This window comes from Uloborus diversus, chromosome 1 (genome assembly GCF_026930045.1).
Source record: "Uloborus diversus isolate 005 chromosome 1, Udiv.v.3.1, whole genome shotgun sequence".
Taxonomy (NCBI): domain Eukaryota; kingdom Metazoa; phylum Arthropoda; class Arachnida; order Araneae; family Uloboridae; genus Uloborus; species Uloborus diversus.
The window spans coordinates 161,194,302-161,323,659 of NC_072731.1; the positions used below are offsets into that span (position 1 = coordinate 161,194,302).

At 36.5% G+C, this 129,358-nt stretch overlaps 1 protein-coding gene across 1 annotated transcript; it reads right to left on the reverse strand.

The window, feature by feature from the left end:
* Positions 1-47,039: 47,039 nt before the first annotated feature.
* Positions 47,040-113,022, reverse strand: LOC129222565 (acetylcholinesterase-like). The gene is made up of 8 exons (XM_054857084.1): positions 112,924-113,022; positions 90,492-90,682; positions 81,180-81,348; positions 68,455-68,690; positions 64,264-64,399; positions 59,026-59,032; positions 57,137-57,289; positions 47,040-47,573 (listed from the first exon to the last, which is right to left on the reverse strand). The coding sequence occupies exons 1-8, from the start codon at positions 112,931-112,933 to the stop codon at positions 47,210-47,212; spliced, it is 1,266 nt and encodes a 421-aa protein (XP_054713059.1). The 5' UTR covers positions 112,934-113,022; the 3' UTR covers positions 47,040-47,209.
* Between the last annotated feature and the right edge of the window lie 16,336 nt (positions 113,023-129,358).

The following is a 129,358-nucleotide window of genomic DNA, read 5'->3' on the forward strand; positions in this document are numbered from 1 at the left end:
ATTCCGACGAAGAATAATGTTTGTTCTATTAATTGCCGGAATTCAACGTTGAGAGAAAACTTTCAATTGTTGCAGTCAATACTTCGAAATTTTTACATCTTCATCGAAACAAGTAAGTTGTGATTTCATTATAACAGTGACTTTTCGACTCGTTGTCCTCGCTGTGCTATGACTTTTAAATTCTTCACCAATTTTCTCATGAGCTGGATACAGATACGTGACAGCCTGTTTGATCTTTTTACAGTGAACTGTTTCACAGGAACTAGGACAAGCAGATTCGTTTTTTTTTTTTTTTTTAATCTTTTAGTCCCAATTAGTGATGTAAAATACCCAGGGATTTATTTTTAGGGGTAAATACCCAGGGCATATACCCGGGTATTTATTTCAAAAATTTATATTCAACTAAAATACTTTTCGGATTATTTAATCAGATTATTTGTGAATCATCAATACTTCTTTATCTTTATCTTTACTAATAATAAAGCAGAAAGTCTCTCTGTCCGGAGGATGTCTGGATGTCTGTGACGCGCATAGCGCCTAAACCGTTCGGCCGATTTTCATGAAATTTGGCACAAAGTTAGTATGTAGCATGGGGGTGTGCACCTCGAAGCGATGTTTCGAAAATTCGATGTGGTTCTTTTTCTATTCCAATTTTAAGAACAAAAACTAACATAAATTACGAAATTATCATAACGTGGAACCGTAACATGGGCACAAGCCAATTGGCGAGATACGAAATTATCATAACGTGGAACCGTAACGTCGGTACAAGCCAATTGGCGAGAAAATTCACCATACATTATTTCTAAATATACAAGCGAACCAAAAGACCTTTAATTTTTCTATTACGGGCGAAGCCGTGCGGGTGCCACTAGTAATCTATAAAATGAACACAATATGTAACAATAACTTCTGAAGTTTTTGCTAAATTTACAAAAACTGAAATTGATAATTATGTTTAATTTTTTGGATGCTGCTAGGTTTTAGAATTTAACTAAAATTATTTTTTTAAAGAATTCTTACGTTTATAAAAAATACTATTTTGATGAAAGCAGTGCCATCAGTGATCACGATTTCCTCCACATTAGAAAGTGTTTTCCATAATTAGTTACTGCAAAGAAGTAGACATATTGAAAAGTTGACAGCTCTTTTTACCAACACTAGAATATTGAGCGAAACTTAAGTTTTCCTTAAATATATTACGTGAGCTTGCATTAAAGTCCCCCCTGTTTCCAATAATTAGATGATTTAAATACAAATTATTAACTTTACTTTAAATATGTACCATATACTGCGCACGTAGTATATATTTCAAATCATTTTAATTCTTGCATTATATTTGAATATACTTTGCCTTTTAAATATGGGTACTCATCCTCATAATGCTGTTTGAAGTCTACTTTAACAGCTGCATTCCCCCCCCCCTTTTTCTACTTTTCTCCTTCTTCTTCTTCTTCTTTTTTTTTTTTTTTTTTTTTTTTTTGAGCAATCACGATTGCTTATTGCTTTCATTTGACAGTTTTTGGCGTCCTATCATTTTATTTTCCCGCCAGCACCGTCCGCAGCATCACCGTCGACCGGCTCCTCACGATGCTGCTCCTATAGCGAAAGCCGACTCCAGGTTGCATCCATGTCCTACACACACGCGCATACATACACAACTACATACGCACACATACACACACACACAAACATACACACGCACACAAACACACATACACCTACACACACATACATACACGCATACATACAGACACCTACGTATACACACACGCAAAAACATACACATACACATAACTACCCACACTTTCATTACTGCACACAGACACAAACACATATGCCTACACACACATACACATACCTCCCCACACACACAGTCGTACACACAACTACTCACACACTTATGCCAGCACACAGACACAAACACAAATGCCTACACACACATACACATACCCCCGTACACACAAACACACAAACCCCCGACACACAAACACACACGCCTACATACAGACACTCGTGATTGCGAAAAACATAATTTGAATTCAAGATGTCAAAATTCAGATTAATTTTCCCTTCTTTTTTTTTTTTTTTTTTTTTTTTTGTAGTTTGAAAAACATGTTTTACTTTATATAGGTTGCTTTGTATTTTAAATGAAAGCAGTTATGTCTTCCTTTATATTTGTACTTGATTTGAAATGCTAATAATTGATTTATAATTATTAGGTATTATCATCGATCGTTAGTTAACTTTTCTTTGACAGCTCAAAATTATTTGTTATAAATTGTAGCTGAGAATTGCGATGTACCAGAAAAATATTTGTTGGAGTTAGTCCACTATGTATTGAATATATATTTTTAAAAATCAACATTTCTTAACATTGGTTATTTTTTACCCCCGACACACAAAGGAAGGGGGTTATAAGTTTGACGCGTCTGTGTGTCTCTCTGGGGCACTCTAGCGCCTAAACGGATGGACCGATTTTGAGAAAAACATAATTAGTTCGAAAGGAGAGTTGATCGAAAGCAAGGGCGCCCATATGCAAAATTGTAAGGGGGGGCTCACGACCAAACGGCACGACCTTGAGGGTCACGGATTTTGACAAAATTCTAGCTATAGGTTCATTCCCACTAGATATGAGCGCAGGTAAAGCGGTTTGACTGCATAGGTCCTAGTTTCTCTGCAACGAGGATCGAAAGTTGCTAGTTTGGAAATGCAGTGGCGTTTTCATTGGAATTTCTTAACTTGACACTATGTTCGATATCGCAACATCTTTTTAATCTTTTGTTAATAAATAGAGTGTAAAGGAGGACGCGTATTTATATTTATATAAGTATGATCTAAGTTGGTTGAAAAGTCAAAACAATCTTGTATTTTTGTTCTTTTGTGTGCCATGTGCGATAAATCAGAGTGTTTTCTCTTCTTCCATTTTTTGCTTATCAATGTGGGATATCTTTGATAGCAGACAATAAATATCCAGTTAAAGTAAATGTTTTTATTAGCAAACGATAAGTACCTGTTAATAGCAGATGATTAATAAAAAATGAAAATAATTAGTTTTTCATTTGCAAACGATAAATATCCTGTCACTATATTATTTCGGCATTCAAGTTATTGAAATTAAAAGTAGGAGCCAATTTGAATTTGAGAACCGCCTATTAAAAACTAGTATTCAACTTAATTAATTCAAAGATAAGCATGCAAACGGCTCATTCTGCAGTACAATATCAGAAAAAGCGATAAAAATGGTAATTTTAAAGGAAATTCCATTGCATTTCCGGGTCCAAATGATCAACTTTGGACCCTCGTTGCAGCCGAACTAGGGCCTATGCAGCCAAACCGCTAAACCTGTTCTCATATCTAGTTGGAATAGACCTATATCTAGAATTTTGTCCAAATCCGTGACCCTCAAGGTCGTGCCGTTTGGTAGTGAGTCGGGAAAGGTGCATGGCCGCCCATATGCAAAATTGTCAGGGGGGGGGGGAAGGATTAAGGAGGTTCAAAAATACTTGTAAAAAAATAAAGAAATTAATTTGAATTTTGACATCTTGAATTCAAATTATGTTTTTCGCAATCACGAGTGTGTGTATGTAGGCGTGTGTGTTTGTGTGTATGTGGGGGGGGGGGGGGTATGTGTGTTGTGTGTAGGGGTATGTGTATGTGTGTATAGGCATATGTGTTTGTGTCTGTGTGCATGCATGAATGTGTGGGTAGTTGTGTGTATGTGTTTGTGTATGTGTGTATGTGTAGGTGTCTGTATGTATGTGTAGGTGTCTGTATGAATGTGTAGGTGTCTGTATGTATGCGTGTATGTATGTGTTTGAGTGTGTGCATGTGTTTGTGTGTGTGTATGTGTTTGTGTAGGTGTTTTTAATAATTCATTAAAAATAGGTTACAGGGGTGATTGTGAGTTCATCAAAAAATACCTGAAAGTTTCAAAGCGAGAACCGGGGGGGGGGGGGATAATCTTTGGCCCCTATTACTTAGGTGCACCTTTGCCATAGTATTAAGTAGTTCCGAGTCAAAATATTGTGTGTACACTGAATTAAATTTTTAATGGATTACAAAGTTACTTTTGAGCTGGTGTTATACAAATTGTCTTGACATTTGTCCATCTTAAGGGATAGGTGTCCATCTTAAGGCTCTTGCAGGTATATTTGATGAGTATTATATCATTTCAAAAAAATGTGGAGGTAGGGAGATTTAAAAAAAAAAAAAAAAAACATAATTCCGGTATTTTCGGACATAAAAATACCGGAAATACATCCAAAAATACCGGAAATTCGGTAAAATACCGGAACACAATCACCCCTGTAGGTTACATCTTTTGATGACATTCATTAACGAAGATATTAATAAAAAACCTTTAAAAGGTTTTCGAGATTTTTGCAGTGAAAACAGAGTTAAAAATTTTTTAATTTAACACCAAAATAAAGAGAATTTTTTTTCCGCTTCTGATAGAATGTGTTTGGAACTTACATGTTTTATAGAATTCGAATTTTCATGGTTTTTTTTTAAAAAACAGTTTTAAATAATGGCTAAGCTTTTGTTCACGCGATTGATAATCGAATTCATTGTTGGCCGACAAGGAAATAAAACTCAATGATTTAAAATTTTATCTGTTGCTAGTTTCTATTTAATAGCAAATAAAATACTTGACATTGATTTTTAATAATATAAGGATTTTCAATTCTCCCTCTTGATTTCTACAGTTGCGACTCAGTCGGGGTTTTTTTTTTTTTTAATTTTTAATTTTATCGTTAAATTTTTCTAAAGCAAAAATAATATATTTATGTCAAACACATTCTCTCACAAGTGACTGTATTTCTACATTCTATATATTTCTTAACACTTAATAAATCAACACCTTTTGAACCCCTTATAATCGCATACACATTCTGTGCAAAATGGATTACTGGGAGTACCTCAGAACCCCTCAGAAAAATTGATAGGAACATCACTGCTCATAAATGCTAATACTTATGGTTTCATGTAAATCTTAAGAGTTATAAATCTATTGACAAAACGTTTCTGAAACGGAAAGCTTAATATAACGGGTTCTAAAACTAAATTACGTTATTAAAATTGCTGGTATTGAAAATCTAATTAAGTTAAATTTTTAATGAAGTTAAATTGTGTTGGGTATTAACTATAAATTAAAAATCTTTAGTTTTGGAAATGGATGAAATTAACTTTTAACAATATATAGAAAGCAAGGGTAGTTAGTAATTTCGGTTAGGGTCCAGGCACTTTTGAAAATTTTTATCGAGATCCAGAAAGAACTCTCAGGTTTTACACTAACCATTAAAATCCTAAGTCAGTCTAGCAATACTTCTAAAATACTAGAAAAAGTAATAAAAGTTGCGACTAAAAACATTATTACCTACATAAAATTACTTTTAATAATTTGTTTGTGTAATTTACTTTAGAAACTTTTTGGCTGTCCCGTTTTTGACCTTCTTCGGTTCGGACCTTGACCTGGACAGCGAACTGCCTGTTGCCGATTGCCCACATAGAGGATTGCTTAAGCAATTCTTATTAATTTATAAATTAATTCTGTTAAGTTTACAATTAAATATGCTTTCCTAATGTGGTACTAAGAAGCAAAACGTGACGTGAGTGTAAAATCAGTCTTGTTTATTGTTCACAAAGTATCTTTTAATTGCTTATAATAGATTGATAGATTTTCATACCCTTGCTTCGCTGCTGGATCATATAAGAAATAATAACTTGAGTAATAAAAAAATTTACATTTAATTTAAGAGAGGAAAAAATTGTGTAAATTTGAAGAGCATTAAATCTGCAATAAAGACAGTGGAACAAATCGAAACAGGATCAAAGCGTATGCGAATGGGAAACTGGGCGCTGCATCTTGCCAAGCACAATTGGTATCATTTTTTATTTACAAAGGAAAAAAAAAATAAGGAAGTATGTTTAGTTACTGTAAAAGTTAGGAACACTGTTCACGATTTGTTGAAAAATGATCAATCGTTGTGGAAAGGTAAAGGTTACCTTGCCACTGCTGTATTTGCCAACCTCTTCGCATATATGAAGCTGTCTTTCAGAAGAGGTCATGCATCGCGATTCCATATTATTCAACGTGCAAATATACTTCTTTCTTCTTTTATTTAACCAAGTCATTTATTATGACGCTTATCTATAAAAAGAACAAGAAAGAAAAAGTGGGAAATTACAATTTGTTATCTTATTTTCAGCCGAAACCAGGATGCAGTTCTCAACAGTGCCCTAATCCTAATTGGTAGTTCAACTGAAGTTTTTGTACTTGAACATGAATTTGACGTTACAGAGACACAGTCGAATATCAAGTATCCAGAAATATGTGAAGACAACTTTGACGATGTTCATCCCTGGGATGTGGCCTTGTTCCTTAACAGTGCTCCAAAAACAAGTATTTCTGATGCATATAAATCCATCTGGACTCCCCCACAAAATTTTAGTTTTCCTCCTTCTGGAAAACGAAACCTTCGCTTCCAGTCAAGATGGCTAAACTCTTTCTCATGGCTAGCTTATTCCGAAAAGGAAGATGCGGCTTTTTGTAAAGCATGTGTTTTACTGTCCAAAAAAACTGCAGGTATTGGTTCTCAACCCCTAAAAAGTTTGGTGAGTGAGCCCTACAAAAATTGGGAAAATTCCCTTGAGAATTTCAAGAACCATCAAGCAACAATATACCATAAAAACAGCATGATTGAGCTTGAAAATGATAGAAAAATTTCTGAAGGGAAATTAATACCAATTAACTCAATCTTAAACGCTGAGGAGAAAAAGGCCATTGAACTGAACAAATCGAAATTGTTAGCTATTGCGGAAACAATAAAACTTTGTGGACTGCAGGGCTTAGCCTTGAGAGGCTCAAATGAAGGGGGGCACATATTTCCTGATATACCCTCTATAAATGACGGAAATTTTCGAGCCCTTCTTCGGTATCGGGCTATTACAGATGACGTCCTTAGAAAGCATTTAGAGACCTCATCGATAAATGCTATATGCACAAGTAACACAATTCAAAACGAAATAATATCAGTCTTCCATAAAAAAAATTCTGGAAAAGTTGGTAGAAAATATTAACGTGTCAAAAGCATTTTCATTGATGATAGATGAAACTTCAGATATTTCCAACATTGAACAATTATCTATATGTGCACGTTACGCTGTAAAAGAAGGGGGGTAAACATGTTGTTAGAGAAGACTTTTTAGGATTTGTGCCCATAACAGACAGCACATTGAAAAATTTAGCTGCAACATCCATAAGATATTTGCAAGAGAATAAAATCGACACTTCTTATCTATATGGGCAAGGCTATGATGGCGCGGCTGCATTAAGTGGGAAATTTCAAGGGGCTCACGTTTATGTCCAGAAAAGCAATCCACTGGCATTATACGTGCATTGTGCTTCTCACAGTTTGAATCTTGCAGTCAGTTCTGCCAGTAAAATTCTATCCATTAGAAATTGCTTAGGAACAATAGGATCCGTCTACAAATTTTTCAATTACCCTAAACGACAGGCTGTTTTGCATAAATCTATCACCATAGTTGCGCCAGAAGCTAAACATGCAAAACTTAGAAAATATTGCCCTACCAGATGGATTGAACGTCATCAATCCGTTTCCATTTATTGTGAACTTCAAGAAGCAGTCATGGACGCTTTAGAAGAAATTACAGAATTTACCGACGCGAAAGTTGCTTCCGAAGCTAATCAGTTACTGCATTCGATAAAAAATTGCCAGTTTCAGATTTGCTGCCAGATTTTACTCTCGTATCATGCTGTCCTCATCCCATTGAGCAAGGTTCTTCAGAAAGTGGATTTTCATCTAACAGAGGCGGTGTTGTTAGCACAAAAATCTATGGAGGAATTGAACAGCTATGAGGGAATCATCAGACACGGTTTTTGATGAAAATATTCTTCGGGAAGCAAAATCCATATTGGAAGTTCATGAAATTCCACGAATTGATAAAAGACAACAACATCGGGGCAACATCGTTAATAAGACACCGACGAATACTATGGGATTACAATATTTAACCCATTTTTAGACGAACTAATTCCTCAATCGTGGGAACATTCTCAGTAGTTTCGATAGCTTGCCTCCTCAAACAGAAGAAAATTTTATAGAAAAAGATTGCCGAACTCTTTTTAAAACGTACGAAGCAATTTTGGATAGTGTTAGTGAAAACGACTTTGTTGCTGAAGTGAAAATTTGGAGAAAGGGGGTAAAAGATTGCAGCAGAGAGGACATTTTATTCAATGCTTTGGACATCTGCGGAGAAAGTGAAGCTTTCCTCAGTGTTCAAAAACTGTTGAAAGTAGTGATGTGCCGGATCGTTAAAAAAGTAGATCCGCGGATACGGATCATTGGTGTCAAGATCCGCGGATACGGATACGGATCTCAAAATGGTTTTGCCCAATTCAACTATCCAAGTGTAAAATTTATTACGGAAGGTATTCCCGTCACTATAATAACACTGTTTCTTCAAAAAATGTCATCTGCGGTGAAAATATAATAAAGACTATGATTTACTCTTTGAAAAAATCTCCGTTAAAATTGATGGAGAGTTGGAAGGAACGGGTCAGCGCAGCATTAATGCTGAGATAGAATGTGAAAAATTATTTCTAGCTTGCTCGGTAGATGTAGGATGCAGGAGCAAAAATGTAAAGCTGCTACTGGATAGGCTAGAAATAATTTTCGCATTTTATTTCAGCATAAATGCAGGCCTGACCCATTCCACCCAGATTACTCCGACCGACGGAATAACAGAGCCGGGAACACCTTTACAAACAGTAAATAGAGACTTTTGTCTCACCCTTTTTGAAGGATGCCGGGAAAAACCAAAATGAAGAAAAACAGAAACCCCATATCAATAACAAAAACTAATATTAAACTAAAAATTAAAAAAAAAAAAAAGACATATCTCAGAGGGCCGTTGGCTTTTTAAATGATATCTTATAATTTAAAAAGGGAATAAAACCTTATTTAAACGGAGTCTTTTATTCAAATATTTAAAAAATTTTAGAATAGAAAAGATCCGTTTAAGATCCGTCAAAAAAGTAACGGATACGGATCTTTATTTTTCCTCGGATATCCGCGGACACGGATATCCGGAACATCACTAGTTGAAAGTGAAAGCAATTTTGCCCGTTACAACTGCCACGGTGGAAAGATCCTTTTCAACTCTTCGTCGGCTCAAATCCTACTTAAGAAACTCTATGTCGGAAGACCGATTGAACAGTTTAGCGATGCTAAGGACGAGAAATTAATATTTCCAGTAAGGATGTTATTGACGAATTGGCTACATCTCGAAAGAGAAGAATGTTATTGGAATAAATTATATTAATGATCATTTAATTTTAAAATTTCTTTTTAAGCAGATTTCTTATTGTCACTTCGTAATAAAGCATAATATGAGATTTAATAACAGATTTTTTTTTTTTTTTAATACTAAGCACTTTTCATCGTCAAGGATGTTATTGACGAATTTGCTACATCTCGAAAGAGAAGAATGTTATTGGAATAAATTATATTAATGATCATTTAATTTTAAAATTTCTTTTTAAGCAGATTTCTTATTGTCACTTCGTAATAAAGCCTAATATGAGATTTAATAACAGATTTTTTTTTTTTAAATACTATGTACTTTTCATAATGCACTCAAAAGGACAAGATAACTTTTCTGGCTCAGAAAGGGCAATTTAAGCATTCCTGCAGTTTTCAATCATTCCAAGAAAAAGGCTTCACATACGAAGAAAAGTGCGACTGAAGTCATGTAGAGAGTGTTTTATCAATAGCTTCCAATCATAAATTATTGTGTTGAAACATGCTTATTTTTCTTAATACAAATACAAAAGTGACGACCAGCAACAGGCTGGGCCCAGCTAGACTGGTCCCAGTCAATTTACACTCCCCAGTGAAGATCAATGGCCCTCTTAAAACTGTCTACTCCCTTGCTCATCACCACCTCTTCCGGTAAACTGTTCCAAGGTTCCACTACCCTGCTAAAATAATAATTTTTCCTAATATCCATGTTAGCCTGAGATTTAAATAGCTTAAAACAATGACCCCTTGTCCTGTTTTCAGTGCTAAACTTCAGCCCCGTAACATCTTTCATTTTAATAAACTGAAACAACTGAATCATGTCCCCTCGGTCTCTTCTTTGCTCAAGACTGTACATTCATAGCCTTCTAAGCCTGGAGTCGTAGTCTGAATGAGAAAGTCCATTTATTAGCCTTGTAGCTCGCCTTTGAACCCTTTCCAATACATTAATGTCTTTCTTAAGATAAGGAGACCAGGGAAAGTTCGGTTTGAGATGACTCGCACTTTTCTTCGTTTGAGAAGTCTTTTTCTTGGAATAATTGAAAACTACAGGAATATTTGAATTGTCCTTAAACAAATCATTTAGTGAAATTCCGAAGTCTCTTAGTAATCTAGTTGCTGAGATATAAGCAAAAGAATGGTTCACAACATACAAGTTACTTGTGAAAAAGATCCTAATATGCGTCTTTACTTAGCCCCGTTATTGATTATTGGCATAGATGAGAATAAAAACTCTAAGAAAGCAAACCCTAAGCAGCAAGGTGAATAAATTTCATTCTTGTTCCAGAGAAGCCTTGATACGAAATTTTCATTATGATTACTATTGATATTTATGTTGCAAGGCAACAAAATTTGTAACAATGTCTTTTATATTTAAACATTTAATGGGAAAATTAAATGAAATTTGCTGTTTTCCATCCTAACCGAAATGAAATTTCATTTTAGAATTTTAATTTTTCAGCATTAAGTTGTACCTTAAGATTAAGCAAGTCATTTAGTGAAGTCTCTAAGGGTCTAGTTGCTGAAATATAAGCAAAAGCAAGCGTTAGATTTTTCCATGACAATCAGGCCAAGTATAATAAAAGTGCTTAAAAAAGAGTAACTGTATTATTTTCTACTGTATTAAAAGATCTGTGTTCTCAATAAGCTGTCGGAAAAAAAGATTGAATACTTGAATGATATTCTAACCAATAGTTTCGGACATGCTATTTTCAGTTGCAATTACTTATTTTCTGTTACTTGGTTTTATTACTCATTTGTGAGCTCGGCATTTTTCAGCCTTTTTTGACCCTCGGACCAGTAAAAATTTCTGGGAAAAATTCGCGGACCGATGAGTTTTTAATATTCTTTATTTTTACTACTTTTGTTCATTTTTCAATGCGAGAAAAGGGCTTTATTTGACGTTCAAAAACTGTTGTTTAATTTAAGATTGGATTCTTGTTGCGGTGTACCTGCAAAAATATTTGAAATCAAAATTATGTAAGTATTGTAAATAGACCCCCCTCACACACACAAATAAAATTATAAAAAGTGAACGCAAAATCAAAGTTGAAGGTACTGTTCAAAAAAATTGTTTGTGCGAAAGTGTGACCTATTTTTTTCATGGACAATGTGTTGAATTAGGATGGAAAAAATTTTTGAACCCCCCCCCCTTTTTTAAAATCCTAGACACGGCCCTGCACACTTCAGTGAAAATGGTTTTTTCTACAGTATGTATTCTCAAGTGCACTTTCCGGTTTGCAAGTACAGAAAATTCCTTTGAACAAATTTCACAGTAACATACTTGCCAACTTGTTTTGAACGGGAGACTCCCGTTTTTTGCTTCCATCTCCCGATTTTCCGTTTTTTACGATTTTCTCCCGTTTTTGCACTGTTTTCAGTCAATCATGAAAAAGTTTCACTTTCTTGTCAATAGATGGCACCCTTTTCTTGTCTACCAATGTCAGGGAATAAGAATTTTACCAATTAATAACTCAATTTGTTAAAATTAATTTTTTAGAAGCTTACCACTTTGCGCGTTCAACGAAACACGTGCTTTGCCGAAAATTGCAGCAGATTTCAATCCTTTTACATCTTGGATATATTTCAATTATTTTGGAAGTTTGAAGTTATTTTAACATGAGCTACCCTATACCTACTTAATTTGTATTTTATTTTTATTATATATTGATTTTTTTTTCGCATTTTAGTAATTAAATTTTTGTAGCTACTTTTTTGGTAGAGACTGGCGAATGTACGAAAATTTAAGCAAATTCACTCCTTGTTTTTTGGTTTTTCCTTTGCAGTATATTTTTCTTGCTGCTACTAATTAGCTTACATCTGTGAAAAATCCCCATTACACTTCAAAATTAGTATTCATGTTATTTAAAAGCATAATTTAATTATTATGTTGTGAAGATATGTCGCTGGTGAATCGCCCATATACCTCTAGTGAAATCTCCTGTTTTTCTTTCTTTGAAGGTTGGCAAGTATGCAGTACTTTCTTTCCTAGCCTAATGTGACCAGACGTCCCGCTTTTGGCGGGATAGTCCCGCCTTTTGTCTTACTGTCCCGCTGCGGGAATGTCGCGCCAAAGTGTCCCACTTTGTCGAAAAAATCCCGCTTTTTTTGTTTACATTCCGTCACACAAGAAACATAACATACAATCTAGATTTTTTAAAAGCTTTTTCGATTTTTTGCTGTCAGTAAACGTATGAACGTCATGTAAAATGTTATTCTTTAAAGTTTAATACGCTGAACTACCTCCACCATGATTTGGATTGAAGAGGAGGAGCTGTTAAGCGTCAGGTGTTGGCCGCGAACGGGGGAAAATAATAATTTTGATTAATAAATTTGTTGTGTGATGCAATATTCTTTACATCAATACTATTAAATTATTTTCAACTTGAGTTCTTTATTGGTACATTTGAGTTACTTCTAGGCATTTTTCTGTTACGTAAAATATTAAGCCTGTGGAAAAAAACTACTCCCCCCCCCCCCGTCACGTGTCCTGATTTTTAGCTTGAAAAATCTGGTCACATTATCCTAGCCGAGTGGGTTTTCAGATGTAGTTTTAAGCTCTCAACGTGGCAAAATGCCATTGAAGATTATTCACAGGAATACGGTTTCTCGTCAGTATGGGTTCTCAGATGTTTCTTTAAATCGGAAGCACGGGAAAATGCTTTTGAGCACTGTACACAGGAGTACGGTTTCTCGCCAGTATGGGTTCTCAGATGTTTCTTTAAATCGGAAGCGCGGGAAAATGCTTTTGAGCACTGTACACAGGAATACGGTTTCTCGCCAGTATGGGTTCTCAGATGTTTCTTTAAATCGGAAGCGCGGGAATATGCTTTTGAGCACTGTACACAATAATAGGGTTTCTCACCAGAATGGGTTCTCAGATGTAATTTTAAGCTCACAACGTGGCACAATGCCATTGAAGATTATTCACAGCAATACGGTTTCTCGGCAGTATGGGCTCTCAGATGTTTCTTTAAATCGGATGCACGGGAAAATGCCTTTGAGCAATGTACACAGGAATGCGGTTTCTCGCCAGTATGAGTTCTCAGATGTTTCTTTAAATCGGAAGCACGGGAAAATGCCTTTGAGCAATGTACACAGGAATGCGGTTTCTCACCAGTATGGGTCCGTACATGACTCAATAAGTCTGAAGTATTAGAAAATGCCCTTGAGCAATGTTCACAGGAAAACGGTTTCTCTCCAGTATGGGTTCTCAGATGTTTCTTTAAAGCGGAAGCATCAGAAAATGCCTTTGAGCAATGTTCACAGGAATACGGTTTCTCTCCTGTATGTAATCTCAGATGTTTCTTTAAAGCGGAAGCATTAGTAAATGCTTTTAAGCACTGAACACAGGAGTACGGTTTCTCGCCAGTATGGGTTCTCAGATGTCTCTTCAAATCTTCAGCGCGGGAACATGCCCTTGAGCAGTGCTTGCAGGTGAACGGTTTTTCTCCAGTATGTACTCTCAGATGTTTCTTTAAATTGGAAGCGCTGGGAAATGCTTTCGAGCACTGTAGACAGGAATGTGGTTTCTCTCCAGTATGGGTTCTCAGATGTCTCTTTAAAAGTGAAGCGAGGGAAAATGCCTTTGAGCACTGTACACAGGAATGCGGTTTCTCTCCAGAATGTACTCTCAGATGTTTCTTTAAATCGGAAGCGTAGGAAAATGATTTTGAACAATGTTCACACAAATAATTGTCTTCAGAGCCGTGAAGGATCTCAGACTGATATGCCATTGCGAAAGAATGTAAAAAAGTGTTTTTTTTTTCATAAAACTCCCAAGATGATGGATTTTTTTTACTCAGGAAAAATTTCCTCGTTTCAGTTTCCCTGTGTGGACGACTCCCAAGATGATGGATTTTTTTTTACTCAGGAAAAATTTCCTCGTTTCAGTTTCCCTGTGTGGACGACTCCCAAGATGATGGATTTTTTTTACTCAGGAAAAAATTTCCTCGTTTCAGTTTCCCTGTGTGGACGACTCCCAAGATGATGGATTTTTTTTTACTCAGGAAAAATTTCCTCCTTTCAGTTTCCCTGTGTGGACGACTCCCAAGATGATGGATTTTTTTTACTCAGGAAAAATTTCCTCGTTTCAGTTTCCCTGTGTGGACGACTCCCAAGATGATGGATTTTTTTTTTACTCAGGAAAAATTTCCTCGTTTCAGTTTCCCTGTGTGGACGACTCCCAAGATGATGGATTTTTTTTACGCAGGAAAAATTTCCTCTTTTCAGTTTCCCTGTGTGGACGACTCCCAAGGTGATGGATTGTTTTTACTCAGGAAAAATTTCCTCCTTTCAGTTTCCCTGTGTGGACGACTCCCAAGATGATGGATTTTTTTTACTCAGGAAAAATTTCCTCGTTTCAGTTTCCCTGTGTGGATGACTCCCAAGATGATGGATTTTTTTTACTCAGGAAAAATTTCCTCGTTTCAGTTTCCCTGTGTGGACGACTCCCAAGATGATGGATTTTTTTTATTCAGGAAAAATTTCCTCGTTTCAGTTTCCCTGTGTGGACGACTCCCAAGATGATGGATTTTTTTTACTCAGGAAAAATTTCCTCGTTTCAGTTTCCCTGTGTGGATGACTCCCAAGATGATGGATTTTTTTTACTCAGGAAAAATTTCCTCATTTCAGTTTCCCTGTGTGGACGACTCCCAAGATGATGGATTTTTTTTACTCAGGAAAAATTTCCTCGTTTCAGTTTCCCTGTGTGGATGACTCCCAAGATGATGGATTTTTTTTACTCAGGAAAAATTTCCTCGTTTCAGTTTCCCTGTGTGGATGACTCCCAAGATGATGGATTTTTTTTACTCAGGGAAAATTTCCTCGTTTCAGTTTCCCTGTGTAGACGACTCCCAAGATTATGGATTTTTTTTACTCAGGGAAAATTTCCTCGTTTCAGTTTCCCTGTGTGGACGACTCCCAAGATGATGGATTTTTTTTTACTCAGCGAAAATTTCCTCGTTTCAGTTTCCCTGTGTGGACGAATAGATCTTTACCTAAGCAAAGCAAGAATTACTGCTGCACGAATTTCAATGCATGCAAAGCTTGAGATATTTACCGACGATATCGCGAACATTGAAATTGGACATCCTCAGCCTGCACTTCGTTCAATATGTCTTCCGTTTGCTGCTGTTGCAACAGGAATGTATGTAAACTTAAAAATTTGAAAAAATCACCAGACGAAAGCGGAAACAAGGGTGGAGGGCGTGTCAAATCCCGGCACCATACTTGCTGCATTCCAACAGCATGTAATCTTGATTTAAGCTGAAAAGAAATGAAAAGAATTAAGAGTCAGAGCACATTAAAATATGTATATATATATACAGTCGGACCTCCATACATCAAAGTAGCAAATTGCCGCAAAAAATTTGAAAAATGGAAATTTCGATACATAGAAACAATCTTTTTTTTTTATCCTAAAAATCTCCTGAAACATTAAAATTAAAGCTAATTTTCGTGTACAGTCGCTTAAAAAATTTTTCGAGCGACGGGACCCCAGAGAAAAAAAATCATTGCGATTTCATCTCTTTGTACGTAAAACGATATTTTTTGAATCGATATTTTTAAAAAATATATTTAAAAAATATATTTTTTTTAAATAGATTTTTTTTTAAATTTTGTAAATGTATCACTTTTCTTCCAAATTCATTATGGATATGTATTTCATAAATATTTACAAACTAATAAAACCGCTTTTTAGTTTATAAAATATATCACTTTTCTCCCAAATTTATTATAGATATGTATTTCATAAATTATTACAAATTCAATGATCAAAACAGTTTAAAATCAATGATTGGTTCCATTTTAATTTTTTTCTCTCGAAGTTTAGGAAATGAGATTCCACATATTTGTGACACGTTGGTGTATGCAATAATAAAAAAAGGAAGGATTACGTAACGCGTTTCTCTTTAGCAAATAACTCGATTCGCGATTTCCACTGCTTATTGAGGGGAGTGGAAAAAAAAGATTGAAATTTCAAAAAGAAATAGGGGGGAAGATCACAGTCAATGACAGATTTTTTAAGAAAGGACTCGATTTGTTTTAGTTGCTACTCATTTCGTCGACAGCTCAGCATGTAATAGGTTCTCCAAGAAAAGAAAATCGCTACAACTAAGTGTTTGATTTTTTTTCTTAAAATTTTGGATAAGAGGAACATTTAAAAAAAAAAAAAAACAACCGACAATGTGTGCAACAACTAATATTTGTCGATAATTTTATTATTACCAGAGAAATTAAGGTCGCTTCGTACGACTGTGTATATAAAATGGATTCGGGACTCTATAGACTCGGCTAAGATTGCACGTAACATTTTTTCGGAATATTTTTTTCTTTCAACGGCAAAAAAAAAGTATTCGTAGCTGATAAAATACACCGACTTGCCAACCGGGGGGGATTTTGTATTGTATAATTATAATATAAAATGTTTCAATGCGAGTTGTTGTGTTTTTTTTTCTGAAGTCAAAGAGTCTAATACTATGTGAAATATTCCACATGTGTATTATTAATTTGTAAATACTACAGTAAAATGCCTCTGATGCGGACACTAACGGGACAATTCTTTTTGTCCATAATAGAGAGATGTCCGTGCGATGTAAATGAAATTAGATTTGCTATCTAATTTCGTTTGTAAGAAATGAGTGATTCATTTTCTAAATATTGGGTAAGCATTTCTTCATTTTTTCACAGCATCACTTATTCACGGTTGTTACGAATCACGGCCAATACAAACAAATTCGGTAATTTTTTGACATTTCGTATTAACCGAGTTCAACTGTATTTAATCAAAAAAAAAAAAAAAAAAATGTACCGATCAAAACACATCACCTTCTTAGTATAGGAATACATTTATTTTGACAATAAGGAAAGTGTTCACTGTTTTTACAAAGAAGCACGTCGAGTTTTACGTAATGTATTTTTAAAAAAACGTCGCAATGATATTTATTTTAGCAAGATTCATTTTTTTTATTTCCCCTCGAGATAAACTCGACGATCCAATATTGGTTCGAAATTTTTTTTTAAATAAAAATACATACACACACTTATACATATGTATTTAAAAATACATTTATTTACAAATCATACAGTGATTTACATCTTATTGTCTACAAAAAGTAAAATACTTTTTTTACTCGATAGAAAAATTATTGGTGGTAATAATGCTAAAATCAATATCTTCACCGTTCAACCATTCTTTGGAAAATATAGACAAGTGGTGTTTTAGGTTGAAAATTGATGACCGGTTCGTAGGTCGATGAAGGAACATCCGTGACGGCTGCCGGAGAAACGGGTTCACATATCGGATAATAGGTTGTCGTAGTCGGCATTTCGGCTCGACCACCAGGAGATTCAATTTGAGGTAATTGTTGTTGTTGTTGCTGCTGAACAGGTTCACATATGGGAAAATAGTTGGTTGTCGTCGGCATTTTGGCTCGACCACCAGGAGATTCAATTTGTAATAATTGTTGTTGCTGCTGCTGCTGAACAGGTTCACAGATCGGAAAATATGTCGTCGTCGTCGGTACTTCGGCTCGACTACCAAGAGATTCAATTTGAGGTAATTGTTGTTGTTGTTGCTGCCGCTGCTGAACAGGTTCACAGATCGGAAAATAGGTCGTCGTCGTCGGCACTTCGGCTCGACCACCAGGAGATTCAATTTGAGCAAATTGTTGCTGTTGTTGCTGCTGCTGCTGCTGAACGGGTTCACAGATCGGAAAACATGTCGTCGGCGGCGGCACTTCGGCTTGACTACCAGCAGATTCAATTTGTAGTAACTGTTGTTGTTGCTGCTGCTGCTGAACAAAGACGGGAACGAATATCACTCGTTCTTGTTGTTGCTGCTGCTGCTGCTGTTCTTCGACGACCAAAACAGAATGTTGTCGTCGTGCCTGATACACGGTGCCGCTATGAAGATTCTTGGCAGAACATTTTTTCTCGTCGTTGAACCTCGTCACGTGGAATTTCGTTTTCAAATCTTCGAGCTGTTCTGATTTTATTCTGAATAACGAAAATAAACATTTCTGAGGAGCCACGATCACATACGTCGTTTCGGGTGACAATGCGAAAATTCTGTCCGGACGCAACACGAACCCCCTGAAATGTCCGAAATCCGCGTCCGCAAAATGTCTCTCTCTGAACGTACGAGTCCGTTTCAATTCGTAGCAGGGCTGGCAAGTTTTTGCCTGGGGCGGAAAAAACCATGGAAAAAACCACGGTTTTTACCGCCCGGCAAAAATAGGTTTCTGCCAAAGTGGCAAAAATAGATTTTGTGTTAACAACTTACGGACAGTTTTTTTTTCCTTTAATATAAAAGTAAAAGCCTGAAAAGATTTTGATAAAAGGCTTTGCCATTTTTGTAGAATGAGCTAGTATTACTAAAAAGTAGAGTGAATATAGAATGCACACATATTGATCAGCTTTTTTTTTCTTCTTTTTAAATTCTTCTCTTGGCTATCCATTTTCCCAGTAAGTGAGAAAAAATGCATTATTTCTTTAGTGAGGAAAAGTTAATATTTTTCTATATTCAAGTAAATATTCTGTTATTAATTTAATATATATATATATATAATTAGAATTCAGTCTTTTTATTAATTTACTAAGCTTAAGTAAACATTCTTTGTTTCAGCATTGAAGGAATTGCCTCATTCTGAAAAAATTGTTTTACCAAACATTTAAAATCTTAGTTTTTGCAATCCCAACATTTGTTTTTTATTTATTTTTCACCTTACAAATTAGAAGTATTATGGAGAGACATAACTAAAATATTAAAGTGCATTATTTATATTATATTGTCACTATTTCTTGATTAACACTATAATGCTACTTTATTTGCAATTAGGTTTTTGCCGTTTTTCCATTTTTGCCGTTTTTTTCATTTTTGCCGTTTTTTTCCATTTTTGCCATGGTTTTTTCCACTGTCCCGGCAAAAATACCTTTTTGCCGGCAAAAAACCCAATCCTGATTCGTAGTAAAACAACGGGACGTTTTTCGGCTGGATGACGTGATGCTCATCTGCCGCCACTTTTCTGTATCCAAAAGTGAAACCGTATTTCACTAGATAAATATTTCGGTGCAAGAAACACAAACGTTGATCCGTGTTTTGTTTCTTCTTGGCGGCAGTTACTTTCGGGATGGAAGCGTCGCCGCAGTCGTCGGACAGATTCAATTTTTTCGTCACTTTTAACCATTCCTACGATCGCAGTTCGTCGGGCGACAGTCCTTCTAGCAAACTCCTCTGAAAGTTGTCTTTGATCAACGGGTTCTTTTTACAAATTCAAGCGAATCGAATTCTCCAAGAAGTCAACTCCATGTAGAACACGAAAGGAATGGACAAGGATCGAAAACGTTGAATGAATTCGGGCGGTAAAGTCTTCTTGCCCATCGTCTCGAGATTCAATTCGTTTATATCCAAGACTGTGTCCACCGTCCCCGTCGAATCGTTGGGGAAAAAGGCCAAACACGTCCAGATTTATTTCCATGGCACACGGCACGCATCGAAGAGATGAAACCAGGGAGGCTAAAAGAAGGAGCCTCATCTCCTTTGGCAGCGGGGCGAAAAAGTGACCGGATTATTCCATCGCCAATGGTGGCGCTAGTGGTCCATCTCTCGCAGTTCGCTCGCCTGATTTAACCGACCCCGAGTATTCGACTGGGTGGATGCCGGCAGTTAGCTAGTTTGGGGCCATTGATACGAAAAATTTCTTGGAACTCAATAATATCGCGCGGTCAGCACGATGGACCTAAAATTACTTTCTTTCTTATATTTGTTCTAGAATTTAGACATTAATTCTGTGTGTCCTCGATCTTCTTTCTCCTTAGTTCTTTTACTCCAATTAATTTATGCAGTAACTTCGATCAACCCTCTCCCCCCCCTCCCCCATAAATTTTGCATGATATAAGCTCATTTAAAATTAAATATTTCACAGTAATATGTGCAATAATATTTAGTTTCTTTTTTTGTTTACTTCTGCTGAAAAAGCCGTTTTTCCCCCCTTTTTTTTCTGGTGGATTAATCTTTAAAAACGATAAGAAAAAAAATAATTAATACTTTGAACATTGAAAAAAAACTGCTTTTTCGTTAGTTAATTGTGAACAATTAAAAAAGAATCTTACAAGAAAGTGCTATTTAATTCAAGCGTTAATCTAGTTTATTGCTTATATTTATCAAGCTAAGTTTCGTTTTCACTTACCATAGTTACTTTCTTTCTCCTCCTCCCATACATAAATTTCGTGTGATATAAGCTTACATAAAACTTTATGTATTACGTTTAGTTTGAAATTGTTGCTCTGCTCTGGATTTAAGTGAAATTTGAAGAAAAAAAAAAGCAAAACATAAATATTTTGATGAAAATTATAAGTTAAACAGTTCAATCTTAATTTCAATTGAATTCTCTACATGAGTGCGTTATTGAGTTTTTCTACTACAGTGGAGTTTCTATTATTCAAGTTAAGCATATGTGAAATTTAATAAATAAGAAGAAAAAGGACATGGAAATATAACTAGAAGGAAACAAAATTAGTGATTTAAATTCCAAAACTTTAGTTGTTCATTGCTACTCTCTTTCTATTTTTTTAAATGAATAACTTTAAAATCAAGTCTTCTCGCTTACTCTTAAAATTAAATGCATAGTACTCAGAAAAATTATGAAAACCGGATCGTAATTTACGGGTTTTATTGGGAGAAAATGTTTTCAAAAGCCAGCTAAAATCATTTTTAGTTTCATGGCAAATGAGCAGAACAGCCATATCAAAAACAATATACAAAATAGAACACAAAATTGCACAACACATAACAAGAATGAATGCTCGCTAAAGTCGTAGCAGAAATACAAATTAAACACATCGAATGCAAAATATGCCAAAAACCTAGGGTGGAGTAAAGTATTCTATGCTTCTTTGAACAGCTTTCATGGCGAAAGTAGTTTAATACTTCCAAATATACAGGTGATAGTTTTTAAAACACACTTGTTTACAATGCTTCGCTACGAACGAAAAGATATAAGTAGTGCGAGAAATGATACTCTAGCGGCCTCTGGCGGAAGTGGAATTTTGTTGCCAAACTGCTAACATGGAGATTCGTCTCCTTCCTTTTACTCCCTGGATGAAACACGAGAATGGAGGAGTGAGAGAGAAGGATCTCTTTTTACATAGCAGCCGCGACCTCGTTATCAATAGGGAAGTTGCAACCTATTAAATGTTCATATTTTGGCTATTGGATATTGTTCATTGACCCTCAAAACTAAAAAATTCACCATCGCCGAATTTTAAAACACCGTGGTTGATTTTTAATGATTTTTTAAAAATACACGCGCAAAAGTGCGCTCTTTTGAAACGTCACGAGCCTACGTCACGGGGCGCGAATGGGCAGCCTTCCGCCGAAGATCCCTCGTTTTCGCTAGGGACATTTCGAGCGCGCTGATATTTATATTTTTTAGAAATTCAATAATCCTTTTGAACACGCTGTGGAGGCCAGATTCTTTAAAGCACAAACTAAATAATCTTCCTCATGTAACATCAATGATGGTATTCGAATATTTCCGAGAGGACGAGAGGTTTAATGTTCCAGAAACGCGAGGAGTTAAATGCGAGGAGATAAGCCTTTTACGTTTCGTCTTCGAAGTCGAATGCGTGACCTTCGGCTTCTCCCCTATCGGAAGAGCGCATGACGTCACTTCCTATGCCATTTGACGTCACGAGCGCTTTAACTTTAAAAATTAATTTAAAAAAAAAACTACTTATCGTATTGCAAAAATTTTTTCACCTAAGATGTTCATACATGTTACTCTATCATATAAAAATAAAATTGAAAAATCGAAAACTTCCCTATTATTTTACACTAGCTTTAATAATGTGGAGAGAGAAGGATTGGGAGTAAACTGCCAGAAAATTTTAAATTTAAGCCAAAAAAAAAAAAAAAAATAATTGAAAGTAATCTTATATAACAAGGGAAATGCTCCCCGAAATGTTTTGAAGTCCTTTTAACGAACTTTTAGACGATTTTTACTTATGCGGTAGGGAAAAGTAAGAACTCCCCCGGGTCATTCCATGTCAGTTGAACCACACCCCAACACCCACCATCTCAGATTTTAATGAAATTTTGTATACTTCTACTTTTCATAGTCCTAAGTAACCTCCTAAAGTATTTCTTCTCTATTAAAAATAGTTTTTATTTTCTGGCCCTTCAAAGTTTTGTGATTTTACGTTAGTTGTCATTTACAGTTCTCTGAGAATGAACAGCAGCTGTTTGCAAAAAAAATTATTTCTCAATAACTAAAGATAAAAAAATTTGGAAATTTTTTTAAATTATATATTAGGATTTCAAGTATTTCAGAAAAAAATGCGTCAAAAATCTAAATTTATATTCAGCAATTAAAAAAAATTAACAAACTGAAAAATTTTAAATTTTTTCAATAAAAAAATGATAGTCAAAATTTTAAAATTTTGGCATGAGGGTCTAAATTAAAATAATTTATATATATTTTTTAATGATCATTAACATGTGTGCTAACATACAAAATGAAAATCTTTAGGGGACTTTGAGGGATTCTGCCCCCCTGCCCTGCCCCCTATTTTGATAAATGAAAAAAAGTTAATCACAATATCACAAACTAAGTTAGTAATTGCATTGAAGAAAATTTAAAGCAAATCATTATTTGCATGGAATTTTTTTTTTTTTTTTGCCCGGATCCCCCCCCCCCACCCCGCTTAATGACATAACTCGCAACTTTTCCTCAACTTACCAAAATTTTAATTCCTAAAAATGTTCTGTCTGTATCACTTATACTTATTAATGCTTAACATTCTTATTATGAAAATTAATTCCAGTAAATGAATTTTCTATTCTTTGTGTTTTCTTTCTATGAAAAAACATAATAAAATCAATAATAGATTTGAATATCTTGCGAGGAATAAATACATAACTGTTGAAAACAGATAAAAGCTTCTTGTTAGTCAGGTCTGCTAAAGATAACAAGTCCTGCTCACACTTGTTTAGAAAACAAGTAATGGTGCCTTCTTTCTCTACACCCCTCCCATGGGGTACATTTTATCCTACCCTATCAGAATTGCACTAACAGCACAGAGTGGTTGCTGACTCCCCTGGATAAAAGATAGAACTCTCTGAAAGAACTTTTCTAAAATTTTGAGAAATGGTTAATATGAAAGCATGAATTGAACTAGAATAGCAATTGGATGTTGACTTATGGGGGCTCTAGCAAAATGTGTGTCAAGTTTTAACGGTTTTCGGCCATTAAAGTTAGCATTGGGCAGACCCTAAGAAAAATAAATGTTGAGTTACCTGAATTATCAGTGTGTGTCCAGTTACTGAAGTTTCACTGTATTTAAAATGGAATATATACAATGTTTATAAATCATTTGCAGAAAATAAAAAGTGGCTTAAAAGAACATACTGCCCTTGATAAAACTAATGTAATGCAGCAGTTGAAAGAGGAATCAAGTAAAAGAAAGGGTCTTTTAAGTAAAAAGTAGTTAACAATCTCACAGTCATAATATAAGCAACTAACTATAAATGTAAACCATACAGCTTGCTGATCAGCTGTCATCTAATACCAGCTGTTCCTTTTTGGGAGTTAGTAAAGCAACCATAAAGTTAGGGAGGTGACAGGCAAATATATTAAAAAGGAAAACAAAAGATCTAAAAAAATGACTAGTGAAGTGTAACATAAAAATACTGTCATTTGTACAAATGACAGGTTATTAGGATCCATTTATGATCACAGAAACACTCAAAATAATAAAACACACTTTTAGGGTCAAATGAGATTGTTGCAAAGCCTTAATTATAAATATTTTGGGCAATGGTAACCATTTTAAACTCATACCCAATAAATTGCTATGTTAAACCCATAGACTAATAATAAGAGTAGACCGAGCTATGGCAACCCTTTTGCTGCTCATAAACCAAATCATGTGACTGGTGGATATCCTAGCAACAGCGGACGTTAATCGTAGCAGACGATCAACGCCAGCGCGAAATAAAATAAATAGAATTGATGGAACACGGAAGAATGATCTTTTATGGCGTCCGATTTGTAAATTTGTTATTCTAAGTTGTAAATATTTTGTTAATATAGTGAGTTTTTCGTTTAGATAGTATTTTGCATTTTCTTTAGTCAATTTCAATAACTCTCTAAGCAATAAAAGATGCAAGCGACCAAGAAGAATCAGCAAACGGTAAGATTTTTACCTACAGTTTCAATTTAAGATACCGATTAGTACATTTTTGCGTTAACGCAAAACGTTTACGCCATTTCGTTCACGCCAACGCTGACAGCTCCAAATGAAATAAAAGTTACCGAAAACTGATCAAAAACTATTACTAATGTCAAAATAATGCATAACTAAAAGAAAAACAGTTCAATCTCTGCACCTGGAAGTTTTTTTTAATGAAAACACATTGTCTTAAAATACATGTCGAGTGCCAAACTATAGATAATGCTGCCATCTAACAACCATGCTGCCAAAGTCTTCGCCAAGCCCTTCCACTAGTCACATGATACATCTATGAACCAATTTTCTTTATCAGCAAGAATGAGAAAGCTCGGTCTACTCTTATTATTAGTCTATGGTTAAACCAAATCCAAGTTTCAGTTTGATATTGCATTAGATTAATGAATCAAGTTAAAAGTTCCGAGCTGCTATTTATAGGATTTTTAATACTTTGTATAAATTTGAATCAGATGAAAAGTTTTAGTTTCTATGTTGCCCTAAGTTTAACAATAATTTTTAGTATGCATAAATTGTTGTAGGAAAATTTCGAATTTTGCGATATCTTATTTTTAGTGTTTATTATCAATTTAATTAATTATTTACAATTCAAAAAAATCTTGAGTATTTAAATGTTTATATTTAAGTTCAAACACCAATGTATTTCAATATATCCAATCGTCATTAAAAAATATAAAAATCCATTGAATATGAGAGGTGCATAAATACTAATTTATTTCTTTTTTTGCTATGAGGGGAGGAGGAAAGGTAATTTACTTTATTTAGAACATATTATTACTAAACAATCAGTTCATTAATTTTTAAGGGGTGTTAAATGTAATTTCAAGAAATTAAAAGGATGAATTTGTCGTTGTACAGCAGTAAAACTATAAAGGAAAAACAGTTCCAAGATAGCAATTTTTCTCAAACATAGGGGAAGGGCAGGGGCGCCGACTTGGAAAAATTATTGAGGGGGCTGGGCCAGTCATCACCGGGGGTTTATGTGGTTATGTAACCCCGCGGAGGTTACCCCCCCCCCCAAAGAAAGGTCGTTTTTTGTGCCTTGAAAATGCCAATTTACATACTTTCTGGTGTGTATAATTTAAACAAACAAACAGTATGTGACATGGCATTTTCAAAGTAAAACAATCCAAAAATTGGTATACAAATTTTTCTGGTTCAACTAGATCATGCCACTTGTCTTAGTAAGAGACATTTTTTTGTTCTATTTTATGGGGAGTCATGCAGTGCCGTAGCTAGGCATGGAAAATGTACGGCGCTTGACTTCCATTGAAGGGCACTCCCAGAAACTCCGACTTAAAAAATATTGGGGGGAGAGGGCATGCCGCAGGAAATTTTCTAAATCTGAGATGAAAAATAGTGAGTTTTAAAGTTTTTTTAAAGCATTTTAAAGTCATATAATCAACATTAGAACCCCGAAAAGTCGACAAGACCGACACATATTTTTTGGCTTTGAAAAAAGGAAAAAATAAATACGAACACACACAGTATTTTTGTAAAAAAGTAATTTAATTTAAGCATGCTTTTTAAGACCAGTTGTTTTTTCATTAGTGATATCGGCTAACATATTCAAGCGTAAACGCAGTCTCTCAATGTCTAGGTCACTTTTGAAAAACTCGGTTGATTTTTGAAAATGTTTCACCTTTGTTTAATAAAAGCGAGCACTCTTGTTCAACTGCAATGACCTGTGTGCGTCTAGTTGATGTAAATCGCCCAACAATGCAAAATTGCACCATTTTACAAACCTCAATGTATATTGCCTTGTAGTACACTCGAGTCCCGACCTACGCGAGGGATGCATTCCAAGACCCCTCGCGTAAGTCGAAATTTTGCGTTGTGGAAAAAGGTATGTGTCAAATTTTTTATAAACGTACCTATTTATTTTAGACACTTGTAAACACCCCGTCAAACTGTTAAAAACCATCTCTTAACTCTATTCTAACTTTACATTCCTGTTTCTTACATAAAGAACTGATGAAATGTTACTTGTTTTTTAAAAATACCGTTTTATTTAGAGACGTACCGAGTAGCACTTTGGCCGAGTAGCCGAGTACCGAGTACTCGGCCTTTCATTACTCGGCCGAGTACCAAGTTACCGAGTACTCGGCCTTTCACTACTCGGCCGAGTTACCAAGTACCAATTATGTTTTAAGGAGAACCACCGACACACATGTGATGAATTTTGAACTTACTGGAATAGACCTTGTCCATATAATAGTTTTTAAAACTAAATTCCTGCTGAAATTTAATTACGCATTATTTAAAAAATTTTGTGTCAAAAATTTTACAAAAACATTATTTTTATAGAGAGGTGTCTGCAGGACAGGGGTTTAATAATGTTATTTGCATTAGAACTGTGGAATTAAAAATTGTCTGCATAAGAGGGGTGTCCATTAGGAGGGGTTTCACTGTATACCAATCAATTATAGGTCTAGTCCGCCAAAAATAAATAATTTTTAAAAGCAGATAAAACAAATGTTCAGGAACACTGCAAACACGTATTTCTGCCCCCCTCCCCTCCTCCCCTGTTACAAGGAACGTCTTTTTCAGTGCATAACATGTGAGCTAAAGAATGTAAAGACATTGGACAAAATTTGTCGGATGGCTTTAAATCCACGAGCTTCCATTTTGTGCATTGAAAAAGGAATTCCTTGTAATGCCAAAACATGTGTCTGCAGTGTTCCTGCACTGTGCTTTTAACGTTGTTTTATTTTCTTTTATTTTTTAAACAAAGGTATTTTTATATTTCTCATAACTAATTTTTGTTTGTAGCAAAAATCCATTTTTAATATAAAATTTCCATATTTTCTATACTTACCTTTTTTGCATAATTTTTAATAAATAAGTTTTATTAACTTTGCAGACATTAAAATAAAGATTTATTCATATGAGATTGATATGAAGCATTACAAACTTCATTATTCTCAAAATTTAAATTTGACTTATAAAATTTAATTGTAAATGTTTGCAGAATATAATGCTTGCTCTTTTTTTATACATTTTAGTATCTGTCTAGGACAATATTCAATTTTTTGCAACTACTCGGTATTGGCCGAGTATCTGATCAGAATTTGGCCGAGTACCGAGTACTCGGCAAATTCGCCGAGTATGCCGAGTACCGAGTAATTACTGAGTACTCGGTACGTCTCTAGTTTTATTCAACATAAAATACTGCTACGATGTACAAAATCAATGATCAATGGGAAAGAAAGAAAAAATAAACCGGTGTACGGTAAGCACAGTATATAGTAAGAAAAGCAAATGCATCTTTAGTTGTACTGAACAGTCGATCCATTAATGATATTTGTACACAATACATGAGCAGTTTCCATTTTCATAAATATTTGCATTTTACTAAGACACTACTCGGTGAATTCTTACGGATTTCCTTTTCTTGACTTGTAATTGTATGTATGGAAGATTCACTCAAATCTAATTCTCGTGCTACTTTCAACGCATTTTTTAGTTGAGCTTCAGCTTTTCAAGAAGCTCTAGCTTTTCTTTAATTGTCAGAAACTTTCTCCTTTTATCTTCACAAACTTTAAATGAAACAAAAAAAAAAAAAAAAAATTAGTAGCCAAAGCCGATACGAACACACCACGATTCCCTCCCGAGAATTTTCGTGTTGCGGGTGCGGAATTCGCGTTAGGTCTGAATACTGGAGAAAAAATCGCGTTATAGCCATTTCGCAAAAGTAGCTGGAGTCAACTGTATTCCTTTTGGATTTTGAAAGTGTGCGGTGAGCTGCCTTCGTTGTTTTCACTTCTTTGGTATACGTCGATTCCGAGGAAGGGAAGGATCATCATTTTGTGAAGGTTTTCTTTTAAACACAATTTCTAAAAGTATTCAAAATTATCACGCCTCCCATTTTATATACAAATCATGCTCTCATATATTTTTTTCGGATCAGCAACACTTAAGTGCGCAGCGCTGCCCACCGGCAACAGACTTGACCCGTAATTTGCGCACTATGACAAATTTTTAGAGTACTCGCAGCACTGTTACACTATTATTATTCACACCACTCGTTTTCAGTTAACCTGCTTACACAACCGTAATAATTATTTGTTTTAACTCATTACTGAATGTATTTTACAAGGTAAACTATCTTCAAATAATAAGGAAAATAAAAGATAAATTTATGAGTTTAAAAAGTATAATGTAATTAATAATTTTTTTGATTTATTGGGGGGGGGGGGGGCCTCTGCCCCCTCAAAAATATTTTTGAGGGGGCTCGGGCCCCCTCAGGCCCCATGGAGTCGGCGCCACTGGGGGAGGGGATGGATCCTGAAAGTACTAGTAACTGCATGATTATGAATTGGTGTTACGACTTTACTTTTGTTTCAACTTGTCTGGACTAAAATGCAGTAATCTGTATGCAGATATTGTTGTCTGCAACTTTTGAATTTCATCTTATTTTCAGAATGTCTATATTTTAAGCAATTTTTAACTATTTCAAATAAAAAAATAGCTTTAATATTAAATTTATATGTTTGAGTTCAATATTTAACACACTTTATATTTAAATTTTTTAAATAATTGCTGGAAACTCTTGTTTCAAAGATATGGAAGAACTTTTCTCTATGATGCTTTCGATGTTTCTAGGGGGAGGGGACAGAATTCCTAAAAGACCCATAACCTTTTTCATACGAAAAGTTAGGGCACATACTCATGATCATTTTTCTTTAAATCATGATTTTTAAAACTGACCCTGATGTTAAAAATTTAGAATTTCAACAATGGTTTTTTTTTGACCAAAAAGAAAAAAATCAAAATGTTTAATTTTCTGATTTTTAAAATTTTTTTAGTATAAACTGAGATTATTATAATATTTTTTATAAAAATATTCAATTAAGATTTTTTATGAAAATTTTCAAAAAGGTAATATGATTAGTTGCTGAGAAACATTTTTTTTTCATTAACAACAGCTCGGTTAGTGTCTTTGAAAATGAGAAAAAAATTCAAAATCAAAAAATTTCAGAAGTCTATAAAATTAAAATACATTGAGATTGAAACAAAAGAAACTAAGGGGTTGCTTTTAACTACAAAATAAGGAAGTATACCAAGTTTCATCAAAATCTAGATGGTAGGTGTTAAAATCCTATTTTTGTGGTTGATTTGATAAATCTTCAACTATTTCAAATAAAATAGAAGCTTAAATATTTTTTTTTTATATATATTTGAGATCCATATTCAACACACTGTATATTTGAATTCTTGTCATAATTGTTGACAGTTCTGTTTTTAAGAATATGGAAGAGATTGTGTGATGTTTTATGCATTTTTTTCCAGAATGTGTGTGTGTGGGGGGGGGGGCAGATTCCCTTAAAGTCCCCTAATGTTTTTCATTGGATAAGTTAGAGTACATATTCATGATCATTTTTTTTTTAAAAATCATGATTTTTAAAGTTGACCCTTTTGTTGAACTTCAGTTTTTTGCCAACACCTTTTTTTGAAAAAAAAATTCAAAATTTTCAATTTTCTAATTTTTTAAAAAAATTTTGTGAAAACTAAGACTATTAAAATATTTTTTATCAACATGTTCAAAGTTTTTGTATTTTGTGTAAAAATTTTCTAAAAGATTATAGCATTAGTTACCAAGAAATAATTTTTTTCATAAACAACAACATCTCAGTTTGAGTGTCTCGAAAATGACAAAAAATGTAAAATTGCCAAATTTCAAAAGGCTGTGAAATCAAAACGCATTGATACTGAAAGAAAAAAAAATTAGGGGGTTGCTTGTAACCATAAAGGGATGAAGTATACCAAGTTTGATCAAATTCGAAGACGGTGGGTGTTAAAATCCCATTTTTGTGGTTGATTTGACGTGGAATGACCCCCCCCCCCCCCAGGATTTGTTCAAAATTGAATTCTAAAATTGCAATTATATGATTTTGATGAAGTTATGGGGTTTGGGACTCTTAAACAGATTATTTTCCAAAATAAAACTTTAAAAAGAAATTGTAGACCGTTTTTGATGACATCCGGTGAAGGATTGAGGGACAGAGACTCTCTAGAAGTTTTCAAACTTGCATTTCCAAAAATGAAATGCTAGAGGATTTTAGATGATGATGACCAACCTTCAAAATTTAAAAATATTTCCTACTTTTTTGAAAATTTAAAAAATTGAAGAAAATTTCAATTTTTTGAAATTTTTCAGGCTTTTTTTTTATTTTTGCACTATTTTTTTTTTTTTTTTTGCTAAACGATCATTATAATCATCTCTAAAAGTCTGAATTAATTTGCTTATAAGTTGATTAGAAAATTTTCTGTGATTAATCATGTAAAAAATCATTTTTTTTTTAAATTAATTTTTAAAGGTTTAACATGCTCTAAACATTAGAGTCATTTATAAAATGCTTATCCAATGCACAGTTTGTCCAAATATGTTGTCCCAATTGCAAAAAGTATTACTTCAAAGCTGTATCTTTAATAGAAAAATCTCCTTGGGGATTCTAATGACATGAAAACACAAAAATACCATCATCGAGAAAAAGCAGTTTAAAGTTTTTCTTTTGCATAAGAACACATAGCGAGCGTGGCCTCAAACCACTCATAACTTTTTAAATATTTGAACTAAAGCAATGAAACTTTTTCCCTGTGTTCAGAATAGGTTTTAGTTTTGAAATAAGGGGCATTCCACGGTATTTTTGACATTTATGTAGAGTCCGTAACGTGACCTTTTTTGCCATAACTTTTTAATTTACTGTTTGATTAGCATATTATTTTATTTTGATCTTTTCCTACCAACACACCAGCTCAAATTAAAATAATTTGCAAATCAAACAGTAAACTAAAAAGTTATGGCAAAAAAGGTCACGTTACGGACTCTACATAATGTCAAAAATACCGTGGAATGCCCCATAAGCAATATAATTTTTTTTTTATCATTTCATAATTTTTGAGGTAGTGTAACCCCTTAACAGAATATAAATCAAATATTTCAGCAAAACCATTTTTCAAAATAATATCAGGACTTACTTCAGAGTGAGCCACCAAGTAGAATGAATGGAAATGAAAACAACTATAGTCAAACAAACACGAAAAAAAAGCTTTTTGTCGAAAATATTTCCCATTCAGAATACGAAAAGAAGAAATCAAAATGTCATGCGAAACTCTTCAAATGCAGCACTTATCAATTTAGGAAAAATAAAAATCTTATTCTAATCATTCATCTTGAAACGCAGAAAGTAAACAACCGTACGAAACAACGACGGTTGCAGTTAAATAGCAGAGATGCTCGGACGGATGGGAGGAGTGAATTAATTATCTGGAGGAAAACCTATTCGTAAAACACACTCGACGTTAAATCCCGGTTATCACAAATTTGCCATTTCAACTGCGCTTGCGCGTGGACTTGGCTGATTTAAAAAATCTTGCTAAACTTAATTACAAACATTTTAAATTTGGTAATAAATATGAGATAGCAACAGATAAAAATTAGAAATCACAAAGTTTTCTCTGATTTAGTTTTTAGGCCTCGGTAAAGATTCAATTTTGCGTCTTAATTATAAATGGATTCGGTGTCTGATTTGTCTGTCCTTTTTCAGGGCCAAATTTTTAACCTCAGAAGAGCGTACTCGATCTGCAGCATCACTTCCAATACAAAGCGGAACCCTCAACCTACATACAAATGTATAATACTAAGCTGTTTACGCCTAACGTAAAATATCCGCAAAAGACGGATATTTGTAATATTCCGATCATTTTTGAAGTACATAACGTGTTTTACGTTTACGTTAAATAATTATTTCCAAACCAATAAATATTGAAGTGTAACTTTTCTCTTTTCTTTATAAAGATTATCAGTTATTCATATCCGTAGTTTCATATAATGTATCCCTAAATCGCTGTGAAAATACTCTAATCGCATTCATTAATTTGTTGGGACTCCAGCATAACCTAAATATAAACAAGCAACACGAAATCTTAAAACAGAAAGCCCAAAAAGCTAAGTCCGTGCGCAAGCGCAGTGGACCTTATTCACGGTTTGGCAACGGTCCCATCAGCTGTCCGTCTGCGGGTATTTTGACCAATTACGTAGTGTCAGTAGTGCTAAAAAAAACTCGTTTTATTTAAGGATTACTGGACTTCATGCGCATAATGAACATGTTTTGGGCTTAAAAAGACTTACGAATGCATGAAAAATGGCGAGAAACGGGGAAAATAAAAAGAGAATTCGAGTTTTCACCATGTTTCTGATAAGGAACCAAAGAGGCTTAAACCCATGAAAATACGGTAATAAAGAGAGTATTTCGTATCAAATGAATCGTTCATCATTCTTTTACAACGTTTCTTAGTTAAAAACGTAAAAAACCTGCCTTTTTTAAATAGAAAGAAGAGTTCATAAGCCACACAAAAGCAAGTGTTATTATACGTTGTAGTGCCGGATTTTTGTCTGCTACAGTTCCCACAATGCACTGCAGTGAGGGGTTTTTACCCGCAGTGACGTCAGGTGAATACTGTCCATTCAAGCTATAAGATAGGGTAAGGCTCCTATTTTATCTTTCAAAATTTACCTAAAGTGACATTTTACTCAACTTATCATTAATTATTTTACGACTTAGCAACCAGCGAATATTATGACGTATTTATAAATACTAGAAACGAGGTTGGATCCAATTCTGTCTTGGAACCAAAATGTCGGATAAGTCAGCCTGTCTTTTTCAAGGGGCTCTAAGATAGGGCCGTGTTAGCCCGATCGGTAGAGTGTCGAATTCGGGGCCGGCGGGTCCTGAGTTCGAATCTCGATGGTCGAAGACCCACCGTCGTCATTAAAGGGGACTGGGCGACGTTAAATAGGCTCGTGGTCTCAATGTCCTCCAAGTGAAACGATACCTCTGGGGGTGCTAGCACCAGGTAGCTATTAGCTCCTGGTCTAGTTCTAAATTATCATTAACTGTTCGATCCGGTGATGGTAATGCCATCTATCGGTATAAAAAAATAATGGAGGCAAAGCACTTAGTATGCAGTCCTCGACATAAATACAGATGTAGTCAGTTGTGACTCGGAATCGAAGCTATACGATTTTCAAGCGGCTCAAATAGTTACTAAAATTTCAGTTTCTGTTTTCGCGCACAGTTTGTTTTGTTTCTTTTAAATGCGGTATGTTTCTGAAGAGAATGTGAGTCAAGCATAGGAACAGGTTCAACAAAAAACTTTGAAACAATTTAAAAAGTGAGGACATTTCAATTAAATGAAATGACCCTGACCACGGTGTGGCAATGGCCCATTTAACTTTTCGTCTGTGGCAAATGCAATCGACTACTGATTTTTTTTATAAGTGCCTATGTACATGGGCAGACTGACCAGGTCGGCTAGTCGGGGGATCTCCGACAGTGGCGGATACACCCGGCGGGCTACCGGCCATGTTTCGGGCCAATCAGTTGCTCTGTCTACAAACAGTAAAATGTAAATACCGCTACGTAAATAGGGAAGTTTTCGATTTTTCAGTTTTATTTTTATATGATAGAGTAACGTGTATGAACATCATAGGCGAAAAAATTTTTGCGATACGATAAGTAGTTTTTTTTTAAATTAATTTTTAAAGTTCAAGCGCTTGTGACGTCAAATGGCATAGGAAGTGACGTCATGTGCTCTTCCGATAGGGGAGAAACCGAAGTACGTGCATTCGACTTCGAAGACGAAACGTAAAAGGCTTATCTCCTCGCATTTAACTCCTCGCGTTCTGGAACATTAAACCTCTCTTCCTCTCGGAAATATTCGAACATCATCATTGATGTTACATGAGGAAGATTATTTAGATTGTGCTTCAACGAATCCGGTCTCCATAGTGTGTTCAAACGGATTATTGAATTTCTAAAAAATAAAAATATCAGCGCGCTCTAAATGTCCCTAGCGAAAACAAGGGATCTTCGACGGAAGGCTGCCCATTAGTGCCCTGTGACGTAAGCTCGTGACGTTTCAGAAGAGCGCACTTTTGCGAGTGGGTTTTTAAAAATTCATTAAAAATCAATCACGGTGTTTTAAAATTCGGCGATGGTGAATTTTTTAGTTTTGAGGGTCAATTTACAATATCCAATAGCCAAAATATGAATATTTAATAGGTTGCAACTTCCCTATTTTCAAGTTTCAATCCCTCTGTACGCATTTGCCCAAGCCCGCGGATGGAGGGTGCAAGACCGTCGCCAAGGGGGCCGTGGGGTTGCTACACCAGCCCAGTTTTTCAGAAATGGGGCCGACAACTTAATTTAGTAATGCAATAAAAAACAGAAAAACAGGACCAGTATTTAAAAGTTAAAATACTTTTGTCCATTTTTCAATTTCATCAATGAACTGCAATTCACATTTACTTTACTTATGAACGGCAATTCACAATTGTTATGAATTGTAGTTTATAACAATTGCAATAAAAGTGAAGCATCCAAAATTCTGTATTATGAAGATTATTTAAGTAAAGACCTCCTAAATGCGTTTCTAACATTTTTTTTTTTTTTTTTTGCGAAAAATAAAATATTCAGTTTGTCTCACTCAATATCCCTTAAAGGTTGAAGACCCTACAGGTTAAAAATGATTATATAAAAAAAATATGATTCTCAGGGTCCGCCGACACACCGACCTTTTGTACCATTTACCTTTCCTATTTTTTTAAAATGAAAAATATCATTATGTATATAGAAAAATACACAGGTCCCAGAAATATGGTTTAACTGGAAGAAACATTTAAATATAACGAGAGAGATTGAAAATATATTGAAATTAATAGTCACACCAGTAGTTCTAAGTGTTCGAATGTAAAAATCACGTATGAATCGAAAATTTAAACAAAACTTTATCAAGAGGTGAAAAAGGATTGATTTTTGAAATAAAGAAAGTGAAAAAAAGACTAAAGATCGTTAAGGTTATTTTTGGTCACCAAAGCACCAGATCAGTTCAAGAAAAGTTTTTTTACCTGGGGCCGCAGATGGCTTGCATTTCAAGTAAATAAAAATACTAGACTGTAAATTGAAAATTTTATTATGGAAAATCTAAATGTAAATGGTTCTGAAGGAGAACCCTGTTACAGGGTTTTCCTTTTTTTTTATCGCAATTAAATAAATAAAAGAATATTGGGGACGTAGCCAAAAGGGGGGAAGAGAGGGATCCAAAAGCTTATATCTTCCTTTTTAGTCACCAAAGCTTGCCTCAAGTACGTTTTTGAAACTTAGCTTTTTGAGGAATTCCTGGGAAAAACTCCCGAACCCCATTTCTTAGTTACGTCATTAAAGATCGCATACACAGCGTATTTGGGATTTCAGCTTCGGAAAACTTCGAGGAGAGTATTTCCACCGCAATTTACCTAGAAACGTCCCCCCCCCCCCCCATCATTAAGGAGCATCAGAAATCAGTGTCGAAAAAAGTTCGGATGCCCCTTAAGCATCTTCTTCCCATAATATCATCGAAGATCGTCTAAAATTACTTTTTTTGGACTTCAATCTCAAAAAAAGAGGCCGCCCCCCCCCAAATTCCCACTTTTCTCATAACATCATGACAGAAGATTTCTTTGACCTATTCCCAAAAATTTAATTAAAACCTCGAATTTAAATCAAAACACAACACACCAAGCAATTTTTGTAACTGGCCATAGTCCCTTTCCCTATCGATCTTCTTCGTTTCTCACTTTCAGATTCTGTATCATGTAAAAGTCCATGTCATGGTGTCATGGACTCACAGGTACACCAGACCTTTATATCTTCCACTATCCACTAACCTCATCTTTCCGTATTAAATATTACCCCTCTAATTTCTCTTTTCGAAGTTTCGACTGTTTACCGGGTGAAAGTCCTCGATCCTCTCTTCTTAGTAACACTATGAAAGATCGTTCATAACTCCGTTTTCGAATCTACAGCATCGAAAAATTTCAAAGAAAGTCGCCCCCCCTTCATTCCCATTCGTCATCATCAGTAAAGCACGACAGAAATCTCGTTTTTAATGCTTAAATTTCGAAAAAATTCGAAGGAGAGCCTCGCAATAACTCCTTCTCCCAAAATCATCGAAGGTCGTTAAAAATTTCGTTTTTGGAACTTAACTTCTGAATAACTGCCGATGTCCTAGTTTTTATATAAAAAAAGCTTACAATTACCTTCTTAAGATTTCAATTTCAAAAAAAAATCTTGGTGGATGTTGCACGAATCTCTCCTTTCCCTGTCATCACCCAAAATCTTTTAAAACTGTTCAGAGCTAATATTTTGAAATTTTCCCGAACCCCATCTTCCTAACATAATTGAAGATAATATATAAATGCAACTTCGGAGTTTCACTTCCAAAAAATCGCCGGAAGAGGACCCTCGAACCTCCGCTCTCCCTAATATCAGCAGAGATCATCTAAAATTACGTTTCAAGGACTACAATTTGAAAAAATTTCCGGGGGAGAGATCCCAGGACCCCATATATCTGACTCAATGTTAAACTTACAATTAGGTTTCTAATGCTAATATTTAATAACTCCCATATGCAAGAAAATCAATCTACTCCCTATCTCTCTCTGTATTGATATATGTATTTGAAAAAATCAAGGGGCCACTACACCCCTCGCCTCCCTATTCTAACCGAAGTAATGTTAGACGATATCATTACGGAAATAATCAGTACAGTACCAGGCACTTAAATAGGTTATCACAATCACATTTCTTGAGCAATCACGATTGCTTATTGCTTTCACTTGACTGTTTTTGGCGTTCCTATGATTTTATTTTCCCACCAGCACCCTCCGCAGCATCAAAGTCGACCGGCTCCTCACGATGCTGCACCCTCTAGCGAAAACCGTCTCCAGGTTTCGTCAATAACCTACACTTACACGTATACATACACGAACCTACACACAAGAACATATATACACCTACACACATACACAAACACATACGCACACAAACCACACAACTACCCACACATTCATGCCTGCACACAGACACAAACACATATGCCTACACACACATACACATACCCCCCCCACACACACAGACTCATACACACATGCCTACACACATACACATACCCCCTACACACAAATACATTTACCCCCCCACACACAAACACACACGCCTACATATACACACACCTACTCGTGATTGCGAAAAACATAATTTGAATTCAAGATGATAAAACCCAAATTAATTTTTCTTTTTTTTATTTTATTTAATTTTTTTTACAAAGGTTTAGCTTATCTTGTATAAATTGTTCACTATTAAAACACAGAAAAAATATCCCATCTGTTAAATTTTGTTTAATGGAAAATATTTAATTTTTTGAATAATTTCCTCATATTTAAGTGATATCATTTCCCGATCATTTTTGTAAAAATTAGTATCTATAGAAGCTATGGGGACGCAACATCCCATTATGCCAGGGCCAATTTCTTGAACCAATCCGCCAACTGAACACCACACAAGTAGTTTGAATTCCTGATATGTTTTCAGCAAAAACATTTATTTTGTCTAGGTGTACCTCCAGATATGTAACCCGTTATCAAGTTTTACGGGGAACACAACACTTTGAAAACCACTGCTTAGTAATTAGTATCTATAGAAGCTATGGGGACGCAACATCCCATTATGCCAGGGCCAATTTCTTGAACCAATCCGCCAACTGAACACCACACAAGTAGTTTGAATTCCTGATATGTTTTCAGCAAAAACATTTATTTTGTCTAGGTGTACCTCCAGATATGTAACCCGTTATCAAGTTTTACGGGGAACACAACACTTTGAAAACCACTGCTTAGTAATTAGTATCTATAGAAGCTATGGGGACGCAACATCCCATTATGCCAGGGCCAATTTCTTGAACCAATCCGCCAACTGAACACCACACAAGTAGTTTGAATTCCTGATATGTTTTCAGCAAAAACATTTATTTTGTCTAGGTGTACCTCCAGATATGTAACCCGTTATCAAGTTTTACGGGGAACACAACACTTTGAAAACCACTGCTTAGTAATTAGTATCTATAGAAGCTATGGGGACGCAACATCCCATTATGCCAGGGCCAATTTCTTGAACCAATCCGCCAACTGAACACCACACAAGTAGTTTGAATTCCTGATATGTTTTCAGCAAAAACATTTATTTTGTCTAGGTGTACCTCCAGATATGTAACCCGTTATCAAGTTTTACGGGGAACACAACACTTTGAAAACCACTGCTTAGTAATTAGTATCTATAGAAGCTATGGGGACGCAACATCCCTTTATGCCAGGGCCAATTTCTTGAACCAATCCGCCAACTGAACACCACACAAGTAGTTTGAATTCCTGATATGTTTTCAGCAAAAACATTTATTTTGTCTAGGTGTACCTCCAGATATGTAACCCGTTATCAAGTTTTACGGGGAACACAACACTTTGAAAACCACTGCTTAGTAATTAGTATCTATAGAAGCTATGGGGACGCAACATCCCATTATGCCAGGGCCAATTTCTTGAACCAATCCGCCAACTGAACACCACACAAGTAGTTTGAATTCCTGATATGTTTTCAGCAAAAACATTTATTTTGTCTAGGTGTACCTCCAGATATGTAACCCGTTATCAAGTTTTACGGGGAACACAACACTTTGAAAACCACTGCTTAGTAATTAGTATCTATAGAAGCTATGGGGACGCAACATCCCATTATGCCAGGGCCAATTTCTTGAACCAATCCGCCAACTGAACACCACACAAGTAGTTTGAATTCCTGATATGTTTTCAGCAAAAACATTTATTTTGTCTAGGTGTACCTCCAGATATGTAACCCGTTATCAAGTTTTACGGGGAACACAACACTTTGAAAACCACTGCTTAGTAATTAGTATCTATAGAAGCTATGGGGACGCAACATCCCTTTATGCCAGGGCCAATTTCTTGAACCAATCCGCCAATGAACACCACAGAAGTAGTTTGAATTCCTGGTTGTTTTCAGCAAAAACATTTATTTTGTCTAAGTGTAACTCCAGATATGTAACCCGTTATCAAGTTTTACGGGGAACACAACAGTTTTGTAAAACCACTGCTTCAGTTTAAAATTCAGGGTTGATTGTGAGTTCATCAAAAAATTCCTGAAAGCTTCAAAGCGAGAACAGGGGGGGGGGGGTAATCTTTGGCCCCTATTACTTAAGCGCACCTTTGCCATATTATTAAATAGTTCTGAGTCAAAACACTGTGTGTAAATTTGATTAAATTTTTAATGGGTTACAAAGTTACTTTTGAGCTGGTGTTATACAAATTATCTTGACATTTGTCCATCTTAAGGGATAGGTGTTCATCTTAAGGCTCTTGCAGGTATATTTGATGAGTATTATATAATTTAAAAAGATTGCGGAGGTAGGGAGATAAAAGCATAACAAAAAAAAAACATAATTCCGGTATTTTCGGACATAAAAATACCGGAAATGCGTCCAAAAATACCGGAAATTCGGTAAAATACCGAAACACAATCAACCCTGTTAAAATGAGATAAAATCAATAGCCAAGTTTCAGGCAGGACATCATTGATATTTATTTCAAACAACTTTTGCGAAAATGATACATTGAAAAACGAAACCCGCTTACAAAGCTGGAAAAAATGACAGAACACCAGTTGATATACGAGTCTTAGTAACAGATTCACAAAAATTTCCAATGCATTGACAATAACTACAAGCCCGAGATGGACGTCCACATCAAAGAGCGGTTATGTTCAAGCCCTTATGAAGAAATTGGTCACTCTCAGTCATGCCAATATATTTTCTGTGACTACCGCGATAGATGTTCCGGTGAGAGAGGGGGGGGGGGGAGAGATCGCCACGGTCAATATAATTGGGGGTGCATTCGGAAACAAAGATCGGTCGCCACGGTACCACCGCAAGCGTTTAACCGTTGACGTCACTTAACCGCGTTCGGAAACGCTGCGGTCGTTTTTTGGCGGTCGACTTGGCAGCAACCTGTTGTACCGCAGTCTGGAAGCGGTTAGCGAGGTCACATACGTCACAAAGTCTATGTTGGCCAATCCGGTCGTGTTTCATGTTTTGATCGTAACGCACGTGACTTTTCCCGTCACGAAAGTTATGCTTTGATTGGAGCGTCGTTTGCTGCTGAACTAGAACTACCGCGGTGTAACCACGAGCGTTCGGAAACACAGCTGTTCTGCCAGGCTTCCTAGAGAAATTCCAAATACGTCATAACCACGCGGTGTAACCGGTAGGTCGTTTCCGAACGCAGCCTTGGTCGAAATACAAAACCTTGAATCGTTTTTCGAAAGATGTGGAGGACTCTTCGAGAGATGCATGAAAACTGTGTGGATGAGTAATGATATATGGATACGTAAGTATTCAATGAGCAATGACAAAATTGGCCCAGCTAACGTTGCACAGATTTCTTAAGATTGCAACGTTTAACAATAAACAAAGTCGCAGCGGAACCATTGAGTCTCAAGATTCATCTAACGTAATTTCAGGAGACACATTATAGGTATATCTTCAAGGAGCAGTATTTCTTGACCCGTTTAATGTGGAACGTAGGTTGACCGTCGCTATATGTTACGAACATTCAACCATGATACGTTACAGAAACAATCGACGAACCATCAGGGTTTAAAAAAAAAAAAGCGAGCAGCACCGAACACTCTCTTAATGGAAACAAGATGGTGAATCCACCTGCAAAACGAACAGTAGCGACCATAGACTAATAATAAGAGTAGACCGAGCTTTCCCAGACTTGCTGATGAAAAAATTGGTTCGTGGATACATCATGTGACTGGTGGGAGGCTTGGCGAAAACTTTGGCAGCATGGTTGCTAGATGGCAACATTATCTATAGTTTGGCACTCGACATGTATTTTAAGTAATGTGTTTTCATTATAATTTTTTTCCAGGTGCAGAGATTGAACTGTTTTTCTTTTAGTTATACATAATTTTGACATCAGTAATTAGTTTTTGATCACAGTTTTCAGTCACTTTTATTTCATTCGGAACTGCTACGTCAGCGTTGGCGTGAACGTAATGGAGGAAACGTTTTTCGTTAACGCAAAAATGTACTAATCGGTACCTTAAATTTAAATTGTAGGTAAAAATCTTACCGTTTGCCGATTCCTTTTGGACGCTTGCATCTTTAATTGCTTAGAGAGTTATTGAAATTGACTAAAGAAAATGCACAGTACCATCTAAACGAAAAACTCACTATATTAACAAAATATTTACACCTTAGAATAACAAATTTACAAATCGGACTCCATGAAAGATCATTCTTCCGTGTTCCATCAATTCTATTCATTTTATTTCTCAAGCGGACGTTGATCGTCTGCTGCGATCAACGCCCGCTGTTGCTAGGATATCCACCAGTCACATGGTTTGGTTTATGATCAGCAAAAGGGTTGCCATAGCTCGGTCTACTCTTATTATTAGTCTATGGTAAGGCCCCTATATATACGAGCCGGCGCATCAGCTAAAGATCAGCCTTTTTGGATCGGAGCGCGGGTTTGAGTGGTTGTCTTTTGTGGCGAGTAATCGCGTTTGGTGATTGTTCACTGCGAGCGATTTTTAGCAGCACGTGAATTTTTTATTAAATAAAGTATTATTTTCGGCAAATTTGGCGAAACCCGAAACTTGGCTGTGGTAACCCTGGGAGTGCAACAATGAAAAATCCGATCCAAAATGGCTAAACTTAAGCTGATGCGTCGGCCTGTTTATATAGCGGCTCTAGTCTATGGTAGCGACATTATGATGCGGTATTGAGCAAGATGGCGTTCACTTGTTGACCAAGATAAGAAAGATTTGACACATAAGTATTCTCTTTCTCATTATGAACACAGAATAGAGGACAACAATTTTTTTTTCGGTTATGAAGATTTAGCCAATATCGACAAATATTTCCTGGAGAATTTCAATTTAACAATTCACCCCAGAACTTTGCACTATGTTTGGTCAATACTTAGTACCTCCGATTACAGTGTATCTTGTCATGGTGGGCTATTTAGGTGACTGTCTCATTTCCTTTACTTAGATTGGTGGTTCTATTTAAGTTTCTTCCTCTTTTTTAAAAATATAATTACGTTTTACTTTTAAATCCTCGATTACAATTGATTAAGCCATTGGAGGCATCATTCCTATACTTTCTCTTCACGATGAAAAATGTTGGCTACGGTGTGAACAATATTTCTTCTTTTGTCGCCAAGGTTACTCGCCAAGGAAAAGTTAACTTACAGAGAAAATAACTTCATCACTGAAAGTTTCCCATCACAATCCCGCGCCACATCGTTTCCCACGACACAATGAACAAGCAAGAAAGCAACATAAACTGAAAAGTTCCGATTCTTCTGACTTGGATTGATTGCAAGCAGGGCCTGATTACCGCACAGGCCGACTAGGCCTAGGCCTGGGGCCCCATCTTCCTAAGGGGCCCCAAACTTCTTAAGGAATTATGCATAGCATTGAAACTATATGAAAAATACATGTATTTTTTACATAATTAAAAAAAAATGTGACTTATTAATTGGAAAAAAAAAAAAACTTCCTTAAAAGGGAATTTTTAATCATTCTTCCAGTAACGAATATACTTTGTCAGAATTATGAGGGGCTCCAAAGGGTATTGGTAAGTGCACATGATAAATGATTTATACATAGTTCTGTGGTTAGACAAAGAGGCCCCAAAAGAGCATCCCGACATGCCCTAAACCTGTAAATCAGCCACTGTATAGTCTTCAGACGGCCTCCAAATTAATGTGGGCCTAGGGCCTCACTTTTAGTTAGCCGGGCCCAGATTGCAAAGAGTATTAAGGGTTTATTATTTTCCAAGCCAATACGTTTGCGTTATCAAACAGACGAGTTTTTACTGAGTAGAATAAATTATGGAGGTTTTGTGATCGTGAAACCCCGTTGAATCGGAGTATCAATGCACAAGTTCTGCAATGGCTACAGTCAGCGCCTGATTACTGAATAGGCCAACTAGGCCGTGGCCTAGGGCCCCTGCTATTTAGGGGCCCCCAAATGGCAAAAAAATGCTTTAGTCAGTGGCTAAAATTGTTTTATCCAATGGCTAAAATTGTAATGCTTGAAAACAGCGGACCCCAAAAAATTATGTGGCCTTGGGCCCCTTGATGTCTTAATCGGGCCCTGGCTACAGTTTCACTCTCTGGGCAGTAAAATGTTTTCAGTTTGTTTTTTCGGTAGCATCATACCAGGACAATGGACGAGCAAAGCAGTAGCAACGAATGCCGTAGTCATGGAGTAAGGATGTGTTGTTGCAAAGGCTACAGCAGTAAACTTCTGTAACAATGACTGTAGCATTTTGCCGCCGATAGTCTGACAGTAACACAACCTTCCATGATAACTGAGAGTTACTGTTTGACCACGGATTGTATGTAATTGGGCAATCTACCAAGTAAAGGCGATTCCATCTGAATGAATCTAGTTGGGGAGATGGGAAAAGAACGATGGGATTTTGAGGCACTCTCTTTATAATGTCACTAGTGCCTTATTCATTTATTGCATTCTCAAAAATAAAATAAAGGGAAACAAAAATAGTTACCATGGGAGTAACGAAAAGAAAATACAATATTTTCATTTCGTTCAGGAACGTAAAAGCAAAATAGTAAGCTCAAAACTTTGTTGTGAATGAATAAATCAATTCATTTTTGCCGTGAGAATAAAGAACGAAGGAACTACTTTGATATACCCCCACCCCCCAAATCGGAAATTTGGCGACTTTTTTTGTTTTTGTTGACACAAAACTTTGTTGCCACAAAATTCTTGCCACAAAACTTTAAAAAAAACTTAAAAAATTTAACAAAATACATGAAAATACTAAATTTGGCAACAGCAAAAACCTAAAAGCGGAAAAAACCTAAATTGGCAACACCAAAATAAGAAACAGCAACCCTAAAAAGTCCGTAGGGAATGCCAGATTTGGCGCATAATTTTTGGGGGTGTATATCAAAGTTATACCAGATCGAATATACTTCAGATTTAAAAAATGTTGCTGTGAGCAAATTTTCATTTTACAAAACAAAGGCTAAATAACAGAGAGGCAAAAGTGCACATCTGAAACAAACCAACTGACACCCCTATAAGTTAATAGATACGTCCATTTCCGCCTATAAACCGGATATTAGCCTTTCCACGTAATCCATGGTCAGACAGTAAAGATAATCCACCACGAGTTATGACAGTTTAAGATGGAAACACATGAATGCTGAGCCAAATGACGTCATGGTCCACATATCTCGCATTAATTTAGAAGTTTGTTAACATGCCAAGCAGCTGCGATTTCAGCAGGAAGGTGATACAGAACCATGCTCTAATTATAATCAGTTGGAGAGTTCACAGCCCCTAAACCGCTATAGAGACACATCGTTCAACAACCGACGAATCTCTGGTGAGTGAGTTTTCTTCTCCAGCCCCTAACCGCTATAGAGACACATCGTTCAACAACCGACGAATCTCTGGTGAGTGAGTTTTCTTCTCCAGCCCCTAACCGCTATAGAGACACATCGTTCAACAATCGACGAATCTCTGGTGAGTGAGTTTTCTTCTCCAGCCCCTAACCGCTATAGAGACACATCGTTCAACAACCGACGAATCTCTGGTGAGTGAGTTTTCTTCTCCAGTCCCTACCCGCTATAGAGACCACATCGTTCAACAATTGACGAATCTCTGGTAAGTGAGTTTTCTTCTCCAGCTGACACTGTGAGAACTGATCAGCCAGAAGCTTGGTGCTGATCAGCTAATCAAGTCTCACTGAATCTCTCAGTGAGAATGAATCTGATCTTCTCGTGCTGATCTTGGTGCTGTTTGACCTGCAGCTCCTTGCAGATCAAACCACATAGAATCACCAGACGTCCCCGAAAACTCAAAGACTATGTCACGTCTTGAAAGAGGGAGATGTTTGCAGCTGCCCAGCTTCGACGTTGCCTTTCACGTACGCCGGTGTAACAGCAACATTTCGTATGTCTTATGAATAAAGCCCACTTTTCAATCTTGTTACATTCGTATTAACTATACACTTGACCAACCACCAGAGCCCGATTTAGAAATTTTAGTGGACAGTAGGCCCACACATATCTGACCCGACGAAATATAAGATAGCAAAAAAATTGCTATTTGGATGTTAAAAGCCTCATTGCTGTCTAGGGTGTGTCTTATAATGCACTTTTTTAAAAAAGTTTTGAATTTCTTATGGGGCACCCCTTAAATTGCTTCCTTTTGATGAAAAAATACACACATAAAAGTTTCATAGAATTTGAACGTAATTTAGGGGGTGCTACCATGACTAAAATTACAGTAATTGTGAAAAAATAGTGTAAAAATAAACTCCCTCAATATATCTTGTCATATTTTTAATCAACATGAAATTACGTTGGTTGGATTTAACATAACACAAATACCTATTTCTTATATATACAAGAAAATAATAAGCATTTCATGGTTGTCATTTTACGTAATAATGTCAGAAAAGCATCCGAAAGTTCGGTAATGTCATTCATATCACAGGTTTACACTTTCGGTCTTTTACATTCAGGAATATTGTAATTTTTCTCTTTGTTACTTCCATGTGACAATACAAACTTTTCACTGATTGCTACTTACTATCCAGACTAAAAAAATAAATTTAAAAAAGAAATAAAAAGAGAGAGAGTTGTCAAATTTTGCAGCAGTGGTAGCACCCTCTAAATATTATTCAATTTTTAATTTTCAGGTATGATAATTTATTTTTTCATTCAAAGGAACAAAATGAGAGGGTGCCTCATGAAAAAATAACACTTTTAAAAATAAGACGCTCCCTACTGTACACTTGATACATCGTTCGTGGTTTTGAACACCATCATAAACAAATTAAAGCCATGTTTCGGCATAATTTTTTGTGTGGTTTATATTCTTCGGCGGCTTCCTGGGCCTATGCTAAACCAGGCCCTGGCACACCACTTACCGCCTTATTCACCGTTAACCTAACCACACGCCTTAAACCGCGAGGTTCATAAACTCGTAGTTGGGATTGTTACCGCGAGGTTAAAATTTCGGTATTCACCGGCGAAAAACACCTCGGAGTTTCTCAACAAGAAGTTACTCAACCAAACTTCATGCGGTTATAAGCACAGACACCCTATTGGCTAATAAAGATCATATGATTTTCACACGTTTTCTTCTTCGTTACTGTTATTTCAGCTCTGCGCTTGTGTAGAGTTCGTGGTAGAGGTAAAGCCGATCTTTGCTCGTGGTGTTGTTGTCATAAGCCTGATAACTTTTTTTATCTTTTTATATAAAGTAGCTTGTTGGTAAAGAAAATGGAAATAGGTAAGAAAAAAGAACGCGTCATCTCTATGTACGCGTCTCCGAGTTCTAAAAACTCGATGTATTGCAGTTGCCGTATGCCTCGGTCCGCCATTGTTTCAAATGTTTACTTGTAAAATGCGCATGCTCAGAAGCTAAACCAAGCCCTTAACCTTGCTTCCAGAGCTTGGTTAGGTTTCCCAACCACGCCTGGTTTCGAAAACCTGTCAGCGTATAGTTGAAGTTAACGGTGAATACAGAAGAAGGGGATAACCCCAGGTTTAGCGCTTAAACGCGTAGTTCAGTTAATGGTGAATACAGCGGTTACTCGACAGCGTTTCGAACTCCATCTCAATATGAGCATATAATCGCAGAACAGTGCGAGGTGGTCGTCAACGCTCCCGCCTCGCCCCCCGCCATTCTTCATACGGGCACCGGTATCTCTTCCAGAACCGTCCTCTTCTTCCTGCAGCAGCAGACGATCGCCGTGGCCGAGCAGCAGAGGAGCAGCGAGCAGACGACGAGTAAAGCTAGCAGCGCGAGCACCACCGTCCGGTCGCAGCTCAGTCCGGCGAACAGGTGGTGCGGGGCGGACCGGTTGGCGCTCAGGTTGACCGGGTACTCGGTGAAGAGCGGCACGAAGTGGTTCCAGAAGGTCATTCGCTCCGACTCGTAGGACCGGGCCACGAACGGCTCCAGCCCCAGGCTGGCGAAGCAGTCGTCGTCCTGGGTGTAGGGGCGCCACCAGAAACCGGTTGACCGGTTGCTCTCGGCCGGAGTGGGCTCTCTGGTGGGACAAAAGATGAATGAGGGTGAAATCATGCTCGTGAGTGCAGCTCAGATTACATGCACAGTGAAATCATGCAAATATGCACAAAAAATCTTAAAATATATGCATTTTTTTTTTCGCGCAAATAAAAGTTTTCACATCTGAATCAAAACACAAATGGCCGTTCAATTCTTGCATTTTTATATTTTTTATGACAAATTTTATTCTTTGACGATGATATGCGCACAAAAAATAGTATGCATACGAGTATGCATGCTAATAAGGACGCATTTTTTTTTTTTTTTTGTTCAAGCCTGATTGTTGAACACAAGTCAATTTGACATAACTTTTATTTTCGAGGTAGACCGTGCAAAGCCGAGCGACACAGCTAGTTTTACATAAAAACAGCGGGTTACAAATCAGCCAATGGCTTGTATCGTTATAACAAACAAATTAAACCAACAAGAAACAAGAAAAATCCTCATGTTATTAGTGGTGAATGAGAGCATAAAATGCCACTGAGCTTTCCAATAAATTAAATAGGTGCAATGGTCAAATTATTTTGAAACTAAAGAAACAATACAAATAATGTCAGAAACACCTGTATTCAAAGTATCTTCTCTGAACAGCATATGGCTTGGCAGAATAAGACCAGCAGGGGATCGACCGCCCAAATTTGGTAGCTGGTTCAGAGATGGCGTCTCTGAAATCAATCTCTCTGAAAAGCAAGTGTTCAGTGTCGCCATCTACAAATAACTAACTAACTAAAGTGGCAGATCATTTGCCGTATCTATGGGCCATTCCGTGTGTGACGGAACGACATTTTTTGTGAAAAACAAAAGTTTAAGCGATTGCAGCGACATTTCTTTCTTTTGCATTTCGTCGGTAACGATCAAAATATGAAAAACGAAGCAGAAACAAATAATTTTTATTGTTTTAACTTTTCAATTTGCATTCTTTTATTTGCTTCGGGACGGAATGACATTCGTGTTATTCTAACTTTTGAACTTCTCAGTACTAAACGAACTCTCCGTGAATTAAATATAAATTGATTCTTTTTAATGGAAGAGCCCGTTTGAGTTATAGAAGTAAGAACAAGGGTTCATACTCACTTCGGATTAAAAAATTCAGTGACCTTTTCCAAGACTTTTTCATGACTTTATAAAAAATTTCATGACCTTGTTATACAAAGAGAATAGTACTATTTAATGTCAAACTTGCCTATTATTTCTATGTATTGCCGGACTCAAGTCTTTATTTTCTAAAGCCTACAACAAATTAAGATAAACTCTGATAAATTTAATGCTTTTTTTACGAGTGGTTGAAATAAATTCGGATGCAACTGAATTACACTTTTTGAGTGGGTCTGGTAAAATCAAAAACATGCAACGCCACTACTACGCAATGTACAAACAAGAAGTGCCGAAAATAATGGTGAATTCAAAATTAGTGATGTCCCAGCAGTAAAATCTCATTACAAAAAAAGGTGGGCGGCTATTACAGAAGCGGATGCAATAGGATTCCTAAACTCAGATTTGTTTTGAGGATCGTTAAATTTTCGAGTATTATTATAGCTTTTACTAGTGTGACACACACAAAGAACTAGCAATATTATTAAGTCCCTCAAGATTTCTAATCCTTCTTTTAGCTAGTTACTTTATTACTGTCCAAGACATTTTTCCCATTACTTAAAATTAATTTCCATGACTTTTGATGAAAATATCAATTTTCCATGACTTTTCCAGGTCTGAAATTTGTTAATCTCTTTTCCATGACTTCCCAGGATTTCCATGACCCGTACGAACCCTGAAGAACAAGACATCGTTCATTCAAGTTACTTTTCATGCATAGCCGTGTCCAAGGGGAGGGTTTTAGGGGTTAAACCCCTCCCATTGGGGAAAAAATAATCAACCAAAAGAAAATTTATAACTGACTTTTATAGCTTTAATGTGAAAGTTTGTGAGCAACGCTTCAAAAAACCCTTTCTGTCTGTAGTTTTTCTGTAATTTAAGAATGTTAGAGCTTTACCAGCTGAAATAACATTTTGGAAAAACTATTATGGCTAAACCACTGAATGATTTGTCAACACAAAGCATTAACAGCGTTAATATTGCTTTAAAAGGTTATGATGAATGCGGTATATGTTGCAGCTATAAAGATGCATTGATTGTATTTAGTAATGTAATTTGCATCTACCATAAGCTCTTTTTTGTTTAGTTTATTAAGCATTATTCCAGAATATGAAACCTAATGTATGTGCTACATTATAAAAAAAATCTGTGGGCAGTTTTTAATACTAATTGCAATATACTGCGTAATAAACATAAATAGGTTTGATTTAAAAAGAAACAAACAAGGTTAGATTGAAAAGAAGATGTAAAATGAAGGAATACTGCTGCTATTTGAGCAGCCAAAAATATTCTTCCGGGGCGGGGATGGGGGATGGTACAGTAGTCCTTACAGGTCTATAAATGCCATGCTGGGATTAGTAATTTAACATAAAACCAAAGTTGGTAGTGAATTAAACTCTTACTCCCCCCACCCCGCTTTAAAACTCCTCCCTTTATGAAAACCTGGACACGGGCCTGTATTTCATGCATTGAATTTAAACTATCAAAATTAACACGTTGTGACGGAACTACAAGCATTTTTTGAGTCCATTTATTGCAACCAAAGTGACCGATTACGAAATTAAAAAAATGCATTGCACTAGGCTCCTACAAAGTGACTAAACAACGTATAAAAAATAAAATCCAGTGGTGTACCTAGCATGGGTGATACCCGGGGTGGTGATTTGAGGCGTCAATTCCCCCCCCCCCACCTCCACCCCCCCCCCCCCACAAACGCAAAAGAATTTTTTTTTTATGTAAACATTAAAATTCATGCAATTTTCAGAAACAACTACATTTGTGGCAGAACAAAATTTTTATGTGGGCTAATGGTCAAAATTTTTTTTAAAGTGTGGGTCCCGGGTTTTTCCCGAATCGGAAATTTTTTAAGTTTGTAGCTTTAAAAATGCATCTTCTTTACTAATAATAAAGCTGAAAGTCTCTCTGTCCGGAGGATGTCTGGATGTCTAGATGTCTGTAGGATGTCTGTGACGCGCATAGCGCCTAAACCGTTCGGCCGATTTTCATGAAATTTGGCACAAAGTTAGTATGTGGCATGGGGGTGTGCACCTCGAAGCGATGTTTCGAAAATTCGATGTGGTTCTTTTTCTATTCCAATTTTAAGAAAAAAAAATATCATAAGATGGACGAGTAAATTACGAAATTATCATAGCGTGGAACCGTAACATGGGTACAAGCCAACTGGCAAGAAAATTCACCATACATTATTTGTAAATATACAGGCGAACCAAAAGACCTTTTGATTTTTCTATTACGGGCAAAGCCGTGCGGGTATCACTAGTAGTTTCATATTTTTCAAAAACTTGCAAATCCACTTTTGATGTCACCCCCCAGACGGGTGAAACCCGGGGCTGACCGCGCCTACGCACAGTGGGGCGGCGAAAAGCCAAAAAGCGCTTATAAGTGTTTTTAAACCTCTCTCGCTTGTTTGTTTACACAGGCATGTTATAATGGTATTTTCTCGATTTGTTTGGTCTCAGGGTTCAAAGTTCGCAGGTTCACGCAGCTAATTCGTTTTCAGGGCCTTTCTAAAGATCATTTATGACTAATTACTGTTTGACCTCGGAATGTATGTAATTTGGCAATCTGCCAAGTAAAGACCATTCCATCTGAATGACTCTAGCAGGGGAGAAAGGAAAATAACGATGGGATTTTGATGCACGCTTTTTATAACGTCACTAGTGCCTTATTCATTTATTGCATTCTCAAAAATAAAGTAAGGGGAAACAAAGATAGTTACCATGGAAACAACAAAAAGAAAAGGAAATATTTTCATTTCGTTCAGAAACGTAAGAGCGAAATGGTGAACTCAAAACTTTGTTGCGAATGAATAAATCAATTCATTTTTGCCGTGAGAATATAGATCGAATATACTTTAGATTTAAAAAATGTTGCTGTGAGCAAAGTTTCATTTTTACGAAACTAAGGCTAAATGATAGAGAGGCAAAAGTGCACAGCTGTAGCAAACCAACTAACACCCCTATAAACTAACAGATACGTCCATTTCCACCTATTAACCGGATATTAGCCTTTCCATGTAATCGATGGTCAGACAGTAATACTATTTTCTAAGAGGACATAAGAGGACATTTTTTTTGTAGAGTGAGTTGAAAAAAATAACCTTGAATTCCGAAGTTTTTGATGCTGATCAAAACCGATTTTTGGTTTGAGAATTCGATTACTAATTTTTTTCGTCCTATTACTATCGTTGGACACGAGAGAAATTAAAAATACCCGCCTTTAATAAGAAAAAAAATTATAAACTGCTTAAAAGCAATTTTTGTAAATTCCCGCACTTATGGTTCTTCAACTTTCTAAAGGCTCCCTTCAGCTTTGTAGTGGACGAAGGGCTCTAAAATTCCAGCTATGATTGCCTAAAAGGTAGGCCTGTGCAAATTTATTAATCCTCAATAGGGAAGTTTTCTATTTTTCAATTTTATTTTTATATGATAGAGTAACATGTAAGAACATCATAGGTGAAAAATATTTTGCAATACGATAAGTAGTTTTTTTTTTTAATTAATTTTTAAAGTTCAAGCGCTTGTGACGTCAAATGGCATAGGAAGTGACGTCATGCCCTCTTCCGATAGGGGAGAACCCGAAGGACGTGCATTCGACTTCGAAGACGAAACGTAAAAGGCTTATCTCCTCGCGTTTCTGGAATATTAAACCTCTCATCCTCTCGGAAATAGTCGAATATCCTCATTGATGTTACATGAGGAAGATTATTTAGTTTGTGCTTTAACGAATCCGGCCTCCATAGTGTGTTCAAAAGGATTATTGAATGTCTAAAAAATAAAAATACCAGCGCGCTCAAAATGTCCCTAGCGAAAACAAGGGATCTTCGGCGGAAGGCTGCCCATTCGCGCCCCGTGACGTAGGCTCGTGACGTTTCAGGAGAGCGCACTTTTGCGCGAGGATTTTTAAAAAATCATTAAAAATCAACCACGGTGTTTTAAAATTCCGCGATGGTGAATTTTTTAGTTTTGAGGGTCAATTAACAATATCCAATAGCCAAAATATGAACATTTAATAGGTTGCAACTTCCCTATTGGTTCAGTATAGGAAAAAAAAAAACATTTATCAGCCCTTTTTGGCGTTTTCGCCCCATTGTGCTCCGTAGCGACGCCACTGATAAAATCATTTCAATCATATATTAAGAGGAAACTTTTTTTTTTCCGTAAAAGGTGTCGTTTTCATGGAATTGACCAACACAAAAACATCCACATAGCCATAGGCGTCCATATGGGGGGCGGGAGAAGGCAAGGGGGAGCTCAAGCCCCTCCCCCCTCCTTAGAAATTAGAACTTCCTTACCTTTACTACTTTTTTTCTTTGCAAAAATGTAAAAACATTTCTTCTCAAGCCATTAATGAACAACTTATTGAAAATGTCAAATTTTAATCACTCTAATCTGTACCGAAATCGGTTTCTATGGGGAAAATATCCTGTTAAACCATGGGGGAAATATCTCAGCATCCCCCTAGGGTGGTTCAAAAAAACCTTTTTTTCAGTTAGAGTCCAAAACACCCCTATTTTTTTTACACTTACTAATAGTATTGTGCTGAAAATTTTTTAGCTTTTTACTCAAATTTTAAGACGGTGCTCTATGACACCTTCATTTAACACTAGTGGTACCCGCACGGCTTCGCTCGTAACAGAAAAATTAAAAGGTCTTTTGGTTCGCCTGTATTTACAAATAATGTATTGTGAATTTTCTCGTCAATTGGCTTGTACTCATGTTACGGTTACATGTTATGATAATTTCGTATCTCGCCAATTGGCTCGTGCCCATGTTACGGTTCCACGTTATGATAATTTCGTAATTTACCAGACCATCTTATGATAGTTTTGTTCTTAAATTTGGAATACAAAAAGAACCACATCGAATTTTCGAAACATCGCTTCGAGGTGCACACCCCCATGCTACACACTAACTTTGTGCCAAATTTCATGAAAATCGGCCGAACGGTCTAGGCGCTATGCGCGTCACAGACATCCTACAGACATCCAGACATCCTCCGGACAGAGAGACTTTCAGCTTTATTATTAGTAAAGAAGATAAAGATAAAGATTCTTTCCCATTTTATTAAATTTCTGTGAAAAATGGGCTTAAAATTGGAATAAAAAAAGAACCACATCGAATTTTCGAAAAATCGCTTCGAGGTGCACACCTTCATGCTACAAACTAACTTTGTGCCGAATTTCCTGAAAATCGGCCGAACGGTTTAGGCGCCATGCGCATCACAGACATCCTACAGACATCCAGACATCCTCCAGACAGAGAGACTTTCAGCTTTATTATTAGTAAAGATTAGCCGTACCATAGAAAATGCCACAAATTGAAAAATATTTAATTTCCTCAGATTTTTTTTTGTAAATAATTGTTTTATTGCAATGTACAGTGAAATCCCGTTACAACGAATTTCAAGGGACTGCAAATGTTGTTCCTTGTAACGGGAATTTCGTTGTAATGGAATTCAAATAATGTAATGGCAGTTATATAGGGATTGAAAATGTAGTTCGTTGAAACGGAAATTTCGTTGTATTAGTATTCGTTGTAACGGAACTTCACTGTACATGCACATTTCTAGTGTATATTATAATATGTAGCACTGTTTTTTCAGTTCGAAGTATTTTTTTAACCCCCCTCAGCGTACTATTGAAATTTGGGGGGGTGGGGGGTTGAGCACCTTCTTTCAGCTGAAATAGTTAGCTAAAATTCTTCCAGTATATAGCTATCCACAAGTCTAAAAATATTGAAGGGTGTCCCGGTGTCTAGGAGAAACTTTTTTTTTGAGCAATCGCGATTGCTTATTGTTCTCACTTGACTGTTTTTGGCGTCCTATCATTTTATTTTCTCACCATCACCGTCGACCGGCTCCTCACGATGCAGCTCCTACAGCGAAAACCGTCTCCAGGTTGCATCCATGTCCTACACACACGCGCATACATACACAACTACACGCACGCACACACACGCACACACATATACACCTACACACACATACACATATACACCTACACACATACACATACACATACACACGCATACATACAGACACCTACACATACACAAAAACATACACGCACACATGCACACAACTACCCACACATTCATGCCTGCACACAGACACAAACACACACGCCTGCACCACACAGATACACATACCTCTACACACAACACACATACCCCCCCAACACAAACACACACGCCTACATGCACACACTCCATATGCTACACACACGCGCATACATACACCTACACACACATACACAAATACATACACACACACAAACACATGCACACACTCAAACACAAACACATGCACACACTCAAACACATACATACACGCATACATACAGACACCTACACAAACACATACACACACACAAACACATGCACACACTTAAACACATACATACACGCATACATACAGACACCTACACATACACACATACACACAACTACCCACACACTCATGCCTGCACACAGACACAAACACATATGCCTATACACACATACACATACCCCTACACACAACACACATACCCCCCCCCCCACATACACACAAACACACACGCCTACATACACACACTCGTGATTGCGAAAAACATAATTTGAATTCAAGATGTCAAAATTCAAATTAATATTTCTTTATTTTTTTACATGCATTTTTGAACCACCCTAATCCCCCCGCACCCCCCTCAAAATTTTGCATATGGGCGGCCATGCACTTTCCCGACTCACTACCAAACGGCACGACCTTGAGGCTCACGGATTTGGACACAATCTATATATATAAATGAAAGTCGTGTTGGTTACACTATTTATAACTCAAGAACGGCTGAACCGATTTGGCTGAAAATTGGTGGGGAGGTAACTTAGAATCAGGAGACGGACATTGGATACTTTTTATCCCGTTTGACCACGTTCCCAAAATATTTGTAATTGCAAATTAAATGTTTATTTAATTATTTAGTTCTATGAATACCTAATAGATGGAGGGATAAGTTAGCTCGAGAAGGCGCTGGCCGACAGTGTCAATAGCTACGCTACTGTGGGACTGTTGTGGTCAGCGACTGATTTTTGAATGCGTTTTGTTTTTCGATATTCAGATACATAATTTGATTTTGTAAGATTTTTCTACTGGGTTTTGTTTTCCTTATTTCTACAACGTTTGTTTTTGTTCTTATAGTTGAAGATAGTTTATCTAAGTAAATAATTTCAGTTGTCGTATTATTCAATTGTGATTGTTCTTTATAATGTTTTTACTATAGTATTATTTATTTGGCGAAACATTTTAAATTGCAGAAAAAAAAACACTTCACTCGCTAAAGGGCAGGGTTACGGTAGCGTGGTTGCTTGGCGCGTTAAGCGATGAACTATACAGTTGAAGGATTATTTTGAGTTTGGAAGCTAATGTTAATCTTTTTATGTGTTTTGGCAAATAGTTTTAAATTCTAAAGAGTTTAGAAGAAATTCCAAAGAGAGAGAGTAATGGGTTTTTGAAAATATGTTTAAGCATTTTAGTTGAAGAAAAATGATCATTTCACATCAGAAGGGATGGAACTGATCGTGGATTTTTTTTGATTCCGCGGATTTCCTTTAAATTCTTTCACGGGCATCGCCGTGCGGGTACTGCTAGTTCTAGATATAGGTCAATTCCACCTAGATATGAGCGCAAGTATAGCGGTTTGGCTGCATAGGCCCTAGTTCGGCTGCAACGGAGGTCCAAAGTTGATAATTTGGACCCAGAAATGCAATGGAATTCCCTTTAAAATTACCATTGTTTTCGCTTTTTCTGCTATTGTACTGCAGAATGAGCCGTTTGCATGCTTATCTTTGAATTAATTAAGTAATACTAGTTTTTAATAAGCGGTTCTCAAATTCAAATTGGCTCCTACTTTTAATTTCAATAACTTGAATGCCAAAATAATATAGTAACAGGATATTTATCGTTCGCAAATGAAACTTATTTTCATTTTATATTAATCGTCTGCTAGTAACAAGTACTTATCGTTTGCTAATAAAAACATTTACTTTAACTGGATATTTATTGTCTGCTATCAAAGATATCCCACATTGATAAGCAGAAAACACTCTGATTTATTGCACATGGCACACAAAAGAACAAAAATACAAGATTGTTTCGACTTTTCAAACAACTTAGAACATGCTCATAAATAAATACGTGTCCTCCCTCATACTCAATTTACTAACAAAAGATGTTGGGAGATCGAACATAGTCTCCAGTTAAGAAATTCCAATGGAAACGTTACTGCATTTCTGGGGCCAAACAAGCAACTTTGGACCCTCGTTGTAGAGAAACCAGGGCCTATGCAGTCAAACAGCTTTACCTGCGCTCATATCTAATGGAAATGTACCTAGAGCTAGAATTTTGTCAAAATCCGTGACCCTCAAGGTCGTCAGATGAGGGCCGAGTCCTTACCCCGTCCGGGCGAAGTTGGTCCAGAGCCGGATCATGGTGTCCGAGACCTGTTTGTCCTGAGGCAATCGCAGGGCGTTCTCCAGGCCGAAGTGGGGGAAGCCGAACAGGTAGTACAGCTCGCTCTCGTGGTACGAGCCTGCAACAAAGAGGTTACTACAGTAACTTGCTGAATAATAATGCAGAAGATACAACAATGTGAATAATGCGTCATTAACAGAACGTTGGCGAGCACAAGATTAGAAAAGAAAAGAAAAATTAATTTGTATTTAGACATCTTGAATTCAAATTATGTTTTTTCGCCATCACGAATATGTGTATGTAGGCGTGTGTGTAGGGTATGTGTGTGTGTAGGGGGTATGTGTATGTGTGTGTAGGCATGTGTGTTTGTGTCTGTGTGCAGGCATAAGTGTGTGGGTAGTTGTGTGTATGAATGTGTGTGGGGGGGGGTATGTGTATGTGGGCTTATGTGTTTGTGTCTGTGTGCAGGCATGAATGTGTGGGTAGTTGTCTGTATGTGTTTGTGTATGTGTGTATGTGTTTGTTTGTGTGTGTGTTTGTGTGTGTGGGGGGGTATGTGTGTGTAGGGGGTATGTGTATGTGTGTTTGCGTCTGTGTGCAGGCATAAGTGTGTGGGTAGTTGTGTGTATGAATGTGTGTGTGGGGGGGTATGTGTATGTGTGTGTAGGCATATGTGTTTGTGTCTGTGTGCAGGCATGAATGTATGGGTAGTTGTGTGTATGTGTTTGTGTATGTGTGTATGTGTTTGTTTGTGTGTGTGTTTGGTTTGTGTGTGTGTTTGTGTGTGTTGGTGTATGTGTGTGCATGTGTTTGTGTTTGTATGTGTTTGTGTGTGTATGTGTGTGCATGTGTGTGTGTGTGTAGTTGTGTATGTATGCGCGTGTGTGTAGGACATGGATGCAACCAGGAGACGGCTTTCGCTACAGGAACAGCATCGTGAGGAGCCGGTCGACGGTGATGCTGCGGAGGGTGGCGGTGGGAAAATAAAATCAAAGGACATCAAAACAGTCAAGTGAGAGCACTAAGCAATCGTGATTGCTCAAAAAGAACGAACCTTTATTTCAACTATCAACTATTAAAGGGACCTCAAACTATGAAGGACTGCGTGCCAGACGCCTTGCCTTCAGAAGACAACACAATAGATGGTGGTGCCATCTATGGACAGTTCGAGAATTCAGAACCAGGCCATGAGCCGAAAAACTTTCTGGTCTGGCACCCCCAGAGATATCGTTTCACTTGGAGGAGATTGTGACCACGAGCATATTTAACGTCGCCCAGTCACCATTAATGACGACGGTGGATCTTCGACCAGCGAGAATCAAACCCGAGACCCTCCGGCCCCCAAGTCCAATGCCTTTCCGATCAGGCCACAACGGCCCAAACCTTTATTTACAAGAACGCAAGCTTAACTGAATTAGTGTCGGTGTTGCGAAACTAGAAGTTTAAATTCTAAAAGCACAAATCATGATACGATATAAAATAATGATACGATATATTACAGTTACATACAGAATGTGTTAGAGGATAAAGATTTTAGGGGCCATTCATTAATAACTTAAGGATGATTTTGGAAATTTTTGACCCCCATGTAAGTGTACGTAAGATTTTCCCAATTTTAAATGCCAGAAAAAAAAAACCAGGAAAATGTCTATTTAAAGAAATGAAAAGTTGAAAAGTAACTAAAGTTTATTCTCTGTAAGAGTATTTTTTCGTAGTAGGGGAATGTGGGGCAAAGTGAAATGGTTAAGATCACTTACTTTTTTCAATATCAACAAATTGGAATTTGGTTCTTAATATTACAGTTCATAAAGAACAATATATTTTATAATAAAATTTGCCCTGAAACATTATTTTTTATTTTTGGCAGTAACTTTGCACCTCCAAAACAAGGTGCAAATTTTTCACTTCTTTTTTTCATGGGGCAAAGCGAAAAACGAAATTTTTTTTCGAATAAAATATTTTTTGTTTGATTTTTTACGATATTTTCGATCAAATGAATAAGTAAATAAATGAATGAATGAAAAAAGAAAAAGAAAAAAATAAACGAAAAAACAATTAGTTAATTATCGTACGAAAAATAAATAAATGAGTGAATAAAATGATGAGTGAATAAGAAGATAAGTGAATGAGTAAATAAATGAATGAATGAAAAAAAGAAAAAGAAAAAAATAAACGAAAAAACAATTAGTTAATTATTGTACAAAAAATAAATAAATGAGTGAATAAAATGATGAGTGAATAAGAAGATAAGTGAATGAGTAAATAAATGAATGAATGAAAAAAGAAAAAGAAAAAAAAAACGAAAAAACAATTAGTTAATTATTGTACAAAAAATAAATAAATGAGTGAATAAAATGGTGAGTGAATAAGAAGATAAGTGAATGAGTAAATAAATGAATGAATGAAAAAAGAAAAAGAAAAAATAAACGAAAAAACAATTAGTTAATTATTGTACAAAAAATAAATAAATGAGTGAATAAAATGGTGAGTGAATAAGAAGATAAGTGAATGAGTAAATAAATGAATGAATGAAAAAAGAAAAAGAAAAAAATAAACGAAAAAACAATTAGTTAATTATTGTACAAAAAATAAATAAATGAGTGAATAAAATGGTGAGTGAATAAGAAGATAAGTGAATGAGTAAATAAATGAATGAATGAAAAAAGAAAAAGAAAAAAATAAACGAAAAAAAAATTAGTTTATTATTGTACAAAAAATAAATAAATGAGTGAATAAAATGGTGAGTGAATAAGAAGATAAATGAATGAGTGAATAAATGAAGGAACTATTAAAGGAATGAATGTACATGAAATAATTAATAAATAAATGCGCAAGCAATTTGATAAATTATAGAATACTAGCAGCATTGCCCGGCTTTGCCCGGTCTACCTTGAAAATAAAAGTTGTGTTAAGTGACGTATATTCAACAATCAGGCTTAAAAAAAAGAAAAAAAAAGCACCATGCAAAATTACCCTTCCAAACAATGACGACAGATATTAAAATACTTTTAAGAAATTAAATCGAGAAAGATGAGTTTAAAAGCGTAACCATGGAAACACAAAATGAAATAAGTTCAAGGAATTAAAATGCGAAAGAAAATGGTTCACAATTTGAATGGACATGAGATTTTTTGAACTTGATTTGAAAAGACTTGTAACTTTTTCCTTTGGAGATAGAAGCTAATTTTTTCGACCATAGGTCGAGATAGATCTGGAGTAAAAAATGTCGCTATATCCAATGGTGTCAAGAAGAAAACTGCGGAACAATTCCTTCACTTTTTACTGATAGATTTAATGAAGAAAGTAGCGCCTAAATTTCAGTTAAGCCAAAAAAAATTCGAACTAAAAACGCAAATAACTCCCGCCGCAGTTAAGTTAGAGAATTGAAACAAATTGCGTAGAAAGCGGAAAATTCTATTCTTTCCAACGATGGATAATATTAGTATGTGCAAGCAATTTTTCACCCCGATATTCGGGGATTTACGTGAAAAGTAGGTCTAAATTGGAATAAAAAAAAGAACTATTCATCGCATAGACTAATAATAAGAGTAGACCGAGCTTTCCCAGACTTGCTGATGAAAAAAATTGGTTCGTGGATACATCATGTGACTGGTGGGAGGCTTGGCGAAAACTTTGGCAGCATGGTTGCTAGATGGCAACATTATCTATAGTTTGGCACTCGACATGTAGTTTAAAACGTAAAATGCGTTCTCATTAGAATTTTTTTCCAGGTGCAGAGATTGAACTGTTTTTGTTTTAGTTATGCATTATTTTGACATTAGTAATTAGTTTTGATCACAGTTTTCAGTCACTTTTATTTCATTCGGAGCTGCTACGTCAGCGTTGGCGTGAACGTAATGGCGTAAACGCTTTGCGTTAACGCAAAAATGTACTAATCGGTATCTTAAATTGAAATTTTACGTGTAAATCTTACCGTTTGCCTATTCTTTTTGGGCGCTTGCATCGTTAATTGCTTAGAGAGTTATTGAAATTGACTAAAGAAAATGCACAGTACTATCTACACGAAAAACTCACTATATTAACAAAATATTTACAACTTAGAATAACAAATTTACAAATCGGACTCCATAAGAGATCATTCTTCCGTGTTCCATCAATTGTATTTATTTTATTTCTCGCGGGCGTTGATCGTCTGCTACGATCAACGCCTGCTGTTGCTAGGATATCCACCAGTCACATGGTTTGGTTTATGAGCAGCAAAAGGGTTGCCATAGCTCGGTCTCTTCTTATTATTAGTCTATGATTCATCGAATTGTTTTCGAACTGGTCTGCAAACCTTCTCAGGACATAAAGGAACAAATTGTGAAAATTTCAGTAAAATCGGCCGGGTAGTTGTCGAGTTTTGCGAGTTCAAACACACAGACGCTTTTTGGACACTTCATTTTATACTATGTAGAGAAGTAAACGGAATGAGCTATTCCCCTTTGCCCCATCCACTTTGCCCAGCATGCTCGTGAATAACTAAAAATTATTTAAAACACAAATAAGCTAAATATTAAACAAATAAATACTTCCCCGAATATTAGTAGATCACTATTAATATTTAAAACATTAATAATAAGAAGTTTATCACTTGATAATCTTCTTTACTAATAATAAAGCTGAAAGTCTCTCTGTCCGGAGGATGTCTGTAGGATGTCTGTGACGCGCATAGCGCCTAGACCGCTCGGCCGATTTTCATGAAATTTGGCACAAAGTTAGTTTGTAGCATGGGGGTGTGCACCTCGAAGCGATGTTTCGAAATTTCGAACTGGTTCTTTTACTATTCCAATTTTAAGAACAAAAATATTATAAGATGGACGAGTAATTTACGAAATGATCATAACGTGGAACCCGTACAAGGGCGCAAGCCAATTGCCGAGATACGAAATTATCATAACGTGGAACCGTAACATGGGTACAAGCCAATTGGCGAGAAAATTCACCATACATTTGCAAATATACAGGCGAACCAAAAGACCTTTTAATTTTTCTATTACGGGCAAAGCCGTGCGGGTACCACTAGTCTCTTATATAATTAAAAACTGAGAGTATCTATGTATTTCCAAGCTTCTTCTCCCGAACCACAGTGAACTGACCATCGAAGCAGGTATCGATGGATTCGTCATCTTCCCATCTTCATGTTTGGCTATTTAACATAATCCTCTGATAATAATTAGCGGAGATATCAATTAAAAACTATTCATTATGACTCTTAGATTTCAAAATCAAATCCCAATTTTTCGAAGGCTTTCCTCCATTCAAATTATTAGTGCTTCATCTCAACTTTCCGCAAAAATGCTTTTATTAAAATCATTTTATTTAACAAACAATTCATGTGCCGCTAATAATCGCTCGCAGTGAACAATCTGAACATCGTTTTATTTGCTTTATTCTCTGGGATGGAGTTCCTGCAAAATTGTGCTCAACCATAAACATACTGAGAGGAATCTTCCGAAAGCTATAAAAACATAGTTGTTAATCACCCATTAAAAATACACCATAACCAGTACTGTCCGACCGTCACGAGAAAAGCCCCCGCCGAAATGTCTGGACCTGTCTGTTGCTATAACAACGAGGCGTGTCTCATTTTCCCAAGGGAAGCTTAATATTGGAAAAACCCGAACGACTGCACAAAGGCAAGAGGGCGAGTGGCGAAATGGCGCCAAAAACACTCCTGCTAACCCTCTCAGAAAATGAACGAAGTCTATGGCAGTAGATACGCCGCATCGGTATAATTGCCGCACCCCGAAAACAGTAAGAGTCTGTCAAAAAAATTTAAATGTTCATAAATGCCGCATTGCCAAAAACGCAGCACTTAAAAATGATGAGCAACTCATAGATGTTGATGTTATATCAGAGTAGAAAATACTCATTAAAAATATAAAAAAAAAATACAGTACATATTTGCTTGTGGCTTTATCCCCCAACGTTTAAAAATGTGAAGAAATAAAAACGGAATCGCGCATTTAAATTGAATTCCGATTTTTCTCCAAAAATCGGGAACGTTTTGTCCATCTAGGTTTTGCCTTTTTACTTCCTTTTACAAAAAAGGAAGTATTGTGTTCGCGAAAAAATTTTCACTCAAAAATCGACCTTCATTCCCATTTTGCTCACCCCCGAATGAATGTAAAGTTTTTTTTTCCGACTCGACCACAGTGCCTAAGAACGTATAGACACGCGAAATATCCATTTTGACGATTCCCGACGACGATTTTTTTTGACGATTTAGACGGGTTCAGACTTAACAGCGAGAGCTTTTCTCGTGAAAGATAGACCCCTTCCCCCTTTCACTCCTAGAAGCCTGTCTCGTATTTACTTTTCTGAAATCTGGCAACCTTGGCTGTAAATGAAAAGAGTCTTACTATAGACTAATAATAAGAGTAGACAGAGCTATGGCAACCCTTTTGCTGCTCATAAACCAAACCACGTGACTGGTGGATATCCTAGCAACAGCGGGCGTTGATCGTAGCAGACGATCAACGCGAGCCAGAAATAAAATAAATAGAATTGATGAAACACAGAAGAATGATCTTTTATTGAGTCTGATTTGTAAATTTGCTTTTCTAAGTTGTAAATATTTTGTTAATATAGTGAGTTTTTCGTTTAGATAGTATTGTGCATTTTCTTTATTCAGTTTCAATATTTCTCTAAGCAGTTAAAGATGCAAGCGCCCAAGAAGAATCGGCAAACGGTAAGATTTTTACCTACAATTTCAATTTAAGATACCGATTAGTACATTTTTGCGTTAACGCAAAACGTTTACGCCATTACGTTCACGCCAACGCTGATGCAGTAGTTCCGAATGAAATGAAAGTTACTGAAAACTGCGATCAAAAACTAATTACTAATGTCAATATAATGCATAACTAAAAGAAAAGCAGTTCAATCATCTCTGCACCTGGGAAAAAAATTATAATAAAAAACACACTACGTCTTAAAATACATGTCGAGTGCCAAACTATAGATAATCCTGCCAGCTGGCAACCGTGCCGCCAAAGTTTTCGCCAAGCCTCCCACCAGTCACATGATGCATCCATGAACCAATTTTTTCATCAGCAAGTCTGGGGAAGCTCGGTCTACTCTTATTATTAGTCTATGAGCCTTACCCACGTATTTGGCGGCAATGACGTCGTCTGAGCTGGCGTAATCGAACTCGTACAGGTAGACGGACGTTCCCGGATGGAGGGTGAGGAGCTCCACCAAGCGCACGGACGGCGCCTTCAGGTCGATGTCGCTAATGATCTGCAGAGAGAATGGAACCATAAACACGATCTCATGGTCATTGGCACATCAATGGTCCTAGGAATGAACAAGTGAAACAACTCGAACAGAACCATGGAACCACAGGACGGTCTAGGAAGATCGGGTGCCCTCGATTGGGCGCCGTCAATTGGGCGATGGGAACATTGGGCGCCGAACATTTTGGGCACCGAGCACTTTGGACCCAATGTTCACTAGACGTTAAATCCCGGTTATCACAAATTTGCCATTTCAACTGCGCTTGCGCGCGGACTTAGCTTTTTGGGCTTTCTGTTTTGAGATTTCGTGCTGCTTGTTTATGTTTAGACTGAGCGAGAGTCCCAGCAAATTAATGAATGCGTTAGAATATTTTCACAGTGATTTCGTGATATATTATACGAAACTATGGATATGAATAACCGATAATCTTAATAGAAAAGTGACACTTCAATATTTATTAGTTTGGGAAATATTTATTTACCATAAATGTAAAACACGCTGTGTACTTCAAAAATGATTGGAATATGAGTACAGAAATCCGTCTTTTGCGGATATTTTTCGTTAGGCGTAAATAACTTATTATTATACATTTTTATTTAGGTTGAGAGTTAGGCTTTGTATTAGAAGTGATGCTGCAATTCTAGTACGCTCTTAGAGGTTAAAAATTTGGTCCTGAATAGGGACAGACAAATCAGACACCGAATCCATTATTAATTAAGACGCAAAATTCAATCTTTACCGAGGCCTAAAAACTAAATCAGAGAAAACTTTGTGATTTCTAATTTTTATCTGTTGCTATCTCATATTTATTACCAAATTTAAAATGTTTGTAATTAATTTAGCAAGATTTTTGAAATCAGCTAAGTCCGCACGCAAGCGCAGTTGAAATGGCAAATTTGTGATAACCGGGATTTAACGTCGAGTTCAATGTTCCCGGCAGCGAATAAGGTCACGCCCAATGTTCCCGGCATCCAAAATGCTCAGCGCCCAATGTTCCCAACACCCAATCTTCCCATTTCAACTACAGGAATAGAGTAATAATGAAAGACAATTGGGGCAATCAAAAGACATTTTTTGACGCTGCAACTATCAGTCCTCGTTCTCTTGTGTCAAGCTATGAGGTATCAAAGTCTGCCGAAACTTAAAGGAAACGCGCTCGATTTCGTGAGTTACGGTGAAGAATAGCTACTATTGTATGTAATTGGGCAATCTGCCAAGTAAAGGCGATTCCATCTGAATGAATGTAGCAGGGGAGAAGGGAAAATAACGATGGGATTTTGATCCACTCGTTTTATAATGTCACTGGTGTCTTATTCATTTATTGCACTCTCAAAAATAAAATAAAGGGAAACAAAAATAGTTACCATGGAAACAACAAAAAGAAAAGAAAATATTTTCATTTCGTTCAGGAACGTAAAAGCAAAATGGTGAGCTCAAAACTTTGTTGTGAATAAATAAATCAATTAACTTTTGCCGTGAGAATAGAGATAGAATCTACTTTAGTTTTAAAAAATGTTGCTGCGAGCAAATTTTCATTTTTACAAAACTAAGGCTAAATAATAGAGAAGCAAAAGTGCACATCTGAAACAAACCAATTAGCACCCCTATAAACTAATTGATACGCCCATTTCCGCCTATAAACCGGATGTTAGTCTTTCCATGTAATCGATGGTCAAACTGTATAAGGTCCTGAAGTCTGCAAAAAGTTTAAGGAAAGTCACCAAATTCAAAGACTTGGCGAGAAAAGTTACCACGCCACTTCACCGTCTGCATGTAGCAGAACATCCATCTGCAAAGGGTGGGGTGCAAATGAGAGATTGTTTTTAAAGTTGCGGCAGGCTTTGAGGCCTCATAATGGGGAGACGAGGGCAAATAACTTGTGCATGCAGAAACATTATTTACTATGTTCTTGTGACTGCAACGTACTTTGATTAATTTTCGTTATTACATGGGGTTACTAACCATTTATGGTATCCAGGTCCGTATGGCTACAGTCCTATTAAGTAAGAAGAAAATAAGCTGCGCGGTACCGCCACGGTACCAAAGCTAAGACAGAACTACATGTAAAGGGTGTCCCAAAATTAACGCAAGATTTGAATTTGCCGCCATTTTTGCAAAAAATGGTTGGCAACCCTGAAAAAAAGAACAATTTGACAGCTGAGAGTTTAGGGTCATCAAAAATGGAGCGTTATACGATACAATAACGCGCTTTCATTATTGAACAATTGTTTCAAAAATAATGAAAGTTGAGGCTGATCAAGCAGTTACTGTTATTGGCGCTCGGTATCGCAACACGGTAATGCACGGGTGGTTGTGGGCTTGTTGACATAGACCTTTGAATTCAAATAACCCCATGAGAAGAAATTTAAAAATGTTAAATCACACGATCTAGGGTGCCAATTCTGATCACCGAAATGAGAGAGTACGAAATGCCTCATGCAGTCATTGAAATGTTTCACTCTCTCTAGCTGTATGGTACAATAACACCCCATTTTTACTGACCCTAAACTCTCAACTGTCAAATTGTTCTTTTTTCATGGCTGCCAACTATTTATGGAAAAAATGGTGGCAAATTCAAATCTTGCGTTAATTTTGGGACACCCTTTATATACCGACAGCGAAGTCACGGCATCCACATGCAATTTCTTCGAAGCTTCAAACTGGTAGCACACAGCAAGAGTCCACAAGAAAATGGTGCAGCTCAACTCGTAAAATGACGGCAAAATCTCTATTTGTTGAGGAACCCCAGTGTTTAGTTCCCGAGCAAGCTTGGTACTCATTTTATTGGCCTACTGAAGGGATAAAAGGGTTAGTCGACCGTGCTCACCCCGGGAACTGAACCTACCACTGAGCCGCTGGACGTTTCAATCTTCTACAGCAAAACTCTGAATTGCTTCCTGAATCTGAGCAAAATAATTAAGGTGATTGCACTTACTGCGATTCGCACAACAATGATTCTGTGGACGTACGATATTAGCCTTCCGCAAAACTAGTCAAATTGCTGACTTTGACCGAGATGTTCAGTAAGCAATGGCTTTCATTTACAGTACGGAATGTACATAGTACATACTGTACTAAAGTACATCACTTGTTAGTACCTTTGGTATGAAAAGTTTTTCTATTTTTCTGAATAAAAGCTGTTGATTTCCAACAAGTAATTGATTAAAATAGCCATTTTTTCGGAAAAGTCCATTGATAGGAATTTTTGATTCTGATTCGGATAATTGTTCTACTGTATTACGTATCATTAAAATTGGAAAAAACAACCAACCATTTTATGTGTGCAGAAGCAACGCGGAGAAATAGCTAATAGTGCCGTAACTATGACAAGCAGAATGGGAATTAGATGAAGAGTGGGAAAGCTATTTGGCCTTGACATGCCAATTCTAGTGAAAAAGTTATTTAGTCTTGACACGCCGATTCCAGTGACAAAGTTATTTGGCGTTGACACGTCGATTCTAATGAAAAAGTTATTTGGCCTTGACACGCCAATTCCAGTGAAAAAGTTATTTTGCCTTGACATGTCGATTCTAATGAAAAAGTTATTTGGCCTTGACACGCCAATTCCAGTGAAAAAGTTATTTGGCCTTGACACGTCGATTCTAGCGAAAAAGTTGTTTGGCCTTGACACGCCGATTCTAGTGAAAAAGTTATTTGGCCTTGACACGTTGATTCTAATGAAAAAGTTATTTGGCCTTGACACGCCGATTCTGGTGAAAAAATTATTTGGCCTTGACACGCCGATTCTAGTGAAAAAGTTATTTGGCCTTGACACGCCGATTCTAGTGGAAAAATTATTTGGCCTTGACACGCCAATTCTAGTAAAAAAACTTATTTGGCCTTGATACGCCGATTCTAGTGAAAAAGTTATTTGGCCTTGACACGCCTACTCCAGTGAAAAAGTTATTTGGCCTTGACACGCCGATTCTAGTGAAAAAGTTATTTGGCCTTGACACGCCTACTCCAGTGAAAAAGTTATTTGGCCCTGACACACCGATTCCAAAAGCATAGACCGCAGTGAATCATATATAATAGAATGTATAGGAACAGAGAGTCACCTTGCCAAGCGTCCTGATGTCGGGCAGGGCGGCTCCGTCTTCGCGCCGGGGCTCAGTTCCGTTCTGCTGCCTCCTACGCTGTGGGGCGTGCCTGTACACGTACTCCGTGTACACTGCGTGCAGCAGTACGTCCGCCGCCGCCCCGGACGCCAGCTCCCTGCGCACCAGATGCAACAGGTACCTGCGCAGTAGCTCCCTCGTGAACTTGATCGTCGACGGGTCCTTGTCCTGGTACGCTAGAACGAGACAGTCCTGCCACAGATCATGCACGTGCGCATACAATCAAATTACTCAGCGGAGTTATGTGGCTCTGATAAGTTGAGCCTTGACCTTGAAACCAGAGTTGGGTTTTGGACAGGACAGGTGTTTTTTACCGTCCAAAACTGTATAAAACTGCCCAAAAGTGTCCGAAACTGTCCAAAACTATGATAAAGTTAAAGGGGTGTAATCTAATCAAGTCGTATTGACTGCAATATTCCTAATCTTTACTAATAATAAAGCTGAAAGTCTCTCTGTCCGGAGGATGTCTGGATGTCTGTAGGATATCTGTAGGATGTCTGTAGGATGTCTGTGACGCGCATAGCGCCTAGACCGTTCGGCCGATTTTCATGATATTTGGCACAAAGTTAGTTTGTAGCATGGGGGTGTGCACCTCGAAGCGATTTTTCGAAAATTCGATGCGGTTCTTTTTCTATTCCAATTTTAAAAACAAAATTATCATAAGATGGACGAGTAACTAACCAGATTATCACAACGTGGAACCGTAACATGGGCACAAGCCAATTGGCGAGAAAATTCACCATACTTTATTTGTAAATATGCAGGCGAACCAAAAGACCTTTTAATTTTCTATTACGGGCAAAGCCGTGCGGGTACCACTAGTGCATAAATATAACCGAGGTTTAATTAAAGAGTTTTTTATAATATTTCTTTCCTTAAATGCTATTTTAAAAAATATTTTACTTGAAAAAATTGGCAATAACTACTACATAAAAACTTCCTTATTTAACAGTTGGTAAAGTTATGAGAGGAAATTCACAACACTACCAAGACAACCAATTTCAGTTCCATTTATAATTGAAAGGAATGTTATTAAATGTGTGCAATATTTAGGTGAAAAAAAAAGCTTAATTTTTTAAATGGTTTTTGCAAATAAGTTTTACATGATGTTTCAACGAAAATTATTTTTTAAATCATAGATTAAAGAACAAGAAATTGATGATTAAACACTTATATTGTAAAACTTGAGTTATTCCTTTTTTAGTTCATATTTTTTTAATACATTCTGACACGACAAAAAATTGTAACTTATTGCATTTAAGTCAATTATTGCACTGTATTTTGAACAGTTTCTTTTGCACGCGTGCATAAATGTGAAAAATTTGGTTTATGGAAGAAAAAAACTCCTGCATACAAATTGGAATTTTTAATGAAGAATTTAATTTCTACATAATTAGATTAAAATCAGCTGCATTAATAAACTACATATATATTTATACTTGAATGTTCACATTGAATAAATATATTAAATAGTCAAAAAAAAAATAATAATTTTGACACATCTTGTTCAGTTTTTGATATTTTCTCATAAAACATAGTTTCTCAAGAAATAGTTTTAGACACTTTCGGACACTAGGGCTTTGAACACGATGATAAAAAACTTGCCAACCCTGTTTTAATTTGCACACATGCATAAACATAGAGAAATTTGGTTACTATTATCAAAAAAAAAAAAAAAAAACAATGCGAAGAAATTGAAATTTTGATCAAGAATTCAACTTTTATGCAACTAGATTCAAATCAGCTGCATAAATAAGTTGAATGTTCTCCATTGAGTAAATGTTCAATATAAAAAATTAGTTCGATACATTTTATTCTGTTTTTGATGCTTTCTCACAGAATGCAATTTTTCTGAAAATATAGTTTTGGACACTTTCGGACTCAAGGGTTTTGGACAGGACGGTAAAAACCAGGGTTTTAACCCTGGTTTTTACCGTAGTGTCCAAAACCTTGCCAACACTGCTTGAAACTGTTTAATTCTTTTTGGGAAGTCCAGCGAAAAAGAGACGGGCCATCGCCACTGATTTGAGCTATAACACTACTATAAAACAGGGTTGGCCGGAGTGTAGTCATCCTAAAATGGACCCAATTGGGTTGGACCCAATGGGTTTTTTTTTGAAAAAACCCATTTAAAAAAACCCATTATTTAGCCCACTTTTGGGTTTTTTTAAATTTTCTGAGAACTTTTTTTTAAAAAAATAATTAATTTAAATACTTTTACAATTTAAACTTATTTTTTATTTCTTCTTCACAATAAGCAATGGACATAAAAAATGAATTTTGAACTTTAATAGTATTTCTTAACTCTTAAGGGCATTAAAAAATGCTTCAAAGATTTTAAATAAATGTATTTAACTTTTTCTTTAACTGGTCAATAAATAACTCAAATTATCTTGACCAAGTCCTGTCACGTCAGATTTTCTCAATATTTGCAGATTGTACAAAGGATACTACTTTAGCTAAAAGGCTCTCATGTGAATTATTTTCTGCAAACCAACACGTCACAAAACTCGAATAAACAAGGTATATTTTTTAGAAATTAACAGGTTTTACAAATGGTCGGACAGAAAACGGAATAGGATGTACAGTATTTTCATTATCTTACAAAAAAGTTTAATATTTCTTACTCTGTACACAGAAATAGAAAAACAGGCAACATAAAATTCAAAGAAATGTCTTGATTAAGCTGGAATTCAGTAAAAAGGGATTTAAACTACTTGAGGTTCTACAGTAGTTTTACATAACAAAATGAAATACAATAAAGTAAAATACAAAAAAAAAAAAAAATGTCGAAATTAAAAACGAACAAATAAACAATAGATTTTATCACTCAAGAAGTAACTTTGCCTTAACTGTTGGGAATCATGGAAACTAAAAAAATCTGAAACTTCACCATTCTTGAATTTTGTCGTCTTTTATACCTTTTTTCAGAAAATGCTGAATTTTCCAGCTTTTTTTATCAAGACAATTTTTGTGCTTTGTCCATATACTTATGCTACAACATGCTATGAGTACCCCACCTTTCCCCTAAAAAAAGACAAAAAAAAAAACCACATTTCTTTTAAAAAACCCAGCTTTAGTTGGGTTTTTTTGGGTTTTATTTAAAAAACCCAAAAAACCCTGGGTCCATGGGCTTTTTAAAAAAAACCCGGGTTTTTGCCAACCCTGCTACAAAAGATTGTTAACTCAACTCAGTGCCTTTCCCTGTTACCCCAATCAGATGTGAGCACAGTCAAGGTCCTTCATAAACATATCAGAGTCACACTTATTACTCATTGATACATGCATATTTGTTATTTTCTGTAATAAATGAATTTTTCCGTGTATATAGAAAACTATTCGTAAATTAAAACACATCTTTGAGTTGAGACGTGATGCAGAAAACTTCCAACATCTTTTAAACACTTTAAGAGATCCTGCGTAGATCTGTTTGTTCCAAATCACGTCCGGGTCACCAATTATTCCCTCACACTTAAGAATTTCGATAAAAAAATCAACAAAAAAAGGTTTGGAGTAATCCCTTTTATTTTACTCGCCCTAAGAAGCTTTTTTTCCCTCAATCACTTTGCTTGTAGTTTATCAACGTTTCTTTGACTAGAATGAACTAATAAGTTTTAGCAGCAAACGATAATAGACAAAAAAAAAAAAAAAAGGGAAGGGGGTAGTAATAGATCTCTTGGGTATTAGTTTGGCTTTGAATGCCCTTGATAAAATTAAATCCCTTGCGCAGTTTTTCATCGAAGAGAGCGCAGGGCCTTCAGCTGGTGGAAACTAGACGTCAATATCATCCGTGCCATTGACATCCGTGCTTTAATTGTAGCACATGAAAGAATCGATGCTATATCGATGGATCGTACTCGGTCTGCTAAAGGCTAAGGCGCCTAACGTAATCGTACTAGAAATGAAAAAAAAAAAAATAATAATAATAGTGTAAAAAACTAAAAAAACACGCTTTTGTAGCAAAGTGAACTAAAAAGTGAAAAATAATCTTTGGAAGATAGTAGTTGACCAATCACTTAATTTTAATGCAATACAAAAAAGCGTGGTGGGCTTCTTATCAGTTGTCTTGAATTTCTTCCATTTGTTGTCCAAGCGAGAATGTAAATAGACAGCACCCCACGCTTTTTTGTATTACATTAAAATTAAGTGATTGGTCAGCTACTATCATCCAAAAATTATTTTTCACTTTTTAGTTCACTTTGCTACGAAAGCGTGTTTTTTTAGTTTTTTAAACTATTACTTTATTTTTCTGTTTTTTAGTCTTACAGTTGTGAAATATTTATTCAGAATTGACGAAATTATTTATAAACCGAGTGCGAGGTAATATCTTAAAGTTAAGACAAGGGCACCCCGATGAGAAGCTACTGTGAGTCATTCGATGCATGTTTGCGGAAATCATATTTATACTAGCTGCGTGCCCGGCGTTGCACGGGCTACCTAAAAAATGTAAGAGCAGTCCAGTTGATGCTTTTGTAGTACACTGACACTAGTTTCTAGACAAATGTGTCAGGGGCTGTAATAAATGCACTGAGAATCCTACTGGTCAGAAAACAAATTGCAGTAAAATTATAAGCTTGTCATTATTTTCCGTTAAAACACAAAATATGATGTCTTAATTGAATATTTATGACTTGAATTTCTCAATGAGGTTGTTTCCTTTAGTCAAAAGTAATTAATTTGCAGATTACGGCAAAATAATCGAAAAGTAAACAACTTAAACACCCTGACTACAGGAAAAGCCTTAAAACAAAAGCCTAATTTTATTTCTTTATATTCGAGAAAAAAATTGCAACAGATGTTTCTTTTCAATGATTTTCTTCACGCTGTAAATTTTAATAAAAGCGTTCATCCGGAAAGTTGAGTTGAAGCACTGAATAATAATTTGAATGGAGGAAAGCCTTCGAAAAATACGGATTTTATTTTGAAATCTAAGAGTCATTATTAATAATTTTTAATTGATATCTCCGCTAATTATTATCGGAGGATTATGTTAAATAGCCAAACATGAAGACGGGAAGATGACGAATCCATCGATACCTGTTTCGATGGTCAGTTCACTGTCGTTCGGGAGAAGAAGCTTGGACATAGATAGATAGATAGATAGATACTCAGATTTTATATGTATAAGATTACTTTGAAAATTTGAGATGCATTTGAATAAAAGTTTTGTTCAACAATGGTCTGATCAGCAATGAATTTCCAATTGGAGGCTCACCTAAATTTTGGCATGAAATGAGTTAAAAACAATTATATTTCATGTTCTAATTACCTTGGAGCATTGGAACAAATTTTGCTTGATGCAGAAAAATTAAAGGTTATTGTAGATATTTTTAAATAATTTTTGCAAGCATTTTTAAATGTATTTTTTTTTTAATTTTCCTTTTTCACATTGTTGGATTTGTGCCAAAATATTGATTAAAATTGGAGGAACCTAACAATTAAAAGAGTTAATTAATTAATTCGATCATAGAATATTGCATTGTCATCGGGTCTGAGGTCGCGTGCCAAATTTCAAAAGAATCCGATCGCAGGAAGTGGGCGAAATTTGAGCTGCAAGATTCCGTTACAAGATACATACATACATACATACATACATGTGAAGCTAATAAAAGCGTGTTAAAAAATGTTTAAAATATAGTTTTGTTGTATATATCTCATAGTCTTAATATCGTTCCAACACGTGGAAACAACGTCAAATTCTTACTGTAGTGAGTCCAAATACTTTCGGTTGGGGGCGCTGTTAATTATTGTCTTTGAAATACAAATATACTGTCTGTCCACTGATGAGATGGAAAGGCAAACATCGTTTTGCAGGCGGTGTGTGTCAGCATCCATTACTTTGCACGGATGCCAGTGTTTACAGATAAATGTTAGCTCCTAAATTAAGCAGAGTGACATTGAAATGAACGAAACAAGCTCATCCAATCCCCCTCTATACAGACAGACTCGTCTTAACCGGCCGCGTTTACGAATCCCATAGCAACCGTGGGAAGACAGATCAATTTATCATTAAAGAATTTAGGGGATAATTTATTACTGTTTGACCGCGGATTGTATGTAATTTGGCAATCTGCCAAGTAAAGACCATTCCATCTGAATGACTCTAGCAGGGGAGAAGGGAAAATAACGATGGGATTTTGATGCACGCGTTTTATAATGTCACTAGTGCCTTATTCATTTATTGCATTCTCTAAAATTAAATAAGGGGAGACAAAAATAGTTACCATGGAAACAACAAAAAGAAAAGAAAAGATTTTCATTCCGTTCAGGAACGTAAAAGCAAAATGGTAAGCTCAAAACTTGGTTGTGAATAAATAAATCAATTCATTTTTGCCATGAGAATATGGATCAAATATACTTTAGATTTAAAAAATGCTGCTGTGAGCAAATTTTCATTTTTACTAAACTAAGGCTAAATAATAGAGAGGCAAAAGTGCACATCTGTAACAAACCAACTAACACCCCTATAAACTAATAGATACGTCCATTTCCGCTTATAAACCGGATATTAGCCTTTCCATGTAATCGATGATCAAACAGTGTTGAGAAACTTGTACTTCCGTGCCGGGAAATTTGGCACAAAACAAAATCGCCAAGCATTTCAGTTATCAGAATCTTTCCCAAGCAGCGCTAGGTTTTATGACGGCTGCTGGCGGAATTATCATAAAGTGGAACACGTTTAATTGGCGGGAAAAAAAAAAACAGGTTGCTGAAACAGCTGTTGACATATTTGCTCTCATGCTTTAATTTTACATTTTGATGGCACTTTTCATGTTAGTTTAATGGCCTGTTTCCTTCCATTTGTAAGATAATTTTACATTTTAATGGCTAATGTTTTCATTTCAATGCATATTTAAGTCTTTTTAAAAGAATTAAGCATTTAGTTTCAAAATTTTAACAATTTAAATTTTGACACCGTTTGACAAACAAATATATTTTTGAGCACTTTTACGTTGAAAGTACGTCAATTGGCGCATTTTTAGTTTTTGGTGATATTAGTTTATTTATCGCTGTTTTAAACTAATAATTACATAGTTGGCGACATTCAAGCTCTTCAGTTCATAGACTAATAATAAGAGTAGACCAAGCTAAGGCCCCTATATATATATATATATACGAGCCGACGCATCAGCTTAAGATTAGCCATTCGGAGCGCGTGCTTGAGTGGTGGTCTTTTCTGGCGAGTTATCGCGTTTGGTGATTGTTCACTGTGAGCAATTATTAGCGGCACACGTATTGTTTATTACATAAAATATTATTGTCTGCAAATTTGGCGAAATCCGACACTTTGCTGTGGTAACCCAAGCAGTGCAACAATGAAAAATCCGATACAAAATGGCTAAACTTAAGCTGCGTCGGCCTATCTATATAGCGGCTCTAGACCAAGCTATGGCAACCCTTTTGCTGCTCACAAACTAAGCCATGTGACTGGTGTGTATCCTAGCAACGGCGGGCGTTGATCGTAGCAGACGACGTTTTCAAGATTTTATGCTTGCCAAGCGCTAAAAGTTTTTCTTATTCAAAACACCCAAATGCAAGAAAGATTGTTCACTTTTGCTGTGCATTTCCTTGCAGAGAAAAATGTGTAAAAGGATTGGCTGTAACATTTCATAAGTATGCAGTATTATTATTACATTTTTCTTAATGTCTTGCAATTTTTATTTTTATTAAATATTCTATTAAATATTTCTATTTCAATTGTTTCTATTAAATCTTAAGCTACATCAGTGAAACAAACAGTAGTACATTTTATACACTATGTTGCTAGCTTCTGGAAATATTTTTTATTGTCAGAGAGGTGAAATGCATTTTAAAAAGGTTTTGAGTGTTAGTAAGTTAGACTTTATGTTGGCGACATTTTTTCCCGCCAATATAAAAGATCCCCCCCTTTTCCCCCTTTTAAACTGAAAACAGCCTTGGGTTTTAGTTTTCTCTTTTATGTACACATACTTGGTTGAGCATGGCGGGCTACTTGACTTTAAGAGATTGTAGAGCCGCTTCCTCTGCGTTGCGAATTCGCAATAAAATATACTTGCACAACTATACTGAACATTTATTACAACACACGAACGTAACATTTAACATAAATTCAGAAATAAATATAACTTAGAATGATCGAGATATTTCAGAAAGAAAAGAATGTGATGCAGCAACGCTGCTTCACTTATTGCTTCTTCAGGATCTTTCGTTCTACCAAGAAAATTAAATTTAAACGTTGCCACTCAAGCTAACACTGAAAATAATAATAATTAAATTAAAGTCCTAGGCTTAGCTGCAACTGCAGACGATAAGAACTACCAATACTATCTTTAAATAGTTCGTATTTCTATGTTGAAATTTCAAAATTTCCGAGATTGTCGAATTTGGTCCTTATTAATTTGTGATGACATCCGTTTATTAACGCTTTGACGTAATTTAGAAAATTTGAAATACCAAACTCGAAGGGAGAAAAGTGGGAAAATAATTCAGTATTTAGTTTTTTATTGTGGCGGATTTCTAAATTGGCTTACGGCGGACAACTTCCGTTGGCAGCAAGTTTTTGAAATCAGATATTTCTTCGGCATTCATTAGAAACCTAATATCCCCTAACTTCTTTCAATTTTGCAAGAAATGTAGTATGGGCAGTAATTGTTTCAGCATAATATAGACGGCAATTTGTTTCAACTTGTTTGCGGCGAATACATTTAGTCAACACATAACATTACATTTAAAATGATCAATTCCAAATAAAATAAAAGTAACTGAAAGCTGTTATCTAAAGCTAATTACTAATGTCAAAATAATTCATAACTAAAAGAAAAACAGTTCAATCCCTGCACCGGGAGAAAAGAAAAAACAAAAATAAAAAATTAAAATGGATTCAGTCTTTAAATAAATGTCGAGAGCCAAACTATAGATAATGCCGCCACCTAGCAACCATGCTGCCAAAGTTTCCGTCAAGCCACACCAGTCACATGATATTTGTGTGAGCCAATTTTCTCCATCATCAGCGACAATGGGAAAGCTCGGTCTACTCTTATTAACACGCTTTTATTAGCTTCACCTGTATGTATGTATGTATGTATCTTGTAACGGAATCTTGCAACTCAAATTTCGCCCACTTCCTGCGATCGGATTCTTTTGAAATTTGGCACGCGACCTCAGATCCGATGACAATGCAATGTTCTATAATCTAATTAATTAACTCTTTTAATAGTTAGTTTCCTCCAATTTTAATCAATATTTTGGCATAAATCCAACAATGTGAAAAAGGAAAAATTACAAAAAATACATTAAAAAATGCTCTTAAAAATTATTTAAAAATATCTACAAAAACCTTTCATTTTTCTGCATCAGGCAAAATTTGTTCCAATGTTCCAAGGTAATTAGAACATGAAATATAATTGTTTTTAACTCATTTCATGCCAAAATTTAGGTGTGCCTTCAATTGGAAATTCATTGCTGATCAGACCATTGTTGAACAAAACTTTTATTCAAATGCATCTCAATTTTTCAAAGTAATATAAATATGATTTCCGCAAACATACATCGATGACTCACAGTAGCTTCTCGTCGGGGTGCCCTTGTCTTAACTTTAAGATATTACCTCGCACTCGTTTTATAAATAATTTCGTCGCCTGATCATTCTCCAACATAGGACTAAAAATCAGAAAAATAAAGTAATAATTTAAAAAACTTAAAAAACACACTTTCGTAGCAAAATGAACTAAAAAGTGAAAAATAATCTTTGGATGATAGTAGTTGACCAATCACTTAATTTTAATGTAATATAAAAAAGCGTGGGGGGCTTCTTATCAGTTGTCTTGAATTTCTTCCATTTGTTGTCCAAGCGAGAATATAAATAGACAGCACCCCACGCTTCTTTGTATTACATTAAAATTAAGTGATTGGTCAACTACTATCATCCAAAAATTATTTTTCACTTTTTAGTTCATTTTGCTACGAAAATGTGTTTTTTTAGTTTTTTAAACTATTATTTTATTTTATTAGTCTATGCTTCAGTTTCTAAATTCCATGGCTGTCATATGCTTGTAGGTATTGCCAATCGCTTTAGGCAGTTTTCCTATAGTCGCCAAGGTAGAAAATGAATAAATTGCAGAACCAAGGGACGTATACCTCTAACGGAAAAGTACCGCGATTCGTTTTGGTGAGTTTGGCGGAAATTTTACAAAACGCGCCAAGTGTTTCACGTTATGATAGTTTAGCACGTTTTCCACGAGAAGGCACTTGACTCCTCCCTCGTCACGTGGTATCGGATGATTCAATTTCGCTGCTTTCGGCACAAGGTATATTCGTAACATAGCATTTTGTAGTAAAAGCAGCAGTTTTTAAAATGTAAGAATAACTAAAATGGCAACAGACAAATGAAGCAAGTGATGGAAAGGACAATAAGACATTTTTGCACATTAAAACGCACGCCCAAGTTAATGCTGTCTGGTTTTGTCTCCTTTAGAAGCGCGTGGATTGCTTGCCGATCACCCCCGCGTAAAATAGAACTCTGCGTCGAGGAGGCGTGGCGAAGACTCGACGTTAAATCCCGGTTATCACAAATTTGCCATTTCAACTGCGCTTGCGCGCGGACTTCGCTGATTTCAAAATTCTTGCTGAAATTAATTACAAACATTTTAAATTTGTTAATAAATATGAGATAGCAACAGATAAAAATTAGAAATCACAAAGCTTTCTCTGACTTAGTTTTTAGGCATTGGTAAAGATCGAGTTTTGCGCCTTAATTATTAATAGATTCGGAGTCTCATTTTTCTATCAAACAAAGGCCCTTTTCAGGGCCAAACTTTTAACCTCAGAAGAGCGTACTAGAATTGCAGCATCACTTCTAATACAAAGCCGAACCCTCAACCTAAATAAAAATGTATAATACTAAGATGTTTCCGGTTAACGTAAAATATCCGCAAAAGACGGATATCTGGACTCATGTTCCAATTATCTTTGAAATGCATAACGTGTTTTATGTGTTTTATGTTAAATAAATATTTTCAAAACAATAAATATTGATGTGTCATTTTTCTCTTTACATTATAAAGATTATCAGTTATTCATATCAGTGGCGTGCCACCCATGCACCAGAGGGACTAGGCTGGTCCCTTAAATATTTGCCCCTTCAAAAAAATTACCTTGCAGAATAATTTATTAAGAAAAAACGTGAGCAGAAAAACAAGTTTATTTAGAAAGCGCTACTTCTTTTACTGCTCCTCCCTCCCTTTCTCCCCTGTGTGCGAGGAACTAGCTCTTAAGAACCTGTTCCCCAGATCTCATACAGCTTTGTTAGATCCTTGGCGTTCGCTCGAAAGCTTATTTGATTATTTCACGCATTTTTTAATCCAACGGATAAATTTTTGTTTCCGTACGTAGTGTACAGGTTTCTATGTGAGCTTCAGGAAACAACAAATTCACTAGTCAAAGTTATTTTCCTGCGTCCATTGTGTTTTTCTTTTGTAATGGAAGGGGACTCGGTCGAAAAAACAAGTCCCCAGCTGGACGTAGTTGAGGAGCATGCGCAACAGCACAGACTGTCCCGGAGCTCGGAAGAGAATCGCTGCCTGCTGGACGTTCTCGCAATCCGTTCGTTCGGAGCTTTGACTCTCCAAGAGAAAGCTCAAATAATTTCACAGAGCAGGCCTACTCCTGACCTAGTAGCAATATCTACGAAGCTAAAAAATTATAGTCGGCATCTTAAGAAAGATTACTTTGAGACTGTTAAATGGCTGACTGCTTGTAAGTCAAGAAAAAAATCATTTTGCTGGCCCTGCGTTCTTTTTGAAAAGGAAAAAGGCGCCTGGAATGGCAATGGATTTTCAAATATGAGCTATTTCCACAAGGCAACGATTCGTCACGAGAAAACCCAAGGACACTACCAAGCCATTACTCAGTTGAAAACTTTTGGTAAAACTCGAATAGATTTTCATCTTAGTGGGCAATGTCACTCATCAACTTTGTAGCATAACACTAAAGTTGATAATAATAGGGAAGATAATATATCTATAAATCTTTTTACTTTTGTGTATCGTAATATACCGTAACCAACTGGTCCCCTAAAACATATTGATCCGCACGCCACTGATTCATATACGTAGTTTCATATAATGTTGTTGTTACTCAAATGAAACTTCGTAAATCCCGGGTATACAATTTATTGTAGATGACATTACATACACAGAATACAATTCTTAAACATATTGAGCAACTTAAACGTATAATAATCGTATATAATTAGCTAAGAACCGTAGGACGTATAATAACGACAATTCAAAACGAAAGGAATTCTAAACATTTTCCGTTGCCAGGTTCATTAAAACATAGCTATAGTAAAAACAGTGTTGCCAAAATATCAGACGAGTTTCAACAAATGTATCACGAAATCGCTGTAAAAAAGTTCCAACCGCATTCAATAATTTGTTGGGACTCTTGCTCAGCCTAAATATAAACAAGCAACACGAAATTTTCAAACAGAAAGCCCAAAAAGCGAAGTCCGTGCGCAAGCGCAGTTGAAATGGCAAATTTGTGATAACTGGGATTTAACGTCTAGTGTGGCGAAGTGCCTTCTCGTGAAAAACGGACGGGTTGTGTGTCAAGGGAAACTTTCGGCGCGATTCCGACCGGCGCCAGAAAGCTTCGAGGAGAGAGGATAGAGGAGAGGGTGCACTAACACTTGGTCATCCATACTTCGAGCTCGTCCCTCGTGACTCCGACCAGCGTCTGGGGCGGGGGCCCGGGCCCCAGGGCGCCCTCCCTCTGCAGCAGGGCCGTGGGGTGGTCGGGCAGGAAGCGGCCGTCCACGCTGGGGGCGAACTGCAGCATCAGGGAGTCCTCCAGGCTCTTCTGGAAGAAAGGCCACAAACACCTCAAGCGCCACATACAAACACGAGACATGAAAACAACAGCGACGATAAAATTAAAAATTAAGATAAGATAAGATAAAATTTATTAACAAACAAAATACACATACATAACAGTAAGCAAAATTAAAAAAGTAAAGTTAAAATATAAAACATAAATTACAAACGTCATAACAAAACATTAAGAAAATCTTGACTATAGTTCAACACGAGTTAGTATTAAATTCAACACTAAAGAGCGCCAAAGGCACTGTCCGCAGTGTTTTTTAATTGGTTTAGTACGGAGTACAAACACAAATATGTATTAACAGTAACATTTACAAATTAATTTTACACAAGTAGTAAAAATTTTTCACAGAACAATTATTGGACTGTTTGACTCCAGAAAAAAAAAACACAATAACTCGCATTGAAACATTCAATAGTATAAAAATTACAATAAAAAATCCCCCCCCCCCCGGTTGGTAAGTCAGTAAATTTTATCAGCTAAAAGTTAATTATTGATAGAATGTCATTATTTTATATATATTCATTGACCCCTTGTTTATATTTTTTGAAGTTCTTCTCATTCCTAACATCTTCCGTTAGTTCATTAAACAGCCGCGGTGCCAAGTAAAAGAATTGCTTTTTAATAATCGTTTTACTTGGTTTTATAACTTTATATTGTTTACCTGAAATTCGAGTATTATATTGTTTTTCATTAATTTCAAACCAGTTATTGTTGTTATGCAAAAAATACAATATTCTCTGTGCATATATTTCTCTGATATTATAGATTTTCTCTGACTTTTGTAAAATAGTATCGTTTTTATTAAGTTCTTGTTTAGATCCATAAATTAAAACGAATTAAAAAGAATTAATTTGAATTTTGACATTTTGAATTCAAATCATATTTTTCGCAATCACGAGTGTGTGTATGTAGGCGTGTGTGTTTGTGTGTGGGGGGTATGTGTTAGAAACTGTGTATGTTGCCCAGTTCCTCCACTAGACGGCGCTGTCGCCAAATAGCAAACCAGGAACTTTAATTCTTTGTTAGAACTCAATTCATTTCTCTCTTACTGCTTATACTGTAAACATGTAGTGCTGTAATATATATATTAAATTTATGTTTCTTAGTTTAGAAGGAGTTATGTTTTAGTGTGTTCGTGAATATTCATCTATGGATATCAGCCTCATTTAGCGGAAGATTCCTCCAACATATCGATTTGGACTATAGATATACAAAAACAGATGAAGAACATATATGATGAGGTAAGCTGCATGCTTCCTTAACTGCATTGATTTAGATGGCCCTCGAAGAACGAGTTGATAGACATTTAATGTTTATTTAATTCTAATAGTATGTGTGTTTGTGTGTAGAGGGTATGTGTGTGTAGGCATGTGTGTTTGTGTCTGTGCGCTGGCATAAGTGAGTGGGTAGTTGTGTGTATGAATGTGTGTGTGTGGGGGGGGGGGTATGTGTATGTAGGCATATGTGTTTGTGTCTGTGTGCAGGCATGAATGTGTGTGTGTAGTTGTGTGTATGTTTTTGTTTGTGTGTATGTGTGTGTATGTTTTTGTTTCTGTGTATGTGTAGGTGTCTGTATGTATGCATGTGTGTATGTGTTTGTGTGTGTAGGTGTATGTATGTGTAAGTGTTTGTGTGTGTGGGGGATATGTGAATGTAGGCATATGTGTTTGTGTCTGTCTGCAGGTATGAATGTGTGTGTAGTTGTGCGTATGTGTGTGTATGTTTTTGTTTGTGTGTATGTGTACGTGTCTGTATGTATGCATGTGTGTATGTGTTTGTGTGTAGGTGTGTGTATGTTTTTGTTTCTGTGTATGTGTAGGTGTCTGTATGTATGCATGTGTGTATGTGTTTGTGTGTGTAGGTGTATGTATGTGTAAGTGTTTGTGTGTGTGGGGGATATGTGAATGTAGGCATATGTGTTTGTGTCTGTCTGCAGGTATGAATGTGTGTGTAGTTGTGCGTATGTGTGTGTATGTTTTTGTTTGTGTGTATGTGTACGTGTCTGTATGTATGCATGTGTGTATGTGTTTGTGTGTAGGTGTGTGTATGTTTTTGTTTCTGTGTATGTGTAGGTGTCTGTATGTATGCATGTGTGTATGTGTTTGTGTGTGTAGGTGTATGTATGTGTAAGTGTTTGTGTGTGTGGGGGATATGTGAATGTAGGCATATGTGTTTGTGTCTGTCTGCAGGTATGAATGTGTGTGTAGTTGTGCGTATGTGTGTGTGTGTTTTTGTTTGTGTGTATGTGTACGTGTCTGTATGTATGCATGTGTGTATGTGTTTGTGTGTAGGTGTCTGTATGTGTGTGTATGTGTGTGTAGGTGTATGTGTTTGTGTGTGTGTAGTTGTGTATGTGTGTATGTGTCTGTAGGACATGGATGCAACCTGGAGACGGCTTTCGCTATAGGAGCAGCATCGTGAGGAGCCGGTGGACGGTGATGGTGCGGAGGATGGCGGCGGGAAAATAAAATGATAGCACGCCAAAAACAGTCAAGTGAGAACAATAAGCAATCGTGATTGCTCAAAAAAACTCCGACTGAGTCGCAACTGTAGAATCAAGAGGGAAAATTGAAAATCCTTTTAAAAGCTTTGTACTGTCTGACCACGGATTGTATGAAAATGCAAACATCCGTTTTACAGCCGGAAGTGGGCGAATCTATTATTTTTTAGCGATGCCAGCTTTTGCAGGAGGGGCATTCCACGGTATTTTGGACATTATGTAGAGTCCGTAACGTGACCTTTTTTGCCATAACTTTTTAATTTACCGTTTGATTTGCAAATTATTTTAATTTGAGCTGGTGTGTTGGTGGGAAAAGATCGAAATAAAATAATACGCTAATCAAACAGTAAATTAAAAAGTTATGGCGAAAAAGGTCACGTTACGGACTCTACATAAGTGTCAAAAATACCGTGGAATGCCACAGAAGCAGAGTCTCATTCAAATGCGCGGAATACCGGCATCAGATTTTTACTTTTCCCCCTCATTCAGATAGATTCGCCTTGTCTGGACGTTTGAAAATTCCATACAATCCGTGGTTGGACAGTACAGTAAAACCCGAAAGTTGACCACCCTTGTAAGTTGACCACCTGTCTAAGTTGACCGCTATTTTCAGGCACAGAATTAGATCTATATCATGTAACTCAACCTCTATAAGTTGACCACTAAGGCAATGCACCACAAGTAGTCAACTTACACAGGTTTCACTGTACATGGCTCCACTTAATACTTACGGGCCGTGGCAATCGCTTAAACCCATGGCAACAAAGAAGGCACCCCTGTTTCCATTACTTTGCCATTGATTGGTTGATGCAGTGGTTCCCAGTGGCGCCTCTTCCGGTCAAAATGGGAGACGTCCAATCAAAAATATAAACAAACTTTGAAACATTGATTGTGATTGGTGGATGCATAAGCTGCATTGAAACGTTGACAATGATTGGTGGATGCATGAGCTGCATTGAAACGTTGACAATGATTGGTGGATGCATGAGCTGCATTGAAACGGTGACAATGATTGGTGGATGCTTGAGCTGCATCGGTTTAACACAGAAAAGGCAAAAATTGTCGAGGCCTGTTAAGCGCCAGCGCCATCTAGTGCGGCCGTGCACTGTACTATCGAAAATCAATGTCAAGTATTTCATTTGTTAACAAATAGAAACTGGAAAGATAAAATTTTAAATCATTACGTTTTATTTCCCTGACGGTCAACAATGAATTCGGTTATCAATCGAGTGAATAAAGGCTTGGCCGTTATTAAAATCTGCTTTAAAAAAAACGTTACAATTCGAATTCTATGTAACGTGAAAGTTCCACACACATTCTATCAGACGCGGGAAAAAATTCTCTTTATTTTGGTATTAAATTAAAAAAAAAAAAAAATAACTATGATTTCACTGCAAAAATCGCGAAAAACCTTTTAGAGGTTTTTAGTTAATATTTTCGTTAATGAATGTCATCAAAAGTTGCAATTTTTTTTTTTCCCCTTTCAAAATCGGTCGATCCGTTTAGGCGCTAGAGTGCCACAGACCTTTTTGCCTGGGGATCTATAAACTCGCCGCCCTCGTTATAGAGTCCCTACTAGAATAAGAGCGCAAAAGTCAAGAGAATTGCATAACTATGTAAATATTAATTATAGTATTAACAAGAAGTTCTGTCTAGAACTAGACGAGTCTACTTTCCCGTATACCCATACTACTTTCTAGTACCTGATCAATATTCTCAAAAATAGCTAAAATCGCAAATTTTTTCAAATATATTTTTAAAATACTTTAAGCTGATTTCTAGGAATAAAATATATTCCTCACTCATCTAAAAAAATTAAATGCTTAAAAAAAAAAATAGCAGCAACTTTTAAACAAAGCAGCTAATACACTTTTTTACATTAAAAAAATCTTTAACAGCTTTCAAAACGAAAAAATAATATTTAAAATTAATAAGCTCATTAAAAGAAATACATCATATCAAAAAAAAATCTTTTCTTTTTCCCCTGTTGTAAAAAACAATTTTTTAAATGAATTAATGCACTTCTTTACTAATAATAAAGCTGAAAGTCTCTCTGTCCGGAGGATGTCTGGATGTCTGGATGTCTGTAGGATATCTGTAGGATGTCTGTGACGCGCATAGCGCCTAAACCGTTCGGCCGATTTTCATGAAATTTGGCACAAAGTTAGTATGTAGCATGGGGGTGTGCACCTCGAAGCGATTTTTCGAAAATTGGATGTGGTTCTTTTTTTATTCCAATTTTAAGAAATAAAACTATCATAAATTACGAAAATATCATAACGTGGAACCGTAACATGGGCACAAGCCAATTGGCGAGATACGAAATAATCATAACGTGGAACTGTAACGTCGGTACAAGCCAATTGGCGAGAAAATTCACCATACATTATTTGTAAATATACAGGCGAACCAAAAGATCTTTAATTTTTCTATTACGGGCGAAGCCGTGCGGGTGCCACTAGTACCAAAATAAATAAAAACGATAAAATTTCAACTTAAAGAAATAATTTTCATTGTAAAAAAAAAAAAATCGTCTGCGCATATCTTTATGTAGAAACATAAATGACTTCGAGTTTATTCGCCGAAAACTGAATACCTAAATTAAAACTTTAGCGTAAAAATAAAAACAAGTCAGATCAACAATAATTATTTCACAATCAAAACCATAGCTGTGGAGTCGGAGTCGGAGTCAATCTCGTTTTGGGGTAAAGGAGTCGGAGTCGAATATCTAAGAATCGGAGTCAGTCATTTGTCCTCCGTGTATAAATTTTTGCCAAAGCTACGAAGTCAGAGTCAAGTCGGGGAGTCGGAGTCCGATTAATTGTCGGGCATAGGAGTCGGAGTCGGAGTCAAGTGCCCCTAAATTCTCGGAGTCGAAGTCTGGAGTTTGGCGTCAAGAGCTATTTCCAACAAAATTTGTTTGAAAAAAATCCGCCTTCAAGTACGGAATCTACATTGACTTTCAGTTTCCCCGTAGGCGCTAATGTTAAGAGATTTGAACTGTTCAAAATTGAACGGAAAATTGTTCAAATCAAAAAGATATTTTATATACAAGTTTTTCATCAAAAGCTTTTTCCTACAAAGTTTGTTTGAAGCAAATTCGCCTCACAGTTCGGATTTGCCTTGAATTTCCCCGTAGGCGCTAATGTTAAGTTTTTTTGAACTGTTCAAAATTGAACAAAAATAGTTCAAATCAAAAAATGAAATATGGGAATGAGGTGTCCCCGTCGAGATCTTTCGAACAAAAAATAGTTTGTTCGAATCGGACTATTCATTCAAAAGTTATTAGGGGGGGGGACAGACAGACCGACAGACATTTTTCCCCATCTCAATACCCTACTTTCCAATTTTTAATTTTTCAATATTTATTTAATTATTTTATTTATTTTTGACTTTTTTTTTTGTTTTTTGCGATATTTTTAAGATGCATTAAGCCTTTTTTCATGCTTTTTTCTTCTTTTTCTGACTTTTACTGGGAAAGTAGGCTAAAAAGCGAGTCACACGGAGGCTTTCCCCGGAAATTATTCGAAATCATTGAACTGAAGCGCAATTTCCGACGATGTTACGTGACATAAAGGGAAGAGAGGCTCGGGGGTCTTCCACTCCAAAATGTTTCGCAGTTGAAGTCTTAAAACACCACAGTGGGTCATCTTTGGTAATATTAGGAAAAAATGATGACGATCTCGGACTCTCCCCTAATATTTTTTTTTAAATTGAAGAACACAATAAGGAAGTTGCAACCTATTAAATGTCCATATTTTGGCTATTGGATATTGTTAATTGACCCTCAAAACTAAAAAATTCACCATCGCCGAATTTTAAAACACCGTGATTGATTTTTAATGAATTTTTAAAAATCCACGCGCAAAAGTGCGCGTTTCTGAAACGTCACGAGCCTACGTCACAGGGCACTAATGAGCAGCCTTCCGCCGAAGATTCCTTGTTTTCGCTAGGGACATTTTGAGCGCGCTGATATTTTTATTTTTTAGAAATTCAATAATCCTTTTCAACACACTATGGAGACCAGATTCGTTAAAGCACAATCTAAATAATCTTTCTCATGTAACATCAATGATGATATTCGAATATTTCCGAGAGGATGAGAGGTTTAATGTTCCAGAAACGCGAGGAGTTAAATGCGAGGAGATGAGCCTTTTACGTTTCGTCTTCGAAGTCGAATGCGTGACCTTCGGCTTCTCCCATGACATGGGAACCGGTTCGCTAGGGTTTCTCCCCTATCGGAAGAGCGCATGACGTCACTTCCTATGCCATTTGACGTCACAAGGGCTTGAACTTTAAAAATTGATTTAAAAAAAACTACTTATCGTATCGCAAAAATTTTTTCACCTATGATGTTCATACATGTTACTCTATCATATAAAAATAAAATTGGAAAATCGAAAACTTCCCTATTGAGGTAGTGAGAAGCAAAGGGATGCGAGTGGACATTTTCAAGTTTTGAATAAAACGCGTTTAAAGATTACGTCCTAGGTAGACTTTCATTGAAAAGTTTCCCTAAATCCTACTGTCTAACAGCACCTACCAGGGCTACTAGTACCATTTCTTGCCCCAAGACAGAGGAGAGGTTGATAAGGAGGATTTTGGAGATAACCATTTGTACTGGTTATCTGCAAAATTTTAATTTTGCCACTTACATCCCTTTGCTTCTCACTGCCTGAATTGTAGACGTGTGACTCTCGGAGTCGGTCGGGGGGGGGGGGAGTTTTGATTTAATATCGATTCTTGTTCCACTGAAGAACAATACAACGCTAGTCTTTTTTTTTTTTTGAGCAATCACGATTGCTTATTGCTTTCATTTGACTGTTTTTGATGTCCTATCATTTTTCCCACCGCCACCCTCCGCAGCATCACAGTCGACCGGCTCCTCACGATGCAGCACCTATAGCGAAAACCGTCTCCAGGTTTCGTCAATATCCTACACTTACACGCATACATACACGCACACTCGTGATTGCGAAAAACATAATTTGAATTCAAAATGACAAAATTCAATTTTTTTTTTTTTTTTTGCTTTTAATATAAATGAACAGGATCTCTGGCTCTTGCAGATTAAAACAGTCAAACGGCAATTTAACAGGAGATTTGAAAAGCAGTTAAAATTTATGTGTTTTTTTGAGCAATCAAGATTGCTTATTGCTTTCATCTGACTTTTTTGAGGTCCTATCATTTTATTTTCCCGCCAGCACCCTCTGCAGTATAACCGTCGACCAGCTCCTCACGATGCTGCTCCTCTAGCGAAAACCGTCTCCAGGTTGAGTCAATATCCTACACTTACACGCATACATACACGCATGTACACACACACACACACACACACAAACACATACATACGTCTACACACACATACACACACGCATACATATAGACACCTACACATACACACACACCTACACACAACTACCCACACACTCATGCCTGCACACAGACACAAACATATGCCTACACACACATACAAATTCCCCCCCCACACAAACACTCATACACACAACTAGCCACACATACATACCAGCACACAGACATAAACACACATGCCTACGCACATACACATACCCTCCCCCACACACACATAAACACACACGCCTACATAAACACCCAAACACATACATACGTCTACACACACATACACAAACACATACACACACGCATACACATAAACACCTACACATACACCTACACACAACTACCCACACACTCATGCCTGCACACAGACACAAACTCATATGCCTACACACACATACAAATCCCCCCCCACACAAACACTCATACACACAACTACCCAAAACATACATACCAGCACACAGACATAAACATACATGCCTACTCACATACACATACCCCCTTACACACAAACACACATACCCTCCCTCACACACACATAAACACATACGCCTACATACACACCCACTCGTGATTGCGAAAAACATAATTTGAATTCAAGAAGTCAAAATTCAAATTTATTTATTTATTATTTTTTTGAATGCAGGGTAGTGGATTAGTTACGAACTTTCTAGGAAACAAAATTTCAGCCCCTCTAACGGTCGTATGCACCGGTTGAGTTCGTCAGATACTGGAACCGCCAACTGAATACTTTTTATTGGCCGAAGAAGATCCCAAAAGGGCCGTGGTAGCCTGATCGGTAGGGCATTGGACTCGGGACCGGAGGGTCTCGGGTTCGATCCTCACTGGTCGAAGACCCACCGTTGTCATTAATGGTGACTGGGCGACGTTAAATATGCTCGTGGTCACAATGTCCTCCAAGTGAAACGATACCTCTGGGGGTGCCAGAGCAGGAAGTTATTCGGCTCGTGGCCTGGTTCTAAATGGTCTCTCGAACTGTCCATAGATGGCACCACCATCTATTGTGTTGTCTTACTACTGTCCTGGGAAAACAATTCCTGGAAACATTGTGGATTAATAGAGGTATAAGCTTCCCTAGTGGAATAGCAGAAACCTCAATCTGTGTGTGTGAAAGAAAGAATGAAAGAAATATCCCAAAAAGGGGAAAGCGGTTCGGCTGTCGGAGTGGTTTCGGTTGGTGAATACGACCGTTAAGCGTGCCACGCCCTCCTTAGGGATGTAACGCATCACTTACGGCATCTTCGCTCTTATCCACGATGGTTTGGACGTCCTGGCTCCTCAAGCAGTCCAAGATCGTGTGGCTGGACGACGTATCGGGACACTGCAGTTTCCGGGCGAGGCGTTCCACGTACATCCGGGGCCGCCGTTGCACCGCCCACTCGCCAATCGGAGACCCGCTCTGGGCGATGGCCCTCTGGAACAGACCTATCACGGAAGAAAGAATACGGCTAAAATGGCGGCAATAAGTGAAATGAAAAAGATTGGCCAAGATTATATGTTCACCAAGAGCAATGGCAGGGTTGCCACTCAATTTTGGAAAAAAAATTCCCTGTGTTTTCCCTGTATGAAAATAAAACGTTACAAACGAGCGAGCACTGATTATTTGGAAAAGAACCTTAATATCTTGATAATTTCATCACAGGGTAAAAAAACGAAACACAAATTTCTAAATAAATAAGGGAAAATAAATACGAATTCATAATAATTGAAATAATAGCATGGTGGTTGAATATATTCAACTTTTTATTCAAAAAAAAAAAAAAAAAACTTCTCTTAGCCATGGATCAAAAAGTGTATAAGTGACCCAGAACAATGATTATTGACGACTCATTTTATACGCTCTAAATTATCATGAAATTCAAGATTCTATTTTTATGATAAATATTTTAATATTTACTTTAAAAAAAAAAAAAAAAAAAAAACTTTCAAGCAAAATTACCATTTTTTATTTTACTTTATTTCTGAACTTTATTAATATTCTCATTATAATAATTATTATTTATTTAATTTTTGGTAGTTTATATATTTGGGAATTGATTTTTGTAACTTTAATTTAAGAACGAAAAAAATTCCCTGTATTTTCCAGGTTTTTGAGGAAATTTTCGAAATTCCCCGGATTTTCCCTGTTTTTTTGTTGATTTTTGAATTCCCTGTGTTTTCCCTGTTTCTTCAGGTTTCCCTGTGGCGTGGCAACCCTGAATGGGGTCGTTTCCAAAATTAAAAAAAAAAAAATTCTGAAAGAGCATGTTTAAAAACATAGGAACTGACCATTTTTTAAGTAATTTTACAAAGTTTAATATTTAAAAAATATTATTTCAGTCGGTGCAATTTCATCGTTTACCGTTTTGCGTATGACATCACAAATGATGAACTACCATTCACTGTTGCCATAAACGCAAGTGCAATATTTAATTTTTCTTCTTTACTTACGTGTATTGGCAACGATAGGGTTGACAGCAAGCAGCGCAATATTTAATTCGCTTCTTGATTATCATCACGTGGAATCGCGGCAGACAGATGTGCCAAAAGTACATCATTTGTGACGTCATAAAGACCACATCTTGTTTGAAAAATCGGCCATTTAAAAAAATTAATTTAAAAATAATAGTTGGGAAAATGAAAGTATTTTCTGGGTCCATTGAGGGGGGGACCCAAAAAATAACCGGATTTTGTTCTAAAACATTTATATATTACTAGCTGTACCCAGGGCCTGATTAAGATATCAAGGGGCACTAGGTCAAATACTTTTTTGGGGCCCCCTGTATTCAAACTTTATAACTTTATCCATTGGCTGAAACAATTTTAACCATTGACTAAAGTTAATTTCAGCCATTTAGGGGCCCCTAAATATCGGGGGCCCTAGGCCTGGGCCTAGTTGGCCTATTCAGTAATCAGGCCCTGCCTGTACCCGACGCGCGTTGCTACGCCAACAAAAAAATACATCATTATACTGATTTTCATGACAATCGGTTGAACGGGGCAGAAGTTGCTACTCTGCAGTGCCACCTGGTGGCGAGTGGCTTCCATGAGCATATTATGCACCTTCTCCGTGGAAAAATACATATATATAGCAATTTTCATAATAATCGATCCAGGTATCGAGTGAAGCCGTGACTCGACTCAAATTTCGTACTCACGCAGTTTGCAAGATCAATCCATCGCTAAAAATATCAAATAGAAAAAGTTTTAAATTCCCCCGTTGCATGAAAAGCCATAAAACAATAAAGAAAGAATTTATTTGTTCAAACTCGAGAAAAATGGCAACAGCTCACTTCTTATCAATGAGATCTTTCACGCGAATTAATTTCTGCAGCCCTGGGCGACGCTAAATATGCTCGTGGTCTCAATGTCCTCCAAGTGAAACGATACCTCTGGGGGTGCTAGTACTAGGTAGCTATTAGCTCCTGGGCTAGTTCAAAATTCTCACTAACTGTTCGATCCGGTGATGGTGCTGCCATCTATCGGTATATAAAATAATAGAGGCAAGGCACATAGTATGCAGTCCTCGACATAAATACAGTTGAAGTCAGTTGTGACTCTTGAATAGAATAGAATAGAATAGAATTTCTGCAGCCGATCATTTTATTCGTATTTATCCAATGGATTGTGACTTAAATTGGAATAAAAAAGGAACGTTCGATCGGATTTTTTTCGAACTGGTCTATAAACATTCCCAGTACCAAAAATAACAAACGGTGAAAGTTTCGGCCAAATCTGCCGGGTAGTTTTTGAGTTCATGGATGACATACAGACAAACATTCATTTTTATATATATAGATTTTATTCACAAAATTTCTTTAGTCTCCTTCCACGTGTTCACCCTTAGATGCATACACACACTCGTGCTTGCGAAAAACATAATTTGAATTCAAGATATCAAAATTCAAGTTTTTGTTTTTTTATTATTATTATTATTTTTGCCTATTCTATCAATTTCAGTGACTAAAGGTAGTACTTTTGACTGAAAAAAAAAACCCCATTACTTCCAATGCTAAGAACCAAAATGTTATCTGCAGCAGAGATGAAAAGGGGATATACAGCTGTTTAAAAGTTTTACTCCTCCATGTATTTAGTTCAAATGGCACTTTTTCACAATGGGGTTGTTTCCGAAATTTTAAAAATTTTTTTTTCTGAAAAATCATGCTTAAAAACATAGGACTTGACCGTTTCTTAAATAATTTGAAAGTTTACTACAGTATACTCCCAATTATCTGTCTGCGGATTATCCGGTTTGCGTATTATCCGTGCATCATTTCTGAATCATACTTTTTTAAAGCTTCTTTCAGGCGCTGAAATCAAGGTAATACGAAGCGTACCCTACTATCCGTGCACAGAGGTCAAATCGGACATGTGTCCTACCCTCATGTGGTCTATTGTTGCATTGTCCATTAGGGCCCGTGCACGATCTTGGAGAAAAATCTTGCCGCAAGAGTCATTGGATGAAGAATCATCTTCGGTTGTCGAAGATAATATCGATAACATCATTGAGGAAGTTAGAGAAATCGAAGGTTTCGAATCAGTGGAAGCTGAAAATGCCGAAGAGCGGTTTAAAAGCGAGGAATGTGAATCAGGATTTCAGTGTCTAACTGACGAAAATATCATTGAACTTGTTACTGAATCAAACGCAAGTGATGAGAACATGAAGAAAATACAATCTCACATTCTACTGCTCTACAATCTGTGGTACATTTATTGGGTTACATGAGTAAAAGAGGTTACGATTACTTAGAAATAACTGCAGTAAGAAAAATTCATACGGACATACGCAACAATTTAAACAAACAAAGAAAACAAAAATGCATCACCGATTTTTTTTTAAGCAATGAATGTCAAAGAGAAGTTCCTGGTTTGTGTGAATATATATATATATATATATATATATATATATATATATATATATATATATATATATATATATATATATATATATATATATATATATATACATATATATATATATATATATATATATATATATATATATATATATATATATATATATATATATATATATATATATATATATATATATATATATATTATTTAGTCTTTTCTAATTTCCCCTTAAATAGTTACCTGCATATTCCTTAAATGATTTTTCGGATTATCCGTGTTTTTCGATTATCCGTGCTACGCTGCCCGTTGATTAGCACGGATTATTGGGAGTATACTGTATTTGAAAAAAATTATTTTAACGCGCTTTAATAGCTCTTCCGTAAAACGCGTTTCTTTACAACAGTGGTTATGCTGCGGAGAAACCTGCATAGCGCTGGAGAAGCAGAACGCTCAGAACGGTAACGTTCAAAACTCAGAAACGATACGACCAGGATTCGTGCGCAGACCCAATTTCATTTCTTAAGCTTCTGCGCATGACATCCCAAATGATGAACTGCCATTCACTGATGCCATTAGCGCAGAGCGTAATATTAAATTCGCATCTTTACTCACATGTACTGGCAACGATAGGGTTGATAGCAAGCGTAGAGCGGAATGTTTAATTCGCTTCTGAATTATCGCGATCTGGAAACGCGGTAAACAGCAAGCGTAAGCATTCAGCTCGCCAGTTACTGACGCGCCAAAGTGCATCACTTCTGACGTCATAAATACCACGCCTTTTTTGAAGAATAGGACATTTTAAAAAGTTAATTAAAAATTAAGTGTTGGGGAAATGAAAGTAATTTCTGAGTTTATTCATTTATTTTATTTATTTATTTACTATTATTACTAGTGGCACCCGTACGGCTTTGCCCGTAGTAGAAAATTAAAAGGTCATTTGGTTCGCCTGTATATTTACAAATATAGGATGATGAATTTCTCGCCAATTGGCTACGTTCATTCGCTCTCCCATTCCACGTCATGATAATTTCGTAATTTACTCGTCCATCTGAGGATAATTTTGCTCCGGAAATTGTTCTTAAAATTGAAATCGAAAAAGAACAAAATCGAATTTTCGAAACATTGCTTCGAGGTGCCCAACCCCATGCTACAAACTAACTTTGTGCCAAATTTCATGAAAATCGGCCGAACGGTCTAGGCGCTATGCGCGTCACAGAGATCCAGACATCCAGACAGAGAGACCTTCAACTTTATTAGTAGTAAAAGATAAAGGTAAAGAAGATCATGATAAAGAAAGAAGATAGCTCGCCAATTGGCTCGTGCCCATGTTACGGTTCCACGTTATGATAATTTCGTATCTCGCCAATTGGCTTGTGCCCGTGCTACGGTTCCACGTTATGATAATTTCGTAATTTACTCGCCCGTCTTATGATAATTTTGTTCTTAGAATTGGAATAGAAAAAGAACCACATCGAATTTTCGAAAAATCGCTTCGAATTGCACACCCCCATGCTACAAACTAACTTTGTGCCAAATTTCATGAAAATCGGCCGAACGGTCTAGGCGCTATGCGCGTCACAGAGATCCAGACATCCAGACAGAGAGACCTTCAGCTTTATTAGTAGTAAAAGATAAAGAAAGAAGATATCTCGCCAATTGGCTTGTGCCCATGTTACGGTTCCACGTTATGATAATTTTGTATCTCGCCAATTGGCTTGTGCCCATGCTACGGTTCCACGTTATGATAATTTCGTAATTTACTCGCCCGTCTTATGATAATTTTGTTCTTAGAATTGGAATAGAAAAAGAACCACATCGAATTTTCGAAAAATCGCTTCGAATTGCACACCCCCATGCTACAAACTAACTTTGTGCCAAATTTCATAAAAATCGGCCGAACGGTCTAGGCGCTATGCGCGTCACAGACATCCTGACAGACAGAGGGACTTTCAACTTTATTATTAGTAAAAATTATTATTTTTTTGCTAATTCTTTCAACTTCAGTGGCAAAAAGTAGTTATATTTTTGACTGAAGGAAACAACACCATTTTTTAAAAGGTATTTCCCACTCTTTAATGACCACAGAACATAGTATTTTAATAAATTACGTTACTAAGAACCGCCTGGTGAAAATAGCTCATTTTTGTTGAAAAGTGCAGATGCGACTTGCACGGAAGAGTAGGGGGGGGGGGGCGTAGTAGTTAATACACATTTTACATTTTGATTTTTCAAATCTTTGTTACTAATGTTCAATGCCGTATCCAGATTTTTTTTTTCGAAGGGAGGAAGGGGGGGGGGGGTGCCGACTTCGCACATTGTCCAAACAAGCACTCGTGATTGCGAAAAACATTATTTGAACTAGTGCGTCACCCGGCTTTGCATGGTCCACCTCTAAAATAAAAGTTATGTGAAGTGACGCGTGTTCAACAATCAGGCTTGAACAAAAAAAAAAAAAAAAAAAAAAAAAAAAAAAAAAAAAAACAGTAAAATTTTGCGGCAGATTTTGGAAAAATAAGCAAAAAGGAAACATTCTAAATCCCCCGATTACAGGAGAAGACTTTAAAACAAAACCTAGAATTTTATTTGCTCAGAGACAAAAAATGGCAACAGATCTTTCGTCTCAATGATTTTCTTCACGCTATCAATTTTAATAAAAGCATTGTTACGGAAAGTTGAGATGAAGCACTGAGTAATAATTTGAATGGAGGAAAGCCTTCGCAAAATAGGGATTTTATGCCGAAATCTAAGTGTTACATAATTAAGTTTTTAATTGATATCTCCACTAATTAATATCGGAGGATTGTGTTAAATAGCCAAGCATAAAGTCGGGAAGATGACGAATCTATCCATACCTGGTTCGAAGGTCAGTTCTTTAGCGTTCGAGAAAAGAAACTTGGACAGAGATACATAGGTACTGTACGTAGGTACATACGCTCAGTTTTTAATTATATAAGATTTACTAGCTGCGTTGCCCGGTCCACCTTGAAAATACAAATTGTGACAAGTGATGTATATTCAACGATCAGGCTTGAATAAATAAAGAAAGAACATCATGCAAAATTTCCCTTTCAAACAATGACGACAGATATTAAAATATTTTTAAGAAATTAAATCGAGAAAGATGAATTTAAAAAGCGCAACCATGGAAACCCAAAATAAAATAAGTTTAAGGAATTAAAATGCGAAAGAAAATAGACAACAACTTGGATTGAAATGCGACTTTTTGAATTTGATGATAAAGGCTTGTAACTCTTTTTCCTTTTGAGATAGAAGCTTAGGTTTTCGACCATGGGTCGAGATGGATCCGGAGTAAAAAATTTCGCTCTTTCTAATGGTGTCAAAATGAAAACTGTGGGACCATCCCTTTAATTTTTATTGAGAGATTTATTGAAGAAAGAAGCGCCTAAATTTCAGCTAAGCCTAAAAAAAATTTCGAGCTAAAAACGCTAATAACTCCCTCCGTAATAAAGTTAGAGCATTGGAACAAATTGCGTAGAACGCGGAAAATTCTACCCTTTCTAACGATATGCAATATTAATATGTGCAAACAATTTTTCAACCGCTTATTCGAGAATTTACGTGAAAACTGGGCCTAAATTGGAATAAAAAAGGAACTATTCATTGATTTTTTTTCGAACAGGTCTGCAAACCTTCTCAGGACTTAAAGGAACAAACTGTGAAAATTTCAGCGAAATTGGCCGGTTAGGTCTCGAGTTTTGCGAGTTCAAACACACAGACGCTTTTTGGACACTTCATTTTATACTATGTAGAGATTATGCAGGAAATTCAAAAAAAAAAAAACAAAAAAAAACATTATTCCCACAATAAACAGATTATTAATAAAAGTGTATTATATAGTAGTAAAAGTGTATGATTAGTTCTATGCCTCAATCAGGAAGCATTGAAAAAGGATTAGGGTCTTCATTGGCCGCTGGCCAATTCCATATCAAATGTAGTAGACAGTAGTTATCGACCTGAAGATGGATAACGATAGCTAATTAACGATAACTGGATATCTTGCTAATAACAGACAGATAAAAAACAGATAATCAGCTATTAATCTACGCATTATATCCTTTTACAAAAAAGGAAGTATTGTATTCGCGAAAAATTTTTCACCCAAAATCGGCCTTAATTTCCATTTTTCTCATCCCCAAATGAAAGTTGAGTTTTTTTTTTCGACCCGACCACACGTGGATATGTGCCTAGGAACGTACAGACACCTGAAATATCCATTTTGGCGAACCCAGAGTTAATTACGACGAGTTTTCTCGTGACCTCTATATGTACGTATGTATGTGCGTATAACTCAAGAACAGAATGTCCTATAAAGTTGAAATTTGGTTTGTAGACTCTTAGTGGGGTCTAGTTGCGCACCTTCCTTTTTGGTTGCATTCGTATGCTCCAAATGGGGTCTTTTGTCCCTTTTTGGGGGAAATCATTGTTAATTTCGATGTAAACTCACGTGGTGTTATAATTTGGCGGACACTTGGCAATATATCGCCAGTCTTTTGGTCGCTAAGTTTTGTCGCCAACTTGGCAACAAATTTGGCGATTTTTTTTTTTTGAGCAATCACGATTGCTTATTGTTCTCACTTGACTGTTTTGATGTCCTATCATTTTATTTTCCCACCGCCACCCTCCGCACCATCAGCGTCGACCGACTCCTCACGATGCTGCTCCTAGAGCGAAAGCCGTCTCCAGGTTGCATCCATGCACATACACACACACGCATACATACACAACTACACACGCACACATACACACCAACACACACACACATACACATACACACACGCATACATACAGACAACTACGCATACACACACACAAAAACATACACACAACTACTCACACATTCATGTATACATACAGACACCTACACGTACACACACACACACACACACATACACACAACTACCCACACACTCATGCCTGCACATAGACACAAACACATATGCCTACACACACATACACATACCCCCCCTACACACATTCATACACACAACTACCCACACACTTATGCCTCCACACAGACACAAACACACATGCCTACACACACATGCACATACCCCTTCACACAACACACATACCCCTACACACAACACACATGCCTACACACACATACACATATCCCCCCCGCCCACCTACACACACATTCATACAAACAACTACTCACACACTCATGCCTCCACACAGACACAAACACATTTGCCTACACACACATGCACATACCCCTTCACACAACACACATACCCCTACACACAACACACATGCCTACACACACATACACATATCCCCCCCGCCCACCTACACACACATTCATACAAACAACTACTCACACACTTATGCCTCCACACAGACACAAACACATTTGCCTACACACACATGCACATACCCCTTCACACAACACACATACCCCTACACACAACACACATGCCTACACACACATACACATATCCCCCCGCCGACCTACACACACATTCATACAAACAACTACTCACACACTCATGCCTCCACACAGACACAAACACACATGCCTACACACACATACACATACCCCCCCCCCTACACACACATTCATACACACAACTACCCACACACTTATGCCTCCACACAGACACAAACACATTAGCCTACACACACATGCACATACCCCTTCACACAACACACATACCCCTACACACAACACACATGCCTACACACACATACACATATCCCCCCCGCCCACCTACACACACATTCATACAAACAACTACTCACACACTTATGCCTCCACACAGACACAAACACATTTGCCTACACACACATGCACATACCCCTTCACTCAAACACACATACCCCTACACACAACACACATGCCTACACACACATACACATATCCCCCCCGCCCACCTACACACACATTCATACAAACAACTACTCACACACTTATGCCTCCACACAGACACAAACACATTTGCCTACACACACATGCACATACCCCTTCACACAACACACATACCCCTACACACAACACACATGCCTACACACACATACACATATCCCCCCGCCGACCTACACACACATTCATACAAACAACTACTCACACACTCATGCCTCCACACAGACACAAACACACATGCCTACACACACATACACATACCCCCCCCCCTACACACACATTCATACACACAACTACCCACACACTTATGCCTCCACACAGACACAAACACATTAGCCTACACACACATGCACATACCCCTTCACACAACACACATACCCCTACACACAACACACATGCCTACACACACATACACATATCCCCCCCGCCCACCTACACACACATTCATACAAACAACTACTCACACACTTATGCCTCCACACAGACACAAACACATTTGCCTACACACACATGCACATACCCCTTCACACAACACACATACCCCTACACACAACACACATGCCTACACACACATACACATATCCCCCCCGCCCACCTACACACACATTCATACAAACAACTACTCACACACTTATGCCTCCACACAGACACAAACACATTTGCCTACACACACATGCACATACCCCTTCACACAACACACATACCCCTACACACAACACACATGCCTACACACACATACACATATCCCCCCCGCCCACCTACACACACATTCATACAAACAACTACTCACACACTTATGCCTCCACACAGACACAAACACATTTGCCTACACACACATGCACATACCCCTTCACACAACACACATACCCCTACACACAACACACATGCCTACACACACATACACATATCCCCCCGCCGACCTACACACACATTCATACAAACAACTACTCACACACTCATGCCTCCACACAGACACAAACACACATGCCTACACACACATACACATACCCCCCCCCCTACACACACATTCATACACACAACTACCCACACACTTATGCCTCCACACAGACACAAACACATTAGCCTACACACACATGCACATACCCCTTCACACAACACACATACCCCTACACACAACACACATGCCTACACACACATACACATATCCCCCCCGCCCACCTACACACACATTCATACAAACAACTACTCACACACTTATGCCTCCACACAGACACAAACACATTTGCCTACACACACATGCACATACCCCTTCACTCAAACACACATACCCCTACACACAACACACATGCCTACACACACATACACATATCCCCCCCGCCCACCTACACACACATTCATACAAACAACTACTCACACACTTATGCCTCCACACAGACACAAACACATTTGCCTACACACACATGCACATACCCCTTCACACAACACACATACCCCTACACACAACACACATGCCTACACACACATACACATATCCCCCCGCCGACCTACACACACATTCATACAAACAACTACTCACACACTCATGCCTCCACACAGACACAAACACACATGCCTACACACACATACACATACCCCCCCCCCTACACACACATTCATACACACAACTACCCACACACTTATGCCTCCACACAGACACAAACACATTAGCCTACACACACATGCACATACCCCTTCACACAACACACATACCCCTACACACAACACACATGCCTACACACACATACACATATCCCCCCCGCCCACCTACACACACATTCATACAAACAACTACTCACACACTTATGCCTCCACACAGACACAAACACATTTGCCTACACACACATGCACATACCCCTTCACACAACACACATACCCCTACACACAACACACATGCCTACACACACATACACATATCCCCCCCGCCCACCTACACACACATTCATACAAACAACTACTCACACACTTATGCCTCCACACAGACACAAACACATTTGCCTACACACACATGCACATACCCCTTCACACAACACACATACCCCTACACACAACACACATGCCTACACACACATACACATATCCCCCCCGCCCACCTACACACACATTCATACAAACAACTACTCACACACTTATGCCTCCACACAGACACAAACACATTTGCCTACACACACATGCACATACCCCTTCACACAACACACATACCCCTACACACAACACACATGCCTACACACACATACACATATCCCCCCGCCGACCTACACACACATTCATACAAACAACTACTCACACACTCATGCCTCCACACAGACACAAACACACATGCCTACACACACATACACATACCCCCCCCCCCTACACACACATTCATACACACAACTACCCACACACTTATGCCTCCACACAGACACAAACACATTAGCCTACACACACATGCACATACCCCTTCACACAACACACATACCCCTACACACAACACACATGCCTACACACACATACACATATCCCCCCCGCCCACCTACACACACATTCATACAAACAACTACTCACACACTTATGCCTCCACACAGACACAAACACATTTGCCTACACACACATGCACATACCCCTTCACACAACACACATACCCCTACACACAACACACATGCCTACACACACATACACATATCCCCCCGCCGACCTACACACACATTCATACAAACAACTACTCACACACTCATGCCTCCACACAGACACAAACACACATGCCTACACACACATACACATACCCCCCCCCCTACACACACATTCATACACACAACTACCCACACACTTATGCCTCCACACAGACACAAACACATTAGCCTACACACACATGCACATACCCCTTCACACAACACACATACCCCTACACACAACACACATGCCTACACACACATACACATATCCCCCCCGCCCACCTACACACACATTCATACAAACAACTACTCACACACTTATGCCTCCACACAGACACAAACACATTTGCCTACACACACATGCACATACCCCTTCACACAACACACATACCCCTACACACAACACACATGCCTACACACACATACACATATCCCCCCCGCCCACCTACACACACATTCATACAAACAACTACTCACACACTTATGCCTCCACACAGACACAAACACATTTGCCTACACACACATGCACATACCCCTTCACACAACACACATACCCCTACACACAACACACATGCCTACACACACATACACATATCCCCCCCGCCCACCTACACACACATTCATACAAACAACTACTCACACACTTATGCCTCCACACAGACACAAACACATTTGCCTACACACACATGCACATACCCCTTCACACAACACACATACCCCTACACACAACACACATGCCTACACACACATACACATATCCCCCCGCCGACCTACACACACATTCATACAAACAACTACTCACACACTCATGCCTCCACACAGACACAAACACACATGCCTACACACACATACACATACCCCCCCCCCTACACACACATTCATACACACAACTACCCACACACTTATGCCTCCACACAGACACAAACACATTAGCCTACACACACATGCACATACCCCTTCACACAACACACATACCCCTACACACAACACACATGCCTACACACACATACACATATCCCCCCCGCCCACCTACACACACATTCATACAAACAACTACTCACACACTTATGCCTCCACACAGACACAAACACATTTGCCTACACACACATGCACATACCCCTTCACTCAAACACACATACCCCTACACACAACACACATGCCTACACACACATACACATATCCCCCCCGCCCACCTACACACACATTCATACAAACAACTACTCACACACTTATGCCTCCACACAGACACAAACACATTTGCCTACACACACATGCACATACCCCTTCACACAACACACATACCCCTACACACAACACACATGCCTACACACACATACACATATCCCCCCGCCGACCTACACACACATTCATACAAACAACTACTCACACACTCATGCCTCCACACAGACACAAACACACATGCCTACACACACATACACATACCCCCCCCCCCCTACACACACATTCATACACACAACTACCCACACACTTATGCCTCCACACAGACACAAACACATTAGCCTACACACACATGCACATACCCCTTCACACAACACACATACCCCTACACACAACACACATGCCTACACACACATACACATATCCCCCCCGCCCACCTACACACACATTCATACAAACAACTACTCACACACTTATGCCTCCACACAGACACAAACACATTTGCCTACACACACATGCACATACCCCTTCACTCAAACACACATACCCCTACACACAACACACATGCCTACACACACATACACATATCCCCCCCGCCCACCTACACACACATTCATACAAACAACTACTCACACACTTATGCCTCCACACAGACACAAACACATTTGCCTACACACACATGCACATACCCCTTCACACAACACACATACCCCTACACACAACACACATGCCTACACACACATACACATATCCCCCCGCCGACCTACACACACATTCATACAAACAACTACTCACACACTCATGCCTCCACACAGACACAAACACACATGCCTACACACACATACACATACCCCCCCCCTACACACACATTCATACACACAACTACCCACACACTTATGCCTCCACACAGACACAAACACATTAGCCTACACACACATGCACATACCCCTTCACACAACACACATACCCCTACACACAACACACATGCCTACACACACATACACATATCCCCCCCGCCCACCTACACACACATTCATACAAACAACTACTCACACACTTATGCCTCCACACAGACACAAACACATTTGCCTACACACACATGCACATACCCCTTCACTCAAACACACATACCCCTACACACAACACACATGCCTACACACACATACACATATCCCCCCCGCCCACCTACACACACATTCATACAAACAACTACTCACACACTTATGCCTCCACACAGACACAAACACATTTGCCTACACACACATGCACATACCCCTTCACACAACACACATACCCCTACACACAACACACATGCCTACACACACATACACATATCCCCCCGCCGACCTACACACACATTCATACAAACAACTACTCACACACTCATGCCTCCACACAGACACAAACACACATGCCTACACACACATACACATACCCCCCCCTACACACACATTCATACACACAACTACCCACACACTTATGCCTCCACACAGACACAAACACATTAGCCTACACACACATGCACATACCCCTTCACACAACACACATACCCCTACACACAACACACATGCCTACACACACATACACATATCCCCCCCGCCCACCTACACACACATTCATACAAACAACTACTCACACACTTATGCCTCCACACAGACACAAACACATTTGCCTACACACACATGCACATACCCCTTCACACAACACACATACCCCTACACACAACACACATGCCTACACACACATACACATATCCCCCCCGCCCACCTACACACACATTCATACACACAACTACTCACACACTTATGCCTCCACACAGACACAAACACATTAGCCTACACACACATGCACATACCCCTTCACACAACACACATACCCCTACACACAACACACATGCCTACACACACATACACATATCCCCCCCGCCCACCTACACACACATTCATACAAACAACTACTCACACACTTATGCCTCCACACAGACACAAACACATTTGCCTACACACACATGCACATACCCCTTCACACAACACACATACCCCTACACACAACACACATACCCACACGCACGCCTACATACACACACTCGTGATTGCGAAAAACATAACTTGAATTCAAGATGTCAAAATTCAAGTTAATTTTTCTTTTTTTCTTTTTAAATCTGGTTTCAATTTGGCCACTGTTGGTGATAGTTAGAGAGTTAACTATCGAATCATATTAAAACAGCCAATAATGAGAAAATGACATTAAACTAGAGTAAAAGGAAGTCATGTGATGCACAAATCAGCTCGTTTTTTTATTAACCTAGTAGAGATAAATGAGGACCACGAATTTTTCAAAGGGTGCCACGACTCAGGAAAGTTTGGGAACCCCCCCCCCCCCCAAAAAAATATACGAATCAGTTAATAATTTTTGATGAATTGATCATTAGATCCCTTTAAGGAGTCTAAGGACCTTTAACCTTCAAAATTTTCGATTTTCCGGAAAAAATATATGTTATGCCTAATTTAATTCTGAACAACTTGATACCTCATTTATTACCATACGCCAAAATCTTTTCAGGTTATCGTAAAAATGCGTAAACTTTCCCATATAGAGATTTATGTTAATAGCAGCTGTTAAAGCCTCTTTTTCTCAGGCGCCGGTTTCTTCGGTTCTCTCGTTTTGCGCGCATGATATCTCAGAAAGTTTCTTATATATTTCCGTAAAACTTTTCATGCATGTTTGTCTGGTATATTTTTATGATCTGAACCTAAATTTCAACTAATAATGAAAGTTAATATTTAAAAAAATATTTTTGCCCAAAATTTTGGAAATTTTTGATATTAACTTCTGAAATTTCCAATAAATAAATAAATAAATAGTTTTAAAAAAAAAAATAAATTTAGGTTCGGGTCATAAATATAAACCAGATAAACATACATTAAAAGTTTTAGGGGAATATATAAAAAACTTTCTGAGATATCATGCACGCAAAAGAGATTTTTGTTAATAGCAGCTGTTTAAGCCTCTTTTTCTCAGGTACCGGTTTCTTCGGTTTTCTCGTTTTGCGCGCATGATATCTCAGAAAGTTTCTTTTATATTTCCGTAAAACTTTTTATACATGTTTGTCTGGTATATATTTATGATCTGAACCTAAATTTTAACTAAAAATAAAAGGTAATGTTAAAAAATATATATGTTTTTGCCCAAAATTTTGGAAATTTTCGATTATGACTTGTAAAATTTCAAAAAATAAATAAATAATTTTAAGAAAATTAAACAAATTTAGGTTCAGGTCATAAATATAAACCAGACAAACAAGTATGAAAAGTTTTACGGAAATATATAAGAAATTTTCTGAGATATCATGCACGCAAAACGGAAAACCGAAGAAACCGGCACCTGAGAAAAAGAGGCTTAAACAGCTGCTATTAACATAAATCTCTATGGGGGAAAGTTTACGCATTTTTACGATAACTCGAAAAGTTTTTAGCGTATGGTAATAAATAAGGTATCAAATTGTTCAGAATTAAATTATGCATAACATATATTTTTGCCAGAAAATCAAAAATTTTGAAGGTTAAAGGTCCTTAGAGCCCTTAACCGCGGTACTTAAAATAAGATTTTTTTTTGGGGGGGGGGGGGGAAGTTCGACTACTGAGTGCTAATTTCGGGTCCGGGTCGTATCGTTTCTGAGTTTTGAACGTTTCCGTCCGTGAACGTTCTCATTCCCCAGCGCTATGAAGGTTTCTCCGCAGAGTTAATGCTGTTGTAAGGAAACGCGTTTTACGGAAGAAGACTCGCGCTACAATGCGATTCAAGCCAGTGTTGCCAGATTGGGGGAAATTTCCCCATTTTGGGGAAATCTAGTGCTCTCGGGGGAAATTTTGGGGAAATGGGTTTTGAGGGGAATTCTTTAGGGAAAAATTTTTTCTTGGGGAAAACCTGGGGGAAAAAAACTCAAGGAAAAAAGAATTTTTTTAACACGCTTTTATTAGCTTCACCTGTATGTATGTATGCATGTATGTATGTATGTATCTTGTAATGGAATCTTGCAGCTCAAATTTCGCCCACTTCCTGCGATCGGATTCTTTTGAAATTTGGCACGCGATATTAGACCCGATGACAATGCAATATTCTATAATCAAATTAATTAATTAACCCTTTTAATTGTTAGTTTTCTCCAATTTTAATCAATATTTTGGCATAAATCCAACAATGTGAAAAAGGGAAAAATTAAAAAAATACATCAAAAAATGCTCGCAAAAATTATTTAAAAATATCTACAAAAACCTTTAATTTTTTTGCATCAGACAAAATTTGTTCCAATGTTCCAAGGTAAAGAGAACATGAAATATAATTGTTTTAAACTCATTTCATGCCAAAATTTAGGTGAGCCTTCCATTGGAAATTCATTGCTGATCAGACCATTGTTGAACAAAACTTTTATTCAAATGCATCTCAAATTTTCAAAGTAATATAAATATGATTTCCGCAAACATACATCGATGACTCACAGTAGCTTCCCATCGGGGTGCCCTTGTCTTAACTTTAAGATATTTCCTCGCACTCGTTTTATAAATAATTTCGTCGCCTGATAATTCTCCAACATAAGACTAAGAAGCAGAAAAATAAAATAATAGTTTAAAAAAACTAAAAAAACACGCTTTCGTAGCAAAATGAACTAAAAAGTGAAAAATAATCTTTGGATGATAGTAGTTGACCAGTCACTTCATTTTAATGTAATACAAAAAAGCGTGGGGTGCTTCTTATCAGTTGTCTTGAATTTCTTCCATTTGTTGTCCAAGCAAAAATGTAAATAGACAGCACCCCACGCTTTTTTGTATTACATTAAAATTAAGTGATTGGTCAACTACTATCATCCAAAGATTATTTTTCACTTTTTAGTTCATTTTGCTACGAAAGCGTGTTTTTTAGTTTTTTAAACTATTATTTTATTCTTATTTAGATTTGCGTCAAGAAGTAGTAGTTACATTGTTTGTATCGTCACAGAGATCCTGACAGACAGAGAGACTTTCAGCTTTATTATTAGTACAGATAAAGAAAGATATTGATAAAGAAGACAAAAAAAAAAAAAAAGAAAAAAAAAGAAAAAAAAGAAGAAGAAAAAAAAAGTTGGGGAATTTTATAAGAAAATTTGGTTATTTGGGGAAAAATATTTTTTTCAAGAGACAAAAATATTAGAGGAAGTCGATTCATTTTCTGAAAATATTAGTGGAAAAATAATTTTTGAATTTGGGAAATTTTGGTAGAAAACATCGCTTTTTGGGGGAAAATTGGAAGGGAATTGGGGAAATCTGGATTTGACCATCTGGCAACACTAATTCAAGCGGGGGTTTAAACCAACGGCTACAACGCGAACTTTTCCCGAGTAACGAATTTTACAGCAGTAAAATAGTTCTATTTTATTTATTTATTTTTGTTCTTGATGTTCAAACGAGCCTTTCAAGATCGATTTGCTAGTTATTCATTTTTTTTTTCTAATTTTAATGTTGCTTAGACTGGTAAGTTGAAATTTGAGTCTATTGTAAAAAAAACTAGTATGTTGTGGCCATCACGAAACTTTCTTCTATATCTTTCTTGTGAATTCTGATCAATCCCTATGCTTGAAGAGAATGCAATATTCCCAGCAACAAAAAAAAAAAAAAAAAAAAAAAAAAAAAACCTGACGGCCGTCCGAATTCCCGAATTCCCACAACCGCAAAGCAAAGAACGACTTGAAAGTTATTTTAAAAGCCTTGCTTGAATTAATTAGATGTTTTATTTGTTAACAAACATAAAATGGCAACAGTTATTAATTTTAAATCATTGCGATAACATTTCCGATTATCTCCTGAAAATTAAAATCACGTGAAATAAGCAGACGACAGTATTACAATTTATCTTTCTTATTGTTGCATTTATAAAGCTATTTTTCTTTACACAAAAAATCAGCCCCCCATGGAGCGATTGGCGCCAAAATTGAAACAACGCCTATTTACAAATAGATTCACATTTATTCCAAATTTCATCCAGAACGTAGCATTACTTCTTGAGATATGGCACTCACAATGAAAAAAAAGAACATTGGATTGCGCCACCCCCTTTTCAGCTTTTGACACCAAAATAAATCAGCTCTTATACCCACTAAGGGCTATTTGCCGATAAATTTTTCTTTCATTCCGTTCATTATTTCTTGAGATATATACAGCAGTCACAATTGACGACAAAAAACGTTCTATAGCTTAACCCCCGTTTGAGTTATTCACACCAAAATTGAATCGGCACCTGTCCCTGTTAATGGCAACATTTGGACCAAATTTTGTTTGATTCCGCCAGTTACTTCCTGAGGAATAGCAAGCACGCGTAACTCAAAAAACGTCCCATTGCTCCCTCCCCCCACTTGGAGGAACTCGCGCCAAAAACCAATGAGCACAAGTTCACATAGGGGCACATGTGTGTACCAAATTTCGTTCGATTTCATGCGCTTATTTTTGCTATAGAGCGGCCACAAAAAACTGGTCACACACAGACGTGACACACACACGGACACACACACGGACACACACACACACACACACACACACACACACACACACACACACACACACAGACATTTTCCAAAAATAGTCGAAATGGACTCAGCACACCCCAAAACGTTCGAATCCGTCAAAATTCGAAAATTTGCACGAATCCAGTACTTTTTTCTACATATTAGATATAGAAGAAAGTAAAAATGTTCAAAATCAGATGCAGGGTTAAGATATTGAAAGTTTGAAGCAAAAATAAATAGGAATAAAAAAATACGAAATTTAACTTTTTATACGGCCCCCAGGTCCCAGAACCTCTACTTAGGGAAATAATAGCTATTGAAAAGTAATTCCAACACAAAAAGTTTGAAATTAGTACGACCAATATTCACCGAGATATGAAACGCAGAGATTTGTGACTTACACCACTTTTCACTCGCCGTCAATAAGACCTTTGGGGGGGGGGGGAATATAGCGGTTAACAAATGTTTAAAGTTACATGTGAGCATAGCGTGATTTTTCAAATTGTTCGAGGTTTTGTAGCGTGTTTTGGCGTATCACGGCATAACACTTGCGTTTATTTTTGAATTGCAATTAAAAATATAAAATACTAGCTGTACCCGACGCGCGTTGCTACGCCAACAAAAAAATACATCATTATACTGATTTTCATGACAATCGGTTGAACGGGGCAGAAGTTACTACTCTGCAGTGCCATCTGGTGGCGAGTGGCTTCAATGAGCATATTATGCACCTTCTCCGTGGAAAAATACATATATATAGCAATTTTCATAATAATCGGTCCAGGTATCAAGTGACTCTACTCAAATTTTCTACTCACGCAGTTTGCAAGATCAATCCATCGCTAAAAATATCAAATGGAAAAAGTTTTAAATCCCCCCGTTGCATGAAAAGCCATAAAACAATAAAGAAAGAATTTATTTGTTCAAACTCAAGAAAAATGGCTTCTTATCAATGAGACCTTTCACGCGAATTAATTTCTGCAGCCGATCATTTTATTCGTATTTATCCAATGGATTGTGACTTAAATTGGAATAAAAAAGGAACGATCGATCGGATTTTTTTCAAACCGGTCCATAAACATTCCCGGTACCAAAAATAACAAACGGTGAAAGTTTCAGCCAAATCTGCCGGGTAGTTTTTGAGTTCATGGATGACATACAGACAAACATTCATTTTTATATATATAGATTTTGCTTTTCTTACTTTGACGAGCTGTCATTCTTCTGAAAGAACGATAAGTTCCAATCTCATCTTCTGTATGGTCCCTTAAAACTTTGAATTGGAATATCTCCTTGAGTTTTGGTCGCACAAGTGTCAAGTTTTTGTGTTAGTAATAGTTTTCAATGGAGATTATTTCTCTAAATATTGGTTAGGGCACCTAGGTCCCGTATAAAAAGTTAAATTTCGAATTTTTTTATTCATTTTTATTTAGCTCCAAACTTTCAATATCTTAACCCTGCATCTGATTTTGAACATTTTTGCAATTTGCAAGTATGCATCTAGGATTAACGGTTGCGAAAATAAAGGCCTTGCAGGTTAAAACCGAACACCCTGTATATTTTAACACCACACTAACTAATAGAAAATAAAATAATAATTTAAAAAACTAAAAAAACACGCTTTCGTAGCAAAATGAACTAAAAAGTGAAAAATAATCTTTGGATGATAGTAGTTGACCAATCACTTAATTTTAATGTAATACAAAAAAGCGTGGGGTGCTGTCTATTTACATTTTTGCTTGGACAACAAATGGAAGAAATTCAAGACAACGGATAAGAAGCCCCCCACGCTTTTTTATATTACATTAAAATTGAGTGATTGGTCAACTACTATCATCCAAAGATTATTTCTCACTTTTTAGTTCATTTTGCTACGAAAGCGTGTTTTTTTAGTTTTTTAAACTATTATTTTATTTTCTTCTTTTTAGTTGAACTTGTTTTACGAAAAAATATCGATGTATGTGTGCGGAAATCATATCTACATTACTTTGAAAATTTGAGATGCATTTGAATAAAAGCTTTGTTCAACAATGGTCTGATCAGCAATGAATTTCCAATGGAAGGCTCACCTAAATTTTGACATGAAATGAGTTAAAAACAATTATATTTCATGTTCTAATTACCTTGGAACATTGGAACAAATTTTGTCTGATGCAGAAAAATTAAAGGTTTTTTTTAGATATTTTTAAATAATTTTAGCGAGCATTTTTTAATGTATTTTTAAAAAACTTTCCTTTTTCACATTGTTGGATTTATGCCAAAATATTGATTATAATTGGGGGAAACTAACAATTAAATGAGTAAATTAATTCATTTGATTATAGAATATTGCATCGTCATCGGGTCTGAGGTCGCGTGCCAAATTTCAAAAGAATCCGATCGCAGGAAGTGGGCGAAATTTGAGCTGCAAGATTCCGTTACAAGATACATACATACACACATACATACATACATACATACATACATACAGGTGAAGCTAATAAAAGCGTGTTAAAAATACTAGAAAGTTGTTATGTTACATAACAACATAACTCATGAAGGCTCTTGCGCCATTTAACCCAATAGAAGCAACCAATCGTACCTCGGGCCATGGGGGAGAGGAGGTGCAGACCGACGCAGGCGCCCCCTGCGCTGTTTCCAAAGATGGTGACCAGATGGGGGTCCCCTCCGAAGGCGGCGACGTTCTCCTTCACCCATTCGAGGGCCAGGAGCTGGTCCAGCAGGCCGTAGTTCCCCCGCGCGGCCTCGTCCTGCGTGCTCAAGAAACCTGCCGGGAACAAAATAATTTACAAATCAAGATGTAGAGAGGGCCGTGGTAGCCCGATCGATAGAGTGTCGAATTCGGGGCCGGAGGGTCCTGGGTTCGAACCTCGATGGTCGAAGATCCACCGTCGTCATTAAAGGGGACTGGGCGACGTTAAATATACTCGTGGTCTCAATATCCTCCAAGTGAAACGATACCTCTGGGGGTGGTAGCTATTAGCTCCTGGACTAGTTCTAAATTCCCATTAACTGTTCGATCCGGTGATGGCGCTGCCATCTATCGGGATATAAAATAATGGAGGCTAGGCACTTAGTATGCAGTCCTCGACATAAATACAGTGGTAGTCAGTTGTGACTCTGAATAGGAAGATGTAGAGGTTGTTACTTCATTTTTCTGTTTAAAAATAGGTTAACTTCTAACATTAATTTATATTGATATCTTTAAAGAAAATTAAAAGACATTAACTATCAAAGGGAGCTCTGGCCCTCAAACTATAAAGGACTGCGTGCCAGACGCCTTGCCTTCAGAAGACAACACAATAGATGGTGGTGCCATCTATGGACAGTTCGAGAATTCAGAGCCAGGCCATGAGCCGAATAACTTTCTGGTCTGGCACCCCCAGAGGTATCGTTTCACTTGTAGGAGATTGTGACCACGAGCATATTTAACGTCGCCCAGTCACCATTAATGACGACGGTGGATCGAACCCGAGACCCTCCGGTCCCAAATCCAATGCCTTACCGATTAGACCACCACGGCCCTCAAACCGACATAGTTATACTACTAATTTTCATACTCTATTGCCAATCAGTCTTACACAATGTTGTAGAAACAATGATTACACTGGTTTAGGTTTACATTTAAAATCTATCCGAGTAAAAACTAGATAATTCCTATTCATTCGATGAGACATGAGTTTGATATTTAAAATGTTTACTTAGTTCTCATTAACTTAATGAATAGGAAATAATTTTAAGAGCGAAGAAACATTTTCAAAGTTGGGGTACTTTACATACCAATCGATTTACCGGGTAGCTATGTTTTAATATGAGCAGGGGTAATTGTGAGTTCATAAAAAAAAAAAAAAAAAATCTGAAAGTTTCAAAGTGAGAAGGGGGGGGGGAATCTTTGGCCCCTATTACTTAAGTGCACCTTTACCATAGTATTAAATAGTTCCGAGTCAAAATATTGTGTGTACATTTGGGTAAATTTTTAATGGGTACAAAGCTTACAAAGTTACTTTTAAGCTGGTGTTATAAAAATTATCTTTGACATTTGTCCATCTTAAGGCTCTTGCAAGTATATTTGATGAGTATTATATAATTTTTAAAAAATGCGAAGGTAGGGAGATAAAGCATAACAAAAAAAAAAAAAAACACACACACACACACAATTCCGGTATTTTCGGACATAAAAATACCGGAAATACGTCCGAAAATACCGGAAATTCGGTAAAATACCGAAACACAATCACCCCTGAGTTTGAGGCAGTGAGAAGCAAAGGGATGCAAGTGGACATTTTCAAAATTTGAGTAAAACACGTTTAAAGATAACATCCTAGGTACGGTTTCATTTTTTTTTCTGAATCATGCTGTACAGCAGCAACTACCAGGGCTACTAGTACCGTCTCTTGCCCCAAGACAGAGGAGAGGTTCCCCTACCATTCGTGCTGGTCATCTCCAAATTTTTAATTTTGCCATTTGCATCCCTTCGCTTCTCACTGCTTCATATGTCGCTGAAATAACCCATTAGCAAAATAAAAGAGACCGTTACTGTCTGACCATCGATTACATGGAAAGGGTAATATCCGGTTTATAGGCGGAAATGGACGTATCTATTAGTTAATAGGGATGTTAGTTGGTTTGTTACAGATGTGCACTTTTGCCTCTCTATTATTTAGCCTTAGTTTTGTAAAAATGAAAATTTGCTCACAGCAACATTTTTTAAATCTAAAGTATATTCGATCCATATTCTCAAGGCAAAAATGAATTGATTTATTTATTCACAACAAAGTTTTGAGCTTACCATTTTGCTTTTACGTTCCTGAACGAAATGAAAACATTGTATTTTCTTTTTGTTGTTTCCATGGTAACTATTTTTGTTTCCCCTCATTTTATTTTAGAGAATGCAATAAATGAATAAGTCACTAGTGACATTATAGAACGCGTGCATCAAAACCCCATCGTTATTCTCCCTTCTCCCCTGCTACATTCATTCAGATGGAATAGTCTTTACTTGGCACATTGCCAAATTACATACAATCCGCGGTCAAACAGTACTTCTCAGATTTGTTTGAAATAGATCTATTGATAAACCCAAGCATTCTGTCGGCTTTGTTACTTGCAATGCTGCACATGGCTGCACTTAAGCAAAGGAATTTTCAAGAAATAAATAAATAGTTGTGTGCTGCATGGTGTAAATAAATTAAACAACGTTATATACCCAAAACTTTTCAGAGAAATGCTACGGTTTGTTTGCAGATGCTTTCCATCTGAAACTATATATATACAGGGTGATTATAATTAAAGTTCTACTTTCAAAACGCTGTAAAAATAAAACCACTGGTCAGAATGACGTCAAATTTGAACGGAATATTATTGAAGACGGGGGGTAACGTATGGAAGAAGAAAAGTAAATAGTTGGAATTTTTAGCAATAGATGGCGCTGTAAGCATCATAATTTTTTGATTGTCCTGAGGCCAAAAACCGCAGAAAAAGCATCAGTAAAATCAAATCGGTCTTTAATTTTCGTGAGACTGGCGCAAAAGATGCTCAATATGCTGTCCCCCCGCCTGTTTTCTGAAACAACCCAGACAGCACAACTTAGTCCTTTGGACGTCCTACTGACATCATTTCAGGACTAACTCAAAACATTAGGTTATCCTCCGGACGTTTGAATTTCATCCCGTTTTCATCGAGGGACATCCCAGGGACCGTTCAATGTCCGCGAAGTGTTTTTCCCCAGTTCGTCCCTATGATGTCCGGCCTGGTCCCGAGGACTTAAGCATTTCGTGATCCTCAGGACGTAAAAAAAACATTATCCCCAGGTTGTCCAAATGATGTCAGTCGATCATTTTTCGGCGATGTCTGGGACCATGCCTTTTGTGGTCGATCCTCTGGACGTTAATCGGACTAATTCAAATGTCCGAAAGATGTCCTACGAACTATAGCCGTTCATATATTGGCCTTCTTCAGGACGTTAAATGGGCTAAATCAAATGTCCGAAAGATGTCCTACGAACTATAGCCGTTCATATATTGACCTTTTTCAGGATGTTAATTGGACTATATCAAGTGTTTCACGTACTATATATATAAAAAACTTTAAATGAGCAAGATTTTCTTAATTTTTGTTGAATATATACCAGATTATAATTTATTGAACAGTAAAACATTCTTGTTTGAAATTGCTCTAACATATTTTTAAATCATTCTCATTTGAAAAAAAAAAAAAAAAAACCATACCAAAAGTTTTTTTTTTTTTTTTTTTAATTTTAATTTGAAAGGAAAAATCGAAAATTTAAAAAGAACTTTTTTTTTGTTCTTTTGAAACAATTCTGGTTCTGCCATCCCGCTAAGTGTATGTATGACTTTCAAGCATGCATTCAATTTAAGCTGCACTTTAAGATGCAGCAGTCTTCATGCAGTTCTAATATTTTCAAATCTTTTGCAATCACACTTAAAGCAATTTATTTAAACTTTTTGAATTGAATCTATTATTCTAAAATCATTCTTCATTGTATTTTTAGATCATTACCTTGAAGCTTTGTAAGTAGTAATCCCTGTAAAAAAAGCTTACATGTAAAACAATTACTTACCTTTTTTTTGTGTGTGTGTGTGTATTTTATATTATTTGATTAGTTTTCTAATTTTCTCTTAATTTTTATTTCTTTACAAAGTTCACTAAGTTAAAATACACAGATTTTTTACTCCTTTTGGAAATACCTGAAAGTAATATCATATATGATACCATTTTTAGTATACACTATCAATAATGACTGTTATTGCTGCATATAGCAAATTTTAAAAATAAAATGGTTTACATAAAAATATCGTTTAAATAATAACTGCTAGCTATTTTCTACTTCCAAACTTCACGTATTCTCATCAATTATGTTGAAGCTTAATAAACAAATCCCAATTATTTATTATCACAAAAACTAATTTATCAAATACTAACTTATTTACTAATTAATTATTATTCATCCTCAATATCAGGATTTGACAATGGCACATCAATTCAAGTTAATAATTTGCATTGATTTCTTTTTCTTCTTTGTTCTGAAAACACCTGAAGATTTTTTTTTATTATACAACAAACTATCAATTATGAATTGATTTTCAAGCTGCATTAAGCTGGCAAAATATAAAAAAATAATATTTGAATATATTATATAAACATGATTCCTATTTATAGCTTTTGTTTCAAGTTTTGCATTCTTATACACACATGGATTTTAATTTGCAAGCTTAAATGAAACATGTTAAACACATAGGAAAAAGAAACAAAGTAAACACACCAATTTATGTGAGAAAAAATTTATTACTAAAACATATATTACAATAGAAAAATTTGATCATATTCATGAAGATCCGGAAGTTGCATCACTTAACTTTTCTGCGCCTTTCACCAATCCTGGATAGATAAAAGAAATATATGTAAACAACTAATTATTTGAATGCCTTGATAAAATATAAAGGGGTGGAGAGGGAAAATAAAATAAACTTTTTGAAACTTTCTTTTTCTCAAGTTTTTTTTTCTTTGAGAACTTGTTTATTATTAACATGTATTACATCCTGAACAATATTTGTCTATCTTAAAAAGGCAATAAATTTTTGCATTTGCAAAAAATATTTCAAAAACTTAAGTCAGCGCCCATAGTATTATTACACAATTATTGAAAACTTGGGATGAAGACTTCGGTTTCATAAATTTTATTTCGAAATTCTACTTCTTTATTTATTTAGCAGTTATACTGCTAAATTTAAATGAGAAATTAAGTGTTTCAGTATTTTGATTTTTCAACAGTAAAATATTATCCAAAAAGATTCTAGACAGAGATGACCAAGTCCAGCACTGCATCAGCTGCTGCATGAGAAAGGTTATCCCTGAAATGTAATTTGTCAGGGGGAACACCCTGATATCCAATACTCATGAACTGTGCAAACGGTACAGGTGCGCAGGACTTCAAGGTGCCAAGCCATTCATTGAGAACAGAGATTAGATGTTTTGTAATAACTGAACAGACTATTTTAGTGTGATAATTGCCCCAGTTTTCTCCCACTCGAAAGACAACTATGAAGTACTTCGTGAAGGCACTTCATACTGGTTTTGTAATTCAATATGCAGGGCCTGCTGTGCTACATTATTGTGCAGAAAATACAACAATAATTGTACTACCATTATGTTGATGTTTCATAGACTCACTTTTGAGATACACAAGGTTTTTAGCAGACTTAGATAAAATGGAAAGCTTTATTTGAACACAAATTCTAACTGAAAAATTTTCTGCAAATAATTATTTTGCCTTACTCACCTCTGAACAAAGGCGCCCATATAAGGGGGCAAGGGAGGCAGAAGCCCCCCCCCCCCAGAGATTAGAACTTCCTTGCTTTTAGTACTTTCTCCTTGCAAAAATATAATAACATTTCTTTTCCAGCCATTAATGAATAATTTATCAAAAATGTAGAACTTTTATAACTCTAATATGTACTGAAATCGGAGTCTATGGGGAAAATATCCTGCTAAACCATGCAGAAAATATCTAAGCCCCCCCCCTCTTACAATTTTGCATATGGCACCCATGTCCTTGAATAAAGATATATATATATATATATATATATATATATATATATATATATATATATATATATATATATATATATATATATATATGTGTGTGTGTGTGTGTGTATTGATTGCTAGCAATTTGAAAAAAAATTCTGCAGAGCCAAACATTTTCTGCGAACGCCGTTCATACGTTTGTCTATACTATGGAAGACTGGTTTTTAGATTAAGATAATAGCACCAAATTTAAATATTGTTAAAGAAAAGAAAATACTGAAATAACAGCTTTTCAATAATAAGTATTGTTATACAAGAAATTAATATGAAATGGAAAACAATACAGTAACTGGGAATATGGTTCAAAGGTTACAAAACGCAAGGAAATAAACAAAAAAGGGTTAAGATACAAAATTCTAGAATCTACAAAAGTAGATTAAGATGCAATCTATATTTTTATGACACAAAATTCTACTCAAATTTGGATAGCAGAGATGATTAAAATGATTATCAGTTTTTTTCTATGTTTTCTAAGGAAAATTCAAACACAATAACTAAAGAAAAAAAACTTTAATATATATATTGCGATTCAAATAAGGGGAAAATAACTGCTAAATTTCGAAAAATATATTTATTAAATTCTCCATATCAAAATTAAATTTCATCTAGTAGAACGTGTCCTTGATTTCTGATAACCAGCATGTAAATACAGTCAAGCACTGCTTATACTTTTTTGAAGGGACTGTATGAAAAAAGTGTACAAATGAAAAAAACGTATAACAGGTATAGGCTAATGTGTATTCGACTTTGCAGAGACCAATTTCAAAAATGTATAAAAAAGATATGTATAAACAGTGCTTCACTGTAGTAAAAAGTTACTATGATAATAACTTTTCTTTATAAATCATGACAGGCAGGAAATTATTGTTGATTTCAAAAGTTACCTAACTTGAAAGTAAAAAGAGATAAACATAAAAATATTGTATTCAGAAATAATAGAATTTTTTAAAAAATACTAAGCACTTTTCATAATGCACTCAAAAAGACAAAATAACTTTTCTTGGTCAGAAAGGGCAATTTTATTATTCTTGTATTTTGCAATTATTCTAAGAAAAAAAAACCAAATGAAGAAAAGTGCGGCTCAAGTCATTTTAAACCAATCTTTCCTATTAAGAAAAATATGCATGTTTCAACATTTAAATTTATGATTGAAAGTTAGATAGTGATAAGACATTCTCTGTATGACATGAACCACACTTTTCTTTAAAGTGTTTTTCTTGGAATACTTGAAAATTACAGGAATACTTAAAGTGTCCTTTCTGGCCCAGAAAAGTTATTTTGCCCTTTTGAGTGCATTATAAAAAGTGCTTAGTATTTTTTTAAAAGAATTCTATTATTTTATTCTTTTTAGTGTAAATGTATTTCAGAAATAGCATGATGTTACTAACAAGAAACTTCACCTTATTTTTTCACATAAGTGTTCCATACTAAAAGGAAAAAAAAAACCTATATAGTAGGGTGGGTCGATTTTAACTTTTTTCAAAATCAAAAACGCCTGTGGTGGGGGTAAGTTGTGTACTTGCATCAAATACTGGTGTAATTTTTTTTTTTTTTTTTTGGAAATCAAAATATATTTAGATCCCACGCCAGTACCTTGAAAGTTCCCCAAATATGCAAAAACTATTATGCAATATTTTAAAAATTGCTTGTGGTGGGAAAAGTTGTGTATTGACATCTAATGTTTGTTAAAAAATTTTTTGGCTAATTAAAAACATTTGAGACCTCTGCCAGGTCGCTGAAGTTCCACCAAACATGTAAAAATGAAATGCAACACCAAGCAGGAGTGGTCAGAAAGTGATGAAGTTTGAAAAAAAGACGGAGACAGCAAGGAATAATAAATTATCTTCATTTCAAAATGATAGGCAGAATACAGAGCGAGAACAACGTCGGCTCAGTAGGATGTAGGACCACCCGGGACAGCGATACACGAAGAAACACGTCTACACATAGAGTCAATAAGGGTGTCCAGAGGGATGGCTCTCCATTCCCTTTCAACCATTTGCCAAAGTTCCTCTTCTGAACGAGGCAGGGACAGAGTCTGCAAACGGCGTTCAATCACATCCTACACATGTTCGATTGGCGACAGGTCAGGAGAGTATGGTGGCTAGAGAAGCATTTGTGTGTTTCATAGAGCATGTTGGTAGATGCGAGCACTATGTAGTCGGGTGTTATGCTGCTGAAATATTGCATTAGGTAGTCCTTAAAAGTAAGGGATTGCCACAGGCCGCAGCACATTATCCAAGTATTGTTGGACCATCATAGTGCCCTGAATACGAACTAGAGGTGATATGGAATTGTACACAATTTCGCCCCAAACCATTATGCCACATTGTTGTGCAGTGGGAGGTTCCAGTTACTGCTAGATTAGATCTGTTACTGGATAAATGGAAGCGGAATTCATCTGAGAACATGACATTTCGCCATTCTGTCATCCACGTCGCTCTAGTCCGGCACCATACTAAACGTTGCTGTCTATGTTGTGGGGTCAATAGCAGTCTTCTTAGTGGACACTGATTGCAGACCACATGCGACCAAACGACGGGAAATTGTTCTGGTTGGCACGGAACATTCAGGGTATCTTGCACCTGCTGCAGAATCGAGGAACAAGTGACTTGTGGGTCTGCTACAGCTTGTCGGTGGATGCATCGATCCACGCGATCTGACATCACTATGGCTGCCCCTGCACCCCTCAATCTTGCCACGTTGCGTTGTTTCAACCATCTTCGGCATGGCCGATGCACCATGCTTGCATCCATGTTGGTATCAGCAGCGATTTGACGTTCGGACCAACCTCCCCTTCTCAGTCCGATCAAATTACCCCTCGCAAAATCGTCTATCTCCTTGAAGTGCCTTCGTTGATGGTGGCTTGGCATTCTCTCGTGTTACAAAAACAAAATTTCTTCGATAATACTGCAGTCAGAAATAACCACACGAATATTGCCCATTCTGCAAGTTCCTTCCCTTATATCTTACTTCACGTGCATCAGAGAGCTGCGCATCTCACATCATTTACATAACTCAGTGATATACGTCTAACCTAAAATTTACATAAATTTCTGAACATTCCTTCTTGCTGTTGCATTTTCAATGTCGAGCAGTATAATATATTTTTAAAACATCGGCCGGGCCTTTCCAATTTGTGTAGTTTTATATTTTCCTTAGCTTTTTCTGCTTAGTTTGACTGTCAGTGATTGCACCATGGGAGCCCATATAGGAGGGTAATTGGGGGCTCAAGCCCCCACTTACCCCCCTTGAAATTAGAGCTTCCTTCTGTTTTTAGTACTTTTTCTTTTGAAAAAATATATAAAAGAATTCTGATCCAGCCATTAATGAATAAGTTATTAAAAATGTCAAATTTTAATAACTTTAATCTGAAATCAGTTTTCATGGGAAAAATATCTTGCTAAACCATGGGGGAAATATTGCCACTCTCAAAATTTTTCATATGGGCGTCCATGACATGCACAGCTTAATAAGTATTTTAACAGTCAAGAGTCAATAGAAATTCATGACATCATGGTGCTTGACACTCTCTTCAGCCGTTTTTATCACCTCACTAAAACTTAACTGTAGCCCCTCAGAAGAATCAACACGAGCCCATTAGAAAAAAATACGGAACATATTTTTTTTAAAAATGCGATAGAGTGAAGCCTAGAACTTGAAGCAGTAAGGTATGACTATTTCTTTAGTTTATAGCAGTGGTACCCAGCCTACGGCCAGAGAAGTTGATACATGTGGCCTGTTGTTTAGATTAAAAGCAACAATATGAAAGCAAATTCATGACAATATAAAGTTTGGAGTTAAATATTCAGAAATTGATCCCTGAAAAGCAGTGCAATGAATAAAAGGAGCATAGAGCATCTCCCACTATGAGTTTAATTTCCATATAATTTCCTATATTATTTTTTACGTTAATAGGAAAAATTTTAAATACTCAAAATTTTCATATGTGTTTTTATGAGAGAATGGAAAGCATTTTAAAAGGAGGTGCAGCCTTTGGGTACGAAACGGTTGGGCACCACTGGTTTATCGTAATTATTAGGTTCTGCTTGCATGGGAAAAATACAACTAACAACAGCCTTAAAAAAAAGTATATAAAAAATATTGGAAAAAGTTAATACTGAAATAATATTAAATTAAGGCATTGATAAACATATAAAATTTTAAACTTGCCTGATAGACGTTGTCTTAGGTGTTCAACTTCTTTTAGGGCATCTTATGCTATGCAGCATGATCAGTCTCTTGAGCCATTCAACACATAGAAAAAGCAAATTGAAATGAATTAATTTATGATTAAAAAAAAAAAAAACTAATAGATATTTCACAAGGCAAAATAATTAATTTTGATATTGATACTAAGACTAAAAAATAGTTTAAAATAGTTTAACCTGGTTACATTAAGAGCAAGTTAGTTCCTTAACACCAGGTGTTCTTCATAACTTGAGTTGTTCAAATTTTTTTTAAACAAAAATGATTTTAACAAGAGATAATTTAAGGAAAGTCTAAATATTCTTTCAAGTTACAAATTAAAAAAAAATAATATAAACAAAAAAAAAAATTAAAATTAATTTGAATTTTGATATCTTGAATTCAAATTATGTTTTTCGCAATTGCGAGTGTGTGTATGTATTCGTGTGTGGGGGGGATATGTGTGTTTGTGTCTCAGTGCTGACATGTGTGTGGGTAGTTCTGTGTATGAATGTGTGTGTGGGGGGGGGTGTATGTATGCGTGTGTGTGTAGGTGTCTGTATGCATGCGTGTGTGTATGTGTGTAGGGGTATGTGTGTGTATGGTGTGTTGTGTATGTGTTTGTGTGTGTTGGTGCGTGTATGTATGCGGTTGTGTGTAGGATATGGACGCAACCTGGAGACGGTTTTCGCTAGAGGAGCAGCATCATGAGGCCGTCCGACGCGACGGGTGGTGCTGGCAGAGGGTGGCGCCGCGCCGGTGGGAAAAATGATAGCACGCCAAAAAACAGTCAAATGAAAGCAATCATGATTGCTCAAAAAAACAAGTATAACTTGGAAAATTTTTAATTACAGGAACAGTACGAGAAAACTATCTGAAAATTTCAACATTTTTTAAGCTACCATTCAGCATCCAATTATTAGAAATTATCAATTGTTTTCATGAAAATATGGATGGCACTTCAAGCAATATGTTTCTGAAGAGAAACATTAAAAAAAAATATCATGAAAAAATAAAAAAGCTTACAATATTGCAATTTATGTTAAAAATATAACCAAGTTTTAAATATTTAGTAAACCAACCCCAATTCAAGTTCTCTTAAAATCCAAGCTTGCATTTAAATAGAATTTACAGGCAGTAATTAATTAGCCCCTAATGATGCAACACAAAATTTATTTGAAATTGAAAATAATGACAGAACCTTGAAATATTAATAAAAATAACAAGTTTAATGCAGATCATAATATTCAGAAAGAAACCATATAGTAGATAAACATGTATCTTACCGATAGATTTGTTTTACATAATTAAAAGATATACTACTTACATAATCTGAGAAAATTTAAATGTAATATATACTACATAACATTCAAGGAAATTCAAACATAACTCTAAAAATAAACTTGAGTAAAAAAAAATTGCTCACACATAGGAATTTTTAAGACCCCCCCCCCTGCTATTGCATTTAATTAAATATTCGTAATATGATAGAAATACAGTGCCTGATACAAATATTTTGATACGTTAACAATGTGCATGTCACATGACATGCACATTATTGTACTTAAATGTAATACTCTAGTTAAAAAGATTACGAGCGAATATAGTGGAACAGTATAATTTCTGATTGGTAAAAGTATTAAACCAATTAATAATTTTCCCTCAGAATTAAAATCTCTCTTGATTCTTTTCATACCATCCAAGACATAATAAATAAAACAATCTTTCAGCGTACACAAAAAAATCAGGTTGAAATGAAATTCAGTAGCGCATGTGTTATGAGAGACTTAAGTTTTTTTTTTTTTTCTTTTAATCATTGCGAAAATTATGAAAATTTAACTAATTTTCTTTCTTTTAGTAAAAGTTAAACTTTGGCAATATTAATAAATAAAATAAAAGTAATTAAACTTACCTATATCCTAAGTAAGGTTCAAGCGGCACAGCCGGCCACGTGCTGCAAGAACTCATTTCACTCTCGAGCGTAAACAAAGCATCACGGTGGCAGTTAACTGCAGACAATCAGAGAGAGGGAAAAAGATAATGGTAAAATGCCTCCAGTTTTTTTTTTTTTTTTTTTCAATTGCCTCGTGTTACTTTCTTTTCTAGATTCATTCGAATGCTTCATTTTTCAAATACAAATCAAATTCGATTCATTTTTTCCCTTCTTAGTTAAGGTGATCGTATTTCTGAACGTCAGTTTTCAGATGTGTCCTAAAATCCAGAAACGATATGGGGATTCTTATAAATATTTTTGGGGACTCAATTGGGACAATTTCTGGTTTCCCTTTAACGATTTTGATTTTATTACTTTTTACTGTTGTAAAGTCAAACTACATTATTTTTCCTAAACATTTTCGTTTTTTTTAAATGATTCGTAATAAAAATAAGCGATAATTTCTTATACCTTTGCAGTTACAATTTTTTATTGGTTTTCAGGGATGCCCACCTAGGGAAGGTAAGGCGCAGACTGCACCATTCAAATTTTTAGGGGGGGTGTTTTGGGGGGCTATTTTTCTCATTTTGGGGGCCTCTGCTTTCGGAGGGGGTCTCCACGATATAGAGGGAGGTGCACCTGTGCAGTGGCGTAGCTAGACCCGACTTTCGGGGCGGGGGGGTTACTTCTTATATATATATATATATGTATAATCGCTTGGAATTTTTCCCTTTTCTTTTTTTTTCTTTCTCTTCTCTCTTCTTTTTCTCTTTTTTTTTTTGAGACTAACTTTTCGGGGGGGTTTTGTCCCCAAAACTCCCCCTTAGCTACGCCCCTGCACCTGTGCCCTTAGGCGTTGGGCACCCCTGTTGGTTTTTGACTAAATTCTAAAATGACTAAGAACAATATTTAGTAATCTTTATAACAGTTCTGAAATATGTCATACAGTTTATAATAACACAGTGAAACCCGAATTTTATGTTTCTTAAGAGACTGGGTTAAAAAAAACGCAAAATACGGGAAATACATGGCCCGATAATGGGACCCGATTTTAATGCGAGGAAAACGTGGATACAGAGAACATAAAATCGGAGTTTCACTGTATACATATGATATGAGCAAGGATTGCTTATGTAATAATTTTTGGACATTGACAAAAATTTGACACAAAAGGAATTTCTTCAACAAATATGTTTTCATCCCCCCTCCCCTTTTTTTCATTCGACATGTTATTAAAAAATAGTAAGTAATTATAGATTCAAAGAGTCCTTATAGCTTAGCTATGCATATATAACCCAGTCTTGTGGCAGGTGTGCCCACCTAGGGGGGAAGGGAGGGGGTCATGGCGCAGACTTCGCCATTAAAATTGGGGGGAGGGGGTGTTTTGAGAGGTATTTTTTTCTTTTTAAAGGGGGTCTTCGTGATTTTTAGAGGGTGCGCCTTTACTCGAAGGGGGGGGGGGGGGGGGGGCGGGCACCATTATTGGCTATGGATTTGTATTGCTAATCGACCACATGTTCTCGAATTTTGGGGGCAACCTGTATAGAGGTTTTTGACCTCATATTCTCAAAAATAGTCTCAGTACTTAGGCATATTAAAAGTCCCCTAATTTTAAAATACTACCGAATTTATAATTAGAAGCGCTTTTTTTTTTCTTGAGCACACACACACCTACACACATATACACACACTCATGCCTGCGCACGGACACAAACACACACTCCTACGCACACACATATACATACACACTCATGCCTGCACACAAACACATATGCCTACATACACACACACAAACACCTGCACACACGCGCGTACACACACAGCACTGCATACACAACACGCACACACATGCATACATACACACACGCACCCACACACATGCGCCTACCCAAACACACACGCGCATTCATACACACACACTCGTGATTGCGAAAAACATAATTTGAATTCAAGATGCCAAAAATTCAAATTAATATATATATATATATTTTTTTTCGGAAGGATTTCATATAAGTCTACAAGAATTATCTTTTATGCAACTATTGTAAACGGATGACTGTTCTGGGCACTGCACCTTCAAAAAGAAAATATGTATTTAAAATGTATGAAATTAGTATAATGCAGCGCATTTGTATCTCGCCTATTTTTCTTTATGAATTAGCTTATGATTTGAAAAAAACAGAGCCAAACTCCGAGTCAACTTGCTCGTTATCTCCGGGTTGTTCTTAATAACTTGAGTAATTATAAGTTCAAAATTTATTCAATAAAAATGATTTTAGTAAGAGATAATTTTAAGAAAGTCTGATTATATTACACATGCTTGTTCCACGCCAATTAAGCCCAATAGTCCCGTTTTTCTTACTTTCAAGTCCTTAAATGACCGTTGTTTTCAAAATCTGGTCATTCTCTTAAAATTTTCAGTTTTATCGATTCCTCCCCCCCCCCCCCCCCAACATAAATTATAAATGTGTTTTTCACGGAAAAAAATCTTGAAAAAAAAATAATATTGTAGCTGAATTTTTTTTTAGATTTCTCAGTAGGAATTCAAGTTTCTTTTCTCCCTAAGGGCAAATTTAAAATCTGTTGGGAATAATTTATCACACTACTTGTATTTTTAAAAATCTCTACCTTTTCCAGCTTTCTTCTCGGGGTTTCCTGGCCGCCATTGAAGCTCGCACGTGCAAAGTACAGAATAACAGAAGCCAGAAAAAAGTGTAATAAGTGTCAAAACGATGAAAAAAATACAATTTGCTGATCGAATGCACAATTAATCGCTTATTGCTTCGTTTTTGTAAGTCCTGTGGTCAGATAGTCGATATTGGATTAAATTTGGGATCTTTAGCAACTTTTATTTCAAATTCCAACTAACTTAAGCCTACAAAACTGCAATAGTGAAACTTTGATCATTGTACATAATTGAAAAACCAACTAAAGCTATATATCAGCAAAACAATATTAATTTAAAGTAAAGCTCGGAAGCAATTTTGGATCCCCATTGAATGGAATTAAGCGCATCAGATATGAGTGTTGAACAGCCAAATTCACCGATGAGCAAACGCCATCTTTAGCGCTAACTTAAAAAAGAAATACTGAAAGTGTGCATGATTTAAAACATTGTACGTCATAAATTTTATTTTTACGATCAAAATTAGAACGAAATTCCCAAAAGAACTTTCAGAAACCTTATATGTTAAACGCCATTTATTATTTTAAGTTACTACATACTGTTAAGCAAGACTGGAGTACACCGTAGCGTTTCAGCCTAGTAACCCTGTGGGTGTAGGTTCAAACCCCGAGTGGGTGAAAGCGATTTTTTAAGAGCTTACAAAATCTCGCATACGGAGATGAAGAATTTGAAAAAAAAAAAAAAAAGAAAGTTTCGTAGGTATTTTTTTTTTCGTAATTATTTATCTTGCGGGAAAAAAATGAAAATCCAAAAAAAAATTTTTTTTGGGAATAATCAGGAAATATGTTCAAAACAATAAAAAAAATTTCACATCAGTGATAGATTTTAAAATAATGATAGTAAATTCAAATGTATAATTTGGTTTAAAATTATGACACAAGCCTGACATTTTTGCCCTGAAGTCTGTCCATTGTTTACAATTTCGTTAAAGAAAGTTGAGGGTTCATCCGTTCTGTTTGCAATTATGATAATTAGAACAGCAATTTAAATTTTTACATTTCGTTCTCAAAGAGATATAAAATGCATTTGATTGAAGAATTTTAGAAGAGACAAAGTTGGAAGAATTTTTTTTTAACCTTGAAAAAATTGCTTTTTTTTGTAAAAAAGGAAAAAGAATTCAGTGAATGATTTAAAAATGGTAAATTCAAATGTTTATGCTTAAAACAGAAAACTCTTTTTAAAACCCTGAAATGTAACACTTTGAAGAAAAAAAAATAGTTAGGGAAATTTGGGGGTTCTTTTCGTTTTTATAATAATTTCTAACTACAATTTGAATTTGTGATGTATAAAGGTAAAAAAGCGCGAATAAAATTATATTTTACTTTTTTAAAAATTAATTACCAAAAATAAAAAGAAAAACCGCCATAAATAACCATTACTTGAAAAAAAAATTGCATTAGAGGAATATTATTGTATAATAATATCAAGTTTAATGTAATAAATTTATAACAAAATACAGTTCAAATTTTGATGTTTTAAATTTTAGAGAAGAAAACAACGTTTTTGGCAATATTTTGTTTTACTATCGCCAAAATGCAGGATTTTTGAGTATCATAAACCGATTTAAAAATGTTATGTCCATTTTATTACCTTTCCACATAA

Excerpts from the sequence above, each read along its gene's own strand:
- LOC129222565 (XM_054857084.1), bottom strand. Across the intron at positions 68,691-81,179 it reads CGAAGTATGGATGACCAAGT|CGTACCAGGACAAGGACCCG; the intron begins GTTAGTGCACCC and ends GTCTCGTTCTAG. Across the intron at positions 64,400-68,454 it reads ACATCAGGACGCTTGGCAAG|ATCATTAGCGACATCGACCT; the intron begins GTGACTCTCTGT and ends TTCTCTCTGCAG.